This window comes from Phoxinus phoxinus (assembly GCF_949152265.1).
Source record: "Phoxinus phoxinus genome assembly, chromosome: 4".
In the NCBI taxonomy this organism is placed as follows: Eukaryota; Metazoa; Chordata; class Actinopteri; order Cypriniformes; family Leuciscidae; genus Phoxinus; species Phoxinus phoxinus.
Window position 1 is genome coordinate 17,899,025 of NC_136879.1, and position 101,161 is coordinate 18,000,185.

Sequence of the window (101,161 nt, forward strand, 5' to 3'; positions counted from 1 at the left end):
ATATAAACTGGCTGCCTGTGCAGAGTACAGGGTAGTGGCTGAGACAATTGGGGTTGCTGAACAACTGTCCACAGGTGTGTGTATGGTGTATGCCAGGCTATATGCACAAAACTTATGAAGCAGTACATTGCTTTGGCAAATGTGCAGGAGGCACAACGCAATTATGAGGCACACAGAACACCTCAAGCCTACGGTGCAATTGACGGGACTCATATCCCCATTCGTGCCCCGAGTGATGGGTATAGGGATTATGTAAGTAGAAAAGGCTGTTGTAGATGACCAGCTAATGATTAGAGATATCTGTGTTAGGTCACCTGGCAGCACACATAATGCTGCAGTGTTTGCCACATCCACATCTGTTCAGGTATTTGAGCATGTTTATACACCATTTCAGCTGTTGCATTTGTATGTATATGTGCACTTTTTACACATATCAAGCAAAACAAGAAAGTTTGGAAATTGAAGGAGTCCAAGTGCCTATACTCCTTGCTGCGTACCCGCTACTACCCTGGGTCTTGAAAAACTTCTCAGGTCCAAATTTGACAAAAGCACAAACATTGTTCAATGAGCAGCTCAGCACCATCCGTGTGATGGTGGGACATACATTTGGACACCTAAAAACCAGATGGCGTGTCCTGGCCAAAATATGTGGCATAGACCATGATTTAATGCCTACAGTAGTGGCTGCATACTGCGTTCTCCATAATATACAACAGCAGCTACCACCTGCAGTGTTACAGGTACATCCAGCTCCTAAACAGCCTCAGGGACACACCCGGGACGAACCTGATGCTCCGGCTCTTGAAATCACACGAGCTCTGGTGAATCACCTGCTCAGGCGGCTACCCACCTGTCTAAAAACACTTTTTACATTTATTTATGTTGTTGCAATTTGAAGAGTACAGTAAGAGATGTATGTTCTTTCAAAATACTTCCTTTATTTAAAAGTTCTAGAATACAAAGTTTACGAATTGTCAGTTATTTTGAATTATAACAATAAATGGCCTTAAGTCAGCTGCCAATGTGCCAAATGAAATAACAAAAAACAGTACAGATGTTACATTTCTATATCTTACCAGAACATGGCATGGCTTTCAATGACTTGTACATTTGCCATTAAAATGAACAATGACTGACCAAATAGTATATTTTTCTACAGTATTAGCATCTATAAACTTGTGGTTTGCTTGAAGCCTGTTTACAACACTCAGAATACAAAAACAGTAAATAAATAAATTAATACAAATTAACCATAACTTGCCATTAACCATAACTATAGGGAACAATGGAAAAGGTTAAAAAAAAGTGTGTGTGTGTGTGTGTGTGTGTGATTTGAACAGAAAGTCATATTTCTTTATTCTTATTAGGACAATTTTAATGTTTGTACGTTGCCCTTTTGGGTGTATACATTTATTTAAAACAGATTGTTTGTTTGCCAATGCTTACTAAAACATTTTATTCTATCATAGCTTGCAGTTAACATTTGTTGTAATATTCTGTTAAACAATATATGTGTATTTATGAGTATTAGTGTGATGCAGAGTCAGAGTCGTGCAGATCCATTTGCAAACACTTTATTAATAGAAAGCAGGCAGAGAGAATGCAGTAGAATTCATGAAGAACTGGGAAGATCCAATACTCGTAGACAATACCAGGCAGGGGTCGGGGCAGGCAACAGACGATAACACAGGGATCAGGATAGCAGGCAGTGGATGGAAAGACAGTTGAATTTAACCGCTCAGAGATGTAGGCCGTAGCTGGTACAAGACTTCGCAATGAGCACTGAGAGATGACACTTTAAATATGGCGCTTTTCCACTGCATGGTACGGTACGGTTCGGTACGGCACGGCACGCTTTGGCGCTTTTCCACTGCATGGTACGGTACGGCTCGGTTCGGTACGGCTCACTTATGGCGCATTTCCACTGCATGGTACGGTACGGCACGGTTCGCTTCGGCTCGCTTTAAATGGTACCACCTCTGTTGAGGTTCCAAGCGTACCGTACCGATACTAAATGTGACGTGAAAACACTGCAGATCACTGATTGGTCAGACAAAATCGTCACTTCAGCGTCATTGTATATTTGCTACACGAGACACTAAACCCGCTATATTTAAATAGCCAGACAACAGCAAACGCGGTAGCACCTGTTTTTAGAGTTTTTACTTGACAAAAAAAGTAAAAAAAAAAATCAAACAAGAAATGGCTGAATCGTGGTCAGTGGACGAGGTGCAGACGTTCCTCTCGTTGGTTGCCGAGGAGCGGAAGTAGCACAGCTCTTAGCCGCACACGGCTACCACCGGACCTACAATAACGATCAGTCCCACCCACTTTGAAGCGGTACTAACTGCAGTGGAAAAGCAACCGAGCTAAAGCGAACCGAACCGTGCCGTACCGAGTTGAGTCGTACCACGCAGTGGAAAAGCAAAGCGAGCCGAACCGCTCCGCGCCGTGTTGAACCGTACCGAGCCGAACCGAGCCGTACCATGCAGTGGAAAAGCGCCAATAGAGAGGAGAAGTGGTTGCACCTGTGCAGATGATTAGGAGTGAGAACAGGACTGATGGGAAAAGTAGTTCAATATTCAGGTGAAGGTGTTCTTTGATGACCAGATAGAGACATTGATGAGCGATCTATGACAATTAGCCTATAATGTATCATTTTATACTCCAATGTCTACGGCTTATAAATGATCTGACTATGAACTGACTACGGACTATGAAATATCAACATGATCATCTTCATGTCTGTTCCCTTCTGATTGATAGTTCTTTATTAATGTAGAAAATGTGTAATTCTTCATTTTTCTCATGTTAAAAAGTAAATGTTAAATATGACAGAAGGTTTATTTGTCTGTCAATCAGCTGTGTTTCCTATATGAGCCATAAAAACCTGATGTATGAAATATATGAAAACATATTACATTTTTATACATAATATTGCATATGTGTTTTGTCGAGTATTTTAAATACATAGGCCTATACATATGCGTGTGTGTACATAACTGAAAAATGTGGTGACTTACCTGATGAATCCGACGGTGGATCCATGGAACAGCAGCCGTCTCTGAATCTGCATTCTCGTCATCTAATCTTCATTTGTTTACATGTAAGAAGTAAGAACCTATGATTACTTACAAGAGTATATCATCAAAACAAGTATGTATAGCTTTAAGCTCGCATAAATTGACATAATAAGCAATAACCTTTTTAGCTTATGAATTATGATTGGAACAATCAATGTTTTACGTAAACAAAGCCCAAGGATAACAAACATCCTTGTAAAATTAAAGCTTTAGCATAAGTTCTGCCGGGAAGACTCAATTGTTACGTCACTTATTACCTTCTCATCTATCCAATCATATTCTTATACTCGTGGTATAAAAGGTCGGTACTTACACAAGTCTGAGTTCGCAGACGCTGACTCTTCCATTCACCTCCATCCTCCCCACGACCAGCAGGACGGGTCTTTCCCTCCATCCTCCCCAACACCACCAGGATGGTCCCTTCCCTTACTTCGCAGGGGGTCGGCTGCGCCCCTGCCTTCGTCTTCAGGCAGGATATGCAGAGTCCGGACCCTCGGATTGCAAGCTACGGACGGGGCCTACGCCAAAGAACTTGATCGCTTACTGGGCTGTTAATAAATGTTTAATTGTCACAGTATTTATTCTCCCGAGTCTTTCTGGTAGAACTAAAATACACCAGGCTAATTCATGTTATATCAGATCATGCCAACAAAAAAAAAGGAACTCCCGCACACTATCAGTACTTGCAAATGCGTATCAAAATTGTATTAGCAACGTTTCGGTCTCACGACCTTCATCAGGCATATGATCATCATATGCCCGCAACAAACCCAGAACCAAGTCAAGTCAAGTCACCTTTATTTATATAGCGCTTTTTATATAAACCAGTGCCAAAGCCCACCAAGCCCGAGCCCACCACAGAGACAGAGTTTGGCGAGTCTGTCCAGGTTTGTGACCCTGCCCCACTTTTCCATCCTGGAGCTCAAGCCTGAACCAGTGTTCGTCCCAGAGAACCTGTTTTTGTCATGAGTATGAGCCAGAAACCCGAGCCCACCACGGAGCCAGAGTTTGTGGAGTCTGTTCAGGTGTGTGACTGGCCCCCATCTCCATCCTGGAGCTCGAGCCTGAACCAGTGTTCGCCCCGGAGCCTGTACCAGTGCTTGTCCTGGAGCTCGAAACCGCACTCGCCGAACCAGAAGCCCGAGCCCACCACAGAGCCAGAGTTTGGTATTGATGTTCATCTCTGAGGGAGTGCTGGTGGTCAAGCCCCGGCTCCAATTCTCCGCTGGTCAAGCCCAGCTCCAGGTCGTCATTGCCCAGCCCTAAGTAACTATATATGGAGCTTACAACGCCTAGTTTTACTATGCATAAGGTATGCAAGGTCATAGTCTCCTCCATCTGCATTTGATTTTCTTACCATTTCCTACTGTCTGTCTGTGCATGACACGACACCAACAGCACAGCTGCGTTCAGCAGAGTTTGTACAGTACTGTGTTATCGGACTTATTCAAACCGGTCAATGGTGTTCGATCACAGAGGTAGTCCTTCGATGTCTGTTGTCATTATATCATCTACAGTTGCCAGAAGCTGCTATCTGGTTATACATCTCATTTGCAGCAGGTCATAACAGCAAATGTATGTTCTACTAAGTACTAATGAAGGGGTTGAAGTAGTTTGAGACTGCAGAAGTCATTTTCAGTTGAATTTGGGGAAACCACTTGAAACCTGTTGTGTTGAGCATTTCAATTACTTTTGTTTGATTTGTCCATTGGAAATAAATTTATCCAATAAACCGGGTTGAATAAATTTGATTGCAACTGTATGAAACACCAAAACACAGCATGCCACAGGAAAAAGTGTTCAAAAGCAGCACATGCACTACAAATATTTCTATTTAAATGAATAAAAGTTTAACTTTTGGATAATGATTTCATGATATTTCAGTACCTAAGTCCATTAATGAGAGTGGCATATTCAATCGTTCACACAGTCAAGAGTGTCCGTGCGGTGCGCACATATTTATGCCTAGTTTATTTTTTATAAATCCCGATACGCGTGGAAATTTGCGTACGCACATTTACTCATATTACTCACAATGTTTATACATCAGGCCCATAGACTCTCACCCATCAGCTCCTCTAAAGCATAGTGTTTCAGAGAGAGGGTCAAAAACAGGTTTGAAAATAGCCTATTACTTCCAAATTAGGATGTTTTTTTGATGTACGAATCTTGATAACATTATTAAGCTATTATTATAAGTGGATCTCAGAGAACAATATTACATTTAAAAAAAATGCATGTCATGATTCCGATAAATTTATGCTGAGTTAAGTTAATACTGTAACTATAATACTGGTTTTGCAGTATTACAGTTTTTACTGTAGTACAATTGCAAACAACAAATAATACTCTATTAGAGTAATGAGAATGATCTTGAAACTTGCCGCTCTTAAAAAAAATGTGTGAAACCGTTCACGGATGAGATTGTTTTTTTCCGCTACAACGGTTGCATGCCTGCATGTGTAAAATCAACACGTTCTAAAGGATATCCTGTAGCTTCTCTTCACTTTTAACTGTTTCCTGAAGAAGTCTCACTTTACAGTAAGATTATGGTGTCCCACATTATATAACTGCACAGGTGACTAAATATCACTCCTCTCATCAGCTACGAAATTCACAACTTTGGGTTGTATAGGAATAGTTCTTCCAAATTCTGTCACCATGTACTCGTCGTCATATCATTTCAAATCTATATGACACCTGACACAAAAACTACACATAGCCTATACTAACTCCAACTATAAGTACATTTGCAACTACATGTCAATTAACTCTCATTAGAGTATTAGACTTAGGTTAGTAAGTAACTAAGTAACTTATAGTCAGAATGTCTATTGGGGTAGCATAAAGTGTTAGATATTAAGACAGGCATAACACTCTAATGAGAGTTAGTTGACAGTTTTATTGCAAAGTTATAGTTAGTATATTATCTTATATTACTATATTATGTTATACATGTTAAAGACTTCTGATTTCCATTGCTTCTGTTTCTCCTTCTGTGTTTTCTCTCATTTTCTCAATGTTTCGATTTTTTTGCACCATCAGATTTCATATTTTCAAATAGTTGTATCTCGACCAAATATTATCCTATCCTAACAAACTTATTTATTCAGCTTTCATATGATGTATACATCTTTAAAAAAAAAGACCCATGTGACTGGTTTTGTAGGGTCACATGTGCTGGTGTATTGTTTTTTTTACTGTTGTATAAAGTTACTGTTAGTATTACAAGTACATTAACAACGTACTTTACACAATAATTATCATGGGTCAGAATTTGAGGTAAGATATATCAAATTATATCTATTGATGCTAAATGAATGTTTGTCAGCGTTCATCAGGTTGAGAACACTGGGACCTTCCCATTGTCACAAATCACAGTAGCAGCATAAGTCACAGATCCTTTGTAACTATTTATATTGCTCTGACATTGTTATTGTCTCGCTCTATTGTCTTCGAGCACCGTTTCTGGACCGGATGGTTGAAGTGAAAATGGCGCGGTGGGATTGCCGTTCGCATGCCAGTGTAATGCATCCTGTGTTCGCTGCCCAAAGGTCGTGTGCGGGTAAAAATGGAAAGATGTTAGAGGTACAGGAGGGTGTGTTTTTACCATTGTTCCCCCTCTTGTGTCTGATACGTCTGTCCACTGCTGCGAAAAGAAATTAAACGTTCCATCTGTCTTTCAGTCTTCCTTCCTTTCCAGCCCAGAATAGACTCGCGCGACCTTAGAGAAACCCACTCAAGTGCTGTCAGACCGAGACCGTGACGCCAGGTCATGTTTAGGGCTTACATCATTGTTAATGCATTCAGGTCATTGTTGTATAAAGGTTATAAAGACCTTTTTTTTTTTTTTTACAAGAAATGCAGTTTTTGTTTTTTTGTTTTTTTTTACAAGAAAGCTCGGCTACAAAGAAAGTTTTGGTTATATAGGCCTAAATTTAAAAATGATGTCTTAAATATATCGGAAAAAAAATACTTTCTTTTCTATACAATGACTGTAATGTTGTATTAAATTAAAATATCTTTCAAAAATGCTCATTGACCGAATGCTTTGCTATACATTGTATGAATACATTTTTTAAAAGACATTTATGTTCTTGCCCTGTATGAGAGCTTCTAAGAAATGTGAAACTGATGTGTTTCCTGGAGTGTCTGTTCTGGAGAACATGAAGTGTTCAGATGTTAAATGGGGAGTGTGTGAGGGCAGAACGAACACCTCCTCTCTCATTTCCCTCCGGTCTTACTGGCACGTCTTTCACATTCCTTGTACCTGGAAATGAAAGAGTTTTTGCAAATACTGATGTAGAGTCTTTCCCACATTCCTGTTGATGTTCACATTGATTTATTGTAGTTATATGATTTTGAAAGGCATGCATACAGTGTTTGAGGTTCATAATATAAACAGTATAATTGTTCACATATACACTATAGTTGTGTATCAAGTGCGTTCTCGTGTGTTTGGGAGATAATTAAGAAGTAATTTTGTTATTCTAAGTATTATAATTGACAACAAACGGGGGAATTAAGCACATTATAAGCATGGAACTTGTAGGAATGAGTAAAATTATGTGCAATACCCACAATCCTGTGCTAAAATTAAGGACCAAAGTAGACAATATATGCATCTATCAAGATGTTGAACTGTTATATTCAGATTTATATTTATATATTCAGAGTTTTAACTATTATAACAACACACGTATAACAGTTCACAATCTTGACAGGGCATTGTTCCTGTAATAAATATGCTGTCCTCCTATGCAGTCTTCCTTTCAGTTGTGCTTGCTCATGGTCTCCATTGTTAAAAGTGACCCACCTCTGCGGTCTTGCACAAATCAGCACATTTGAATCACACGTCTTAAATCGCCATTGAATACATCTCCCTTGTACACACACACACACACACACACACACACACACACACACACACACACACACACACACACACACACACATAAACTTGGCGCCAGCTAGGCCTATTATAAGACACACTGATCATGTCTTAAGAGTGTCGTTGAGAACAGTAGAGCTGGACAGTTATGATAAGACACTGAGTCACTTCAGCTAAACCTGCTTCCACTCGCCTCTCTCTCTGTGTGTGTGTACATGCGTGCGCGTGTGTGTGTGTGTGCACGTGTGTGTGTGTGTGTGTGTGTGTGTGTGCGCAAGGTTGCAAACTCTCACGTACCTATTCAGCATGAGACTCACTCAATGAATACGGTTCTCTAGTTCCAGCACGAAAAATGAATGAACATCAGAAGGTATGTTGAAAGATACGACCAAACGTCCTCTTTTGCCCGGACATGTCCACTTTTTACGTACTGTCCGTTTTTTACAAATAAATTGATGAAACTGTCCGGTTTTCACTGTTTTTCATTGGACCATTAAGCGTACTTTAAATTGACTGGCGTTTGCCTTTGCAGACAAAACATGTGAACCGGCTTCGGCTTCGCCCTGTCTTGTTATCAGCGCGTTCCTCAATCCGCAGCGGCTCCAAGCAGAGAGCACATCAGAAAACAGAGGCCTGTGTGTGTGTGTGTGTGTGTGTGTGTGTGTGTGTGTGTGTGTGTGTGTGTGTGTGTGTGTGTGTGTGTGTGTGTGTGTGTGTGTGTGTGTGTGTGTGTGTGTGTGTGTGTGCGCGCGCGCGTGTGTGTGTGTGTGTGTGTGCGTGTGCGTGCGTGCGTGTGTTCATCTCAGCCTCATTGGTCTGTCACTGCTCGTCAATGTCAGAATATTTGAAATGACCAATCAAATCAAAGTAGGCAGACTTTATGTTCACTGAATTTTAGCAGCGTGACTCGACACTTCAGTTTACGGTCAAGTGCAAGATAAGATGTAAGTTTAGCGTAAAAAAAAAGCCCAAATGTAAATTCACAGATGTTTTGGTTCCGAAACCGTGTTTTGGTTTCGGTCGGGATCTGTGTAATAAAGCAGAATGCATGACCTGCAAAGCTGGCACGTATAGGCTACGTGTCAGTGTCAAAGGTGCTAGCGACCTAGAAGCCCACATAAGGAAAGTAGCCTATAGACTACAAGAGAACATCAGGAGGATTGAAATAGTTGTTTTACTGAAATAGTGTAGTAGATTTTTTTTTTTTTTAACCTATGGCCATGAAAAGAAATAGTGTCTTGTAAAAGGTGTTAAAAGCTAAACTATATATATTTTAAATATAATTATTTTGGGGCGGACCAAACGTTGAATGGAAAGGATGTATTACTTTATGTGTTAAAGTACAATAACATATAGTTGCAAGATTGTGAATGCATTTGTCAAATATTTTTTGATGCATTCACCCCCCCCCCCCCCCCTCCCTCCAACCACGCCCCCACCCCTTAACCACGCCTCCCCAAACCACGCCGCCATCCTCTTTTCTGAAAAGTAAAATATGGTAACCCTAAAAGATACAGTACAACTTTCTGAAATGTAGAATGAGTATTTTACATCTTGTGAAAAGGGGCATTATACCCCCCCCCCCCCCCCCTTTAAACAATATCTCATAACGTTACATTTACCTCAGAAACCCATTCAATGACAATAGCATAGTTAGCTTGGAAAATTTACTCTAGAGAGGAGAATTTAGCTATATGCACTATATTACATTCATTCAATTTTTAAATGTGTGTGTGTGTGTGTGTGTGTGTGTGTGTGTGTGTGTGTGTGTGTGTGTGTGTGTGTGTGTGTGTGTGTGTGTGTGTGTGTGTGTGTGTGTGTGTGTGTGTGTTTTATCCAGAAGCTTATCATTTCGCCTCTGCTCCGGATGAACTGAATCATCACAGTCACGACATCTGGCACACTCACACTTTCACAACTGATTTGAGAGTGCTTAGAAACCAATGTTTACAAAACATTGAGTATGACACCTGTCACATGTAAATAGTTTATTACAGTAACAGTTATAATGCAAAACACATTGTTAGAAAAAAAAAGGTAGTTGTAATCCTTATCTAGCAACTTGTGCTTCAAAAAGCACAAAACGTTTTCAGAAAAAAGTCTGAGGTTTAACGGGTACTGTGTGTAATCTGTGTGGCAGAACAAGACGTGAAAGTAATGTTAACCATAGACCTTGATTTACTAATTTTAAATTTCATTACAACAGAAAACCACTATTGTAAAATGCATTAGGGTTTCAGAGTGAACGTATGGTGAACAATAGCTTCCGGAGTGGTCTACAAATTGATGCCATGGTTGAACAGCTCAGATTCAATGTGGCCATGTTTGTGCCTTCTTCTTTTTTTTCTTCTTGCTTGCGAGCCTGTTTTAACTTTTTATTTTCAGTAACTGGTAAGTGTCATCAGAATTTTTACATAAACAGAAGACTGTTTGTGCTGCTTTTCACATCTAACATGAAGTTAAACGATTTGCATATTTAATTTGGAATCTTTTGTGTTTCAGTTTGATTTGCTCTTCATTACAGTTTCCTTGCTGTGGAAACTTTCCTCTCCTGCTGATCATACCAGAAACCGGACTATGAAACCATTAAAACAACCACTTCCTCTTCTATTTCTGACTTATTATCAAGCAATTCTATGTTTGTTTTAAAACCAACAGGACTCAACGAAAAGTTTTGATTCTGTAAATATTAATTAGTTTATTACTTCACTTTATTGCAGTTAAAGGTACACTGTGTAGTTTTTTAAGTATTTTATTAGCTCAAAATCAATGTGTTTATTTATAAATAAACTCAAATCATTGGTGTAAAATTACCTCTGCCAATGATCTGACTTTTCCTCGTAAGCGAATCATTTCTTATCTTTATTTACATGCCGGATAAGTCCCCGGAGGCTTCCATGTCGTTCCGCCATTTTGAAAAACTATAAAAGCAGAGAGGGACAAAAAGCACTAGCCTACATCAACGGGTTTCCACAACGTTGTTTCGTTCAGAGCCAGCGTCACGAGACTGAAACGGACAAGGAGATCAGTGAGAGGCGTCACTGTCCCGGCAAATTTGAAAGGCTGCACTGCACGGTACTTCATAATGTTGTGTGTCAAGTTGTTGTCATAGCTTCTTGGTACATAACAGCTACCGTAGTTGCAACACGCATTTGAAAAAGCGAGGCGCTAGAGAGCACTATTCTTTCGAATGCAAAATACAATTTCACCGCTAGATGGGAGAAATTCCTACACAGTGTACCTTTAAAGAATTAAATCGTTCATCTAAGTTGTTGGTTTGTCGTCCATTCCTTTTCTTTTGCAAATCCCCGTTACTGTCTCGACACACACACGCAAAACTTTTGTTATGTCTAATAATATTCCTAGACAAATAACATCTAGTTAGCGAGGTACGTAACAATTAGCTCACCCTCATATCACTGAATGTATTAAAGTGAGTTTTTAAGAATATTCTTTACTAGATACTATTTTCTTCATAATGGAAATGGATGAGGGTTGAGATCCCCAAAAAAAGACAAAAAATCATATCATCATATCATAATGAGTCAGCTTGATCACACGATAAGTTGATTCATGACCAAATCATTTTTGACAGGTTTTGTGAACTAAATGAATTGATTCAGAGAAAAGATGAAAAATATATATTTTTGAATCTCTACCTCTCTCATGGATTCACTTAGAAAAAACTGTAAACCCTAATAAGTTAGCAGAACTCCAAAAAATGTATGTACCTTACATGTTTTAAAGGGATAGTTCACCCAAAAATTCGGTCATTAATTACTCGCCCTCATGTCATTCCAAACGCGTAAGACTTACTTTCATCTTTGGAACACACATTTAAATATTTGTAATAAAATCTGAGAGGTTTCTGTCCCTCCATTGGCAGCTACGAAACTATCACTTTCAAGCCAAAGAAAGGAAATAAAGACAGCATTAATGTACTCCATGTGACTCTAGTGGTTTAACCTCAACTTTATGAAGCGACGCAAGTGCTTTGTTTGCAGAATTAACCACTTTATTTACAAAATATTAATCTCCAATGTAAGATCATGACGTTGTGTACAACAACTATTTTTGTAGTACATTTTCATTTCTTCTTAATCTTTTTTCCATTGATTTATATATATAGATAAAATTTGCTCCATTTAATATTCTTCAGCCCATTTGCCTGATACACATTTTACTATCCACCAGCAATATTTCTAACACCTTTTGTTGGTTTATTTTAGTCTCATTTATTTATGTGTAACATAACTTTATATTCTTGGCCTGGAGTATATCCAAATCCTGGTTTATATACAGTATAAGCATTACTATTTAATTGTATAGTATAGTTTGTTTTCTTGCTCTATATGGTTACCCATACGAGCCCTGGCCAATGCTTTGTTTTAATTATGCAGTGTATGTCATACAGTGTGTCAATAATCGTACGATTCCCCTGAGCCACTGAAGAAATTCCTCACAAAGATGGTCATCGTCAGTAAAAACAGACTTTGACTGGCCGACAACACCGTCATTGATTTTAAAGTGAGATGATCCAGACCCTAAAGCTGTTCTGCCAAACCGGAGACACGTCATGTGCCTCACCTTGACTGACCCGCCTGGACCTGCCCTTACGTCAATCATTAATGTTCACAAAACATAAATCAACCCTCTGGGGAAACCCTAGAGCTCATGCCATGTCCCATAAACCAGAAGTGTAAAGAGTACCTGAAAATCATATTTGAGGAAAAGTACAGATACCTTACAGTCAAAATGACTCAATTACGAGTTACAAGTCACCGAATCCAATGCGACGTGAGTAAAAGTCTTAGGGTACGTTTATACGACAATGATATGCTTAAACCGGAGAAGTTTTTCCTTTGTGTTTTCCGCATACAGACGACACCGTTGTCAAAACGATCCCCGTTCACACGGATCCGCGAAAACGACTAAAAACGCTGTCTTCTGCTTCCAGGCCATTAGATGGCGATGAAACACTATATGAACAAGTAATACGCATGTGCATGACGTCATCGTCTTCAGAGATTCAGGTTTTTGTTGTTTACATGGAGACCGTTTTCAAAAACGTTGCACTTTGAAACCCGTTTTGTGGTTTCAGGCACCGAACTTACTTGTTAACTTGCAAACGAACGGCCAAGGCGCATAAAAAGTTGTAAAAAAAATTGTTGAAAACGGCGTTGTGTAAACAGCCCCTTAGAGTATTGGATTTTAACTGTACTCAAGTACTTTATTGGTACTAAATGTAGGCTCAGAGATGCTCAAATCCTCAACACGTGAGATACATACCAGCGAAAAATGAAACACCTCAAAATTGCGATAAATCGAGGCCGACACAACAGCCTCTTTACTCAAGATTTAGTTAAGCTTAAGTGCTCAAAAAGGGCATACGTAAACCGATATCCTTCAAAAAGTTATCTTTAATATAACCAATAATTAAAATAATGTTACGTAAAATGAAATTGTCAAAGCCTATTTGCACTAGACGTCCTGACATCACCGGTTGCAGTCACGTCCTCATCTCATAAATCAAACACCTGCGATTCAGCAACTACCTGCTAATTCACTCGCATTCATGTAAAGGAGCCTTGTTGACAAGTTTGGGTACGTAAGAGCAAAACACTCGAGATGTAGTACCTTCAATGTCCTGTAGATGCTTCTTTTGTAGCAGAAATGAACTGCAGCAGAAAAAGTTACGTGCCATGCAAAATGTAACGAGTAATTGCTTTACTCATAAAGACTATACTTATTAAAAAATGTAGTCAATGAGAGTTAACATTGCTAATATCTTATACTCAGTCAAACTACAGTAGCCCAAAAGATACTTAAGTACAGTAACATTTACTCAAATACTTTACGCCATAAACCATAAATGTCCCACAGCATTGCTAATCAGACCATCCGACATACGATAAGCGCGTAGTTAAATTACAACCCAGCGATATCCTATTTATGTAGTTGATATGTGTTATGTAAACAAAGCGCAAGAAGGTATGAAAATCAGTGAACTATGGAAATACAGGAAGTTGCTGATGTCATTTTAAAGTGGGAATTTCCGTGAAAGGGTGGGTTTATGGGGAAAATGTCAGTTAGAGATTGAGTAACGTTAGTTCACACCTTGTCTGAAGATCCTCACAGACGTGTAGGAACAGGACTGAGCTCAAACCACAACGCTTCTCATAACACTCGTTCTCCACAGATTTATCACTGCTGAAACAACAAGAGCAGTTGTGACTTCTGAGGAAAAACTAGTTATCCGAGTTCCTGTAGATCAAGCCTATCAATAATTTCAATATAAAGGATTTCATGTTGTGTTTATGAACCATGGGTGGCATTTTACTGATCGTATAATCTTATCAGCGAGAACTAATCCACTAAAAATGATTTCACTTTTATCTGATATTGTTACATATTTGGATCAAAATGCACTTTTAAATTCAACTAATTACATTTTATTGCATTCGTAAATAACATGCAATTAAGTGTCCGAAAACATTACAGTCAGTAAGTATAAGTCAATAACACATAAGTATATTATTTAAAATGTTATTTCCATGATTACTCTTCTTAAAAGTATGTTTAAGTGTTCTTTTTCACAAGGGTAATAGGTCAAAACAATATGGTGACATGATATGCATCTGAAAGGTGCCTCAACACCCAACCAATCAAATGCTTTCAATAATGTTGACATGCAGTCCTTTCACAGTGCTTCACTAACTTATTAACAATGTACAAAATGTGTGTGTTTTTTTTTTTTTTTTTTCAGTTTCAGGCATGCTTTGTGCATTGTCTTGACCTCAGCACTGACTATGAGCACATGCTCTGTTTCTGGTCGAGATTCCACACAAGTGGCCTTGTGACAACAGTGTGGCTTGTAAAAATGTGGCTAGCGTTAACAGTTCCACAATTTTTACTTGACAAAAATGTACGTTTAAACTTATACTGATGGTCAGGGTTTTCCAAACTGGAGTTTGCGAACCCCTGGAGGTTTGAGTTGATGAAAAGCTATTAATTCAATCTTAAAAAAAATGTAATTAATAATTTTAGATAATTAAATGATTGTAATCATTTTAAAATAAAACTCTTACTTAAAGACAATTTACTGAAAAAAATAAACATTTTATTTGTTTACTTGCATGTCATGTGACCATTAACCAACATTAAAAAATCTGGAGTACTTCAAGTCAGTGTAATTTTATTTAGTGTCACTGATATGCTATTGTAGGTTTTCGTTAATATTTTTAATTCGATTTTATAATTATATATTTCATTTTTTTTTTAAAGCTACAGTATGTAAGATTTTGAGCCACAAGAGGGCGCTGTTTCCAACAATAACAAAGGCGAATCTTGATGACGCTATGAAGGAGAGTGGAACGATGGGAGATGTCGTTTTCAACATCCAGAGACGTATGGAATTAATGAATCATGATCACGGATGAGGTAATTTATTAGTTTTTGTATTACCTGTACGTCTGAACGCGAAATTTTATGTCATGATAATGAATTATCTACAAGGAACGCGAAATGTTATGCTATATTATCCTGTTACAGCTATTTGTCAAATGATTTGTTAGGTTAATGCTGCGTAGTTTTAGGATGTTTAATGATTTGTTGTTTTACGTGTTCAAACCAATCGTAGTAAAATTAAATTTGAACGGACATTTGCAAGTAATGGCTTAATATTTTTTAACAACAGATATCCGATTGTATTTAATTGCACTGCCATAATCTCGGTCACGGACTGGCCGGCCAATGTGGGCCGGCCCACCTTGTACAGAATATAAAATAATGACGGAAATCATAATAGGCTATTACATGCGTAGGTGCAGGGACGCGGCCGACAATTTTGTAAAATTTATAATGTTGATATAGGCTATCGCATCACGATAGTGTCGTGGGCAACTGTGCCATCATATAACGTGGGAGACCTGAGTTTGTGTCCCAGCTAGTTTGTGGCAGTTCTCCTCTGGCCAACGAGTGAACAGTGTATGATTATGATTCAGGCAGCATTACAACTCAGATTGGATCAGAACATTTAGAGTATTTATCCATTTCCATCTGGTTGGAGGTCGGAGTCATCACGCCGGCTGGAACTTCAGGGATGCGTCATGGATGAGTCCAGGTGCAGGTCCACCATCTGATCTGGATACGGCCGGGATCACATTGACTTCAGTAACAGGAAAGGGACTGGTTGACACTTCAGGACTACATTGTCATCGTGTCCAGACGTAGATCCTTCCTCAGATCTGGATACGGCCTGGATCCGGCGGACTGCGGTAAACCTCGGATAAACAGAGAGACTAATATTAGCGTAGACGCCATCTCTCTTATGATGTAACAAGTACATCAGGGAGTGTTCCCGGTTATGGCTGACCTAAACTATGCAGCCTAAATTGAATTATAGAAGTCTATAATATGTTATGTGTATGCTAGGCCATAGAGATGTGTTTTTAGTCTAGATTTGAACTCTGTGTCTGCTTCCCGGGACAATGTTAGGAAGATTGTTCAAAAGTTTTGGTGCTAAATAGGAAAAGGATCTACCGCCAGCAGTCGATTTTGATATTCTAGGTATTACCAACTGGCCGGAATTTTGAGATCGCAGTAGACGTGAAGGACTATAATGCGTTAAGAGCTCGCTCAAGTACTGCGGAGCTAAACCATTTAGTGCTTTGTAAGTAATCAGCAATATTTAAAAATGTATACGATGTTTAATAGGGAGCCAATGTAGTGTTGACAGAACCGGGCTAATATGGTCATACTTCCTGGTTCTGGTAAGAACTCGAGCTGCTGCGTTTTGGACCAGCTGTAGTTTGTTTATTAAGCATGCAGGGCAACCACCCATAATAGTATTACAATAATCTAGTCTTGATGTCATGAACGCATGAACTAATTGTTCTGCATTTTTCATTGAGAGCATATGACGTAATTTAGATATATTTTTAAGATGAAAAAATGCAGTTTTACAGATGCTAGACACGTGACTTTCAAATGAAAGGTTGGTATCAAAGAGCACATCCAGGTTCCTAACCGTTCGACGAAGACTTAACAGAGCAGCCATCAAGTGTTAGACAGTATTCTATGTTATTACGTGAGGAAGTTTTTTGTCCAATAATTAGAATCATTTTTTCCAGAATTTAGTAGTAGGAAGTTGCTAGTCATCCAGTTTTTTTATATCTGCTATGCATTCCGTTAATTTTGTGAATTGCTAGGTTTCGTCAGGGTGTGAAGAAATGTAGAGCTGCGTATCATCAGCATAACAGTGAAAACTAATGCATGTACAGTACATAGTGAACAGCAACGCTCCTAGTACTGAGCCTTGTGGTACACCATATTGAACTTGTGATCGATAAGACATGCTAATGCAATTCCACCAATGCCAACATAGTTTTCGAGTCTATTTAAAAGAATGTTGTGGTCGATAGTGTCAAATGCAACACTAAGAACCAGTAACACTAATAGAGAGATACAACCACGATCGGATGATAAGAGCAAATAATTTGTGACTCTAACGAGAGCTGTCTCACTACTATGGTACGGTCTAAATCCAGACTGAAAATCCTCGCAGATATCATTTCTTTCTAGAAAGGAACACAGTTGTGAGAATACTGCTTTTTCTAGTATCTTTGACAGAAAAGGCAGATTCGAGATCGGTCTGTAATTGACTAATTCTGTAGGATCAAGTTGTGTTTTTTTAACAAGCGGTTTAATCATAGCCAGCTTAAAACTTTTTTTACATATGCTAATGACAAAGATTAATTAATGATATTAAGAAGAGGATCTATGACATCTGGAAGCATCTCTTTCACTAGCTTAGTCAGTATAGGGTCTAACATACATGTTGTCGATTTAGATGATTTAACGAGTTTAGAAAATCCTTCCTCTCCTATAGTAATGAATGAATCCCATTTTTCCTCAGGGAGACTACAATGCACTGATGCGATGTAGTTTGTTTATTCTATCATATTTCTTGTGATAGAAATATTTTATGTAATGGCCTCAGAAGTGGTCAGAAGGGTATTTTCAACATGAAATGTACAGAAAAATGCAGACTAAGGTTGCTCAGGTCAAGACCACGTAGACTTACTTAAAAAGTGCTTAACACAGTAGAACTAACAGTCATATGATTATCTTAGATCATTACAAACCAATAACCAGAACAAATCACAGTGAAGAAGACTTGAGTGACATTGATTTTTACTGATTTAAATATACATGTATCTTTTTGTTCAGTAAGACTCACTTGGTTGCAGTGATCTCCTGGCCGTGAATAAAACTACATTCCTGCAAAGAGCAACTTGGGAGTCGCGTCAGATATAAAAATATATGCTGAGGAATAGAAGTACTGAAGATTCTACGCTCAAAAGACAAGAAATAAACAGCTCAAGTGTGATTGAGGTAGTGATAGTAGCTTCTTGACAGGACGCCGTCACCTTACTTCAGGGAAGAATTGGATTACCGGTATATTGTAAGTATTCAGGGAATTCAGGGAATTACCTCGAGATACTGTGGTATATTATTTTATTATTAACAACTGGAAGTTGTTTCAATTGTCCGTGGTGAAGAAGTCAGATTTAGTAGGTTGTATTTGTATTGAGAATTTCCACAACAAGTTTCAGCTCAAAAAACCATACAGATAATTTATTATACCATGTTGTATATGCCCTCTTTTGAGTGGAAGCAAAACACATAGTTTTCGTGTATGTCTCTTTATATGCAAATGAGCTGCAGCTCCCCGCCCCCTATCCAGAATGGGCGGAGCCTTTACAGCTCACGCTTCAGATCAGTGTTGCCAAGTCCACTTTTTTTCTGCGGAATTGACCATTCGCAAAGACCCGCCCCCTTTAGTTACTGTTGCTATGTCCAACAAGCTACGCCACTCTCACGCCACATCATGTTCTCACGCAGTGAAAAATACATCGCGGAGCAGAGAGGACACTGACAACGCTCCGACAGACAGGACAGACCAGGTTACTTTTGATATAAAACAAAATCTCAACTTTTTAAATTTGGGTAATTTTTTTAAGAAAATAAAACAATAAATACCATTTTGTGGCTCTTTAAAGGGTAACTAAACCCCTGGTCAGACCCTAACTCCACCCACTGGCAATATTTGAAAAATGCTGGAAAAATGGTCAAAGCCCAGCGTTATCGTTTACAATTACAGTCTTATATTCAGTAATTTTTGAGATTGTAAAATTTGTATAAATAATATTAGAGACACGAATATTCTCACAAAGCAAAGAATCTCCCCCTCTGCAGCGCGAGCTCGTGTAGGGGCGTGGCTAGTGAGCCGTTGGCAGAGCCACACGTCACACGGCACCACAACACCCAATAGGAAAATTCAACTGCAGTAGCCACCATTCAACCTGAAGAGGGCAGCACTCAGACGCTTATACACCATATATTGTAGAATTAAAACACTTTATACCCAAATGTCAAAACATTTACTCGAATCAATGAACTACTCTAATTCCGGCGTAAGAATCAAGGAACTGTGCGGCCGCACCATGGGTGCAGCAGGCGTAATGATATGACGAAGCACTTGCCGTCAACAAACCAACGTGACAACCTGCTTGCACAGGGAGCGTGCCTTGTAGCATGGAGACATTTGTGAGAGACAATTTAGATGACATACTTTGGTGCTGATCCCGAACCGTATTTATTTGGAAACCTAATTTGCCGCCTAAAAACTACACAAACTTAGTCCCGATCATGTTGGAAGTTACTGAGCTGGGCTGAGCGCTATTGACAGGAGCTTCGTCATATCATTACGCCTGCTGCACCCATGGTACGGCCGCACAGTTCCTTGATTCTTACGCCGGAATGAGCCCTAGCCATATAGGCTTGGAAAAGCGCAACTTTTCATTTTCCGTCGACCGTACACGGTTTAACTACAGAAGAGTCAAGTTTTAAATAGGAAAAATATTGAAACTCGTTGATCATTTTGAAAGAAATGCTACTGGACTCATCAGAATCAATGATCTATGCTAAGCTATGCTAAAAGTGGTACCGTTCGGCTGAATGGATTCGAAAACGGTAAAACTCAACTGTTTAACTCTGGGGGAGTTGTAAAATGAGCCTATTTCCAAAAAAAAAAGTGGAGTATCCCTTTAAAGCATTTGTCGGTTGCTTCTTTTTCCCTGTTTACAACAAGTTTCCATATAAAAGTCTTCTTCGCTACTGACTGACTCACTCATAAAGACATTCTCTGCCGCCATCTAATGGCGTAATAATGTAACTTCTGTTGCTCACGGTCAGGGACTAGCGAAACTTTTTCCAGCGAAAGGAATGCTTTTAGTGATTTTACTTCTTGAAAACTCGTGCCTAACAACACTCTTCAGCCGTGATTTATTCATGATACAGCACAGACTCTCATACCTTTGTTTATGTGTATAAAAATAATAATCTATTTAAATTCTATACAACCAATTTAGATAGCTAAGTAGTGTGTGTGTGTGTGTGTGTGTGTGTGTGTGTGTGTGTGTGTGTGTGTGTGTGTGTGTGTGTGTGTGTGTGTGTCCTCAAATTGCTACACTGTGTGAGATAAGCAACCAGTAATCAGTAATCAACCAGTAATCACTAATCAGATTACAGTAATCAGTAATCATAAATTTACAAAGAAAACTACATTTAAAAGAAAACAATTTGAATTTTAAAATTTTAAAACCAAACACAATTTTACAATAAATTTGCATTCAAACAGTTCCCACTTTATACAAATGTGCTGATATGTTAGATTAAACATAATTTATCTGTGTTTTCCAGCATAAATTCACATCAATAGCATAATCAGTCACGCTTGCCTTAGAAAACACCAGCTAAGGGTAAATGTTCTGAAGGGTAGTGAACCTTCGATTGGCTAGTTTGTTGTGAGACTGTCTGTGCTCTGACTGGTGTTACGCAGTTCAACACAGATACAGATTCTCCCCAGTGCTTTGATAAGACTTGTTGAGCTTTGAGACGTCTGGATTGTATGACAGCCCATCTGTGTCCTCCTCCCTTCCTTGAGCAAACTGCAGAACAGCTTCTTATGGAGATGATAACGCTGAGATAACGTGGAGATAAAGTCAACTTTGCAGCGTTCTCTCCATCAGACATGCAACATGATCTTGGTCTGCTTGCTTATTGAAGATTTTGATATTTGATTTATTTCATGGTATATATTTTTTTTTATTTCTTTCATAGTTGTTTTATTGTTTGTGAACATCATGTGAATCAACATTCATTGTTACTTTCTTGCAGTGTTCTGGCGTGTCCAAATGTTTGTACTTTTGTCAGAACAAACTGTACAAAAGTATGTGGACGCTTCCAGCTACGCGAGCTTGATTTCACATAGTTTTCTTTTTCAGGTCAACAGCTCTCACTTCACATCTTTGTGAAGAAGTACATTAGCATACTTTTAAAAACAATATTTATTACGATATAGCATGCTTTAAAATAATATACTTAAGTGTGGACTGAATGTAATGTTTTCAGACACTTAATTGCATATTATTTACAATAAAATGAAAACAGTCAAATGCAATTAGTTGCAACTTTGACCCACTAGAATGTAAGTGTATTTATATGTCATTTCATAATTCTATTGTTTTTGAAATATGAGTAAAGTGTGCTGCCGAATGTGCTGACCAGCATTGACGTTGCAACTGAATACATTTAAGTGTGTTATGAAACAGTTTAGATGCTCTTAAGTGGCCTTTTATTCCATTTTTATATTATCTGCATGTCACAACAGACAAGGAAGAGCAGAAGTGGATCTTTATCAGCTTTACACTTTAATTAACCAAAATAACAACTAAAACAACCAGAACGCACACTTGCATTGCGTTGGCCGAGCATTAGCACATTAGCATACTATTACATACTCACATTAGCATTAGCATACACTTAGCAGATGTTATTCTTCTGACGTCCTAAGATGTAAACAAGCTAATCAGCTGGAATTTTCTCATAGCAAACTGATAATGTTCATTTCCTTACTGTCTTCCTGTGAGCCAAATCTGTTGTTTAGAGCTATTTGAAGCTACGCTAACATATCTATGTTGTGATCCACACAAGAGAAACATAAAACAAAGACGGGAATGTAAGGACAAAAAGAATTTACCCCTAAATGACTACTTGACACACAGAGGTCTGCGCCTATGCATGACTGAATTTGCTAATGCTAATCCTCAGGCCACACAGATACAGACACGTCACTGTGCTAAGGTTTCATTTAATCCACAAACACTTGCATTTGTGACCTTGTAGGCCTATGCCCTTAGTTATAACAGCTTTCATGAAGCATTTGGCACGCAAGCCAATTCCAAGTGTGTGGGTTTCATAACCGCACGTGTTTATCACGGTAAACCCAGCTAGTATAAAAAAGCAGATGAAAACATGAGAGGAAATGCGTAGCAGGCGGCATGACCTTCAATTCATTTGCAACACAAGTATGAGCAAAGTGCAGTCATGGCATTTTGATTATATGAATATTATATGAATCTTATATGAAACCGTATTAATGCTGAGGCAAGCATCACTATAACTAAAGTGTATACTTAGATTTGAACAAAGCCTTAACCACAAGCAACTCATCCCACACGCACCACTCTTGAAAAGTATGCTTCACAAAACTATAGCATTGCCAAAAGAAACTTGGTTTTATCATCTCATGCCTTTTTTTTCTTTTTCTTTTTTGCAATTAAACTTTTTAGTTTAATTTAACCATACTAATAGAAAATAATAAAAATCAAAGTCATTTTGAAACATATAAAGATGTTCTTAAATCCTACTTAAGTGAGTCAAAAACACTCTAAAGTTCAGATAATTCAATTTAATATAAATTTAAACTATAATACATTTGAATTCAATTGCAATTAACATGCAATTCAGTGTCAGACTCTGGCTCAAACATGTATGACTGCATTTATTCGGTTGCTATTTTGAAACATTGAAAGATTTCAAAACAAGTTTATGCGTGTAATGGCGGGGATGTTGAATATCATTTTAATATGCAGAACTGTTACCCAATCATAACAGTGGGCGTTTACGTACAAGTCTGAAATGTGGCATGTCTATCAAAACTGAATGCTTTAAAGAGAAGGTTAAAGAACAGGAAGTAAATAGTCTATTACTTCTAAATTTGTAAAAAATATATTGCTTACATTAAGTGGACCTTAAAGAATATTATAAATGTAAGTCATGACCCCTTTAAAAGCATGCTAAAATGTAGGCCTACTTATTTTTCACAAGGGCACTTAAAGGGCCCCTATTATGGAATTTTGAAATGTACCTTTCATGTAGTGTGTAACATAGATCTAAGTGAACAAAAACATCCTGCAAAGTTTGAAATATGAAAGTGCACCGTATATAAAGTTATTGTCTTTCAAAAGTAAGAGTCGACTCGGAGTCATTTTTATGAATCGTTAGAAGACCGAAGCTTTTTCTCTGACTAGATGACGTCAACTTGTCAAGTTATTTGAATACGATACGCCCACTTATTGCGCTCCAAGGCCAGCAGGGAAAATATCATGGCGACGAGACGCTGTGTTCTGAAGTGCGACTCAAAAGCCAACTTTTTTCATCTGCCCAAGGAGGAGCATTTGAAGACTAAGTGGCTACAATTCATATATACAACTATACCACAGAAGTATAGTCCGAGCCTTGTGCTTTGCTCGCGCCATTTTGAAGACGATTGCTTTACCAACTTAAATGCAATCAAACTTGGATTCGCGAGCCGGAAGATATTGAAGGAAGGTTCAGTTCCAAGTGTATTTGCATCAGCTTCCTCCTCCGTATCACAACCTGTAAGTGTTATTAATAATTAATTGTTGCTTTTATGTTTTATGTAGCATGCTTAATAATTATTTTGTTTGTTGTGTAAGCACCGTTTAGCTTCTAGGTCTTCAATGACAATTGTATTGAGATATGTGAAGTGTTTGTCGTTGTTTTCGGAGTTGTCTAAAGAATAGAGTAATACCTCGTAACGTAACGGCATATTTTTTATTTTATTTTTTACGTTATGTTTATGCATCGGGCTAATGCAAACAAAGACTGATTGTGCTTTTACAATATGAACTCTGGGCTATGCTCGCTAACATAACATTAAATTCTTTATCTTATTTTTAGTTTTTTACTACAAACTACAAAGCAGTGGACTATAATCATTATTATAACACAATTTAATTGATAAAAGCATCATTGTACTCCGTGTAAAACAATAAGTATTATCTCTGTAAACACTGCTGGGTCATCTGACCAATCAACGCAGATTAGCGTCGCACAAAGGAGGGGTTTGGAAAAATGAGTCGTTGAACGATTCATTTGGGAGTCGGTGAGCAAATCAGGTAAAAATAAATGCATATTATACGACAACAAAAGTGTTTTTTGTCATTGCATGCACGTAAAACTGTTGTTGGGGACTCCCTAAACAACATTAGGAACATTTTAAATGTCATAATAGGTGCCCTTTAAGCTACAGATGTAAATATGTCCTGCTTTCCAAACTCACTTTTAATTAATGGCAAATCAGCAACACACCCTGACACATATATATTTACAACTAAAACAACAGGCAAAAAAAGTATGTACAACCAGAATGCACACTTGCATTGCGTTGTTGGCCGAGCATTCACATTAGCATATTATTACATACTCACATTAGCATTAGCATACATTTTTATATATATAAATGTTGTTTATTATGCTAAAAAACATATATTTCAGGTTGGTCCAGGCAATGCGCATGTGCAGCCCTAAGCAAGCGTCTCAGATCACTGACTGTTTCTCTGCAAACTGGATCTTTTAACGGAAGCTGAAGTGACGCAATGACTATCAATTGCCGATTAGCGACTTATTGCCATATTGTGTGTTGCACGTTCTCCCATTCAGAAAAATATGACTGAACCGTCTTGGTGTATAGTCTTTCTCATATCTACTAGGGGCTAGAATATCATAGAGGCTTTAGGAGGAGCTTTTCTGACTTTGCCAGAGAAACATCCAAGAATTAGCCACTCATAGCACTGAACTAAAAACCAGCCACCCTTGAAAATCTCGCTGGACGCCTCAGCAAACACACAGACGTGCATCAGGGTCCTCTCACTCACACCATCCACGCAAACAAAGATGCAGAGGTGTAGGAGACTTGAGATTTTGTGTATTGGACACAATGAGTGTGTGTTTGTGTGTGTGCTCTGGCTCTTCTCAACCGGGGCCCCAGGGGGAGAGCTGTTAGCCTGATAAGATAAGACTGGACTCGGAGCAGTCAGTGTGGACTGCGTGCGAGGCTCCTGATCCACTTCAGATAGGGTTTGAACAGCACGACCTGGACCAACAACACACACACACACACACTTATACGGCTCTATAGTCTCTCTGACATGATGAAGACACGTTATTTATGTGTGTTTAGTCTCAAGTGCAATCACATGCCATTTTAAATTCCTGAAATTGCTGACACTGTGTTGTCTTGCTCAAATGGCTTTTAAATGATTTTTGCTAGAACAACTGGGAGTTATATATTTTTGATAATTCATTATGCTGCTCTAGTCTTTCATTTTTAAGTGAAAATATCTAAGTAAGATACTTTTACTGATAAGCAAAATTGCATGGAAACTTGTTTCCTTCACTAAATAAAAAATAATAAAGGTAATCGTGACTTTTTATCTCACAATTGGGACTTTTATTGTGAGTTTATATCCTACCAATCAAACTCTAATCGTAAGCTATAAAGTCAGAGAAAGTTGAATTTCTGACTTTATAACACACAATTGCGACTTTAAATCCCGCAATTCTGACTTTATAACTCGCAATTATGAGTTTATTTCTCGCAATTCTGACAAAAAGAGTCAGAATTGTGCAATAAAAATTCACAATTATCTTTTAAATTGTTTTATTCCGTGGCGGAAACAAGCTTCCATAAAATTACTCCAGTCTTCAATGTCACATGATCCTCCAGAAATCATTCTAATGATGATTTGCTGAAAAAAAGTTGTGCTGCTTCCCTCTATTTTGTAACATATGTGAAACCGAATGTATTGTGCAATATAAGTATTCTTCTATACGTTGTTTTAAAGTGAATGTGGCATCCTAATATCATATAATGGTAAATAAAGAGTTAAAAAAATTTTAACATAATTCTCTTGGCCATCAGTATATTCCCTACCTTTTTTGAATGAAGATAAGAAGATATAAAAAGATATTGATTCTGGTACCTGATATCTGGTTAATAAAAGATGGAAGGTCAAGTCAAGTGCATTGCATTATGGGATACAGTACCCAAAGCATTGTGCAAAGTATACTACACTTTGTTAAATGTAATCCAGGTGTTCAGTGTATATGTGTGTAGGGATGAGCAAATATGGGTAGAACCCGTTACCTAGTACTTCAGAAATCCTTTTAAAGGTATACATGTGAATTAAAGGGATAGTTCACCCAAAAATTTGAATTAGCCCATGATTTACTCACCCTCAGCCCATCCTAGATGACTTTCTTCTATCAGACGAATACAATCTGAGTTATATTAAAAAAATTAACCCAGCTCTTCTGAACTTTATAATGGCAGTGATTTGAAGTGCATCTATCCATCATAAAAATACTCCACACGGCTCCTATGGATTAATAAAGGCCTTCGGAAGCGAAGCGATGCGTTTGTGTAAGAAAAATGTTCATATTTAACACGTTACAAAGTAAAATTCTAGGTTCCGGCCAAACGCAGTCTACTTACTGTACGCCTAAAGTGCAATACGCAACTTGTGACGTTGGAAGTAGCGCAGTGCGTCACACTACTCGCATAAGTTGCGCTTTAGACTTTGAAGTCGACTAGAAGTTGAATCTGTTCGTTTGGCCGGATGCTAGTTATTTTACTTCATAAAGTTTTAAATGAAATATTTTTCTTACACGAACGCATCGCGTCACTTCAGAAGGCCTTTATTAACCCCACCCGCATTTTTATGATGGATAGATGCATTTTTAATGGACTTCAAAACAGAAGCGGCTATTCACTTCCATTATAAAGCTTGGAAGAGCCAGGACATTTTTTTATATAACTCAGATTGTATTCGTCTGAGAGAAGAATGTACAGCTAGGATGACTTGAGGGTGAGTAAATCATGGACTAATTTTAATTTTTGGGTGAACTATCCCTTTGAACGAGGCGCAATGGCCTTCATCTTCACAGTATGCTAATGCCTATTTAGGTCAAGGGTTTCATCGATATGCTGACTGAGGACTGTTGGGACACTCCAGCCGCAGGACGGTCCTGTTTGGAGTGACAGACTCGTTTGGACCTCAATGACACGTCTGTACAATTCGCTTCACATGACAAATGCTTTCAACTATACTGTTTATTTACTAGTGTGTTCCAACATGTAACTATGCCATGTTTGGTCTCATCTGACAGCTTATAAACTGATCTGAACGGTGGTGAACTGAATAGAGATATTAAAGTATCATCTAGGTAATGTTGCTTAAACATGCATTGAGGAGAATATGTTAATGTTCTTCTCCCCCTCTTGATCACACCCATTTTCCTTATCTGTTGGTTTCCTGTCGGTCGGTTTCGGTGTTTGGTATTCCTCTCATGTTTAATAATGCTTTGCTCAGGGAATAAGAAGGAAAGATAACGGCTTTAACTCCGCCACTCCCGCACACCGGTGCGCAACCGCATACTATGAGAAAGGCTTTTAGGCCTTGTTTGCACAACAGTGCATTATTTGTTACACCTATACAGTATGCTGTCCCATTTTACTGTCTGTATATTTAAACGTGCAACTTAATAAATAACTTAGCCCACTTTAAAGGCTTTGAGAATCTTTCCTTTTATCACGGATGATGTTGAAAGCTAAAGTGATTATAACTTTCGTTATCTAAACGTTCAGGTTAAATCCTACTTTCCTATCAGTCTTATAAGAAAGACTTGTACCTTTAAAGAATAAGAGGTTAAAGAATGACAACAACTTTAATGGAGTCAGATTAATAACTGAATTATGCACGTCATCCTTCAACTGCTTTTGTTCCGATTCAAAATAGCAAGTTTCATATTGTAAGACAAAAGATAGCATGCTATTCTGAACACAGCCTATGTTCTGTTTTTGTCCTTTTTTGTTTTCTTTAATACATGAATACTAATAGCGACTGTGTCAGAAACAGAAAGATGCGGTCGACAGCCAGGACGCTTCTTCACAATCAGGAAACATGCTTTCAGGGCGCGCTTCGGTTTGGGTTAGCATACCTGAGTCGGTTTTGAGAAGAGTTCCTGTCACATGTGCTGCTGAAATGGGGTCAGGGGTCATGGGGAAACCTAATCTGGCAGCCTTGGGGATTCTATCAATAACTTCAGCGGGTTCCTGTTTGCTTGTTCAGCTGTTCTGCTTCACCACGAGTACGTGTCAATAAACATGCTAATCTCCCGTTTAAAGACAGAGGAGTACAAGTGAAACACCAGGATTTGAGAACAGTTGCGATGGGCTAAGCTGCTTTTTCTTTTTCTTTTTTCGGGCAATTGCTTTGCTTCACAGCGTCTCTTGTAATGCGGCGCTCACATGTCGAAAGGTCAGAAGGTCACTCGCAAGTTTACACACTAGCCTCTTTGTGTTGTTGCGGGCCTTTCCTTCTCTGCCGTCTTGCTCTGGGGATGCAACATGAAAAATGACAGAAAATGACAGCAAGCTCCATAACACTTATCCTTAAACTCCCACGAATCATACTTTTAATGAAGGTTGATTTAAGTTTCAGTCTGATCTCTGATACAAAGCTGTTATATGACTTCAGGTTTAAGTCTAGTCCTGGACTAAAATGCATGTTTGAGTTGTTTTAACTGAAAGTATATCCTAAGATATCTCAGTGCCATTGTTTTATGTAAGGAACGTTTATAAAAGCTACTTAAATGTCCTAATTTAACTAAGGCTTCATCTAAGCCATGAGTGTGAAACCAGGCCTTGAAGTATAATGCACAAGAATACATGTATAAATACTTAAATACATATAATGTATATTTCCTGTAGCTCAAACAGTAGAGCAAGAACTGATAAGAATGTAAATGTGTACCTTGAAGCTTTGGATAAAAGCGTCTGCCAAATGCATAAATGTAAATGTAAAAAATTATTTATGAATACTTAAATACAGTACTTTAACATTGCATTTTCACTTTTTTGTAATTTCCAAAAAAATACTGTAGATCTTTCTATTCACCAAAGAATCCTGAAAAAATGTATCATGGTTTCCACAAAAATATTAATTAGCACAACTGTTTTTAACATTGATAATAATCAGAAAGCTTTCTTAATAAATCAGGGTTCTAGGGGATCATGTGACACTGAAGACTGGAGTAATGATGCTGAAAATTCAGCTTTAACCATAGGAATAAATTACATTTTAAAATATATTACAATAATAAAAAAATAATAAAAAAAATAATTGTATAGGCTACTGTATATATAAATATATATACACAGTTCCGGTCAAAAGTTGGAAACATTAAAAAAAAAAATTGTTTTTGAAAAAAGTATCTTATGCTCACCATTGCTGCATTTATTTGATCAAAAATACATTAAAAACAGTAATATTGTGAAATATTATTACAATTTAAAATAATAGATTTCTATTTAAATATACTTATAAATGTAATTTATACCTGTGATCAAAGCTATATTTTCAGCATCATTACTCCAGTCTTCAGGGTCACATGATCCTTCAGAAATCACTCTAAAATGCTGATTTGATGCTCAGTTATGATCAATGTTGGAAACGGTTGTCCTGCTTAAGACTTTTTTGGATCCTGTGAAACTTTATTCTGGATTCATTGATGGATATTTTTTTTTTTTAAAGAACAGCATTTATTCAAAATAGAAATATTTTTTTAACAATATAAATCTTTACTGTCACTTTGAATCAATTTAACACATCCTTGCTGAATAAAATAATTATTTCTTTCAAAAAAAGAAAGACAAATTCCTGACCCCAAACTTTTGAATGGTATGAATATTGTTACAAAAGATTTTTATTTTAAATAAATGCTGTTCTTTTTTTTTTTACTTTTTATTCACCAACGATTACTGAATAAACGTATTACAGGTTTAAAAAAAATATTAAGCAGCTCAACTGTTTCCAACATTGATAATAAATCAGCACATTAGAATGATTTTTGATATGTCTGATTGTGAATAAATACAGTCTCGATGAGCATTTAAGAGACTTTTTTCAAAAACATTCAAAATCCAAACTTTTATATACACACATATATTATTTGACTAAATAAATTTGACTAGTTATTTTTTGACTAAATGACAATTTAAAAAAAATAATTTTTTTTGGTGAACTGCTTCTTTAAATGGAAGGCTTAACATTTCTAACAACATATTAAAATCCAGACAGAACAAAATCTAACAGATGGACTAAGCAGACTAAATAATAGCTTTAGTCTTAATCTAGTTAAGACTGTCTTCAGTTCTCGGGACCATGCACCCCTCCTTCTCACATCATCAGGAAATGAACCAGTCAAAGGTGGTGAAAAAGTAAACAAGCCTATGTTGAAGTTTTTGAAGCTTTGAAGTGGAGCTTGAGGTGGCGTGCTGGGTTTCGGATGCTGTGTTTGTGCAGGGCTGAGCAGCGGGGAAAATAATGGATGTGTAATGCTTGTTTGAAGTCAGGAGACATAAGCCGATGTTTATCAAAAGCACACCGGCTCCATCTTTATAGCGCCAGGAGCATAACAAGCTGCTCAGAAGAAGAAAAAAAAACTGCAAAATCAAGAGAAGCCAGTGCACACAAACAATCAAATGGATGGATCTCACAACAGCTGCTTTGCTTTTTTCCGTATTTTGCTTTGCATGTTAAGTTTAAGGATTGTTTTACACTGTAACAATATGTAGATGTTACTTACTATAATTCTCTTTTTACTGTATTACAAAAAAAAAAAAAACTGGTAATGAGAATTTGGAGAGAAAATGTGCTTGTTTTTTATGAAAATAATGTCACAATGCAAAAAAATCGATATATTTTCTTCATGAAGAACATTATCATTTTTTTATTTTAAATCATGAGGTTAAAAGTGACCCGTACACTGTTTTCGTGACATGCATGCGGACACAAGAGTTGACAGAGGAAGTGAAAACAACACAGGATTTTAGTTTGATATTTGGGAACTGACACATGCTTTATTGAGGATGTTTTTACCTTCCATATTTAGCTTTGACTTATTACATAACGACTTAAAGATGCATTTAAAAGAACTCCACTTTCTGTCCAAAACTTCTAGTCGTCTTATAAAATCTTGAATACAGAATGCAAATGGGTGGACCATCATCTAAAGCAGTTTTTAAAGAATCTGTCGCCACTCACCAGTCTTCGAACCACTTTGAGCCAATTGTAAAATGTATCATCAGACAGTTGCATAAGGTTTAAAGAGGAATGTACAAAAATATTGAAATATTAATATTAGTAATATTGGAATATCTTTAATTGAAAAATCCATAGTAATGCACAACTATTCTTAATTTTGTGAGGTACAAGTGCATTGTGAGTGACGTTGAACAAATTGGGATCCAGTCAAGTTCCCTGTTTCAAAACACTAAAACTGGGGTGATTTGCATGAATAAGTGGAAGCAGATTTGATGTGCGTAAACGTGAAGTCAATACTTCTCATCAGACTTTCAGTCTCTTTCATTTCCCTTTTTTTTTTTGATTGCTTGACAGACACACAATGAGTGAGGGGGATCTAATCACTTGTGCCAAGAGCTTAAAAGCTCTGGATCTCCCTTTTTGACTGACGCATCTTTACAGATACAGCAAACCCTTATTGTAGACTTTTACAGGCACGTTCAGACGGGAGGATGTCGGCTAGGATTGGGTGTGTTGGCAGCTCCTGCCAAATCTAGCGCTGCGCTGTCATGTCACATATTAAGCAGTTATAAAGAAATTTCTCAACCTTATTTATCCAAAACGGCAGCTCATGCCTGCAGCAGATTACATTTTCATAAGAACAAGGAAAAACTGAATTTTGGAAACACTGGTGTTGCGGCATGCATCTCATATCAATACGATTCTGTTTCACTCTTCAGTTACTGACACTTTGAGGGATTGAAATGTTGTTCTTACATTGCATTTAGTCTAAAAAAAACTGTTCTTTGTCAATATCAGCCACTTGAAATGGTTAAAAACCAGAGAATTTCATATTTTTTATCAGTGTGGCATTACACACTTTACAATGGTATACATAGTAAATACTGTTGAATATTTAAAGATTAAACAGAAAAAAAGGGAACAGGGCTTGTATTTGTGAATGGGCATTACAGAGGGAACCAATGACGATGATCTATTGTAAATAAATACTTCTGTCTATGATTTTAGAACTTTATTTTCAAGTGAAGTTTGTAACAGGAAAAAACAGTGCGTTATGACAGTATCAATAACAGTGCAAAGTTAATATACAGTATTATATAAAGTGCCAACAAAAGTTTTCAGCTTGTTAATACTATATGACACTTCAGGCAGTCAATGTGTTTTCATGTGGCATTGCATAAAATAGTATCATTCCATTTTGTTTGTGGGTTTAATTAAATAGTGGTTATATCCTAGTATGTTATTTCCACATTCACTTACCATTCTGGAAATGTAAGTACATTCACATATAGTTAGAAGTTCTGGACTACTTTAATCAAGTTCCAGTTGATCTATTACATTTGTATTATTCTTACTCCACAGTTAAGTAATCCAAATGTTTGGATAGATTTCCACTGAGAACAGGTGTGGCCCCCAGTACCGGGCTGAAGGATGACTTTAAGAGGGAGGTAAATCCCTCTAAAAGGGCATAGTTTACTCATTGCCCGGAGAGATATTAACAAACCCAATTAGGGCATAATCCACATGTTTCATGGCACATTTCATCCGCCGCAGAGTGCTTTTTCTGCATTCTGTTTCCTTACATCCACTTTATGTAATGACTTTGAGATTTGTTGCAAGATAGGATGTTGAGCAAGTATTAATTTGTCCAATATATATATATATGTCCTCATACGTTGGATTCATTGTGAAACATCTTGTTCTTTATGGACCTCAGGCTGAAGTGAAGGGAGGAGGTCGTCTCCGACTGCAAGGCCTCGGAGAACTTGACATCCAAGGATTGGTTGGCCTGAGACTTCCTCTTAATGGAGTTTTGTATTGTCTCTGAGGTGAAATAGTAGACGATGGGGTCGAAACAGCAGTTGGACACAGCGATGCATAGAGCGATGGGATAGATCGTCCGAACCACCGATTCCACCGCGCAGCCCTTTAAGGTTTTCGTCCGCACCAGTGCGTAGAAAACCAAGTTGACGTTGTAGGGGATGAAACAAAAGCAGAAGATGGAGAGGTGGACGATGATCATCCTCAAGATCTTTTTCTTGTTCAGCTTCCCTCCTCGACTGACAGTCTGCGGCCTATTCAAGGTTTGGAGCACCATAGCGGAGCAAACCACGTTCAGTATCAAGGGGATAAGGAACCCCACGGTCTCGATGAAGATCACCACCTTCGAGAGATGGCTCTTCCACTCATTTGAGGAGAAGTTCTCAAAGCAGGATATCGAGTTATTTTGCTTGTTTGTACTATTCAGTAAGAAGCCTGTCGGAAGACTTCCAGAAAGCACCAGAATCCAAACGGCGACGCACACGATTTTAGCATTGCGTTTGGTCCGGAGCCCCCTCGAACGGAAAGGGTGAACGATGGCGAGAAAGCGGTCCACGCTGATGCACGTTAGGAAGAGGATGCTCCCGTACATGTTGGTGTAAAAGAGTGAAACAGAGAGCTTGCAGAGCAGACTGCCAAATGGCCAGTTCTGCTGGATGAAGTAAAAAACCCTCAAAGGGAGCGTGAGCACAAATAACAAGTCCGACACCACAAGGTTCATCATATACGTTGTGGTCTCATTGCGCAGCTTCAGCGAACAAGTGAAAATGTACATGGCTGCAACATTGGTGATGAGTCCCACCATGAAGACAATGCTAAACACTATACTGTAGAGTGGATATTTGAAGCTGTCATTCTTCGGGCAACTGTTGTTGTTTAGCTGCAGAGAATTATTGTCCCAGTTGCCAGTTTGCCATTTCTGGGTCAAACTCTCCATCTGAACCGTCGTGTTGTACATCTCAATGAGAAACAAAGCCTCACTATGGGGTGGCAGTTAGGCGAGACTACACAATAAGAGGATTTCCCTCAATCCACAATTCAACAGGGCAAAACAAAGCATGCGCAGCAGACAGATTGCTTCCAACCGCACGATGGTCTTGCCTTCAAGGGCACATAGATCTTTTAAATGTTTTTTTTTTTTCTGCTGGCAGTTGAAAACTGAAGCGATCAAACACTTCTCTGTGGCATTCTCCAACAAAGCCTCATGTTGAAGGCATTTCACCCCAGAGACTGGAGCCAGACCCCAACTACCTCTTCCCCTCCCCCTTTCCCCAGCCACCCCACAAGATTGTTGCCCCAAGCTTAGAAGTTACTCACTTCAAAGTTTCAATTCACGCAGTTCTTTCCTCTGGTTTCACTTGAGCAATACCATCCACAATCAGCCAAAGGGAGTAGTCCTGTTAGAATCCACTCTTAGTATATTCCCATTGAAAAGAAGCAGATGTCTTTTTCCAACATGCTTATTAAAGCATTCAAAAATAGTTGTTGTTCCCAGATTTGTCTTGAAGTATCCTTTCAATTAGCCCTCTTTGTTCTCAGTCCCACATTTGGTCCAGTGATTGTAGAGCACCTGTAGACCGCATGCAGCACTCCCTGAGTGTGTGACAGTGCAAATGAGCGAGTCCGACTTGCTTCAGCGAGGGTCTGTTGGCCCACCCCCTTCCTCACAGCTCTGTCTCGGTGTCTCCGTCAGCAGTGGCCCCAGGGGCAATTCTGTGCTGTGTGCATTGAAGAGGCGGGAGAGAGGCAGCTGTGCTGTGGAGGACTTCACAAGCCAGTGTTATCACGACTAACGTATCTGAATAGCCACGGCTCCTCCTACCTCCTGGATAGATCCCTCCTCCTCTGACTGAGAAGAGATTATTATTATACCGTGTGCAAGGTGCAAACTGTCTCTTTTGACAACTTTTAATTTGTTATTGTATTCTATAATATTAAACCTTACCCATAGGAAAATTATAAGAAGATGTTATGCTTTAAATAATTATTTAAGTTCTCATATGTGTGTTTTGTAATGCATCAACTGTTTTGTTGAAATTTGGAGGTATAAAATGTGGATAGAATAGCTCAGTTAGTGGGGCTTTAAAACGACTTTTCTATCTTGACAAAGAGTTCTGAGTTTATGAGCTCTTCTTAGGAGACACATGTGAGATTGCTTGGCAGTCACAGTTTAACTTCAGCACGGTCCAGTTAGCCCCTGCTGGTGGATGCCTTAATTACACCATCTGACTGCAAAGAGCATTGACAGTTCAGACAGTCATTCAGATTATCCATTTATGCTGACTATATTTCTGAGATTATGTATATAAAACATATTTGCATGCGTATATCATATATTAGATGTTTTACCAGAGCCATGTGCGTATATTGTCCTTTTCATCCACCATAAGATCAGGGTATGCCATTATCCAATCAATGTTGTCATGCGGTTTTAGCATCATTAGTCACATGACATCATGTGCTTGGATAAAGTGCCATTGAGGTGAATGGGAAGGCTAACCGATAGCTTTCTCCAAGTATTAAAGAGCTCTTTGTGTTTTATTTGATTTTGGAAGCGAAATAGTTGTAGAAAAAAAATTGTCTGGGAGAAACCATTTAAAGTCCCCTGTAGTCAATAATTGTATTCCTTAAAACTCATCTCTGATCACAAAAATTACATATTCAAACGTTTTTTCCTTGAAAATATTTGTGCCTTAAAAAAGCTTGAATGTAACTCTACACCCTTGCCTCATTTAGTATACGCGGTTCTATGAATCTGTAAATTTGCCCCGCCTCCACTCACTCACATCAGCTCAGAGATCCACTCGGTGACGATCACACGTTGATCTGATTGGTTACAAGGTAGTTTGTGACGTCAGAAACACCAGCGATTTCAAACCACGGTTTTGAGACTGTCTTTGGTTCAATGCAGTATTAAGGAAAAAATACATATGCAATTTCACATGGTTGTTAAATATTAAAAATACCACAGACATATAAACAAAATTAAAAGCTTGATTTTCACCACAGGGGGGGACTTTTAATATTTGAGTTCTCACTTGTGATTGTATTGCATAAACATAGAAACTGCATTTCTGTGCTTTTCCAAACTATAACAAAGCTAAAATAAGCGGAAGTGCAACCAGCTACCTCAGCAAACCGTCCTTCAGTTTAGAGAGCATAGTTTTAGAGACGTTATGTTAGGGTTCGGCAAGGCGTTCTGGATTATAAACCACACCCCATGACACATTGCACTTGCAACAACAACATGCAATGTATTATGCAATACTGTGAGGAATCAGTCTTTGATTAAATAATAGAGTTACCGTAATTCTGGAAGTATTTTCTCATTCATTTTCTCCACAGGGATTTTAAAGTCCTCAATGACCACGAAGTAGAGAAAATAATAATGAACTAAAAAAACTGCAGCACATTATAAAATGATTTATTACAAGTATTAAATGCAATATCATTCATATATACACTGTAAACAATTATATGACCTATAAGTTATAACAACATATGTTTTTACATTGCTTTAACTTATCAAAATAAGTTAAGCAATTTTAAACTTTTTTATGTTATAGCCCACAACTTAAATCAAAATTTTAAGTTGAAATTACATAAACATCCAAGTTGATTGTACTTAATTTATTTTTACAGTGTAGATGGTGAAGAATATTAGAAGTTATTCTGTTTTATTGTTATAAATACATTTCTCCATAGAAAAAGTGAAAGGGAGTTTTACTGCCAAACCTGTTGCGCTCTATTAATATGGTAGTTTAATGTCACAGAATAAAAATCATTGTTTGTTTATTTTAGGGAAAAATCAATGCTGATTTCGTTGGACTTGGATTTATGGGCAAAGGACATAAATAATACCTCAAAATAGAGAGATTGTGAGATATTATGCGAGTTATTACTTTACTTGTGCAATAGGCTGTACGTGAAATATGTGTTTAGACTGGTAGGTGATAAAACAGGCCAAACAAACCCTCAACATTTGATGTTGCCCTGAATGCCCTCCTTGCAAACATTGTGATATTTCAAACGTTTTCCTTTTCACATATTAAAAAAAAAAAATAAGCAAACACACTCCCTAAATGACGTAACCTGGCGCTTTTGGTTAGTTCTAGCCCGGTCAGCAAATGCTTTGCTGGTGTGGCATTTGAGGCTGAGATTTGACATTGTGACATGCTGACATGTATATTCATGTCTAATGTATTATGGATGCGTGACATAGCGTTACCAAAACAAACACAGGCAATGTTAGTGTTAGCGGTTTTATTAAGAAGCGAAAATGCCCAGCAAACTGACATGAATATACAGCTCAGAAAGGCTGTGCTGAACATGTGAAGCATGCAAGATGTTTTATGGCCATTGTTCTGTTTTCCCCATGGGGCTCCTTTAAAACAAACACCCCCAAGGTCAGGGAGACATTTTCGGTGAAAAACAGACCTGTCATTGTCTGCTGCACGCAAGACCTCCAACAAAACCATTGCACTGAACACATAAAAACAAGACTCGCATTCGTGCACAGCTACCAGATGAAACGCATGTCTCAGGAACGCAAAGCATCTCATTTCAATAGCAGGAAACTGTGCAGCGGCCAGGGCACGCTCGACTGGGGACCAACAGAAGTGTTAGTTAGCTGTCCTTTGTGTCAGTTCCAACATCTATGACAGCCTTGTCCTTGGATAATACATATGTGGTCACGCATTCCAATCATTTTTGTACACAAATTACACTTGCTAAAAACAAACTGTTCAGCATAGCAGTGAAATCTCATTAAAGACATATTTCCAGCAGAACATACAGTTGTTTGTCCACTCTTTACACACTACAGCTATTGTGAAAAGTACACTTTATAGCATAAAGAGTACTTGAAATACTATACTGTAATAGAATATACTTGTGTAATGTTTTAGACACTTAATTGCATGTTATATATTTACTTTTTAAAAGCATACTTAAGTGTTTTAAGATACTGTCATACAATTGTGCTCTCTTTAAGTACACTTAGATGGCCTTTTATTTAATTAATTATATAATATCTGCAAGCACAGGGTTTTAAATATACATATACTTTTTAAGATTTGAAGTGCAAGTGCACATTCAATCCAATAACTTATTTTTCTCAAGTCTTGTGTTGATGCTTACATAATTACCAACTAATGTAGAAACACTGGATATTGACTACACAGCATCTGAGTAAAAAGATCAGATTACATTACTTACGAAATGATAAGGACAGTTAATTGGGATTTGAAAACCAAATCAGATTTATGTGGCATGTGAAAAGCATTTATTCCATCAATGAAAGCTGCATTATGTTTCACAAATTGTATAGACTTTTCTGTATCGGTTCATTAGGGCAAAACCATTTGTGGGGAAATCAAGTATGTTTGCTCTTCCGGCTTCCCTTTGGTCATAATACTTTATCAGTATACAGCTAATAGCTTCCTTGGTCGAAACGCATAAAATATTTAGCCTTACAGAGATTATGTCTGCGCATAATGGACAAAAAAAAAATCTATATCATGGCTCTTTGATCGTTAACTATTGAGTGGGTATACTTATATAGTATATGTGGGCCTTTACTGATGGCTACTTGGCCATTATGTGGTCCAACTTGTGTACAATCTATAGCTGACAGTTTGCTTTTTGCAAATAAAAACACATTAATGTGCACCACAGATGTTTCATATAATTTTTCAGAATTTTAATTGCACTAAAAAATAAAAACATTTACTGGTCCTCTAAAGTAGTCAATAGTAGACTGGACTTTTCCCAATCTTCCATTGTGCAAAAAAAAAAGGTGCACTTAATCATATTTTTCCATTATATAGAAAATAGCAGCCTGAACATTTAGCTAAACATCTGCTTTCTGTATTCCACTGAAGAAAGACAGTCATACAAGTATGGGAGGTCTTTCCCAATGGTTGCTTTTTTCCCAACAAAAGTACTGTGAAAGCACTTGTATTTGCTGGTGTTTATGGCACACAGCCTCAATTTACAGATGTCACTAAGTGTTTATTTGATGTTGCAATTCACAATTTCAGAAGTGTGGTTGGCTGTTGTCATATTGAAAGAATGTGTGGCAACGTGTACGAACTGAAAAGACTGCGTCATGAATCAGTGTTGCACCATTGCCCGTTCTTGCAAAACTGGGCATTGGCAGGAAGGAAAGGGGAATGTTAAGTTCATGTAGTGATGCAAAGTAGCATCTTATGAAAGTAAGAGATGTAAGAGGAAGTGAAGTATATTGATTTTCACTGTAAACATGTTGCTTTAAGGAGGTATTTCTATATTTTGACCTTTAAATTCTAATTTAGTTTTTGTAACCTAATTAATTTGGGTTTCTGTAACATAAAACAAGGGAATGCTGTTTTAACTTGAGTTACATTGGCCCAATATACAATTTCCAATAAAGCTCAGGAAGGACACCTGCGCACTACGACTGTACCACACCTATAGAGGGCAGTATAGTCGTGACTTGTCTGCTGTGAAGGACAAAGAAGAAGAAAAAGGTTGTGTTTTGGCTGCTTCTTGCCGATCTGCGAATTCTGCTTCAGTGAGAAATTGTGATTTGAGGTTATTATTATACACATTATGTTGCGTCAAAGTAAAAATCACAATTGTAAAACAAATATACACTCAAAAAATATTTTTTTGCATCTTGTTCAGGTTAATTATTTAAAGCTACACTGTGTAAATGATTTTTTTTTTATTCTTAGCAACAATAAAAAACACTTTCTTTCAAAATGATATGTGCTCATTCATGTGTAATTACTTCCACCAACTAATCAAGTATTCTCGTAAGCGTAGAATCTGCCATTTATAATACATACGAGTGAGTCGCTCGAATGGCGGAAGCCATGTTGCGCCTCCATCTTGAAAATACATTAGCCAAAGAGGGACATACCTGGATATTCAAGCTTCGACTTTTGTGCTTTTACACTCAGTGGCACCGTGACGAATGCGAGGGGGAGATTACTCGCGACTGCCGGCAGATTTGAAAGCCCGTTGAAGATGGAGGATCACGCCTATTCTCGAGGACATGTAACAGAGTCGCCAAGGAAGCGAAAGAGAGAATTAAAACGACAACGCGGCAGGCAAATCAACAAGACCAAACTCAATATTGGAGTGGCTTTTCCAAGATGGAAAGAGCTCATGAGGAGCAAGGATTTTAAAAGGGACACCAAAGTTCCCTGCTTTCTTCTCGACAGGTAATTCAGCTTATTTGTGTCAATTCGAAGTTTTATAGTTGCTTGGCTAACTATAGCATGGTTGTGCATAACGCTAGAACGACGTCTAGGTAACCTCATCACTTGAAGGAACACTCATGGACGAAGTCGAACTGGAAGCCATGTTAATCCTGGAATAATACGGCCACCGTAGGAGTTAAAACGCCCTCGGGATGGGAGGGGCTAGAAAGTAATATTCAGTTGGTAGTCATATACAATTTCACCGCTAGATGGGAGAAAATCCTACACAGTGTAGCTTTTAAATGAGATAAAGTAACACAATTCGACATTTTGTCACAACTTAATTTAATTGTGTTCAATCCACCTAATATATAAAGTGAAGTACATGCATAATTGACATTAACTGAATGACATTAACTGGGCAGTGGATCTGTAGTTCCCAGCATGCTTTACAAGGGATTGCATTAGGAGAGTCAGTTTAGGGATTGAGTGTTATTTTATGTGTTTTTCAGTAAAGGGAAAAACGTTGGTAGTTTATATTGATGTTTATTGTTCAGTTATGTTGGACATGAAGAGTAGTGCTTGTGCTTTTGCTGTGAGCACTCAGCATCAGTAATGACACCAGTCGTATCTTATTTTTTCACTGTATACTTTAGTGATGAGATACTTGATTGAAAATTAACTCTCAGCAAACTGATTATAAAATATAGCCAAAATTATAATGAATAATGTAAAGTTCAGTTAAACATACAAGAGTAATTTAATTTGACATAAACCAACTAAATAGTGTCATCCCAACTAAACTGATTTATTTTTAAATAAATTAGGTCGTGTGTAATAACGTGTTCAATTAAATCAAGTAGGGGTAATTAATATTTTTTTAATGTATTTACATCAATGTGGAAAAGGACTTTCATCATATAAAACAAAAAAGATTATATCAAACTAATGAGGTTATTTCCCCTAGCAGGAGGAATCAGGTTATATCTACTGACAGTTGCTTCAGTAAAACCTTGTTTTTCAGGTTGGTTGAATTATAATCAGTTATCTTAAATAATGAATTTAATTTTAACATAACCAGTTATTGATGTTACCACATGCACCATACCACAAGTTGAACTGACAAAAAACATTATTTTGTTCAAAGTCTGTCACCACTAGTGAAAATGCTTCTGTTTTGCCATACAAATGTAATGTAATATACTGTACATTGATATATTTGTTTTGTTTCTTTTTTCAAAATATTTTTTTTTTGGATAACTTTTGGGATAAATTAAATCACACAAATTTTCCACATACGTTTTCAATGTGGTTACATAATTTTGGGTCCCACTATTTTTTTTTTTCATAAACTTTTTGGTTAAACAAACTTGTTTTAAATGATGCCGTTATTGTCTCTGTGTAAACTACAAAAAAACGTGAATTTGTGAAAACGGTGACGTCATGCTCATACGTATTACGTGTTCAGTCTATAGGCGCGTAGTTTTTCTTTACAAAGTGGCATCGCCATCTACTGGCATGAATAATACAGCTGTTTTTAGTCATTTTCATGAATCCGTTTGTTAGTCGTTTTCATGAATCCGTGTGTTAGTCGTTTTTATGAATCCGTTTGTTAGTCGTTTTCATGAATCCGTGTGTTAGTCTGTTTTCATGAATCCGTGTGTTAGTCTGTTTTCATGAATCCGTGTGTTAGTCGTTTTTATGAATCTGTGTGTTAGTCGTTTTCATGAATCCGTGTGTTAGTCGTTTTCATGAATCCGTGTGTTAGTCGTTTTTATGAATCCGTGTTTTAGTCGTTTTCATGAATCCGTGTGTTAGTCGTTTTTATGAATCTGTGTGTTAGTCGTTTTCATGAATCCGTGTGTTAGTCGTTTTCATGAATCCGTGTGTTAGTCATTTTCATGAATCCGTTTGTTAGTCATTTTCATGAATCCGTGTGTTAGTCGTTTTCATGAATCCGTGTGTTAGTCGTTTTCATGAATCCGTGTGTTAGTCGTTTTTATGAATCCGTGTGTTAGTCGTTTTCATGAATCCGTGTGTTAGTCGTTTTCATGAATCCGTGTGTTAGTCGTTTTCATGAATCCGTGTGTTAGTCGTTTTCATGATTCCGTGTGTTAGACGTTTTCATGAATCCGTGTGTTAGTCTGTTTTCATGAATCCGTGTGTTAGTCGTTTTCATGAATCTGTGTTCATGTGTTAGTCGTTTTCATGAATCTGTGTGTTAATCGTTTTCATGAATCTGTGTGTTAGTCGTTTTCATGAATCTGTGTGTTAGTCGTTTTCATGAATCTGTGTGTTAGTCGTTTTCATGAATCCGTGTGTTAATCGTTTTCATGAATCCGTGTTAGTCGTTTTCATGAATCCGTGTTAGTCGTTTTCATGAATCCATGTGTTAGTCTGTTTTCATGAATCCGTGTGTTAATCGTTTTCATGAATCCGTGTGTTAGTCGTTTTCATGATTCCGTGTGTTAATCGTTTTCATGAATCTGTGTGTTAGTCGTTTTCATGAATCCGTGTGTTAATCGTTTTCATGAATCCGTGTGTTAATCGTTTTCATGAATCCATGTGTTAATCGTTTTCATGAATCCGTGTGTTAGTCTGTTTTCATGAATCCGTGTGTTAGACGTTTTCATGAATCCGTGTGTTAATCGTTTTCATGAATCCATGTGTTAATCGTTTTCATGAATCCGTGTGTTAGTCATTTTTATGAATCCGTGTGTTAATTGTTTTCATGAATCCATGTGTTAATCGTTTTCATGAATCCGTGTGTTAATCGTTTTCATGAATCCGTGTGTTAATCGTTTTCATGAATCCGTGTGTTAGTCTGTTTTCATGAATCCGTGTGAAGCGGAACGTTTTGACAACATTGTCATGTGTACACGAAAAACTTAAAGGAAAAACGGCTATGTTTTTAGTACATAGTTATTGTATAAACGTACCCAGAGACTTACGTTCTTTGTTGTTGTTACTTTGAACCCATTTTTGGGTTGCAACCACCTATTTGAGAAACATTGAATGTTCATTTTAACATTATCAGTAAACCACAGAAACAAACCAGCACAGAGAGAAACTACAAAAGGCAGGTTTGGACTATGCATTTGTTTACTGTATAAGTCTAGTTGGTGAAGTAGAGTTACAAAATGTCACTGTGTTTTCAAAGACCACTTCCTGTGAACAGTGGTCTGATACTGATAATACTGATAATATGAAACTGATAATAATAACAACTGATAATAACCTTTGATTATTTCAAATGCAGGATGGTAATTTTTTGGCATATGATACCTGATAAATGTGAAGAGAATAACAAATGGGGAAAACATTGCGTGTTACTAATAAAATGGAAAAAGCATGACAAAGAGGAAAATCTAAAAACGAGACAGATAAGAGGCTGTGAAGATTTCCAGACACCCCCAGATGTGGTCATGGTAAATATACTGCAGGTCTACACACACTTTAAAGGGTTAGTTGACCCAAAAATGAAAATAATCCCATAATTTACTCACCCCCAAGCCATAAGTGTGTGACTTTCTTCTCTCTGTCGAACACAATCAGAGTTATATTAAAAAACTATCCTCGCTCGGAGGTCAGTGGTCCGCCGGAACTAGACTACAAAGTTTAGTTTATAAAGTTATAAATGTGGATAGTTTTCTCACAAAAACACATCGCTTCACTTCAGAAGGCCTTTATTTATCCACTGGAGCCATATGGATTACTTTCATGATGGATGGATGCACTTTTTTGGCCTTCAAAATATCAGTTACTATTCACTCCCATTATAAAGCTTGGAAGAGCCAGGATATTTTTTTCCTAATTTAACTCCTGATAAAAGAAAGTCATATACACCTTGGCTTGAGGGTGAGTAATTTTATGGGATAATTTTAATTTTTGGTTGAACTAACTAACCCTTTAAGATACTAGACAATGAAAGTCTGGAACTACATTCTTCTGAGGTTCATGTTGTTTTGAAAGTCAAACCCAAACTCATGTCTACTGTGAGGTCTTGTGCAAGTCTTGGATATGTTGGGTCATGTGTTTTTCTCAGAAAGCTCTCACAAGTAGGAACTTGACGGTTGTGCTCCTTCTAATGCCAGTCTCTCAGCCGCGAGGGCGAGACACAGGCAGAGCTTGATACTGAGTAACATCTGTGACAACTGGATTTTACAGTGCACTCGTCGGTCTGATGTGTGCTTGCGTGTGATATACTGCCATCTAGTGATGTAACACACAATGAAGCGCAAAAGACCACTGAAAATCAGAGATTATTTGTTTGTAATTCAAACCTGGACATGAAGATTTAGTATTTTTTTTAATAAAAAATGATGATGTAAAATTCACTTGTTTTCCAAAAGCGAAAGGTTCTGCTAATATTCATGTAGTCCACTTGAATGAAAATAAACGGTGTTATGGGTATAACATAATATAAAATATTATGGGTGTTTAGTTTTATTATGATGAGACATCAACCATCTATACGTAAAAGGCATACTTTTATAATATAACAGTTTATTTGAAAAATATGAGAGTTTGACCCTATCAACTTATTTAAATGATCTGAATTTATTAAGTGTCTGAAAATTCTCTTGTCCCCGTTATCAGGTATATGGCATTTACAGCAAATTATTTATTTAATTATTTTGGTTTCCAGGATAAAGCATTAGTGCAAGGTATAATAAATGTCAAATGTTATATGAAAATTATGGAAAAGCACATTCTAAGGTCAAACTTCAGAGTAAGAAAAGGCTGTTCAAACGTGCATTGTTCAATGCTTCAGTGAAAGATTATCACACAAAAAAAATGGATTTGATGCTATATCCATCCATCCATTTTTCTTCTTCTAAATGACCGTCAAATCGGGCATAAATCTGCCTGAAACTCCTGTAGAGTAAGCCAGGCATTAAATCACGATTACATTGATGGTTTAGATGATCTTATCAGATTTTCCTGAGGAATTAAGTGTGTTATCAGTGAAAAAACCTGCTCGGAAGAATGCCGGATATTTGAATATTTACGATTCTCGATCAGGGCGGCTCCGACGAGCAGGTTCGGTCACTCTTGACACACATATCCACAGGAAAATCTGATAAAATAATCGAAACCATCAAGATAATCGGGATTTAATGCCTGGCTTACACTACAAGAAGTGGATGGATGGATGCGCATGTAGCCTACTCTGTAAAGTGGATATGGACTTCAGAGATGGAGGATCAGCTTGTCAATTTGTGGCAATGTTCTACTAAAAGCTTTCCAAACACTATCATTCTTTTTTTTCTTTTTTTTTTTTTTGTTGAACACTATCATTCTTCCTGCCGTTCCTGCCTATCGCCCGCCATGTTTACTCTGAAGTCTCGAGAGATTTTGTGAGATTTGCACAGTCTGGACGATTTTCACATTTTGAAAATCGTATAAGATTATATATCTTTTGGTGTGGCCCCAGCATTAAACGCATTAAACGCAAGAACAATTTTTTTTTAAAACAATTTAAACCTTTTAGACATTTTTTAGACATCAACCTTCTTACTGTTCCTCAATCAATTCATTATAAACAATATAACAAGAAATCTTTTTTTAATAAAAGAATGCCTGTTTTCCCATACATGTTTTGTAAAAAAAAAAAAATGTATAGGGTCGCTAACGACCAGAGGTGTGTACCAAAGTATAAATATAAACAAATTATAAATAAAAAGTATATAAACAGTATAAATATAATTTAATAAATATTTTTTTCTTCTGCACAACAATAACTGAATCTTTGATGACTGAATTTAATGTCTGATACAAAGTGATGAAGTGACGTTTCACTCATAGTTACCGCAGGCAGAAAACAAAAGAATAGGAAGTATCATCAGAAAACTTGAAATGGCTCAGCAATTTATGCCGTGTGTCCACCAAAGCGTTTTTTCAAGCACAATAACGGAACAAAATAATTTAAAACAAGAGCCAGAGAAAATACATTACATTGTATCGACATTTTAATATAGAATCAACACAGAAACAAAATATGTGTGAAAGAGATACTAGTAACACTTTGGCGGATATTCCGTATCATAACAAGCAAGTGTCTCAACTGACAAAACACACACAAGCCCCCACAGCTCGGCGTTTACAGCAGAGCGCCTGGTGTTTTCAGCTGGCTAAAAACACTTTGGTGGACACACACGGCCTTACTGTAGAGCAAGTACTGAACGCAATCAAATATGAGTGTCACTGTCGCGTGATGATGGATCTGATGAAGAAGCTGTCAGTGATCAAATTGATTTTGAAGATGTTGAAAATGATAGTTTTGAGAATATGTGTGAGATGGTGAATATGTTGAATGGGAAACGAGCTCTGAGGAGAACAGTGATGATGGTATAAAACATCTGCTCAAACTGAACCCATCCAAGATATGCAAAAGATAAATATTCTTTATTTTATTCTTCTGTAATTGTTACTCTAATATCAGGAGAGTTTTATATAATCACGACAGTTACAGATCGATACATTAGTAGAGTAAAATATGTCAATACAAGCATTTCACTCAAATATAGTTTATACATCAAAACATTTTTTTTAGTTTTCCAATTCCCTGGGAAAACGTTTCTCAACAGTTTAAGATCTATGTTGGACTGTTGTTTTGTCTGTCCATGAATACACATACCATATATGCTACTATTTAGAAGTAAACGCAAACAAAGTCAGCTTATTCTTTATCAACTGTTTCATCTGCAATACTGCAAGCATTAGAAAAGTGAAGTGACCCTCGCCTGATCCCGAGAGCCAATCCTCCAGTCCCGTGTCAGAAGGTGAGTGAGGACAACTGAACAAATAGAAAACTGCTGTCAAGTTATTATCAGTTACTTGCTTGTTAATCTATAGACTAAATAGACTTAATCTATATCTTGTGTAGAACTCTGACAGAGAGAGAGAGAGAAAGAAAGAGAGAGAGAGAGAGAGAGAGAGAGAGAGAGATATAGAAAGAGAGAGAGAGAGAGAGACGGAGAGAAAGAGAGAGAGAGAGGATTACAAATCCAGTTCCAGTCTTAAAAGTGCCACAGAGTATCCACTATTTTTGTTTTGTATCTATTTCATTGATCACGTGTGTTTTTGTTTATTACTTAATAAAAAGTTCATGTGAGAACACGTTGGGATTCTTTTGTTTCGTCCCTTTGGGAAGGGAGGGAGGGGTGGGCGGTTGGGGGTCCAGGGCACCATTCTTTCAAGAGGCCCCAGATTACCTAGCAACAGCCCTGCTCTCTTCTGCTATGTGAGATCGCCGGAGTGCTGGAGTCTATCCCAGGATCTCGGGCTGAAGAGAGGGAAACACTGGGCATCACTGGTGTTTACACGTTTCACAATAATTAGTGGTGCGTGCTAGAGCTGCTCGATTAATCACTATTTTTGTGATACAGTGTGGTTGGAAATTATAAATATTAAAATCATCACAGAAGTACTAGGATAAAAGTTTATGGTTCGGATATAAACACTGATGTCTATCGTAGCGATCAAAATACAGAAAATCACAGTTTAGAAAAAGAAACTTGGAGTTTCTAATGAGGATTGTATCGATTACACTGTTACACCAGTAGGTGGCGTCAAGTGGCTGTTAAAAATATAATGGTTATTGAATCATTCATTCGGGAGATTTGTTCACAAATGCGGATTCATCCAGTAATGAAACAAGTGAAGTATTTATGAGTGAGTCATTGAATCATTCAATCAAACCGATTAAAAAATAATAATAATTCATTACACATTTTAAAATAGACTGCAATTTAAAAAAAAATTGAATTACGTGTTATTTTGTTTAGTTGTCTGTTCAGAATCATGGGAGAGTCGTGATCTATATTTGACAAAAAAAAAAAGTGAATCCAGATTTTTTTTATAAAACATTTATCCAGAATAGTGCAGCTCTAGTGCTTGCAAAGCGAATCGGACATGCTTATTATTCTTCCGGTGCATAACTCCCCAGACAGCATCATATAGTGTCGGCCCAGATCCGGCCCACATGTGGAATCCACGCGGCCCAGTTGTGGGCCGGATCTGGGCCGACACTATTGCCACTATGTGTTGGTCATCCCGCACCGGTTGATGTAGACTGAGGTGTCAAATTGTGCGGCTCATGAGGAGAGATGTGCTATGACTTTTATAAGCGATCGGGCGTACAATGTTTACACTTCTTCTTTTTTTAACAATGTGAACATGTATTCTTTCTGGAGATGCCTGAAAGATTTGATGAAGCATTTGACTTGCTGTAGGCACATTATAATAAACATCCAGTTTAATATAGTATCTACAGACCTACATAGTTTGTTTTGTTTTCATTCAGTCACAAGTGTTTCCTTTAGTCTAGTCTAGTTTCCCGCCACTTATGTGTTACCACGGTTACTGATATGATTACTGTAGTCCTCTTAGCTGTGTCTCCTTAAGTTCCTTTGGTCCCTCAGTTCATTGTCGGTTGTTTTATGTGAACTAGCACACCGTTTCGTATGTTGGCTTGTTATTCTGAGTTCATAATAAATCTTATGTTCTTTTATAATCATCTTCTGTGGATCGAAGCGTTACAGAACAACTGACCAAGATGTAATATAAAGCTAAACTGACTGTGATCGCTCGTGAGAGCCAAGATTTTTTAACCTTCTCTACAAACTTTTTCTGTCTCACCCCGTGGTCCACCCTGACACCACTAGACTAAGCTGGAGAGAGGCGATGATCCAGTATCTGGAGAGCTTCGCTCCATGGTCCAGAACACAGCCGGACCCAGAGCCTGGAACACCAACTTCGACCGCGCAGACCTTGTGTGAGCTTTCCCCTGCAGACAGAGAGCTACCACCCGCCTGATGAAAAGTTGCCAGCGCGGGCCCTCGCCACGGAAGAGGAGCCCCCCAGTGAGTCTGACCAGGGGTGTGAGCCCACATCCTCAGTGGCCGAGGGTAGTGGAAATGGAGACTGAGTACTGGCTGATTAACTTCAGCACAGAGGTATTGTCTCCCATCCTATCCCATCCCGCTTCTCAACTTTCAGCGCTGTTTCTAAACAGAACAGAGACCTGCATGGACTATGTATCACCTTCAACCCAGTCAAGTCTCCATCTGCCTCCGTCACCGCCCAGCTCAGCCAGTTCTCCAGCCGCGCCTCTGCTGGAAGTTTGCAGCCCTTCGCCATCTCCGGGAATGCCTTGCTGTGACATCGAACAGCAGGTCATGCAACCACCATCAGCGCCTGAGCGAGTGGATCTTGTGGCTCCGCCTCCAGCCTTTGATCACCACGCTCCGCCTCGGCTCGTCGACATGTCGGCTCCGCCTTGACTCCTCCCACCTTCGTCTCCACCGTGGGCTGTCGGCACTGGCATGTCTCCACAACAATGTTAGAGGCACATGACGCAATCCACCAGAACATGACACAAGTTAGAGTGACGCATGCCAATATACAACCAGCACATGTAACATAGAGTTTATGCTGCTCTAATTGACACACTGCTGATATCAAGTTTTGTTTACATTTAAATGAGCCTCAACATTCTGCCAGTCCAGCGGCTTGAGTTGATATTTGAAATCAACACAACTGTCCCTGAAGCCTCGAAGCCTGATCACACGCACTACAAACTCTTCACAACTCTACTATTTGAGAAGTTTCATCAGTTTGGTAAGTGTTTCTATAGTCATCCGCATGGAGCAGCGTCGCCTGAGAAGATCCAGGACTCGTCCCACACACCTGAGGGGATTCTGGGTGGAGGGCGTCTCTGCCAGTCAGGAGCCCTGTGAGCTTTCATGTGTGGCGGCTGTAGTCAGGTTGGATCACCCTTACAGCTGCATCTCTGCCAAAGCTCAAAGATCCAACAGACTGGAAGAGCAAGAGACCAAACGCTACCTGGAGAACGCAGCAGTCCTCCCCGTCGTCCGTCCCGCAGCCTCAGTGTCTCCGGTGGACGTGTGTCCGGCTCCTGTGTGTCCGTAGGAAGAGTCTGGCTCCATCCACGGCCACAGCACGCAGGAATACCAGGACACTTACGGCTCTGTGGCCGAGCCCATGTTGAAGACTCGCTGTGGTCGAAAGCGTCCCTACAGCATTGAGCTGGGACTGAAGATGAAGCAGCGCCTGTGGGAGACTTGAGTTCCACAGTAATATTTAGGCTACTTAAAGACCGACATATTTTTTTGTGTGTCCTATGTTTTTAATTTTGTGCAAATTAATGTCGTTCCATTGGCGTTTCGTGATGTCTGGTTTATTTTAGCATTTGTTTTAACATATGACTAACATTATTTGAGAGAACTCCACAGTCTTGTTATCCAGTTATTTTCCCCTCTAGCCTACCCTCATTCGCTATTCCCTTCATTAGTCCACTAATATAGTAAAACGAGTGAGTGAATTTTAATAATAATGGTTAATAATCATTTTAAACTTAGCAAACTGGCAGCTCCAGTAGTAATGAAAAGATTTATCTGGAACTCTGTCATGGAAACTATGTATAAACCTTAATTAAACAATTTAATAGTCAATTAAAAAACTAAATTTATACCAGTATGATATTACGCTGAGAATGGATATGGATGGATGATTCAGCTGTGAGCGCCATCTTCAGGTCAGATGCGGGAATTCTTTCGGCACAACCGTCACAGTGCATTATGGGTATTCTCTAGCCGTTGAGCGTACATTGATAGTACAGAGCCCGTCTACGGAGAGCCTGACCACTCCCTATTAAGTCCTATTGTACCGAATTTTGGTTGTAGTTCCACCAGAGTTCCCCTGGGGGGCGATCGCCCGTGAGTGCAAAATGAATGGGAGTCTGTGGAGCTAGACGGCTAAATTTGTCTCTTTCACTCGATTGCCATTGAGAAATCGCAGATTTGATTGTAGGTTTTGGAAGTTCAACATGGGTTATAGGTTGAAAGTTGAATGAACGAGTACTTATGTCCTTTCGATTTCTTACAGGTTGAGTTGTTGCCCATAACACGCTAGCATTCTGCTAATGAACGCTGATTGGTCAGTGAAGGACTGATTACGGCCAGAGATACCGCTTGATGGCATCGTCGTGGCATCCGAAGCGGGATCAGAATGTCTTCTAGCAAAAACTCTTAGCACGCGTGTTTACCTGTGTCCGCTGTGTTGTGTATTTACCTGTGTCAGCTGTGTTCTCGATGCCTCGAGAGAAAAGAAAGTGCAGAGCGCGAAAGCACCAAAGTGACTGAAGGATTGCCGTAAAGCAGTATCTCTGGTCGTACGATGTGTATGACGTCATTGACATTTTAAAAGACTTTTTAAAGCAAATAAGTGACTCTAAAAAATCTAGCACCCAGCAATGTGTCATTTTTTTTGCATCTCCTTTCAAATACAACATTCAAATTACTAGACAAAAAATTATATCCTGAGAAAAGTGGATTTTGAGGGGTATAGCTCCATAGACCTCCATTCATTCTGCACTCGTCCTGTGAGCGCCCTCATATGAACCAGAGTGGAACTGCAACCAGTTCAGAAGCCGGAAGTTTACTGAGAGTGGCAGATCTCCCCTTATTAGACATTCTCTGGTTGAACACTCGTTACTGCGGTGCATTGCAGGATGTATGAATGAGTGCACTCAATAATGTCCACTATGATTTCGAGCACCACTATAAATGGCTGTTCCCTAAAATGGTGCCCTATTTAAGGGTATAGGGGGCGATTTCAGACTCAGCCATTGTGTTTGTTTGTCATTTCCATTCCATCCAGTCTATCAGGAGTGACGGGTCTTCAACACATTTAGATCAAACTGATGCATTTGAAGTTTCAATGAAGTTTCAGTGTCTGTATTAAGGAAGAGCAAAGCAGGGAAACCCTGAATGAGATCTACACAGAGCTCCACATCACAGAGAGTGAGAATGGAGACGAGATCAGTAATGAGCATGAGGTGAGTATCTGCTCTGAGAACAAAGTGAATAACAAACTACAAACACTTGAATTACAATTCACATTGTGTCTTAGTTCTCTACAGGTTGAGACATTGAAGGCTGTGTTGCTCTGGCTTCAGCTCTGAGATCAAACCCCTCACAGCTGAGAGTACTGGATCTGTCTGAGAATAAACTATATACAACATTTTAATGCAGCCAGGTTACAAATTATTTTAAGTTGAATCAGCAGTTTGTTTTTTCAGTGTAGGGAATTCAGGAGTGAAGTTGCTCTCTGGTCTGAGGGATGATTCAAATTATAGTACATTTTTATTTAAAGCTTTTAAATTAGTCCAAATTCAGTAACACTCCTCATACTGTATGTGTGTAACTCAAGAATATAAGATAATTTAGCTCCACTTTAGTCTTTGCACTTTAAATTGTGTTTAATAAGAGTTTAATTATATATGTGACTGATCAATATATTCATATTTTCGTCTCTGTGTGTAAGTGATTAAGAGAGAGAGAGTTGTGTGTCATTTAGTGTTATTAGTCTATTAGCAACAATGTCTCGTACTCCATGTGTGACTGTGTGTGTTTTATTGTAAGACTCTCAATCTTTGGACGTCAATCCAGTTTCCTCGGGATAAGCTGAGGGTGAATAAGGAGCTGCTACAGAGACTGAATACACAGTGTGTGTGATTTCACACCAGTTTCTTTTATGTAAGGCCTATGAAAATGAGTGCTGAAAATAGATACCGGTACTTTGAATTGCATCAAATTTGAAACAATGTAGATAGTATTATACTCAATATACATGGCAAAACATCAAGTGACAAAAGTTAAACACTCACATTTTAAGCAACGAGCCATTGACAGTGTTAAAAATAGATGTATTGTGCAATACTGACTGCGTTGTTTCCTACTGTACAGTGTCTAATTACACCAAGTGCAAATAGCCCGCCTTGTTGACTGGTGTTATTTACACTAACTCTGCCCACCATTGTCTGGTTGAGCCAGACAAAACTACAAATTAAATCCCGCTGACAACAGGATTAGTGGCGTTGAGTGGCATTACCTTTTGACCCAAGTTCAAATCCGCCTTTTTCCGAACTAATTTTCCTCCCCTTTCCCATTACAGATCAGCTCCGGAGAGATGTTGATTTTAAATAAAAATTAAGAAAATATTCGAAAAGTGGAAATAAAGTGCCTAACGGATATTTAATAGTACAAATAAAGTGTCTATCTGGGTAGGGTAGACTTTTTACAAGTTTTACTTTGAGAAAACTAGAGCCTGCTACACAAGAGATAGATGCTGTACATGTGTCTACAAGCAGAGGGAGACAAAGATTATGCAAATCATTTCACTGATTTTCCCCCCCTGTAAAATATTATTATTATTTACCTATTTTGTATAGCTATGTAGGTTTCTACCTAAATCTTCACATTCTTTTACTGTTTTTTTATTTTTATTTTTACTTTGAACACTTTAGTTACTAATTTCTATATTGCTGTATTCCTCAGCTAACAACAGTGATGGGACAGGTACTCATGCTTTTTATTATTGATATTATTATTTATTTATAGCTTGAACAACAATTACAGAACAGGAACAAATAAAAAATAAAATAAGAAATTGCCAGGGTTAAGGATACAAAAATATAAGATACAAAAACTAAATAATAGACCAAACAAACAGTAAAAGGCTTTGCAAAATCTTAAATGTATTCAATAAATTAATGGTTTTAACAGCTTTTCTGTTTGTACTGTCCTTAAAATATAATTTTCTCATTATTTCAATGCCACAGAAAAAAAGAGGTTCCTGATTACTAAATTTACACCGGTGAATATATATATATAACAAATATATAACAAAGTTGCTCATGGAATGATTGAACAGGAATGATTCTGATAGAGGGTGATTATTTCCTAAACTGCTCAATAAAGCTCAATGTGTCAACTGCTTTATAAAAATCCAGAATAAATATAATTAATTAGAATAAATATGTGACCAGATTCCAAAAGCTCGACTCAGGTTTGTTTGTTCTTCTTCTAAAGCTCCTGTTCTGGTTCATGCCAGGATAAATGTGAATGAATCGGCTTACGTGACTGCCATCTTGTGTCCTTAATTAAATCTAGTGTTAAACATGATAACTTGAACAAGTTGAATGAAAAAAGAAAAGAAAAAAATCTGAAGATTAGATGATTGCACGGCCAGATTGGACAGATGGCTGCAAATACGTATTTCCATATTTCGCCGACTACTGTTTACTAAATGGGAGTCTTTCTGTAAACTGGCAGTCTTTGGTTTTGTGTTTACAGGGAAATTTTCAAAAATGTAGATGGTATTGATTTTGTTGTGTGGTGTGATTTTTCTCACCACAAAACTGATCTGGTTTTTATTTAGGTTTTTACAAACTGTAAGTTATTGTACAGTATGACCAACTTTACTCAACTTAATCAAGTTGTTTGGACCAACAGCTCTGTCTCTTTTAGAATCAAATCACATTTTTTTTTTTTTTTTTTTTTTTTTTTTTTTTATCAAATCACATTTTTAGAGACTGAATGCAGAGAGCCTATACTAGCCTACTATAGTCCATTTTTCATTTTGTAGATGCAAATGGATTTTTTTTTTTTTTTTTTTTGTAGAAGGTACAACTTTCAGTGTCATTGGAAACAATTTGACAAAGTACTTATGCATATTCCAAAGTTTGTTCATATGTTAATTTCTCAATAAACCGGCATGTGGGTGCAATTTTGACAAGATTTTAAGCCATTTCCAAGATTTTAGAATATGCTCTTATTTTTTTGTGTGTTGTAACTTGTAATGTAACACACTGTGTTTATGTGTTTATTTTATTTCATAGAAGAGATTCATTTTAATAGAACACAGCTTTGACTCCTCTTTTGTTTACATTCACTTTCCTTTTGGGTGTCAATCACAGAAAAGCATTGGTTTGCATATGTATATTTGTTTATTGTCCTCTATAATATGTGTAGTCACTAGGAGATGGGTCCGTCTTGACAAGGAAAGACGAGAAATGTGTGTCATATCTTAATTTATTGTTACAGTCAGACTCTTATTTTGATATGAACTTCAGCGGCGTCGAGCGTCACCCGGAAATACTCTAAGCAGCCGCTGAACAACATGCTTTACACTGGTGTTTTCATGCGGTTTATTTCGCTACAAATGGTTTGAATACGGAAACTTGGATGGATGTAATTCCGTTTACATATTTTTGAATTATTTTGCTGGCCTCGTAAGTTTACTTAAACTGTTTGTGTCATGTTTTTTCATCTGAAAATAACAGCTGTCGCGGTTTATTTGTATTTTCAGTGGTTTAAACGGAAACATTCATGACTTATTCTTCGTGACTTGATCTTTAAATTGATGTGACTATTACTTTTCTCAAAACGTTTTTGTATCAGAGAGCTGTATTTGCTGACACACTCATAAACGACCTCGTGTCATCATCATCACATCAGTGAATCACTGTTGTTTGTGTGTTATTATAAAAGGATTATGATGTACTGATATGACTGTATGCTCTGTTAATATGCATGTTTTAAAACCCCTCCCAGGTGCTCCTCTATAAACCAAAATGGGTAAAAAGAAGGGGAAAGACAGAAGTCCTAGCACTGAGATACCACTAACGTTACCAGGTACATGTGTGACTGACAGCTGGCTGTAAATGAAGTGATTTTAATCTTGAAACCTCTAACATAATTCTCCTGTTGCTTTGTAAGGGGTTTCCTGCACACACATCCGCAAAGGAATAGATAACAGCTTACTGAAGAAAGCCGGTCTAAATCTGAGCTTGTGCCAAGACTGTGAGCCAAACAAGCCTGTTGAAGACCAGATCTCAGAGGATGAAGTTGACAGAGAGAGTCCAGCTGTGTGGATGTGCTTGAAATGCGGCCACAGAGTAAGTGATCAGGTGACTTGGTTATGACACGTTGCTATTGTCCAGCCGCACATAAACACGATGTTGTGATCCTCGTCAGGGCTGCGGGAGATTGGAGAACCAGCATGCGATCAAGCACTACGAGACGCCTCGATCCGAGCCGCACTGTTTAGTGCTCAGCCTGGACGTCTGGAGCGTCTGGTAAGTCACACGCATCCTCATCCTCACTGGTTTGTGTGTTCAGACCTCTTACCTTCTGCTCGATGTGCCGTCAAGGTGTTACATCTGTGATGAAGAAGTTCAGTATTCCACCACTGGACAGCTGGCTCAGCTGATCACAAACATAAGAAAACAAGTGCCGACGGATCCTGGCAAGAGCAACTCCAACAAAAGTAGGTGCCAGACAGTTTTCAGAGCCACGTCCGCTTATTTTATATTAGTAGCAGTAGACCAATATGTGTTTTTTTTGTCATGATTTAAACAAATATGTATATATTGTATTATATTGTAATATTGAAGTCCTCCTGTGGTGAAAATCAAGTTTTTAATGTTATTGTCTATGTGGTGTTTTTAATATGCTTTTAGAGAAATCATAAGTCGACACCATTACTGAGTATTTTCTCCTTGAAACTGCAGTGAACCAAAGACGGTCTCAAAAACGTTTTTGAAATCGCTGGTGTTTCTGACGTCACAAACTACCTTGTAACCAATCAGGTCAACGAGTGGATCTCTGAGCTGGTGTGTGTGAGTGGAGGCGGGGCTCATTGGCATGTTCATAGAACCGCGTATATGTATAAAAAACATTTAAATATGTAATTTTGGTGATCAAACGCGAGTATTATGGGATAAAATGATTGACTACAGGGGGACTTTAACAGAATATACTATATGATATTTAAAAACAATATATTTTAGAAGACACTTTATTTTGGCTATTTTGAAATGTGTTTACTAAAAGCACATGGTTTCATTTAAAAAAGCATCAATTTATCCTGCAGAATGTAAGAAGGAAGAGAAACCTGCAGAGCAAACACCGGAAGAAGAGAACGAGAACAAGGAGAACCAGAAGAGCAACTCCAAACATGATGACAGTCCCAAAAGACAGAAGGCAGCGGCGGCAGCAGCGGCAGCTTCAGGAGGCTCTGGTGTCGTGTGTGTCAGGGGTCTCAGTAATCTGGGCAACACGTGTTTCTTCAATGCAGTCGTGCAGGTGCAGAGTCAGGATACACATTGCTGCATGTAAACAAGCTCGGCAAACTCTGATGTTCTCGTCTCCCTCTCAGAATTTATCGCAGACGCAGTTTTTGCGAGAACTGCTGAGCCAGATTTCAGATGAGAAGAGCTGCGTCACCATCACACCATCACCTGAGCTGGTACTAATGCTGACCCTCGTTGTGTTCAGTTTATGCATAAATCTTCATCTAACAGCATATTTTCACATTATGTTTTCAGGAACCTCTTCAGATCCAGCTGGAAAGACCCGGGTCGCTCACGCTGGCTATGTGTCAGGTACTGAATGAAGTCCAGGATACCAAGAAAGGTGTTGTGACCCCTAAAGAACTCTTTGCACAAGTGTGTAAAAAGTAAGTAGCCGCACAAAAATGTTCCCAGTGCATCTGCCTCATTTAATAAGAGGAAAGTTCTGTTTTGCTGATGTATTTGACACCTGCATGTCCTAAAGAAATATATATATATATATATATATGTATGTATATGTGTTTGTGTGTGTCTCTTGTTTGATAGTTTAGTCATGATAATCATGTGAGAAACTCTGATCTGTTATGTTCAGCTTTGATACAGGAATAAATTACATGTTGCAATATATTACAATTGAAAAGTTATTTTAAATAGTAACAATATTTCACAGTATTACTGTTTTTACTGTATACTGTAGCCTTGGTGAGCATAAGAGACAACAATTCTGGATAAATTGTGAACCACCATTTTTATTTTTAAATCGAGATTACCATTCTCCCAGGAGTCTGAATAGACAACTAAAAAAAATAACATGTAATTTACTAGAGTTTCTAACAAAATGTTCATATCTGCAGGTTTGAATGACTTGTTTCATTACTGGATGAATAAGCATTTGTGAACCAATCTCATGAATTAGTGATACAATGACAAATAGGATTTTTTCCACAATCACTTGTCGCCACCTACTGGTGTAACGATGCAATTGATACAATCGTTAGTAGAAGCACCAAAGTCACTTTCAAACGGTTATTTGCTCTATTTTGATCTCTTCCGAAGACATCAGTGTTTATATCCAAAATATTAACTTTTATCCCAGTACTTCTGTGATATTATTGTAACAGAAATAATGATACTGTGATGTTGAAAAGACCTGCACATGACAACTGCTCTCTCTAGATCGGCGGCAGCGCTAACGCGGATTTGAATGTTTTGGTGTGAATTTGTAAAAGGTTTAATAGACACAGGCGAATCGTTCTTATAGGAACAAGTTTGCGTAAGTGTTTGAATCAAGATCGCAATCTTTTAACGATTCTGTTATCTGATGTTGTTCACAGAGCTCCACGCTTTAAAGGCTTTCAGCAGCAGGACAGTCAGGAGCTGCTGCGGTACCTTCTGGACGGCATGCGGGCCGAAGAAGTGAAAGTATAAACCTCTAACATCACATAAACACCAGATGAACTCGTGTTTGCTGGTGTTCCTTTGCCATTGATTATAAGGAATGCTTGAGACATTTTAGTTTAACCGTGTCCTGTTTGTTTATTTTCTGTATTTTTCAGAGAGTAAATTCTGGAATTCTGGGGGCTTTGAAAAACTCTGGCAAAAGCTTAGAGGCTGAGCAGACGAAGAAGGTTACTAAAGGTACAGATTACCAGAATGATTATATATTATTATAATAGAATGATTAAAGGGGTACTTCTCCGCTGGCAAAATGGGCTTTCAATAAAACTGGGCTCCCTACGCAGTAGAAGGCCGATAAATGTTTTGAAATCAGTGCTACCTGACTAGAGGAAACAGTAAAAAGGCTGTTGTCATTTCTTTTGCTAAATGGATAGGAAAACTTCAACACCCATAATGCACTGGGCATGTTGTCGTCCAAGGCCACTCCCACCAGTCTGCTATGGATACACTTACCAGAGTCAAATACCGCCTTGCTTTAGTAGGAAATACTTATTAGCAACATGTTTGTCATAATGGTGTCGACTTGTGTTGTTCCCGGTGCAAGAATTCAAAGAGTAAACGTTTAGCGGGAGTGAGTTACTTTCAGTTTCCAGTGAAGGATCCAGTGTGTTGTAGGCAGCGGCTAAATGTCGTAAATGCAGAGAGAACAGCACAACAGACAATTTGAAATACCTGTGTTTGTAAGTCAACATTTTAAACTGGATAACTACAAACAGCGTGAGAAAGAACTGCTGATCCATCAGTTCCCACCGAAGCAAAGCTAAGAAAGATGTTGCCATAGTGTTCCACCTTCATCATAATACTGTTTAAAGAGTAGACAAAATACGATACAGTTTTCAGTGATGAACCCTTACAAAAACCGTTCGGTTAATAACCCTCTGTGGATCCGACTGTACGTGGGCGGGGTTTTAAAAGTGCAGAATTATCATCTGTAGTTTTCATGAAAGGCCTGGAGCTGTCAATAGTGAGCCGGATGACACATTTTGCACTATCCGGTGGACTTTTGCTGACAAATAAATGTGAATTTATCAGTCCAGGTAACATGGAGAACTAGTAAACCTTGTTCATTTACATATATTACCGACATTGTAACAATACAAAGCTGGTTGAAATCTGCGAAGTTGCACTTTAAGGCAAGATTAAACCCAAAAGCTTGTTTATCATAACATGAGTATTATTAAATGAATAACTTTGACTTTCTCTCGCATCGTTTTCACCAGAGTATGAGAAAAACGGTGCACCCAAGAACTTTGTGGACCGAGTGTTTGGTGGAGAGATGAGCAGCACGGTGATGTGTAAAGAGTGTAAAACTGTGTCTCTGGTGACTGAGATGTTTCTGGATCTGTCTCTTCCTGTAGCTGATGAGGTAAGATTCATATAGCTGCTTTATCCTTCAAACACTCTGGCTCCTCCTTCTGGCAAAATGCTCATAGTTCCTGTTTTGTCAAGCGTGAGCATGTTCTGGGGACGTGGGACTGATTTGAGTCTCTCCTCCAGGCCTACAGGAAGAAGAACCAGAAGAAAGTTGCTCAGTATCGCAGCAGCGTCAGTGACGATGGAGATCAAGACAGCGCGACATCTCTGGCCAATGGGGATGAAGACATGCCTACAGGAACAGGAAGCAAGTACCAGCAGAAGAAAGCCAAGAAGCAGGCCAAGAAACAAGCCAAGGTAAAGACACGGATAAATCCCATAGCAGTTAAGGGGAACTCGCGCTACGGGACTAGCTTACACCAAACAATGAATGTTGAGCAAGCAATCTAATTGGCTGCAGGATCTGCAGAGGTCAATCAGCTTGTGCCATGTGGTAATGATGTGATTGATTGCAGATTGCATGTAAGGGATCAGCCTGTGCCCTCTAAAGTTTAATGACTGAGCTTATATACTGTATATATATACTGTTTTCCACATATCAAGTTCCATTGACTTATTTTTCACAGTATCAAGTAGAATACCGACAATCTGTGATACTCTTATATTTTGGCTTTTGTATCCATAGAATCAGAGACGGCAGCAGAAAGTGAGCAGTAAAGTCACTCTGGAACCTCTGCCCAATCAGAGCACAGATAGCAGCACCGATCCAGCGGACGGCTCTGTTCACAGCGTGTCAGAAAATGGCAGTGCTGATGTGGAACCAGTTAAAAACAGCCAGGAGCATTTGATTATTGAGAAACCTTCTACAGACTCACAAAATGAGGATGAAGAGGATGAGGAACCCGAGCAAGAACATGCCACTGCTGGTAAGAACCGCTTCACTGCCTTATCCGAAGACCAGACCTCTGAAGATGTGTCTATAGAGGGAGGCAAAGTGGAAGAGGTGAATGAAATTGAGGAGGACGACGGTGCTGACCAGCTTTGTGCCGAAGAGGACCAATTAGTCGAAGAACTGAATGATATGTCACTAAACACAGCTTCGGAAGGTGAACTGGAGAATGGAGATGATGCCTCAGTTGACGTTAAAGAATACACCGTGGTGAATCAGGACCCTGAGCTCGCCTTTCACGCACTGACCACCAGGGAGGCGCCAGAGAAGAAGGAGTGTTCGGTGGAGTCCTGCATGTATCAGTTCACTGAGGTGGAACATCTCACAGAGAACAACAGACTGATGTGTTTTACCTGTACAAAACGCCAGTCTGGACATAAAGCCTCTGACGGTACTGTGCTCACCTTTTACTATATTTACTATATAACAGACCTAGACTTTTTATTTTTGTCAGCCGAATCCCTTAGATGTTTCAGTTAATGGCCACGTGATGCTAGTAAACATAAAATATCTAGGACTATTGTGCAGATAGATAGATAGATCATAAATAAGCATTGCACATTGTTTACCTGTGTTTGACACTAGTTTTTTTGGATCTCCTTACTTAAGATAAACTTTTTTTTTTTTTTTTAGTTATTGAACACAAAACTTAGTTTATCGTAAAGCTCGATTGTGACTGCAGTGTTTCTAAACTGATTTTTGTCATGGTTCAGGTGGTAAGAAAGCTGTTTACAGGGATGCACTGAAGCAGATGCTGATCTCTCATCCTCCGGCAGTGCTCACACTTCACCTGAAGAGATTCCAGCAGGTAAACACCTGGTTCCTCCTGTCCCAGACCTCGCCACACTGATACACTCAAAGGAATCTCCACTTAGGCCCTTGTTTTGTCATTATATTTGCCTGTAGGTTGGATACAGCGTTTGTAAGGTGAACAGACATGTGCAGTTTCCTCAGATCCTGGATCTCGCTCCTTTCTGCTCTTTGAACTGCAAGGTGAGCTAATGATAATTTTTCACGTTGAGCTGCACGATTCTGGATTAATTGAGAATAAAGATTTTTGTGTGTGTTTAAAAAATAGAGATCTTGGTTCTCCAACGATTCTGAATGGACAACTAAACAAAATAATATTTTACTAGAGGTTCTGACTAAATGTTAATTGCTGCAGTCTATTTAAAAAATATTTAATTTGAATTAATTTTTTTACTTTTTTTATTCAGTTTGAACGAATGATTCAATGACTCACTCATAAAGATGGCACCGGTTTCATTACTAGATTAATACATTTTTTTTTAATCTCTTGAATGAAAGATTCAATGACAAATGCATTTTTAACAGTCGCCACCTACTGGTGTAACGACAGTGCTACAAATACTTGTAATCAGAATACAGTTGCTTTTCTATTGATTACATGTTATTTTCACAATGACAGTAAATTATTCATTGATTTTAAATATAAGGTCTTCCAGGTTTGTGTAATCGCATACACAGACCAGCATTGGCATCTTTTTTTTTTTTTAGCATCATAAACTTTTCTGTGATTTTAATATTTGTAACATGGAAATAATGATACTGTGACGTTGAAAAGACTGTTTGTTCATACCTGCACATGACAACTGCGGCAGTGCCAACGCAGATCTGAATGTCCGCTGTGGTCACAGGCTACTTGTCGAAGGTTTAATAGACATGGCTAAATAGCTGTCCTTTAGGAATGAGATCGTGCGGGTGTTTGAATCGAGATTGTGATCTTGTAACGATAAATCATGCTCCTATATGAGCAGCGCATCAAACCCTGTTTGTGTTTTTAGGGTGTGAAGGAGGGACAAACGCGAGTGCTGTATAGTCTTTATGGCATAGTGGAGCACAGCGGCACCATGCGGTCCGGACACTACACGGCCTACGTTAAATCACGACCCTCCACGCACAATTACGTAGAAAACGGGTCGGCTGCTGGTTGTGAGTATCAGCGCTGTTGAGTCCAAGATTTCAATGAGCTATATATATATATATATAATATGAACATGCAATAGTTCTGAGTCTGAGACTGAAAAATCATTTAGCTGGAAACCAAGTGACAATAATAATAATATGTTCCCATCATCCTCTTGTCTTAGGTAACGCTGAGGCCAGCAAAGGATCATGGTTCCACATCAGCGACAGCAGCGTCCATCCGGTTCCGGAGGCCAAAGTGCAGAGTTCCCAAGCCTACCTCCTGTTCTACGAGAAGATCTCATAACCCACGTGAGGACTGAGCTTCAAAAACAAAGGGCTGCTGGTGCTTCTTTCCGACTGCTGGGGCATCCTCTTAAAACACAATGCAAATGGATTGAAAACTTTGAATCAAAGTTGTTTGTATGAGCATCTTCTTTTATGTTTTTTTTTTTTTTCTGCATTATCAGCTGCTGTTCAGGGGAAAGTTTCGATTCATGCAAACATGATGCAGAACTTACTTGCCATCATTTCTGTTTTTTTAATTGAAGTTAATAATGCTCAGTGGGGATTGGAAAGTGATGAAATGTTTTTCTAACCTCTAGATCATGGTTTGATGAGGCTTTGAAGTGGTCATTTTGCCTCATACTGCATTTTTCAAAGTATCTGAGTGTCCTGCACAATCTTCCGGGACTCTGCTGCCCAGAGAAATAGTCATTTTGAGTGAATCTCATGAAGAAAAGTCATATTTCACCCTAAAACCACAGGTTTATATATATATTTACCCCTTTTAATTAAGTACATATCCCTTCCATTCTCATTACTTTTATTTAAAGCCTTTTTTTTATAATTATAAATCTAATTTTTAATGATGCAAGGCACTTAATGATCATGAACACATTTTTTTTATTTGTCATTGTCAATTAAATTCAGTACAATAATATGATGGAAACATACAGCTATACTTAAAATAAATAAGTAAATAATGGTCTTTGAAATAGGTTTCATTTTCTTTATTCAAAATAATTAATTTTGGGGGAGAAATAAGAACTAAAAATATGACCAAGACATGACTTTACAGCATGAGATTCATACCATTTTAAGACATATTGGTTCAGAAATAGCATATTGGTACAATTTTATACTACATTAAATGCCTTCCTGCCCTCAAATGTAATGGCCTTCATGAGTCAACTTCAACATGACATTTTCAATATATGAACAGATTCTGAAGACTTCAGGTTTTCAGATTTGTTTGTTTTATTTAGGAATTTTTCCACAAAACCATCAACCTCAGAGCACTGAAGCTCAAAATAAATCATGACTACCTTCAAATAAAATGTTTTTTGTTTGTTTTCTAACATTTTAAGAAGCTAAAATACTAAAATAAAATGGATTATTTTATCTTCTGACAGTTGTTCAAAACAAGCGTCTCGTGAAACCTACAAACAAGTTCAAAGACACGAAATTAATATTGTGCGGCACTACTAGCTAATACTATTTTTTGTTAATGAAAGTCTTTCCTCGAGGGGGCGCTTGACGGCTCGAGAAGAATATATTGTCTTTTTGCAGACAAACTTTTATAATTTTCGAATCTAATAAACGAAAAGTTTGGCTTCTGGTGTACATTTTAAAAATCTATAGTATCAGTTGCTGCAAAATTATTGAACAAAACACCCGTGTCCTTAAATCACAAACTACTGTGATTGTAGAGAAACCACATGACAAGGCCGTTCTCTCAAGAGTAGTACGACTGTACGAGCAATAATTTACATCAGAATAATGAATATTTAAAGCTACTAAAGTTGAAAAAACCCAGTGAAGAGTAAAATTTGAACGGTCAGGTCTGTTATTATGCATATTAAATGAGAACTTCCGGGCCACTACCTAATCAAGTCAATGAAATCAGCATTTGCCACTCTAGTTTTGTGTGTTTTCGTTATGGCGGGATTTTAGAACCAAGCTCATGAGGGAGCGGTCTCCACGGTAACCATCTAAGCCGGAAGTGCAGGTCTATAAAGGTAAGCAACAATAACACAGATACAAACAAATGAAATCTACTCCGCATTCAGTTAATATAAACGAACAGTTGATTTCATTTCTCGGAGTGTGACTAAATTGTAGATGTTTTGTTGATAAGATTCGACGATGTTACTTTTAAAGCCGGTGCGTGTTTGTTCGTTTGAACTGATTTAAATCCGATAATGCCATTATATTCTGGGTTTTCAGCTCACCAACGACATTTACATTAAAATATATAATGTATTAATTAAATTACATGGTAATTAAACAATGACATTTACATTAAAATATATAATGTATTAATTAAATTACATGGTAATTAAACAATGTTATCTATCTATCTATCTATCTATCTATCTATCTATCTATCTATCTATCTATCTATCTATCTGTCTATCTATCTGTCTATCTATCTGTCTGTCTGTCTGTCTGTCTGTCTGTCAGTAATGTCCAGGCCGGTGATCTGTCCCCTGACTGTGGGGGCCACGGCTCCCGAGTCTCTCTCCGTGTTACAGAGGCGTCTTCAGAAAGCGGAGGAGCAGACGGAGGAGTTGAGGAGGAGTCTGGGCCCTCTGGGAGCGTCTGCAGATCAGCTTCTCATGAACTCTTCCTTCTCCTCTAAGCGGCGTCCGGTCAGTCCTGTGAACATCCACGGGCCCCTGAGTGCCACAGGAGAGGGTTTGCTATGGAGGCAGAGTGAAACGCTCGTCGCACGTGTGTGCAGATTAGAAAGTGTTTTGCACACTCTGAAACTCACCATCTTCCGTCTGGAGATGAACAGAGAGCTCAATCCATCCTTTACAGGTCAGCACGCTTAATATATGAAAAAAAGAAACAACAATAATAATAATAATACACACATATATTATTTATATATATATATATATATATATATATATATATATATATATATATATATCAAATTTGGATTTCTTGTCATCCAGTCATCTCCTCCCTTCCTCTTTCATCCTCATCACCAAAAATGTGTTTTAAGTGGAGTGGACCAATCAATACAGTGCAAAGAACATAAAAAAAATGTGTATGTTGGAAAATAACAATGTCTTTTGTTAACCAGAGGCTTTATAATATTTGCTATTGCTTCAATGCAAATGAACAAGCGCTCTGTTATTTGTTGCGTACGCAGGCATGTTCAAGTAAGCCAGATATGTGCAGATTCTGCGCAAATACGCTGTGCTTAATATATCATGATGATTTACGAGTTGAGTATTTGCACTAAATCTGCGCAGATTTGGCTACACAAACTTCCCCACCAAAGTGAGTAAACATAATAAGTAGCACGCCAAATTGGCTAGTGATTTGACAGCGTTACCCGCCCCAGTTGATTTTTACCCACATCTGGCGGGTTGGCGGGTGTTAATTTCAAACCCTGAGTCCTTAAATCTTTGGGATGTGCTGGAGGAGACTTTACAGAGTGCTGGACTCTGTAAACACACACACACACACAATGCTGGTAGTAACTGATTATGTAATCATGTAATCTGGATTATGTAATTAGATTTCAAAAATCTAACCAGCCACTAGTCATGTGACTATCATTGAGAAGTAAGACCCATAGCATTTGATCACTGGATTTATAGAAATCATTTAACTTTTAAAGAGTGAAATGTTCTCAACATTGCAATATCAAATCAACTCTTGCCTAACACATTAATTATTATTTGCATCATCACTCAGTGAGTCATTTAACCGTGTAACCATCCAGCAATAATCAATCATTTCAAAACTGAATTTGTGTGAGCAGTAATCCAGTGTGTGTGTGTGTGTGTGTGTGTGAGAGAGAGAGAGAGAGAGAGAGAGAGAGAGAGAGTTTTTGTCTGCATTCATCTGTGGGCCCTGCAGGAGCCGAGTTTGTAATTTCCCCTCTGTGTGTAGCGCGATTAAGCGCCCTGCAGGAGCAGCACGAGCAGGAGCAGCGCTCTTCACGCCGGGACCTGCTGCACGTACAGGACGAGCTGACGCAGGCCTGCGAGGAGAGGCAGGAGGCGCAGCGGGAGGTGCTCAGACTCACAGAGGCGCTGGAGAATACCAACTCCGCTAAAGTAAAATAGCTATGGGCTCATTCATTCATTAATGACTACATGAACTATTTGTGCTTTTAATAATTCATTTGTCACACTGTATGGAAAATGCTAAAATGTGTTAAAACAACCTTTTAGTTAATAGTTACCTGGTTATCTGCCGTTCAGAAACGTCTTATGTTCACCAAGGCTGCATTTATTTGATCCAAAAATACAGTAATGTTCTTAAATATCATTACAATTTAAAATAACTGGTTTCTATTTCAGCATATTTTAAAAATACAATTTATTACTATGATGGTAAAGCTGAATTTTCAGCATCATTACTCCAGTTTTCAGTCACATGATCCTTCAGAAATCAGTCTAATATGTTGATTTGATGCTCAATAATAATTTCTGATATTATCAGTGTTAAAAGAACAGCATCTTATTTGAAATCTTTTATAACGTTATAAATGTCACTCTTTACTGTTATTTTTGATCAATTAAATGTGTCCTTGCTTAGTAAAAGTATTTTTTACTGCTTTTACTATTTTTCTGCAGAATGTTTTACTATTTTTCTTGGTTAAACCGATTAATCTAAATGATGTCGTAAATATGGTAATTTCAATCTCATTTGATGGTTCCTGACCTCTGAATCTGTTCACAGAAGGAGGAGCAGATGGCGCAAGAGACCGCAGCACACTTGGAGGCTGAGCAATCCCACAATGCACTGCTGCTGAGAGTGGAGGAGATGGAGAGAGTGGTGGAGAGGGAGAGAGGCCAGGTAAACTGAAGGAAAGGACTAGAAAAGGTTCACAGTATATCCTCGTTTACTGCGATCTTACTTGTCTGGCTGGAAAAACTACAGTCAATATTTGAAGTGGATCAAAACCTTTCATCAAAGTTATACATGAATTTTGAACAATACCTGGTCTTGTCTTAGGATAACTTTGATGAACTTTTTTGATCCACTTCAAATGTTGACTACTGTGGAATACCTCATTACACCAAGCAATGCCCAGAGCAACCATCCAGAACACCATAGCAACACCTTAGCAACCACCCACAACAATCTGGATGTGTTTAATAGTCATAAAACACCTATTTTAATCTTTCTATTCACTATTTGCTGGTGTCTTGTCAGGTGGAGGCTCTTCAAGTAGATTGCCACATCTTACGTACTGACGGACAGGCAAACAGGGCGGAGCTAAAGAAGAGGGAGGAGCAAATCCTGTACCTGGAGAGAGAGTGTCAGCAGCTCCGAGACCATTCCAGTCAGAAACACTGAATTATGGGACATTTAATCTTATCTTGGTTTATGCTACTGTGTTGTGCAACTAAAATGTTTTTGTTTCCTCTCAGGAGTGAAAGAGACTCTGATATCACAGCTGAGCAAAGAGATCAAGGTACGAGCACACGTGTGTTAGAGACGCCGATGGCAGTAATGACGCGTCTCATGATGTCCGTGTGTGTTTAGAGTGTGAAGACGGCTCTGCAGAAGCAGCAGCAGGACAACAGCAGACTCTTCAGAGATGGACGAGACCTCAGAGCGGCTGCAGGTCAAGTTCAGGTACACACACACACACACACACACACACACACACACACACACACACACACACACACACACACACACACACACACACACACACACAATCTGTTTAGCATTATATAATTATGTTAGCTCCACAAAGCCAACATACTGTCATTGTACAAATATGGATTAGAGCTATGGTTCTCAATTTTGTCCCCATTTGAAAGTAGAAAAAGTTTTTCCCGCCCTCTCCCCCCATAATCTGAATATGTTTAACATATAGTATTATGCATTAGAATACAATATTAGCAGTTACATTATGTTAAACGTTTTTATTGTAGAATTGCAATTTTTTAGCTTTTTAATAGTTTTTTGCTGGCAAACAACATTTTTTGTTGACGTAAACAAAAGATGAACAATTGAAACTTAATATATTGTTTCTTTTTTGACTGTTTTCAATGATAAAGTTAGACCATTTTGTGTTGCAAAATGGACAAAAAACGTTTAAATGATTTATATAGTATATATTAAAATACTGAGCTGCAATATTAGCAGTTATGTTAAATGTTTTAATTGAAAAATTGCTGTGACAAACAACTATCTTTTTTTCACTGTTTTGTTTGAATAATGAAGTTACACACTTTATTGGAAAATAAAACTGAATTAACTTTGATGTGATTCCGTTTTTTGTTTTGTTTTGTTTAGTCTTTGTGTTGCAAAAATGTACATAGAACGTTTCAATTATTACAAATAAATAACTAAATCGTGACAGTGTTGGGGAAAGCAACATGAAAGGAATAACTCACCTAAAATAAAAATCCTTTAAAGGGGTCATGACATGGGTTTTTTTATTTTATTATTATGTTCCCTTAGGTGCAAATATAGTATTACTATAGTTTTTTTTACAAAAAACTTTTAAAATGTAGTGATTTATGACCTTTTCCCACCCTGTTTCTCATCCTCTGATTCAAACAGTCTGTTTTGGGGGTGTTTCCCCTTTAAGAGTTCAGTGTTAACGCCCACTGTTATGATTGGCTAACGTCAGTGCCAATGCATCAATTATTAACGCCCCCAGCCAGAACCTGTGCGGATTCAGCGTATTTAAAAAGTAGTTTAAAGTTTTAAACACATTACTTACAGTTTGCATCGTCGTTGTTGAGCCCAGAATAGTCGGCAAGGACTTATCTTTGAGCAACAGTTTTCTGGCAAAGCCAGCATCATTTTGGGATTTGTTCTCAAAACGGTCATCCTTCAAATGTATAGAACAGACGCTTAAACTAACACTGCCGTGACTGAGACGTCCGCAAAAAATAAAGTGCATCCATTTTCCCCTGACGACTGGATCTTTCGCAGCGTATTCAAAGATGTTGTTTGTCCACAGCCAGGAACAGCACATCTGCGGCGTCGTAATCTCCCTGTACACACAGACCCACTCGCGCTGTCCGTCGACTGAACACTTGTGAGGCGCGCGGCGCGCGGGCGCGACAACGATACGAAATGAGCGTAGTTGCTTTGCGTTTTAAGCGTAGTTGCCTTGTGCCTGGAGGCGGTCATATGCAAACGCTGGTACGTCACTTCGTACCGTGACGTCACTTCTTACCATGGATCCAGAACGAGCTGTATTTAGAGCTTGATTAAATAAATGATTCGTTTATAATGGGGAGGACGTCTTAAGCTATGAAACTTGCAGGACGTTTTAATGACACAAAGACCTCTTATATACTAAAAGATCAAGGCAAATTTGGTTTCTCATGTCATGACCCCTTTAATTTACTGCAAAACCTTTATCATCAAGACTTTATCATCCGTGAAGGATGAGAGGATGGTGGTTGTAACAGTCAAGCTAAAAAAAAAAAAAAAGCACATATAGTAGTGTGTATGATTCATTAGCTATATTCTATAATCTTAATACTAATTTGTGTGGGAAACCGATTGAAATGTGGGTCTATATACATTTATTCAGCTTTGTTTAGCCAACAACATTGTTTTTATTGATTAACTTTCCTGTTGTGGTGTAAAGATGTTGTGCGTGTTATGAATAAAGGTTAAAAGTCATCCTCTGTCTTTCTCTCAGGTGTTGAATGATAAGTTAGAGGCTCAGTGTTCAGAGCTGAGCACTGCACTTCACTCATTAACACTGGAAAACACTCGCCTGCAGACAGAATATCACAGCAACGTCAAGGTATTTCAGTTCAGCTCCAGTTTTACTGTCATTCTATTGCCAGTTCGTTTTCATCTTAGCTGCGAACAACTGAATTAGTGCAAAATAAGTTATATTTAACCAGTTAAATAATATCAGTTCAGTTTATACTCCTTAAGAGGGATGAAAATTAAAATGAGTCAATATGGCAGTAATCGTAATACTGATAAAAAGTTTGCTCACACACACACACACACACACACACACACACACACACACACACACACACACACACACACACACACACACACACACACACACACACACACACACACACACACACACACACACACACACACACACACACACACACACACACACACACACACACACACACACACACACACTGTTTGTTCAGGCGGAGCGAGATCGTGTGTCTAAACACCTTAAGGAGCAGGATCTGCTTTTAGACACAGCCAGGAGGAGCATCCAGGCTGAACTACAGGGCACGATATCAGAGAAACTCGTCCTGCAGAAACAACTGTGAGTTACACACACACATTCACTACTTGAAAACTTTCACAACTGGTGGATCGCGACCCACAGCAGGGAAAAGACGAACGCTTCTTATATATTTAGTTGTTGACGTCAAAAGCTGTATCTTAGCAAATGCTACCATATTTTGGCTGAAATTCATCTTCAATTCAGTCAGATTTGGCATATGGCGACATGTTGCATGAAATGCCATCATCTTTGAAAACCATGAACAAAAAGATAAAAGAAAATATGAGTGTAAACTGTAATTTTGTCTACGAGGGAGGCGCTGAAGATGGATCACTGCGAGCTGCAGCAGAGTTCCACTGTTTCCCAGGTGACAGCTGTCAGTCATCAGCAGATGTTGGAACGGACCATTCAGAGGCTGCAGGGGGAGCTCAATTGTGCTGGGAGAGATGGAGAGACCCTGAGAGAAGAGAGAGACCACATGAAGAGTGAAGTGAGTTGAATGGTTGTTCTTTTTTGTTGGTGTCATTTATCAAGCTAAAGTAAAGGACACAAGCGCTGATGTTTAAACGGGTATGAATTAGACTGATAGTTCTGCCACTAAATTAGGCACATTTGAAGCTATAAAAACAATAATAAATATAGCTGCAAGCAGCAATCACCGGGGCCAAGCGCAAGCAAGACGACAAGACATGCCAAAGTGGCTGGGAGTGTGAGACCCACTGCAGCAAAGAGCAATTAAAGACATTTGAAGATGAATTTTGGCAAAATGGTTGAAAAATCACATACAATAACTAAAAATATGATTATCACTTTCGACCAATAGGTGGCGCAGTTACGAAACTGATGTGATGTGGTCAGAGTGAAGTGACAATGACACATACAAAGTTTGGTGTCAATATGTCAAGGCATTGCAGATATAAAGCCTGAATAGTCATTTTGGCATCATGCCTCAACTTTGCCACTGCGGTATACGAAAACGGTTTTGTCTATCGACACGAAATCCATAACTTTTACTCGGCACGGTCTGGAGATGACACGATCCGATTTTGGTGAAAATCGGACGTTCGGTCTAGGAGGAGTTCGAAAAAGTAGGTTTTAAAAGAAAATAAAGATGGCGGACAGGAAGTTTGGCTGACTATGGCAAAATTGGTATCTATGTTTTCAGCATAACCCAAGGAATCTATTGAGATCAGTGTCATTACTATAGGCAAATTTATTCAAAAGTTATTAGCATTTTTGGAAATTTCATTATAACTTTTGACCAAAAGGTGGCGCTGTCTCATAATCTTTTGAGTACCTTTAGGGCTTTGTACTGATGACCCATACTGAGTTTCGTAACGATACGTTCATGCGTTCATAAAATACAGCATTTTAGCACATAATTCAAAATGGCCGACAGCCAAAATGGCCGATATGGAAAAATTGGATATCAGTCAACTCAACATGACGCCCTGAATCTATCGAGACCACTTTTGTGATTTTTGGACAAACCGTTCAGAAGTTATAAGCAAAAATAGCCTTTTTTCATATCTCCAGACCAGTAGGTGGCGCTGCGCCGAAACGCAGCATGTAGCCTCAGGTCATGCTTGTGATGACATGTAGGAAGTTTGGTTTGAATACGATTAAGCGATGCGGAGATACAGCCTTATGTCTGTTTTCGCAAGCGCTACGTAAAATTTGTTTGCGCGTTTATCGAAAACGGTTTGACGAATCAACTTGAATTCCATAACTTTTTGTCCCCACAGCCTGAAGATGATATGGTGCAATTTTGGTGCAAATCGGACAAACCGTCTAGGACGAGTTCGCAAAAGAAGGTTTTTTGGACAATTCAAAATGGCGGCCATATTTTTATGACGGAAAATGACGTCATAGGGTCCAGTCGAATCGTCGTGAGCTCAGGAATCAGAGGAAAAAAGAATTTTGTTGATAGGCCTTACGGTTTAAAAGTTATTAGCATAATATAAGTGAAACTTTGGACAGGTGGTGGCGCTAGAGGGAATGAGTTAGAGACACCAAAATTGGTGCAATTACTGTTGGGAATGTCCTCTATCAGAATGTCAAACCGGAACAACTTTCCCGCATACGCTTCTATGGGCTGCCATAGACGCCCAGTCGGAAGAAGCAGAATAATAATAAATATAGCTGCAAGCAGCAATCACCGGGGCCAAGTGCAAGCAAGACGACAAGACATGCCAAAGTGGCTGGAAGTGAGAGACCAACTGCAGCAAGGAGCAATTGAAGACATTTAAAGATGAATTTTGGCAAAATGGTTGAAAAATCACATACAATAACTAAAAATATGATTATCACTTTCGACCAATAGGTGGCGCAGTTACGAAACTAATGTGATGTGGTCAGAGTGAAGTGACAATGACACATACAAAGTTTTGTGTCAATATGTCAAGGCATTGCATATATTAAAGCCTGAATAGTCATTTTGGCATCATGCCTCAACTTTGCCACTGCGGTATATGAAAACGGTTTCGTCTATCGACACGAAATCCATAACTTTTACTCGGCATGGTCTGGAGATGACACGATCCGATTTTGGTGAAAATCGGACGTTTGGTCTAGGAGGAGTTCGAAAAAGTAGGTTTTAAAAGAAAATAAATATGGCGGACAGGAAGTTTGGCTGACTATGGCAAAATTGGTATCTATGTTTTCAGCATAACCCAATGAATCTATTGAGATCAGTGTCATTACTATAGGCAAATTTATTCAAAAGTTATTAGCATTTTTGGAAATTTCATTATAACTTTTGACCAAAAGGTGGCGCTGTCTCATAAATTTTTGAGTACCTTTAGGGCGTTGTACTGATGACCCATACTGAGTTTCGTAACGATACGTTCATGCGTTCATAAAATACAGCATTTTAGCACATAATTCAAAATGGCCGACAGCCAAAATGGCCGATATGGGAAAATTGGATATCAGTCAACTCAGTATGACGCCCTGAATCTAACGAGACCACTTTTATGATTTTTGGACAAACCGTTCAGAAGTTATAAGCAAAAACATAAATTCTTCATATCTCCGGACCAGTAGGTGGCGCTGTGCCGAAACGCAGCATGTAGCCTCAAGTCATGCTTGTGATGACATGTACCAAATTTGGTCTGAATCCGATAAAGCGTTGTGGAGATACGGCCTTACGTCTGTTTTCGCAAGCGCTACGTAAAATGTATTTGCACGGTATTCGAGAACGGTTATTCGAATCAACTTGAATTCCATAACTTTTTGTCGGCAAGGTCTGGAGATGATCTGGTTAATTTTTCGTGAAATTCGGAGCAACGGCCTAGGAGGAGTTCGAAAAAGTAGGTTTTTCGAAAAATTCAAAATGGCGGGAAAACTATTATGACGGAAAATGACGTCATAGGGTGCAGTCGAATCGTCATGAGCTCAGGAATCAGAGGAAAAAAGAATTTTGTTTCTAGCCCTTGTGGTTCAAAAGTTATTAGCATAAACATGAGTGAAACTTTGGACAGCTGGTGGCGCTAGAGGGAATGAGTTGGAGACTCCAAATTTGCTATGGTGATAGTTCAGGCTGTCCTCTATCACTGTGCCAATTTGTATAAGTTTCCCGCAAACGGTTCTATAGGCTGCCATAGACGCCCAGTCGGAAGAAAAAAAAGAAAAAAAAGAAAAAGAAGAAGAATAAGAACGGGAACAGATACAATAGGTGCCCGCACCTTCAGTGCTTGGCCCCTAATAATTATGATTGTTATTAGGGGCCAAGCACTGAAGGTGCGGGCACCTATTGTATCTGTTCCCGTTCTTATTCTGCTTCTTTTTCTTTTTCTTTTTCTTTTTCTTTTTCTTTTTTTTCTTCCGACTGGGCGTCTATGGCAGCCTATAGAACCGTTTGCGGGAAACTTATGAAAATTGGCAGAGTGATAGAGGACAGCCTGAACTATCACCATAGCAAATTTGGAGTCTCCAACTTATTCCCTCTAGCGCCACCAGCTGTCCAAAGTTTCACTCATGTTTATGCTAATAACTTTTGAACCACAAGGGCTAGAAACAAAATTCTTTTTTCCTCTGATTCCTGAGCTCATGGCGATTTGATTGCACCCTATGACGTCATTTTCCGTCATAATAGTTTTTCCGCCATTTTGAATTTTCTGAAAAACCTACTTTTTCGAACTCCTCCTAGGCCGTTGCTCCGAATTTCACGAAAATTGAACCAGATCATCTCCAGACCTTGACGACCAAAAGTTATGGAATTCAAGTTGATTCGAATTACCGTTCTCGAATACCGCGCAAATAAATTTTACGTAGCGCTTGCGAAAACAGACGTAAGGCCGTATCTCCACAACGCTTTATCGGATTCAGGCCAAATTTGGTACATGTCATCACAAGCATGACCTGAGGCTACATGCTGCGTTTCGGCGCAGCGCCACCTACTGGTCCGGAGATATGAAGAATTTATGTTTTTGCTTATAACTTCTGAACGGTTTGTCCAAAAATCACAAAAGTGGTCTCGTTAGATTCAGGGCGTCGTGCTGAGTTGACTGATATCCAATTTTCCCATATCGGCCATTTTGGCTGTCGGCCATTTTGAATTATGTGCTAAAATGCTGTATTTTATGAACGCATGAACGTATCGTTACGAAACTCAGTATGGGTCATCAGTACAACGCCCTAAAGGTACTCAAAAATTTATGAGACAGCGCCACCTTTTGGTCAAAAGTTATAATGAAATTTCCAAAAATGCTAATAACTTTTGAATAAATTTGCCTATAGTAATGACACTGATCTCAATAGATTCCTTGGGTTATGCTGAAAACATAGATACCAATTTTGCCATAGTCAGTCAAACTTCCTGTCCGCCATCTTTATTTTCTTTTAAAACCTACTTTTTCGAACTCCTCCTAGACCGAAGGTCCGATTTTCACCAAAATCGGTTTGTGTCATCTCCAGACCGTGCCGAGTAAAAGTTATGGATTTCGTGTCGATAGACAAAACCGTTTTTGTATACCGAAGATGCAAAGTTGAGGCATGATGCCAAAATGACTATTCAGGCTTTATATCTGCAATGCCTTGACATATTGACACCAAACTTTGTATGTGTCATTGTCACTTCACTCTGACCACATCACATCAGTTTCGTAATTGCGCCACCTATTGGTCGAAAGTGATAATCATATTTTTAGTTATTGTATGTGATTTTTCAACCATTTTGCCAAAATTCATCTTTAAATGTCTTCAATTGCTCCTTGCTGCAGTTGGTCACACACTCCCAGCCACTTTGGCATGTCTTGTCGTCTTGCTTGCGCTTGGCCCCGTAATGGCTGCTTGCAGCTATATTTAGGGGCCAAGCACTGAAGGTGCGGGCACCTATTGTATCTGTTCCCGTACCAAAAATAATTAGGGGCCAAGCACTGAAAGTGCGGAGGCACCTATTGTTTTCGTTCCGGTTCTTATTATTATTATTAGGGGCCAAGCACTGAAGGTGCGGGCACCTATTGTATCTGTTCCCGTTCTTATTCTGCTTCTTTTTCTTTTTCTTTTTCTTTTTTTTCTTCCGACTGGGCGTCTATGGCAGCCTATAGAACCGTTTGCGGGAAACTTATGAAAATTGGCAGAGTGATAGAGGACAGCCTGAACTATCACCATAGCAAATTTGGAGTCTCCAACTTATTCCCTCTAGCGCCACCAGCTGTCCAAAGTTTCACTCATGTTTATGCTAATAACTTTTGAACCACAAGGGCTAGAAACAAAATTCTTTTTTCCTCTGATTCCTGAGCTCATGACGATTCGACTGCACCCTATGACGTCATTTTCCGTCATAATAGTTTTTCCGCCATTTTGAATTTTCCGAAAAACCTACTTTTTCGAACTCCTCCTAGGCCGTTGCTCCGAATTTCACGAAAATTGAACCAGATCATCTCCAGACCTTGACGACCAAAAGTTATGGAATTCAAGTTGATTCGAATTACCGTTCTCGAATACCGCGCAAATAAATTTTACGTAGCGCTTGCGAAAACAGACGTAAGGCCGTATCTCCACAACGCTTTATTGGATTCAGGCCAAATTTGGTACATGTCATCACAAGCATGACCTGAGGCTACATGCTGCGTTTCGGCGCAGCGCCACCTACTGGTCCGGAGATATGAAGAATTTATGTTTTTGCTTATAACTTCTGAACGGTTTGTCCAAAAATCACAAAAGTGGTCTCGTTAGATTCAGGGCGTCGTGCTGAGTTGACTGATATCCAATTTTCCCATATCGGCCATTTTGGCTGTCGGCCATTTTGAATTATGTGCTAAAATGCTGTATTTTATGAACGCATGAACGTATCGTTACGAAACTCAGTATGGGTCATCAGTACAACGCCCTAAAGGTACTCAAAAATTTATGAGACAGCGCCACCTTTTGGTCAAAAGTTATAATGAAATTTCCAAAAATGCTAATAACTTTTGAATAAATTTGCCTATAGTAATGACACTGATCTCAATAGATTCCTTGGGTTATGCTGAAAACATAGATACCAATTTTGCCATAGTCAGTCAAACTTCCTGTCCGCCATCTTTATTTTCTTTTAAAACCTACTTTTTCGAACTCCTCCTAGACCGAAGGTCCGATTTTCACCAAAATCGGTTCGTGTCATCTCCAGACCGTGCCGAGTAAAAGTTATGGATTTCGTGTCGATAGACAAAACCGTTTTTGTATACCGAAGATGCAAAGTTGAGGCATGATGCCAAAATGACTATTCAGGCTTTATATCTGCAATGCCTTGACATATTGACACCAAACTTTGTATGTGTCATTGTCACTTCACTCTGACCACATCACATCAGTTTCGTAATTGCGCCACCTATTGGTCGAAAGTGATAATCATATTTTTAGTTATTGTATGTGATTTTTCAACCATTTTGCCAAAATTCATCTTTAAATGTCTTCAATTGCTCCTTGCTGCAGTTGGTCACACACTCCCAGCCACTTTGGCATGTCTTGTCGTCTTGCTTGCGCTTGGCCCCGTAATGGCTGCTTGCAGCTATATTTAGGGGCCAAGCACTGAAGGTGCGGGCACCTATTGTATCTGTTCCCGTACCAAAAATAATTAGGGGCCAAGCACTGAAAGTGCGGAGGCACCTATTGTTTTCGTTCCGGTTCTTATTATTATTATTAGGGGCCAAGCACTGAAGGTGCGGGCACCTATTGTATCTGTTCCCGTTCTTATTCTGCTTCTTTTTCTTTTTCTTTTTCTTTTTTTTCTTCCGACTGGGCGTCTATGGCAGCCTATAGAACCGTTTGCGGGAAACTTATGAAAATTGGCAGAGTGATAGAGGACAGCCTGAACTATCACCATAGCAAATTTGGAGTCTCCAACTTATTCCCTCTAGCGCCACCAGCTGTCCAAAGTTTCACTCATGTTTATGCTAATAACTTTTGAACCACAAGGGCTAGAAACAAAATTCTTTTTTCCTCTGATTCCTGAGCTCATGACGATTCGACTGCACCCTATGACGTCATTTTCCGTCATAATAGTTTTTCCGCCATTTTGAATTTTCCGAAAAACCTACTTTTTCGAACTCCTCCTAGGCCGTTGCTCCGAATTTCACGAAAATTGAACCAGATCATCTCCAGACCTTGACGACCAAAAGTTATGGAATTCAAGTTGATTCGAATTACCGTTCTCGAATACCGCGCAAATAAATTTTACGTAGCGCTTGCGAAAACAGACGTAAGGCCGTATCTCCACAACGCTTTATTGGATTCAGGCCAAATTTGGTACATGTCATCACAAGCATGACCTGAGGCTACATGCTGCGTTTCGGCGCAGCGCCACCTACTGGTCCGGAGATATGAAGAATTTATGTTTTTGCTTATAACTTCTGAACGGTTTGTCCAAAAATCACAAAAGTGGTCTCGTTAGATTCAGGGCGTCGTGCTGAGTTGACTGATATCCAATTTTCCCATATCGGCCATTTTGGCTGTCGGCCATTTTGAATTATGTGCTAAAATGCTGTATTTTATGAACGCATGAACGTATCGTTACGAAACTCAGTATGGGTCATCAGTACAACGCCCTAAAGGTACTCAAAAATGTATGAGACAGCGCCACCTTTTGGTCAAAAGTTATAATGAAATTTCCAAAAATGCTAATAACTTTTGAATAAATTTGCCTATAGTAATGACACTGATCTCAATAGATTCCTTGGGTTATGCTGAAAACATAGATACCAATTTTGCCATAGTCAGCCAAACTTCCTGTCCGCCATCTTTATTTTCTTTTAAAACCTACTTTTTCGAACTCCTCCTAGACCGAACGTCCGATTTTCACCAAAATCGAATCGTGTCATCTCCAGACCGTGCCGAGTAAAAGTTATGGATTTCGTGTCGATAGACAAAACCGTTTTCGTATACCGCAGATGCAAAGTTTAGGCATGATGCCAAAATGACTATTCAGGCTTTATATCGGCAATGCCTTGACATATTGACACCAAACTTTGTATGTGTCATTGGCACTTCACTCTGACCACATCACATCAGTTTCGTAATTGCGTCACCTATTGGTCGAAAGTGATAATCATATTTTTAGTTAATGTATGTGATTTTTCAACCATTTTGCCAAAATTCATCTTCAAATGTCTTTAATTGCTCCTTGCTGCAGTTTGTCTCACACTTTCAGCCACTTTTGCTCCTTGCTGCAGTTGGTCTCACACTCCCAGCCACTTTGGCATGTCTTGTCGTCTTGCTTGCGCTTGGCCCCGGTGATTGCTGCTTGCAGCTATATTTATTATTTATTATTATTGTCATACATATCACAATTATCATTATTATTATTGGTGGTGGTGGTATTAGTAGTAGTAGTATGTATTGTTATTAATATTGTTTTTATTATAATAATTATAATTATTATTACGATTTATTATTATTAATTGTAATACTATTATTGTTGGTGCTGGTAGTAGTAGTAGTAGTAGTAGTAGTAGTAGTACTAATATATTGTTATTCATATTGTATTAATTTTAGTAATGTTATTAATTTGATTAATAAAAGAGTATTAGTATTATTCATTATATAAATAATAACTATGACAACAAAACAATAATATTAATAATAATATTTGTATTAATTATACTTGATCAAATATATATATATATATATATATATATACATTAGTAATTTATCATTATTTTAAGATTATTATTACTTTGATCAAAGTAGTAAATCATGTTTAATAGTTAATAGTTATAATACATTTTGTAATTTGTATATACAAATAATAACAATTATAATTATTATTAATACTTTTAATTATTCAAAATCTGCAATAAACCAATGTGGATGTGCATTATATCTGTTATGATTTGGTTTCACATTATGCTTGCTAACAAACAACAGCCCTTAACCTTTGAGAAAACTCCACTTATGGCCGTTGCTTTAATGAACTCTTAATTTCCAAATCTCAGATGAACTCTGCAATCTTTTTGATGAAAAAAGAGAAGAACATTCTAGAAACACAGCTGTCAGAGATCAAGGTACAGCTGACTGGTCACCTACAGTCTTTCTTTACCTCATCCAGGAGATCAACTCAGCTCATGGTTGAATCATAATTTGAGTTTGCTGGTTAAAAAACAAGAGCTCATTTCACCTACTCTACATATCAGGGTAATATTACCATAAACATCTTCTTCTCCCCTGTGATGGACAGGTGGAGCTGACCACAGTGAACTCAGCACTGCAGAAACAGAAGGAGGAGAACGAGGAGCTGATGGAGAGCCTGGCAGTCATGGAGCATCAGCAGGTTTGAGATCGAAAGTTCACAGAGTCAGATGCACGTCAAAAGAAAATGTGCTTGTAACACTCTTTCTCTCCCAGGTAACTCACTGTCAGGTAGAACAGATGCTGTGGGACCTGACAGACAGCAAGAACAAGCTGGCCTACGAGAAGGGCAAGTTGCAGGTCTGTTACACACACGCATGCACGCACGTCGGTGCAACTACATTATGAGGACTCTCTATAGGCGTAATGGTTTTTATACTGTACAAACTGTATATTCTGTCCCCCTACACTGCCCCTATCCCTAAACCTGCCCATCACAGGAAACATTCTGCATTTTTACATTTTTAATAAAACATTGATTTTTATGTTTTTTAAGCTATTTGAATTATGAGGACTCATAAACCACTTTTAAGTTGTAATACCAGTGTAATACACATGCCATTATACAAATGTGTCCTCATAAAACACACACACACACACACACACACTGCACAGTGTGACATACAATGATGCTGAAACAATCATATGATGAACACACATTATATAGCAGAAACGCACACCAGGCTTCTAATTTTGTGTGTGTGCACAGGCACGAGTGCAGCAGATGGCCGCTGAACTGAAGTCATTGAAAGCAGACTGTGATGAACACTGTCAGACTAACACTAAACTGCAGTGCAGTTACACACAGGTAAACACACAAACACTTTCACAAGCTCTGTGACGCCGTGTTTACACCAGACGCGAGCCGCAACAACAAAAAGCCAAAAATGCAGATAAAACCCATTATAATCAGTGATTCTGTCTACACCGGATACGGTGCGACGTGACACAACAAGGCCCGGGTCTATTTGTGACGTAGGCCAAGATTTGCTAATTAAAACTCTCAGACTGCTCGATTAATAAAAGGCTCATATACTGTATTTCATCCTCATCCAAAAAGATTAATATTTATACATATTATCTAAGCAGCAAACTTGCCTCATTTGAAAATCACCCAAATGTGACCGCTAGAATCCTGACATCAGAAAAGAAAATTATCATGACACACATTTAAAAAAAAAAATAGAACATAAGACAAAACACAGTTAGACAATACCATCAGTATCAAACACATAAAACCGAAAGGAGGAATTACGTGTAATTATGTGATGTGTATATCTCTATTATAAGTTTCCTAATATATATATATATATATATGACAGCCCACATTTAACAACATCCATTCTGTGTTCATAATCTTGGCTTGCCGAGCTCGTCTCAATAAAGTAATAAAAGCAGGACGTTTCAGTGCATGCATCTGTCACAATGAAATGTGGCTTTGTAGAGGCTGTTATTGAATGATGGAGCACTTAAAAACTGCAGAACGGTGATATGAAACGAAATGATGGCTGAAGTGATAAGCGGACTGCTGAATTTAGCGCTCTCGTTCTCAGATGCAGATAGAAAATCAGACACTGAAAGAGCAACTCGGTGCACTACAGCAGCAGCACAGAGACACGGTGAGTCTCTCAAAAGAACGAGCATTGCATTAACAAAAGATCACATTTTTATGACCGCGTGTGTGTGTGTTTTTTTGTGTATGTGTAACAGAATGAAATAGCGCAGACTCTGGAGAACGTCCTGTCGTCTCACGCTCGTCTGCAGCAGAACACACAAACACTGCATGCAGAGCTGAGAGAAAGAGCACAGGAACTACACACACTCAGGAGAGAGAGGTGCGTGTGTGTGTGTGTGTGTGTGTGTTGTATGGAACAATTAATAAAGTGCTTTAACATTTCTTAATTTCTGGGGAATGTCTTGCTGCATAGACTTCCATTATAAGTGCATTACTGTAAATATGATTGTTGTTTGTTTTTACTAAGTCAGTGTTTGTCTTTGGTAATCAGCTATGTGTGTGTGTGTGTGTGCGTGCGTGTGTGTCAGACTGCAGGCTATAAAAGAGATTCAGAGGCTTGAAGCTGGAGTAGAGAATCACAACGCAACCAATAATAAGAAGGTATACCGCACACAAACACACTGATGACCAAATAAATAAGAGACGTGATTAAATGTTTTGACGCTCACATTGAAGGTTGACTCTTTGCAAAAAGCACTTGATGAAGCTCAGCTGGACAACAGGACACTTGCTCAGAGTTTAGAGCAGGAGAAACTGAACACACAGGAGAAACTATACACCCTTGGCGAGAGGTGAGGGAATATATGTTTAATCAGCAGTGCTGTTTGTCAATTAAAACCACAAACTCGATTCTACATTGTTCATTTTGGCTACTTCATTAATGTCACTTCACATTAGGATGTGTGTTATACTGTACTTGGAGATGCAACTATATTAACATTTCTGGCCGATACTGATAAGCAGATTTATATTTTCATGTAATGGCCAATAATAAAGTTCTGTATTGCTTTATCTAAATACAAAATAATGATTCAAAACTTAAATTTGTTTCAAATGCTACAAGACTGCTACAAATTTAGGCATCACAACATTATGAAGTACAGTACGACAAATGGATGGTTAAATAATTATTTTTAGATGCACTTAATGACATTAAATTATTAGTGTTTTAAAAATTAACTTTAAATGGCCGTTCATTCAATATAAATATGTACAATTCAATATAATATTTGTAAAAGAGTATGCACAATTAAATATCAAGGCAATAATTAAAATGTGAAATTCTCTAAAATTGGTTGATAACTACAGATTTATCCTGCATCCCTACATTTTTGCATGGATTATCTATTTGTGTTTGGTTATTTATGTATTTACCAGGATCCAGCTATGTTCAAATCAAAGGGACCCAGTTGTTTTTTTTCCCTCCATATCTTCATATTTTACATGATTGCATCAGCAGGGAGGCGGAGCTTAAAGAGGCAAGGGCAGAGATTCGTCGGTTGACGGAATGTGTCGATTCCCTCAAGAACCGGCTCAACAGAGAAAAAGACTCCAGGAGGAAGTCCGCACAGAGGGTAATATTAAATACATGGTTTTATTTTTATGCAAATTAGTTGTTTTGTGATGTAGTTTTCAATGTATAGCACTTTTAACTACTCACTTTACAAATAAGAATGACTTTGACTGACTCCTGTTTTGTATATAGCTGAAGAAAGCACTAAATGATGCATCAGCAAAGTCAGGTGACCTCTCACAAGCCAATCAGAAGGTGTCTGAGCTGGAGAAGCTGGTGTCTCAGTTGAATCAGTATCGGGACAACAGAACAGTTCTGAACCACTCTCTGAGAATCAAGGTGTGTGACTATATCTGTGCTGGACACAGGCTCTCTCACTGTAACACTAACACCCCAGAACATGCATAAACACAGTTTCTGTGTCGTCTTGCTTCTCCCAACAGGATTTGGAAGCAGAAATTGAAAGTCTTGAAGAGGCTAAGGATGAATATAAGAGGAGGAGTTATGAGCAGGTGTGCATCCAAACTGTTTGAAGAGTTTGCATTTCCAGGCCCCCAAAACCCTGTTGTCGTGTAAATGAACGGCCAAAATGCATACTTTCCCCCCTTCTGTTTTTGGATGAAAATGGTGTCGTGTAAACATCCCTTCATTTCTCAAATGTTCGCCTTGTCACAATGCACTTTTTTTGCTCTATAAATGAATGGCACGAATAACTTTATATTTTTTTATAATGCATTTCACTGTGTATTATGCTGAGCATAAAAATGAACACTATTTAATTATTAAATGTAATTTAAAAAAAATGTTGCTAAGTTATATTTAGTCATTTTGAATCTAATACTTTTATTTTATCTTGTTATTTATAATTAGTATGATTATTCATACAGTAGTTGTCATGAAAAAAAAATACATTTATGTATAATGCATAATAATAGGTCTCAATAGACTCCATATAATAGACAACCATAATTGTATTGATAGGAGAGACCCTATCAGTGCTATACCAGCACTGCTTTAATATTTGAAAAAAATTAAAAAGTTTGCTTAAAAGTTGTATTTAGAAATACACAGCTGGTAACACTTTACAATAAGGTTCATTAGTTAATGTATTAACTAACATTAACTAACAATGAGCAATACATTTGTTACTGTATTTGTTAATCTTTGTTAACGTTAGTTAATAGAAATACAGCTGTTCATTGTTTGTTCATGTTAGTTCGCAGTGCATGAACTAATGTGCACAAGATTTTAATAAAGTATTAGTAAATGTTGAAATTAACATTAACAAAGATTAATAAATGCTGTATATGTGCAATTCATTATTAGTTCACGTTAACTAATGTAGTTAACTAATGTTAACTAACGAACCTTATTGTAAAGTGTTACCGCACAGCTGCTAAAATATAACCTCTCTTACTTACCGACATGCTGTACAAGTAGTGAATGTCCTGACCCATCTTTACTGAAGATGCCACCTCACAGTTTGCCGTGTGTGTGTTTCAGTCTCAGTGTGTGCTGCAGATGCGCTCTGAGATGGTTTCTCTCCAGTCTGAGCTGCAGTGTCTGTCCTCCACACAGCAGGGGGAGCTACAGGCCGAAAGAGATCTCAATAACACCCTCCAGGAGCAACGTCAGGTCAGCACTCTCCTTTTCACCCATAGACAGTATATAAGATGGACACAGCGACCCCATAGATTTCAACGGAGAAAAGTGAAGCCCATTTGAAGCACTCACTTCCTGATCGCCAGGCGTACTGCGCAGGCTCGAACTGCGCTTGGCGACGTAGATGTGACGTGGGTCTTCTAGTAGCTGTGTCGAGGGAAATCTGAATCATTCCCTTCCGAATCTCGCAGAGACGGAGAGCGTGATTATTAGTTGTCAATGAGCTAGCAGCAGGAGCAACTTTATGAATCTCTATGGGCTTCTCCCTTGACTTTATGCCTCCACGTCCCCCCGATTGCTTGCGAGCTTCTCCGCCGGTCTATACGGTAATTTCTCTACAGTGCGACAGAGAGTCGCGTGGGTATGACGCAATCGTTAGCCTATTTTTTACAAAAACGGCTTCTACGAAGTCATAACGTAAGATACAAAGTAATGGAGCAATTTATACATTGTCGTGTTTCTTTAGAAATAAATAATGAACAAATGGAGTCTTTGGACGCCTCAGATGTAAAGTTATTCGCTGTCAAAGTGACGCAAAAATGAATGGGAGTCAATGGAATGCTAACAGCAGGTGAAGTTCTGCTACAATGGCGGCTCCCGCGGAGGCTTCAGTTTCCGGCGGATGGATTACCCCCTTGTTTTCACCTCAAGGCCCTGATTTACTCACAACGTTCTTTTCCGTTCTTCGCTTTGGGGTAAAAAGTAGTTTGTAATACGTGAGCAGTGATATACTGTTAGCGAACATCCAGATGCTGTTCACACTGCTGAGAGCGATGTTTAGATGAATATGTAAATATTTGCTGCACGTAATAACAAAATAAGCACAAGATAAATGACAGCGGTGTAAAAACGGGGACCTCGAGGGACTGAACAGAAGAAATGAACTGGAGAAGATTTCCACATGGAAGAAGGTGGAGCCTCTGTGCACACCTACCTATTACATCATTGCCACTGACCAATGGTAGTTCAGAGGTGTTTACCAACTAGTTTACCTGGGAAGCTGTTTCGAACTCCCGAAACGAACACAAAATGAACTTTGTTTGGGTCTGATTATGTTCAGAATTACGTCACACCAGTTCGTTCTTTGATATCGCTTGTGGTGAAAATCAAGTTTTTAATGTTGTTTTATATGTATATGTGGTGTTTATAATATACGGAGTATAAGTCGCTCCGGAGCATAAGTCGCATCAGTCGCAAAATACGTCATGAAGAGGAAAAAAACATATATAAGTCGCACTGGACCATAAATTGCATTTATTTATAAATTTATTTTACAAAATCCAAGACCAAGAACAGACATTTAATCTGGAAAGGCAAGTTATTCAACTACACAACAGCACACAGAACAACAGGCTGAATATGTGTCCGGCATGTTACCGTAACACATTAACAGTTCAGATTCAGCTGCACAATATTATAAAGAACATATACCTGGGAGGCTGAATAGGCTAAATTAACAAAAGCCAGCGAGTCCAACAAGTTACCGGTAAACAAAGACCAAGCTCCCGCGACCTCACTCCACAACACTGAATCCATTGAGTTCTTCCTCTGTGTCGCTTCTGAACAACTCCACCAACTAGTGCGCCCTCTCCCGGCTGTAGACGGTAATGTTTTCTCTTGGTTCATCTCAGTCAGTATGAATTAATTTTGATATATAAGTCGCACCTGACTATAAGTCGCAGGGCCAGCAAAACTATGAAAGAAAATACGGTAGTTTAATACAAACCATGTGCAAAATCATAAGTCGTGTTGACTTATGATTTTGCATAAGTCTGAGTATTTTCTCCTTAAAACTGCAGTGAACCAAATACAGTCTCAAAAACACGGTTTGAAATCGCTGGTGTTTCTGACGTCACAAACTACCTTGTAACCAATCAGGTCAACGAGTGATCGTCAACGAGTGGATCTCTGAGCTGGTGTGAGTGAGTGGGGGCGGGGATCATTTGCATATTCATAGAACAGCGTACTAAATGAGGCAAGGGTGTAGAGTTACATTCACGCTATTTTAAGGCATTACGAAAAAAGATTTTAACAGAAAAAAAAGTTTAAATATGTAAACTTGGTGATCAAAGATGAGTTTTAAGGGATACAATTATTGACTACAGGGGACTTAAAGTGTACCGGGGCCTTTAAGCATGTGGTACTGTCTCAAATTGTGCTCTCAGTTCTCGTGGTCCATGTGATATTACATCACGTGTTCACTTGGAGGATCAGGAGCCATAAATACACATCCTCCTGTATTCTTTCATCTTTTTTATCGTTTTCTGTTTGCCGTGTGATTTCTCTCTCCATGCCTCTCTTTTTCCTTCCTCTGTGCAGTCTCAGCAAGCTACTGTTCCCTTCTTCCTGTCTGTTACTCCCTTCAGGGCATCAATACTGCAAGTCCAACAACGTGCTGGAGAAATGCCAGCGTGTAAATAAGCGATCAGGGGTTTTGTGCTGAATGCTGCTGTTAATGTGTTTGTGTACAGCACCTGGAAGAGAGTTTGAAACGGCTCCGGGACGAGAGGGATGAGGCTCAACTGAGACTCCGGGAAGTTTGTCTGGAGTCACGGCAGGTAAACCGACCCCATTTCCATCCATTTATATATAATATATAATGACAGAATTTGACATTTTTGAGTAAAGTAAACCAACTGAATCTGAATGCTGTAGTGTTTCCAGTAATGATCATCTATCCCTTTTTCCAAAGTCCTGAAATAGATGCTCAAAAAGCATGCCAGAATTTAAATTCCCTCCTCCTCTGATCACAGCCTGTGTTGAAATCATGCGAGCTCTCCAGAGGATGGACATTTCTGTTGCCTTTGATTCGGTTGCTCTGTTTCTATCCCGCTTCTCTGTTCCTCAGATCACAGAGAACACGGTTGAGGACCACCGAGGGCTCGGCTCCAGATCGGAGAGCTTTAACTGCGAGGATGAGCCACAGAAACTCGGGGAAAGCTTATGGAGGACGGCGAAAGACGGCACGCTGTCCACTCCTGCTCAGGTAGCAAATCAGACACATGTGAAATTAATGAAACTATTTTATAGTCAACATTTGACGTGGATCAAAACCTTTCATCAAAGTTATACATTCATTTTTGTCTTAGGACAACTTTGATTCACTTTTTTTGATCCACTTCAAATGTTGACTACTGTATATTTTATTTGTTGAAAATCCATTAATAATGGTCCTAGTGATCCATGTGTGATCAACTGTCCAGTTGCATCCAAGTCCAAATAAAACTGCATTCAAAAATGGCGTATTAAATTATTATTTAGATGATACATTTTACTACATTTGTATGCATGGATTAACTTTTATTCAAGGATGCATTATATTGATCATATACGCGACAGCAAAGACATTTATGTTCTTAAAAATATTTATATTTTAAATAAATGCTTTCTATTTATCAAAGAATCCTGGAAAAAAATGTATCACACTTTCCACAAAAATATTAAGCAGCACAACTGTTTTAAACATTGATAATAATCAGAAATGTTTCAAAACATCATATTCGAATGATTTCTGAATGATCATGTGACACTGAAGACTGGAGTAATGATGCTGAAAATTCAGCTTTGATCACAGGAATAAATAACATGGTTACCTTAAATTGTAAATATATTTTACAATATTACAGTTTTTTTTACTGTATTTTTGATCACATAAATGCAGCCTTGGAGAACATGTTTTAAAACAATTTACTGAATGCAAACTTTTAAACAGTAGTAAATTAAATATACATTTAATTAATATATATATTTAACATATTTAAGTGTGTGTCCATGTGTGTGTGTGTGTACCGTACATTTATATCTCACAATTTGGTCCCGATCTGGTCCTGAGGGTGATTATTTTATCTCAAATGTCAGGTTTGTGTGTTTTATTCCTGACCTGAAGGTTGTACTTTGTTATTAGACCCACGTTTGCTTTTATGACCCAAAACTGGAGCCCTGGGCCTCAGCATTACAGCGCTGGGAGATGAAGAAGGAGCTGGGAAGCATCGCCGGCAGTTACAAACACACAAGACGCGTGCGCACACTGACCAGCTGATAACAGCCTCCAGGGCTCATGGAGAAGTGCATCAACAACTCATAGATCATGGAGAAAGGCTGAAGCGTATGTGATCTGCTTCAAATGAAATGTCTACAGTAGCTGTGTTTGTAAATGCCGGGAAATAGCGAGCATGTTTAACAAATTCATTGAAACGTATATTCATGCTTTTGTCATTACTTGAACATAAAAAGTGCACTAGCAAAAATACATTGTGTGTGAATGTAGAAAGGCAGAGAGTTGTGTGACAACCAGAGAAAGATAGTCATGCTGCTCATAAAATAAAAAACAGAGCCACAAATGACCTAATTGCTCACAAATGACTCATGCTAAACATGTTATTTCCCTGCAGCCCGCAACAATGTTACTCCATCACAATAATACAAGGTCAAACTCCCACACCTGCAAAGTGAAACCCCAGAAAGTGCCAAAATAACTTGTGTAAATTAAGTCTTGCTGTTAGAAATGGGCAACCTGTTTTGTATGTGTATATTTAGATATTATAGCAATAAAAACAATGATATAAATATATCACTTTTTATAATGTCAATAAAGCCGCTTGAATCTGAAAAGACAATACTGTAATAACATTATTATACGGTCGTGTGTGTGTGTGTGTGTGTGTGTGTGTGTGTGCGTGCGTGCGTGCATATATATATATATATATATATTATATATTATTATATCAATGTGTAATTCAGTGCTCAAAATTAAAATTTTCTAGAGTTCAGCACAAACTGAACGGCTCCAATCTGTACAACCACTGGCTTTTTTTTAAAACCCGCCCAACACTTATGTCAGCCAACCAGCACTTGTAAAGGGCCTTGCACACAGTCCGAAATTTTCGTATGTGTTTTTTCGTATTCGTGAATTGTCAAAGCACCATTCAAACACCATTCAAACTGCTTGTTACGGATGCGAAAAACGCAAAAAATCGAACCCGTTTCGATTTTTTTTATGACGGACGAAAGTTTCGGAGGCAGTGTGCAAGCGTGATTGACATAACGTGAGGTCGTATTTATTTTTTTAACGTGCGAAAATTTCGGATGCGAATTTCGGACTCAGTGTGCAATGGCCTTCTTCCATCATAAAAAAATTCGGATCGGGTTTGATTTTCTGCTTTTTTAGCATCCGTAGCAAGTATTATGGTGTTTTGACAATTCAGAGCAACCAAATCACAAATACAAAAAAAATAAAAATCGCATAGGCTACGAACATTTTTTACCTTAAAAGGCAAAAGAGCATACAAACTCTGATTGGCTAAAAAACATGTGGGCTGCTGCTCTGTTTCTTATTCAGTTTACAGTCTAGTGCTAGTAGTAGGCTATATGCTTGTTTCCGCCATGGAATAAACTTTTTTTTAAAGATCATTTCAACTTTTTATCTCACAATTTTAATCCCCAACTCAAAATTGTGAGTTTACATATCGTCGCACTTCTGCCTCGAAATTGCAAGTGAAGTCCAATGAGGGAAAAAAGTCAGCTCACATATCTCACACCTGACGCGTGTTATTGCGAGTTTATCACAATTCTGACTCTATTTCACAATTGCAAATTTCGCAATTCTTACTTTATAACACGCTATTGTGAGTTTATTTCACGCAATTCTGAGAAAAAAAGTCGCTATGGAGATTACACTACTTATTATTCAGTGGTGGAAACAAGCTTCCATAGTTATAGAGATATATCCTATGTGTGATTTCTCAAGAATCAAATTTTATTGATACAAGTAAAGAATTGGGGGCGTTTTATGTTTATTTTTCATAAGAAATGTACAGCCCTTTTTGGGCCATTGAGTATTCTGATCTGATCGATCGTCTCCGTGTTTCCCCCTGTCGGCAGCGAAGAGTCACTGTCACTACAGATGTTTTCTTTTTTTCTTTCACCTCCTTCCCGTCTCTCGTGCCCCCGCAGAGGGAGAGCGCGCGCGTGCTCCTCCTCCTGCGCGCGAGGCTCCAGCTCTGCCACGTAATCTCGGTCGAGCCCCCGCTCACTCACTCGAAACCTCCGGGAACCGTGACAACGACTGCGGAACACTCAAACACACTGTGCGAAACACCTCCGGGCGGTGCGCGCGGGTGTTGCGGAACACACACTGTGGCGGTAAGCGAAAAGTGCGTGGAAGTGTCCCCACGCGCGCGGCGCGAGTGCACGAGACGCAGTCCAGATTTAGTGCATTTTTAAAGCGCGAGCACAAGCAACAGGGCGATCCATGTGTGTGAAGTGGGATCGGATACTTTGCATGCAACAGGTCGTTGATTTGTTGTCTGTAGCAACTCGTTTCATTGTAAACACTGACAAGCAACTTCGACGCAGAAGAGAAACTATGCGGCTCACGCTGTCAATGCAGTAGTTTCTAGTATGTTCAATAGCAGCCTGGTCTGTGAGCTTGACCGGGACGCCTTAGCTTTTCTCATGGCCAACTTTCATGTGTTTCGAGCAGTGATACTGAGTGAACTAACTTTTTTTAGTTTTTATATTCAGAAAAGTTCAACACAACATGTCACATACACCACCTGTAGTGCTGATTCATAATGCGACTTGCATCAGCATTTATTCACAGTATGGCGCATGTCGTGTTCATGTTATGCTGTATTGTGCTTGGTGGGTTTGGGATGTTGTATGTGTGTGTTATAAAGTGAGTTATAGGGTTTGTTCAGACAAAAAATTATGTCATTAATTACTCACCTTCATGTCATTCGAAACCTGTAAGACTTTGGTTCATCTTCGGAACAAAAATAAAGATATTTTTGATGAAATCTGAGAGCTTTCTGTCTGTCCCTCCATTGACATTCTACGTAACTATAGCTTTCTGAGGCATGAAAGTGGTTAAGACATCATTAAAGTAATCCATGTGACTCCAGTGGTTTAATCATAACTTTATGAAGTGATATGAATGCTTTGTTTTCGCAGAAAAACAGAATTTACCTATTTATTAGCAAAAAAATTATCCCCAACATGCATTCACAAGAGCACCACAACGCATGCATGTTGTTTTGACGCGAGAGCAGATACGTGATTGTGTGTTGGAGATTAATTTAGTAAATAAAGTGATACATTATGTTTTTTTTGCACAATTAAAGCACTCACGTCGCTTCATACAATTGAGGTTAAACCAAGTCACATGGATTACTTTAATGATGTCTTTTTATACCTTTCTGGGGCTTGGGCGGAATGGATGGACGAAAATCTCTTTAATTAAAAATATCTTCATTTGTGTTCTGAAGATGAACAAAAGTCTTAAGGGTTTGGAACGACATAGCCTAAGGGTGAATTATTAATTAGTTTTGGGTGAACTAACCCTTAATCTAGGACATTATTTACTGGTTGTCCACCAACACTTTACCAACAAATTATGACATGACAACGCAGATCAAATATGCCGATGTTTCTTGATGGATCGGTATATTACATCATTTTGACACTATTAATAAAGACTTTAAAGTCATGGAAATCTTCTGATTAATTGAGTATACACTTTTCTTCAAATTGGTTCATTTCAATGAACCACTCCAACAAATTGGCCTGATTGATTCATTAGCAAAAAAAAAGTCATATTCAAAGTTATTTTAAAATCCTTATCCATGATTCACAAACTTGTTTTTGACAAGAATTTGTGATTCAAAAACCGAATTTGACAATTCTTTATATCAGTTTACATGTAATTTGCTCTATTTAAATTGTATATATCAGCATTTATATATAGAAGTATCAACATCAGTCACTGAAAAACTTGTCTACTGCTTGTGAAGTTACACATCAGAGCTTCATGTCCCAGATTACCCTAATTCACCTGAGCTGGTCTGCAAAATACTATGAAAATCAGCTTGTGTGTTGATTTTTTTAAAGTGTTTTATTTAATTGAAAATGTGTTTTTATTCAAGCCAAGCGTGTAGGTCATTATGACACAAGTAATGTGTGCACAAAATCACACAATCTTAAGATTCAGGATACAACACCCAGTTCCTGTTTGCCTGGGTGGGAATTGTGGCTGCGGTTCTGTGTGTGTGTGTGTGTGTGTGTGTGTGTGTGTGTGTGTGTGTGTGTGTGTGTGTGTGTGCGCTACTGCATTTTCACATTCAGATTTCTTAGTCCTGGCCTTTGCTCAGTTTCCATGACTACGGTTGAGAAAAACTTACTAAAGGTGTGAAGCCACAGATATGGAGCAATATTTAGGACCTGACCACCAATGGTGCGTTTATTATTATGTATTTTTATTTTGTATAGACCAGTGTATTAATAAGTGTCACATGCTATACTCCATATTAAACATTTTTCATGTTTTTTTTTCCCAAATAATTGTCATGCATAACTCATTTGACATACTACAAAATTTAATTCTCACTGCAGAATCATTGAACAAAAACAACTTTAAAGATCTTAAAAAATTCTCAAAATTGTATTATTTATTTATGAATACTAATAGTATTACTTGTTTATAATATAGTCACAGTTCGTCATGGCACATTATTATAATAACTTAACAACATAACTTACTGTGCCTCAGATTTTTAGTGTCAACTCCCAATGAATGAAATTCATTAACATTGACTAATATTAAGAAATGCTGTAGAAGTATTGTTCAGTGTTAACTAATGTTAACAAATGACACCTTATTGTTTAGTTTACCCTAAACTCTTTGTTGTTGTTATTTTTTGCCAATTTTACAAAGGGTTATTCATTTATTTTACTAGAAAAAATAATTCCGGTTCAGGTCTTTTGTATGTGCTTTGTTAAAAATAGAGCTATTTTACTCAAGATACCTTCAAATGAATGAGCAAAGATGAGCATAACAGATGTCCATCACAGGCATATTGATATCTGTATTGTTCTTACTAACATTTGAATATCAACGGCGTCACTTTATTATTGTGGCTTTATTTGAAGCTGCGGCTACACGCAAACACTTCTAATGCAGTTAGAGCGGGAATCAAGGCTTCGTCAGGACAGCATTCTTGCAATGCATGGAGAAGAGCAATTAAACAACATTTTAAAGGTAGAGTAGGCAATTTTTTTCATTGACACTTTTTGTTATATTGGTTGAAATTCTCTTCACATCTTGATAGCAATCAATCATAGAAGTGGTCTAAATATTAAAATATGTATATATCATCTGTGGAAATCTCAAAAAATGTTCATCCAATCATTGCATTCAGTCCAAATGCAGTGATAGGATGTCCTACCTGCCTATCAACATGTATTTCCATACCTCCACGCAGACATCACACGTCATCACCGCCTTCTGTAAGGCTAAGCAGAGTTGTGGACAGACAGTCACAGAGCGCCACAAACAAACAGCAGTTCCTCCTGAACCAAAACATCCAGCTGCGTTCACACCATGTCGTAACCGTAATTTAGAGATGGCAACCCGTGACGTTCTACCCGGAGCTGTTCACGTCCTCAGACTCGGATTTAGGCGAAATGAATCTGCAGCAGTCAGGTGGTACAACCAAAGTCCCTTTAAGACAAGTCATTTCACTCGGCGGCCATCTTTGAAACGCCTCTCGGGCATGCTAGTGCAGCTCTGATCTCTTTGAAAGGGGAAACATCAAATTCTCCAAAACTGTTTGCCAAGCTTACAATTAAATTTCAGATTTGAAATCACCAATGAAATCTGACAACAACTGTCTCATAAACTATTTTCTAAACGCTCGAATCATGATAGAAAACGTCATTTTTCAGGCTGGATCAAGCTAATGCGCTGTTTGTCTGACTGTCTCTATGGAAACCGGAGCGGCAGCTGCAATGACGCGATGATTTTACCAATCGACAATTGGCTCTTATTTAGAAGGCGGGACTTATTCCGCCATATTGAGCCTTGACCTTTTCCCAATTCAAAACAATATGAGTGACGCGTCTTGTGTTATTCTATAGTCTTTGGTACAACTACAGCTCTGTTCATTATTATTCGTATGACGCTTATCTGCTCTGGCTTTGCTTCACCTGCACGCGCGTTCATGTGTTTTAAAGGAGACGCTCTGAAGGGAGGGTGAGATCTCATGCTTTCAAAGCTAGCTTGCTATTGCTAGCCTCTTTCCTACCATACCTTTAAGATGCTTTGGCTTTCTACTGCGATAACTAATGTGCTCACTCACAGAATCAGACACTGCTGCTTTTTATAATACATTTCCTTTTGTGAATTATGATACCGCTTGGTTCGCTGGTCCATTGGATCATGTTGCTTTTTTGACCTCAACCGAACCGCCTCGTTCGGGAACTTTGGGCTATGCGTGTGTGTTTTTGGCGCGATTGCCTTGTTTACATATGTCTAAACTAACCAAAATAAAGGAGAAAGCGCACCAGGTTCCGAAACAAACTCTATAAACGACGTCTAAAACTGAATAAAACGCCAACAATATAAAGAACTAGCTAGGTTAGTTGATTATCTTCCATAGATTTTTGACTTAAAGCCTATTGTACATGTTTTTACAGGAGGGCCTCTTTTGGGTTTTCATCTGGGATCGCCGGTAACCCGCGGTGTGGATACGCACTGAGCCATGCGGCAGTTGAAGGGCAAGCCGAAGAAGGAGTCGTGGAAAGACAAAAAGGAGCGCAAACAGGCCATGCATGAGGCCAGGGAGCAGGTGACGACCATCGTTCTCCCGACGCTCGTCGTGCTCGTGCTGCTCATCGTCCTCTTCGTCTACGTGGCGACCAGACCCGGAGCCATCGAGTAAAAAGACTCCAAATAGCCAAATCCCCCTGTCCCTGTCTTGTCTCTTTCGTTTTCCCTTGTTCTTTCCCAACGCCATGAATTGGACACAATCATAAGGATGAATGGATTGATAAAGGAGAGGTTTTCCGTGCCATGTTTGGAGTGTATTAATGGAGTCTTCCGCTTTGGCTTCCAGCAAGAGCGTCTCTCCCAGCCACCAGCGTTCGTGTCTGTGGGGGCCATGTTGGCTCCAAATGCATTTACAGGGTTCCAGTTTCATGCCAAAGCACCTGAGACGCAGCAGACTCGGACTGACCCAGGAACGGGGTCAGACCCGATGCCTCTGTGCTCAGAGTTACAAGCCAGTACAAATGAGAAGTGACTGTAGAATTGCACATGTCTGTAGCATGCACGCTTATGCACACACACAAACACACACAGATCCTGTGGACGTGTCACAAATGAACTTTGATGGATGTCACATGAAACCAATGACAGAAATGAATGTTTATACTTCTGAATGCTCATTACCGAATGCCTCTTAACAGTCAGTTGCTGATGTGTTTTTGGTTAAACCATGTGTGTGCGCGAGCAAATGCACCATTGAGTGCATGTTTTTATGACACATCTGTGATATACAATCCCAGCGGCAAACATACTCTTATTTTAAAATGTATTCCAGCAGGACTTGGATCTAAGAATGTGCCTTAAAACTTTTAATGATGTAACCGCAGTTAAAGTATTAATAAAGAAGTTAAAAGCCACGCTGACTGCTTCAATGCTTTTAATAAGACTCGGTGTTGTGATGTTTTACACTAAGTTTGAGAAGTCCCAAGTTCAAATCCTTCTCATGAGGTTTTTGCTCAAGAGCACCACAGCCTGAGGCGCTGAAATATCCTGTGTTTCATTCTGAAGGGCTCAAACCATATGCCCTAATCCCTTCAAAGGGATGAATGGTGTATGGCAGGGGTGTCTAAACTCCTGGAGGGTCACTGTCCTGCAGTGTTTAGCTACAAATTGCCTCAACACCTGCTTGGAAGTTTCTAGTATGCTTGGTAAGACCATGGCTGAATCCGAAATCGCCCCTCTATACCATCAAATAGGGCATTATATGAGGGGACAGCCAATTGTAGTAGGGGACGTTATCGAGTGCACTCATTCAATCCTACATTGCAATGCAATAACGAGTGTACAACCGATGTACGCTCAACGGATGTCCGAATTCGCTCACTCGTTTTCATTCACTCATTCTAGTGAACTGTATTAGTGGACTAACGTAGGGAATAGTGATTGAGGGTTCAGGTGTGTTTAATTGAGGTTGGAGCTAAACTTTGCAGGACAGTGGCCCTCGAGGAACAGGATTGGAGAGAGTTTGCAGAGTTTAGCTCCAACCCTAATCTAACACCTGAACCTGCCAATCAAGGTCTTCAGGATCACTTGACAAATCACAGGCCATGGTCGGTTGCACAAAACGAGCTGAAGAAACTCCGGGTTACAGAGTAAGTTTCAGGTTGACAACACCAAACAAATCCAAACTGGGTTAATAAAGCAATGAGCCCCGCGAAGCCGTGTTTTACAGTGAATTTAGAACAGCTAAGGGGCGTTGTTAGGCACGACGTGGAGCGGAGTATAATACATTTATTCCTCCGCCAACCAATGTAGTTCCAAAGAGGTTACCAAGCAACACATGCAGCAACAGAGAATCACAAACGGCAGTTGCGCAGTAACACTAATGTAATGCGCTCACAGGTGTGTGTTTGTTGAGTAATTTACAACAGCTTCGAACGTGGCTCAACCAATCAGAATCAAGGACCGGAACTATCCGTTTTATTATGTTTTTTGACACTGGTTATCAACTTTCTCTCTCAACCCAGGTTTAAACCCTGAATCAATGATTAATTATTATGCGCTTGCACATAAAGGCAATACCTTTCCTGCACACAGCCAATAGCGTTCAACATGGAAAAAAGTAGGTGTGTCTATTTCCCAGTAGAAGAAAAATTAATTATTATGCGGAAATATGATGAATTGAAGTCCATTTTAACCACAAAAAGCAACACCGCAGCGGCCAAAGCTCGGGAGAATTGCTGGCAGAAAATAACTTTTTTGTAAGGTTTTACACAGTCATTTTTATAGGCTCCACAATGAGGATAAACCCGATTGAAAACTCATAACGCCAACATATTACATATAATTGAATATGAAATTAGTATATTTCATATAATAATAAAAATACAAAAAGTGTTGACCCATCATGGATGGCCAGATCCAGGTGCTGGCTCCAACGAACAGGCTACATTTATACAGGGTACGTATGTGTACATAAACGTTTTTGATCCTTTTTAAAACTTAACTCTAAAATGTAAGCAATAATGACTTGATGTGTTTTTCAGCTGGGGGAAGTTCAGTTACCTTGTCGGAGCCGGCACACACACCTACAGAGTCTCATAAAGAGGTTAAGCACAGAACACCATGACAACATGCTATTGCCATTGCATTTATGGCATGGCCTTATTTGGTTAATAGGGGGAAGCTTGTGATGAGGAGACACTATCAGTTTGCTCAGAGACAGCCGCAGAGGTAAATGTGCTTTGTTAGAACATACAGGTGAAACTCGAAAAATTTAAACATCTTGCAAAAGTTTTTATTTTGCAAAAGTTCATTTATTTCAGTAATTCAACTTAAAAGGTGAAACTAATATATTATATACACTCATATGCAAAGTGAGATATTGCAAGCCTTTAGTTGTTATAATTTTGACGATCATGGCTTACAGCTTATGAAAACTTTTCACAATATTCTAATTTTGAATTTGGGGTTTTCATAAGCTGTAAACCATAATCATCAAAATTATAACAAATAAAGGCTTGAAATATCTCACTTTGCATGTAATTAGTCTATATAATATATTAGTTTCACCTTTTAAGTTGCATTACTGAAATAAATGAACTTTTGCACAATATTTTTCGAGTTTCACTTGTGTTTTAATGAAGAGGAAAAGGATTCTGATGTCTATTGTATTATAGGATTTCTCACAGCTGCATCCTCTACATAAACCCCCTTCATCACAGATTCATAGACCAGAGAAAAAGGGTAATGCAAAGTTACAACTGTATACAATACAATTATAACCAGTCTGTTACTTTAGGTGGGAACAGACACCATCAGAGCCCTCTACAAAAGAAATCTGGAGCTGGACTATAAGATAAAACTACAGCTTGAGGAGTACTGAAAGATGCAAGTCATGAAAATCAAAACACTGGGACTCCCAAGTATGTTTACTGTTCTTTTTTTATTAGAAGTCAACTGTGCTGTTACTGCGTCTCTGAGTGCTCTGCCAGCTGGAAAGTCCTTGGTAATTGGGTCAGTTTCATCAGGGGGAGTTGGTGGTTTGGTGGCGCTTGCTCTTTTCTTATAATGTGCAGTATTGCACATGCAGCCATTATCTGGGATGCTCTCTGTGGTGATGCTCTCAGGCCACGCAGACAATTAAATCGAGCCTTCAGAATGCCAAAGGTATTCTCGATTCTGCCCCTGGTTTTGCTGTGGGACATGTTGAATTGATGCTGGGGCCTTGTGTCACGGTCAGGGTAGGGGGTCATTAAAACCGCTGACAAGGATAACCTCTGTCTCCAACCAACATGCCATCAAACATCCCTGTCAATAAGCATAAAAGACATTATAGAAGTCTACAATATAGTTCAAATTGTAAGTATTTGTGGGTTTCCCCCCCCCCCCCCTCTCTTTCCAAACCTTTCCTTAAAGTGCTGACCTAACACAGACTCCTGTAAAATCATGTATAACAGGTGGTATGACCATAGGAAAAAATCATGTAGGACTTGATAAGAATTTAATCAGTTAAAGAGAAATGAGAAGGCATCTTGGACTGTACCTGAACATTGAGGGAGTGAGTGGATTTTCTATTCACAAAATCAGCCTCATGCTCACCTAGGGCTTGCATATGTGCATGTGCAAATCTATTGCACCAATGACCATAGGAAATCCTTTTCAAAAACAGTGGTTAGGCAACTTTAAGGTCTTTAACATAAAATGAATCTTAATAGGTAGGCTGCATTTGAAATGATCTTACCAGCTATTTTGTAATAGCCTTCTTTAATAGCCAGCATCTTTAAGTGGCCAGGGAAAAACGACGAATACGTCAGTGTATTCCTGCAATGCAATTCCCACTCTCCGTATTGCTCTGCAGACAGTATGCTTGCTTACGTTTTCAGCATCACCCACCGCATGCAAATACACTGCCGTTTAAAAGTTTTGGGTCGTTGAGATTTCTTGTGTTTTTAAAAGAAGTCTCCCCTGCTCACCAATGCTGCATTTATTTGATTAAAAATAACACAAACAGTAATATTGTGAAATAGTATTACAGTTTAAAACAGCTGTTAGGTCTCTCTCGCAAAAGTATTTAGTTCCCCCGAGAAACTTTGCATCCGCTCTCAAAACCTTTCAGGTTCTTGCACAAAAGTATTGGGGGTTTTTTGCAAAAAAAAAAAAAAGGCTCTGTAGACAGTAAACTTGACTAAACTATCCTACATCCGAAATAGCAGGCTTACCTAGTAGCGGAAAAACAGTTTATGACAATTATAGTACGTCGACTTCAATACTCATAAAAGAGTAGGCTATAGGCGAAAATGACCCGGATGACCTACTACTTTCAGTGAGATTCAGAATTTGAGAATGACGTGAGTGTAGGGACAGTAATGACGCAGGTCACATGATAATGACAACATGGCAAATGTAGTACGTCCACATTAAATTCATACTATCTAGAACTGTTTTAGCGTCGCAAAGTAGGCTAAGTATGAGATTTTGGACGCAGGCCAGGTCATGTCTTCTGGTTGCATTTAATAACAAAACAAAAATTCTCTACTTGCCAAATTTAACAGAGTTTATAACAATTTGATTTAAAGACAAATGCACCTTTTGGAATTTGCTCATAATATGAAAAAATTATGTAGCAGGCACATATTCATCATAAGTATAAGTAGCCTATCAAAAGAAAGCAGCAAGTATTGTATTATTATGCATACAAAAATGTAAAAA

General features: G+C 38.5%; 3 protein-coding genes across 16 annotated transcripts; 2 read left to right on the forward strand and 1 right to left on the reverse strand.

The window, feature by feature from the left end:
- Positions 1-16,113: 16,113 nt before the first annotated feature.
- usp16 (ubiquitin specific peptidase 16) lies at positions 16,114-64,222 on the forward strand. Of its 4 annotated transcripts, none has more exons than XM_079609515.1 (17): positions 16,114-16,250; positions 55,723-55,803; positions 55,888-56,066; positions 56,146-56,246; positions 56,322-56,437; positions 57,044-57,255; positions 57,329-57,418; positions 57,498-57,628; positions 58,577-58,664; positions 58,799-58,880; positions 59,921-60,066; positions 60,198-60,371; positions 60,700-61,354; positions 61,677-61,771; positions 61,870-61,956; positions 62,769-62,916; positions 63,075-64,222. In XM_079609515.1, exons 2-17 carry the CDS (start codon positions 55,743-55,745, stop codon positions 63,194-63,196), a joined length of 2,487 nt encoding a protein of 828 aa, XP_079465641.1. In that variant the 5' UTR covers positions 16,114-16,250; positions 55,723-55,742; the 3' UTR covers positions 63,197-64,222. The 4 variants fall into 4 exon arrangements, with proteins under 4 accessions (XP_079465641.1, XP_079465642.1, XP_079465639.1 ...); XM_079609516.1 differs by lacking the exon at positions 16,114-16,250 and adding an exon at positions 40,303-40,321; XM_079609513.1 differs by lacking the exon at positions 16,114-16,250 and adding an exon at positions 55,209-55,400.
- lpar6a (lysophosphatidic acid receptor 6a) lies at positions 30,002-34,946 on the reverse strand. Its single transcript, XM_079609872.1, has one exon. It carries the CDS (start codon positions 34,069-34,071, stop codon positions 32,962-32,964), a length of 1,110 nt encoding a protein of 369 aa, XP_079465998.1. The 5' UTR covers positions 34,072-34,946; the 3' UTR covers positions 30,002-32,961.
- Positions 64,223-64,782: 560 nt separating the features above from the next.
- On the forward strand, positions 64,783-96,866 carry LOC306996725 (single-pass membrane and coiled-coil domain-containing protein 4-like). Of its 11 annotated transcripts, XM_079609543.1 has the most exons (27): positions 64,784-64,910; positions 65,356-65,715; positions 66,805-66,971; positions 67,600-67,716; positions 68,077-68,206; positions 68,295-68,338; positions 68,410-68,502; positions 70,541-70,648; positions 71,025-71,149; positions 71,423-71,600; positions 80,527-80,595; positions 80,769-80,861; positions 80,936-81,019; positions 81,429-81,527; positions 82,273-82,338; positions 82,430-82,554; positions 82,763-82,835; positions 82,911-83,026; positions 83,692-83,809; positions 83,941-84,087; positions 84,192-84,260; positions 85,252-85,383; positions 87,882-87,968; positions 88,259-88,396; positions 89,315-89,515; positions 94,336-94,444; positions 95,881-95,909. In XM_079609543.1, the coding sequence occupies exons 2-25, from the start codon at positions 65,358-65,360 to the stop codon at positions 89,447-89,449; spliced, it is 2,871 nt and encodes a 956-aa protein (XP_079465669.1). In that variant the 5' UTR covers positions 64,784-64,910; positions 65,356-65,357; the 3' UTR covers positions 89,450-89,515; positions 94,336-94,444; positions 95,881-95,909. The 11 variants fall into 11 exon arrangements, with proteins under 11 accessions (XP_079465666.1, XP_079465669.1, XP_079465670.1 ...); XM_079609540.1 differs by lacking the exon at positions 94,336-94,444 and having other exon boundaries at positions 64,783-64,910; positions 95,881-96,866; XM_079609544.1 differs by lacking the exon at positions 94,336-94,444 and having other exon boundaries at positions 83,695-83,809; positions 95,881-96,011.
- The last annotated feature ends 4,295 nt before the right edge of the window (positions 96,867-101,161 follow it).

Bases quoted from the DNA above. Each gene is read 5' to 3' on its own strand.
- lpar6a (XM_079609872.1), bottom strand. From the start codon at position 34,071: ATGTACAACACGACGGTTCAGATGGAGAGTTTGACCCAGAAATGGCAA.
- usp16 (XM_079609515.1), top strand. From the start codon at position 55,743: ATGGGTAAAAAGAAGGGGAAAGACAGAAGTCCTAGCACTGAGATACCA. The intron at 60,372-60,699 runs GTAAAGACACGG...TTGTATCCATAG, and splicing joins AGGCCAAGAAACAAGCCAAG to AATCAGAGACGGCAGCAGAA. The intron at 62,917-63,074 runs GTGAGTATCAGC...CTCTTGTCTTAG, and splicing joins AAACGGGTCGGCTGCTGGTT to GTAACGCTGAGGCCAGCAAA.
- LOC306996725 (XM_079609540.1), top strand. From the start codon at position 65,358: ATGTCCAGGCCGGTGATCTGTCCCCTGACTGTGGGGGCCACGGCTCCC. The intron at 81,020-81,428 runs GTCTGTTACACA...GTGTGTGCACAG, and splicing joins ACGAGAAGGGCAAGTTGCAG to GCACGAGTGCAGCAGATGGC. The intron at 82,339-82,429 runs GTGAGTCTCTCA...TATGTGTAACAG, and splicing joins AGCAGCAGCACAGAGACACG to AATGAAATAGCGCAGACTCT.